Source organism: Salvia hispanica, chromosome 6 (genome assembly GCF_029641045.1).
Source record: "Salvia hispanica isolate PSC_SH4W2 chromosome 6, Shi_PSC_v1, whole genome shotgun sequence".
NCBI lineage: Eukaryota > Viridiplantae > Streptophyta > Magnoliopsida > Lamiales > Lamiaceae > Salvia > Salvia hispanica.
In genome coordinates, this window is record NC_142697.1 from 34,863,642 (window position 1) to 35,007,820 (window position 144,179).

The 144,179-nt window shown below is 37.8% G+C and overlaps 7 protein-coding genes, 2 long non-coding RNA genes and 4 pseudogenes across 9 annotated transcripts; all 13 read left to right on the forward strand.

Annotated features, from left to right (window-relative positions):
• The first annotated feature begins 312 nt into the window (after positions 1-312).
• On the forward strand, positions 313-2,260 carry LOC125208334 (benzyl alcohol O-benzoyltransferase-like). The gene is made up of 2 exons (XM_048107918.1): positions 313-768; positions 1,274-2,260. The coding sequence occupies exons 1-2, from the start codon at positions 313-315 to the stop codon at positions 2,156-2,158; spliced, it is 1,341 nt and encodes a 446-aa protein (XP_047963875.1). The 3' UTR covers positions 2,159-2,260.
• A 3,500-nt stretch (positions 2,261-5,760) lies between these two features.
• On the forward strand, positions 5,761-8,156 carry LOC125203473 (benzyl alcohol O-benzoyltransferase-like). Its single transcript, XM_048101823.2, has 2 exons — positions 5,761-6,207; positions 7,192-8,156. Exons 1-2 carry the CDS (start codon positions 5,761-5,763, stop codon positions 8,062-8,064), a joined length of 1,320 nt encoding a protein of 439 aa, XP_047957780.1. The 3' UTR covers positions 8,065-8,156.
• Positions 8,157-33,904: 25,748 nt separating this feature from the next.
• Positions 33,905-34,252, forward strand: LOC125206703 (13-hydroxylupanine O-tigloyltransferase-like). The gene has a single exon (XM_048105944.1). It carries the CDS (start codon positions 33,905-33,907, stop codon positions 34,250-34,252), a length of 348 nt encoding a protein of 115 aa, XP_047961901.1.
• Positions 34,253-34,949: 697 nt separating this feature from the next.
• On the forward strand, positions 34,950-35,940 carry LOC125203504 (benzyl alcohol O-benzoyltransferase pseudogene; annotated as a pseudogene).
• Positions 35,941-40,288: 4,348 nt separating this feature from the next.
• Positions 40,289-47,112, forward strand: LOC125206704 (benzyl alcohol O-benzoyltransferase-like; annotated as a pseudogene).
• Positions 47,113-53,373: 6,261 nt separating this feature from the next.
• LOC125208288 (benzyl alcohol O-benzoyltransferase-like) lies at positions 53,374-56,478 on the forward strand. The gene is made up of 3 exons (XM_048107868.2): positions 53,374-53,826; positions 54,761-55,227; positions 55,831-56,478. The coding sequence occupies exons 1-3, from the start codon at positions 53,377-53,379 to the stop codon at positions 56,261-56,263; spliced, it is 1,350 nt and encodes a 449-aa protein (XP_047963825.1). The 5' UTR covers positions 53,374-53,376; the 3' UTR covers positions 56,264-56,478.
• Positions 56,479-57,576: 1,098 nt separating this feature from the next.
• Positions 57,577-60,625, forward strand: LOC125204872 (benzyl alcohol O-benzoyltransferase-like). Its single transcript, XM_048103629.2, has 3 exons — positions 57,577-58,054; positions 59,106-59,572; positions 60,069-60,625. The coding sequence occupies exons 1-3, from the start codon at positions 57,605-57,607 to the stop codon at positions 60,499-60,501; spliced, it is 1,350 nt and encodes a 449-aa protein (XP_047959586.1). The 5' UTR covers positions 57,577-57,604; the 3' UTR covers positions 60,502-60,625.
• Positions 60,626-64,356: 3,731 nt separating this feature from the next.
• Positions 64,357-68,393, forward strand: LOC125206705 (benzyl alcohol O-benzoyltransferase pseudogene; annotated as a pseudogene).
• Positions 68,394-76,075: 7,682 nt separating this feature from the next.
• LOC125204947 (benzyl alcohol O-benzoyltransferase-like) lies at positions 76,076-78,920 on the forward strand. Its single transcript, XM_048103719.2, has 3 exons — positions 76,076-76,620; positions 77,237-77,694; positions 78,188-78,920. The coding sequence occupies exons 1-3, from the start codon at positions 76,135-76,137 to the stop codon at positions 78,618-78,620; spliced, it is 1,377 nt and encodes a 458-aa protein (XP_047959676.1). The 5' UTR covers positions 76,076-76,134; the 3' UTR covers positions 78,621-78,920.
• A 2,454-nt stretch (positions 78,921-81,374) lies between these two features.
• Positions 81,375-100,942, forward strand: LOC148923700 (benzyl alcohol O-benzoyltransferase pseudogene; annotated as a pseudogene).
• Positions 97,491-99,994, forward strand: LOC148923701 (uncharacterized). Its single transcript, XR_016132976.1, has 2 exons — positions 97,491-97,954; positions 98,023-99,994. It is a non-coding gene; the product is annotated as an uncharacterized LOC148923701 (long non-coding RNA).
• A 4,054-nt stretch (positions 100,943-104,996) lies between the features above and the next one.
• LOC125203219 (benzyl alcohol O-benzoyltransferase-like) lies at positions 104,997-108,487 on the forward strand. The gene is made up of 2 exons (XM_048101529.2): positions 104,997-105,590; positions 107,387-108,487. The coding sequence occupies exons 1-2, from the start codon at positions 105,141-105,143 to the stop codon at positions 108,287-108,289; spliced, it is 1,353 nt and encodes a 450-aa protein (XP_047957486.1). The 5' UTR covers positions 104,997-105,140; the 3' UTR covers positions 108,290-108,487.
• Positions 108,488-117,669: 9,182 nt separating this feature from the next.
• LOC148923702 (uncharacterized) lies at positions 117,670-118,825 on the forward strand. The gene is made up of 2 exons (XR_016132418.1): positions 117,670-117,825; positions 118,408-118,825. It is a non-coding gene; the product is annotated as an uncharacterized LOC148923702 (long non-coding RNA).
• Positions 118,826-144,179: the final 25,354 nt, after the last annotated feature.

The following is a 144,179-nucleotide window of genomic DNA, read 5'->3' on the forward strand; positions in this document are numbered from 1 at the left end:
ATATTGCTGTCCGAGAAAAATAGCTGTATACAGTGTTGCATATTGCTGGCCGTGTTTTTTACCCTTTTTTTTGCCACATGGCAGCTTATTATTCGTCCACGTGTACAAATGATTGGCTAGGAATGGTGGTATGATATTATTTTAAGAGGTGGTAGCACCTTAACACTCCCCTTTATTTGTATTCATAATTATAATCCAAGAATAAACACAATTTAAAATATGTGTGATACAAAAAGATCGCTTATAATTTAGTCGTCGAGAACAATAATGAAACCTTATAAATATACAGGTTATGAGTTTAGTTTCCCAAGCATGGAGTCAACTAAAAGATTAACATTGAGTGTTACTATAACCAGAAAAACACCTGAGCTTCTTTGTCCAGCAGAGTCCACACCACATGAATTCAAATCTCTCTCTGATATAGATGACCAAATCTTCCTCCGAAGATATGTTAAAACAATAAATTTCTACAAAAATAATCCATACATGAAAGGGAAAGATCCAGTGAAGATTATTCGTGAAGCTATTGCCAAAGCCTTGGTTTTTTACTACCCGTTGGCCGGGCGGTTGAGGGAAGACACTGGTCGGAAGCTCGTGGTGGAATGCACCGGCCAGGGGATAGTATTCGTGGAGGCCGAAGCAGATGCGACGCTGCAGCATTTCGGAGTGGATGCGCTTTATCCACCCTTCCCCAACTCGGATGACCTTGTTCTTGATGTGCCAAACAACCTTGGAATAATAGTTGATATTCCACTTATGTTCATTCAGGTACAATATTTATCATTTTTGGCAAAACCGTGAATTTCAATATTTTCTCAATTTTCTCATGATAAAATATTTCGAGTGTCTGTTTTTAATATATTGTTGATTTGTCATACATATTTATAAAATTTTTACTAAGTGTGTTGAGGAAAATGATAAAATTCCACCGGAATTTCCGTTATCCTTAATCTAGAATAATATGTGTGCACTTTTTGTTTTTAGCCGTCCCATGATAATATTAGAATTTTTATTTATGAAAAGTTATTTCAATTTATATCCTTATAAATTAAATTATTTACAACTTATATATACTTTAACTACCCTTTTCATATTCTTTCTTATTTTACCAATTTTATCTCAATTCTCGTGTTATATATCATATGCCCGTATTTTTATGGGATCAGTAAATTTAGGAATAATAGTCTAAATACTAACAACATTTGGTCAATTAGAGTTGAATAATATAACAATGTTTCTTTTTCTTGTTCCTTTAACACAAACACTTTAACAGGTTACAAGACTAAAATGTGGAGGATTTATCTTTTCAAACAACTTCAGCCACACAATGTGCGATGGCGTCGGCCTTTCCAAATTTCTCTTCGCCGTCGGTGAACTTGCTCGTGGAGCAACGTTCCCATCTATTCGACCAGTGTGGGACCGACATCTTCTCACTTCCGGCATCCCACATCATGAACATTTATATGATGCCGGAACTGGTGAAAACCAAGTGCCGATGGATCATAATCAGATGGTGGAACGCTCCTTCTTTTTCACCTCCGCCGAAATCTCCGCCCTCCGCCGCAGCCTGCAGCCGCACCTACAGCGCTGCTCCAAATTTGAAATCGTGGCTGGCTGCGTGTGGCGCTGCCAGACAATCGCTTTCTCCCTCAAACCCGACGAAGAGATGAAATTCATAGTCATCATGGATAACCGGAAGAATATAAAGCCGCCGCTTCAGGTGGGATACTACGGCAACGTTTTAAAATTATTGGTGGCAGTGACGACTGCTGGTGAGCTGTCAAAGAATCCGCTGCACTACGCGGTGGAGTTGGTGAGGAACATGAAACACGAAGCAGAGACTGCTGGTGAGCTGTCAAACTCAGCGGATCTGATGGTGATACGAGATCCGCTGAGTTTGATAGCTGGGAACACTTATGCTGTGTCGAATTTAACGCACGTGGGTTTTGAGCGAATGGATGTTGGGTGGGGCACGGCGGCCTACGGTGGGGTGCCCAAAGGAAGTTATTGGCCGACTGGTATTAGTCAAGCATCTTGGTACTTAGGGTTTATGGATGGTATCGTGGTTCCGGTTTGCCTACCTCTCAAATCCATGAAAGTCTTCGAGAAACATCTCCAGCTTATGATTACTACCGCTCCAATATCTTCCTCGCTCTAAGCTTATTTTTGAGTTTTCTTTGTCGGTTCTTTCCTGGATCGCAAAATAAATAAGTCTAAATATGTTCTCTTTGTTTATGGATAAATAAACAGATGTTTTAAAGGGGTGTGATCAATTGCTAACTTTCTTAAGTTGCTAACTTGCTAACTCATCAATGCAATGAATTAAAAATGTCAACACGATGATATTAAAATGTCAATACATAATGTTGTTGAACTTCAATATAATGTGTCGATGTTATGTGTTGACATTTTGATGTCACTGTGTTAACATTTTTAATACACTGTATTGATGAGTTAGCAGAGTTAGCAACTTAAATAGTTTTTGTTGAACTTCAATATAATGTGTTGATGTTATGTGTTGTCATTTTGATGTCACCGTGTTGACATTTTTAATACACTGCATTGATGAGTTAACAACTTAAATACTTAGCAATATAACGCACCCCTATTTTAAAACGATAGACTCGAACACAAGACCTTCAGTCTGGAGCAATGACCATTTAACCACTAGCCCGACACATTACTATAAATAGAATCAAAATCATAAATCTATGTCCTTTTTCTCCGACATATAAAGTAGCCACTCAAAGACTTTTTCTTTGGCTGCAAAAATGAATTTGGTGCGAGTTCAACACCTACTTCACGAACTCAAGAAAAACATTTGGACAAATGTTTTAAAAGGAGAATGTTTTGTAGTGTGTGTTGCTCTATGGTTTTGCGTGAAGGGAAATAAAGGAGCATGACCATAATGTCAGTCATAAATCAATCATAAAACCATAGAGTTTACAAAGGTGAAACGACAAAAGTCATGACACCCACAGATTTCACCATAGTAATGGGAATTTTTCTAAAACTGTCATATTGACTAGAAGTTGGAACCATACAACCTAAAGTTGTCAAATGGGTTTGTGTCGTAGTTTAGCTTGTGAATTAATTTAGAAGAAAGGTATTGTAATAAAGGATTAAATCTAACTAAACTCCCTAGCATAATTTCAGTTTTAACTTAAATATAAGGCTAACTAATATTTAAATTTAATAACTTAATTATAAAAAATATTTAATGATAGTGCACTATTTAATTGTGTTTTAAAACTTCTTCAAGAAGCTAGCATTTTAGACCATTATTTATGTAATTGTTTTGTCTTAAAAAAATTGTTTTTGAATAGAAGACACTCCATCTTTCTGTTTTCCCTTAAAAAAAGTATCAAAGTCTTTTCACGTATAGGATACCTAGATATATTTTAAATTTATGTGATTGATATGCTTTGACTTTTCAATAAAGTTAATCAAACCTTTTTCTATTTTTTTTTATTCTTTTCTTTTGGACGGACAATTATCTTTGTGGTTTTTTCTCTTTTTTTTCGACCTAACACTAGAAAATCCCCATTTATGGATTTAAACTTCAAAGTAATATCAAATTCAAATCCCTAAATGATACGCATCTTAACTATGCATTAAATTAACGATAGTGGTGGCTACTGTCTATGTATATAAAGGGAGTTGGTGCAAATAATAAGAACTCCGCATTGTAGACATCGCACAAAATTACTAGCAACACAATTTATCTGTTCGCCCATGGATTTAGTAAATAGATAATATTCCATTAATTTACTACATTGATATTATTTTCATCCATAAAAAATACATAAAATTATATATATGGTATAGGATTTAATACGCATTTAGAATGATGTGTAGGGTATTTATTGAAAATTTTTTATAGTTAGAATCAGTTTAATTTTGGTGGATAATCCAAAATGATAAAATTAGTCTATTTTTTATGGACGGAGATAGTATATTCTACTAACTCACTATTATTTTATATAATTAAATAATTTTTTAAAATTCGTGCCGAGTCCAAACATATATTTAAATGATGGACAAAGTGAATATAATTTTTCCAACTGTACATAATATTTAAAGGGATTATAAATCTGTTTAATTGATATTCATTGACTTTTCCATAAATATAAACAGAGCATTTTCTATTCTTTTATATTTTTTTTTGGACAGACATGTGTTTTACTCTCTCGGTCCATTATTATTTGTCATTAGTTTCTATTTCAAAATGTCCGTCATTATTTGTCACTGGTTTCTTTTTTTAAAATGTCCGCCAATATTTATCACATTTACTTGTTACTATCTTTAATAATGGATCACATACTCCATTAACTGATCATTTAATCACATTTTATTATAATAAAGTAGGATTCACGTTTCACTAACTTTTTTCGCATTCCTTTATATTTTCTTAAGACACGATCCGAATCAACTTGTGACATTTAATGGTGGACGGAAAGAATAATTAATTATCTTTATTATTTTGTCTCTTTTTTTGCTTACTAACACTAGAAAATCCCCTTTTCTGGATTTAAAACAATATCATCGTCAAATTCTTAAACAATGAAACATAACCATTCATTAAATTAACAATTAGTTATCGCTCCTGTCTCTATATTTATAGGAAGTTAGTTTAAATAATTAAACACTTTATATTATAGACATCATTAAGAAATAACACACTTCATCTGTTTGCACATGACATTGCACAAAATGTATCTATATGTTGTTCTAGATTTTATCGAACCGTATTTTGCAGGAATACACGAATTAATGCTATTACAATGCTATATTCAAAATTTCAAACAAAATCCGGAAATTACAACAAAATTATAGTAATAGACAAGAAACTAAAAATTGAGAGTAGGCGTTCGATTTTTTAATTGATTAACTATAAATAATTCTAAATTCAAGTACATCCATTTCATAAAGAAAAGTAAATAAAAAAATATGACTGGACATAAAAATATTATACTACTAAGGAAATGAACTACATCAGTTTTAACACACAACTCAAAATCTCAATTTTCTTCATTCTTTCTTCAACCACAATAGACCTTTTTTTTTATAGAGGTCTATATACAAAAACATTAAAAGAAATCATAAAAGATAATAATGATCCAGCCTCGTCTATTTCTTATATAAGTAATGTCCACCACACTACTCTAACATACTGCCAACTTTATAACTCCATGATGCTCATAAGTATTCCTTCCATCCGAACCTAAGTACTTAGATGTTTTCTTTTTCTAAAAAAAATATATCTTTTACTTTGTTTTCTTGTTCTCATTCTTACTTTATTTTCCTTTTACTTTATTCTCCTTTTCCCTTTCTTATTTTATTATCACTGTAAAAAAAAGAATGATAAAAATATGCTTTTATTTCTTTATTCTTTATAATAATCCAAGAATACATACAGTTTAAAATATGTGTGATACAAAAAGGTCTCCTATAATTTAGAGCAATAAATTAAATCCCAACAAACATATAGTAAAATGTAAACAACTTATAGAAATAAATAATAAAAATAATATAAACTATATTCTAGATTCTTGAAGAAAATTAGATGATGTGCAAAGGATATCCATATGATCAGATGCATATCAGAGTGGATAAATAGTTTTGAGGCATGCCCAGATACCTGACAGATTAAAATTTATAAAAAAAAACAACGGAACAAGATATAAGAATAAACACAGTCTTCTAGAACAATAATGAAACCTTATAAATATGCATAACTATGAGTTTAGTTTCCTAAGCATGGAGTCTACCAAAAGATTAACATTGAGTGTAACCAGAAAAACACCTGAGCTTCTTTGTCCAGCAGAGTCCACACCACATGAATTTAAATTTCTCTCTGATATAGATGACCAAATCTTCCTCCGAAGATATGTTAAAACAATATATTTCTACAAAAATAATCCATCCATGAAAGGGAAAGATCCAGTGAAGATTATTCGTGAGGCTATTGCCAAAGCCTTGGTTTTTTACTACCCGTTGGCCGGGCGGTTAAGGGAACACACTGGTCGAAAGCTTGTGGTAGAATGCACCGGGCAAGGGGTAGTATTCGTGGAGGCCGACGCGGATGCAACACTACATTATTTCGGAGATTCCCTTTATCCACCGTTCCCCAACTCGGATGACCTTGTTCTTGATGTGCCAAATAACCTTGGAATAATTGTTGATATTCCACTTATGTTCATTCAGGTACAATATTTATCATTTTTGGCAAAACCGTAAATTTTAATATTTTCTCAATTTTCTCACGATAAATTATTTCGAGTTTTTTATTTTCAATATATTGTTGATTTGACATACATATTTGGAATTGATGACAGTTAAATTATTTTCAACCTTGAATAATAGTTGATATTCCACTATGTTCATTCAGGTATAATATTTATCATTTTGGCAAAACCATGATTTTCCATAGTTTCTCTATTTTCTCATGATAAAATATTTCGAGTTTCTATTTTCAATATATTGTTGATTTGACATACATATTTCAAATTGATGACATGGCTAAATTATTTTTGGACGAAATTAATAAAATTCACTTGGGATTATATTTTGTCGTTAATCTATTTTGCTGTTATGTTGCTATATTATACCTCATCTGTACCAGAAGAACATGCACAATTTCATTTTTAGTCTATTTTACAAGAATATGCATTTTTTTAATTAGAAAACTCTTTTTATATCTTAATTGAGGTGAGACTTATTCTCTACTAACAATATTTTAATTACTTCTTCTTTTCTTCTCTCTCCTGCTTACCAATTGTACATTAAAATCTGTGTTCAATCAAAATTGCATATTCTTTAGGATTGATAGTCCAAATACTTCCTCCGTCCCGGCCTAAGCGAGACGTTCCTATTTTGGCATAAGAATTTAGGTAGTGGTGTTTAGTGAATTAAATTATTGATAGTAAAGTAAAAGAGAGAGTAAAGTAATAAAGAAAAAGAGAGAGAAAAGTAAGAATTAGGTCAGATAAGAGGATAAAGTAGGTGAGAGGAGTGAGGTGATTGTTGCCAAAAAAGGAAACGTCTCACTTAGGTCGTGACATACCAAAAAAAAATATGTTAACAATATTTAGTCTAGAAAATATAATAATGAATTTAAATTCTTAATTGTTATAATTGTTTATTTAAAATTAATTCTTTTCCTGTTCCTTTAATACGAACACTTAACAGGTTACAAGACTAAAATGTGGGGGATTTATCTTTTCCAACTGTTTCAACCACACAATGTGCGACGGTGTCGGCTTTTCCCAATTTCACTCCGCCGTAGGTGAACTTGCTCGCGGAGCAACGTTCCCTTCTATTCGACCGGTGTGGGACCGACATCTTCTCACTTCCAGCATCCCACATCTTGAATACGGTGCCGGAACTCGTAGAACCCCAGTGCCGACGGATCAGATGGTGGAACGCTCTTTCCTCTTCACCTCCGCCGAAATCTCCGCCCTCCGCCGCAGCCTGCCACCGCACCTCCAGCGCTGCTCCAAATTCGATATCGCGGCAGGCTGCACGTGGCGCTGCCAGACAATCGCTCTATCCCTCAAACCCGACGAAGAGATGAAATTCATAGGCGTTATGGATAACCGGAAGAATGTAAATCCGCCGCTTCCGGTGGGATACTACGGCAACGTTTTAAAATTATTGGTGGCGGTGACGACTGCTGGTGAGCTGTCAAAGAATCCGCTGCACTACGCGGTGGAGTTGGTGAGGAGCACGAAATACGAAGCAGAGACTGCTTGTGAGTTGTCAAACTCAGCGGATCTGATGGTGATACGAGATCCGCTGAGTTTGACATCTGGGAACACTTACACTGTGTCGAATTTAACGCACTTGGGATTAGATCAAATGGATGTTGGGTGGGGCACGGCGGCCTACGGTGGGGTGCCTAGAGGATGTAATTGGACGAGTGGTATTACTCAGGCAGCTTGGTACTTAGGGTTTATGGATGGTATCGTGGTTCTGGTTTGCCTACCTCTGGAATCCATGAAAGTCTTCGAGAAACATCTCCAGCTCATGATCACTACTACTCCAATATCTTCATCGCTCTAAGCTTATTTTCGAGTTTTCTTTGTTGGTTCTTCCCTGGATCGCAGAATAAAGTGGAACCGCGTGGGGTCCTAAATAAGTCTATAAATATGTACTCTTTGTTTATGGATAAATAAACAGAAATTTCAAAACGATAGACTCGAACGCAAGATCTTCGGTCTGGAGCAATGACCATGCAACCACTAGGCCAACACATTTTCAATATCGATAACATACCGTATTTTCTGAATATGGTGCTGAAATTTACTGCTATACGGTTTCATAACATATACCGAATAACATATCAAAGTAGTTATATACTGAAATACTGTTTCATTTGCTGTTATAACGAAAAATGTATTCCATTAATTCATGATATAAATATTGATATCGACATATCTGTACATGGTATATAAAAAATTGTGGTATACACCTCAATTTACGGTGTATACCAATTTTTCAGTATGATAAATACTATATATATTAAAATTCATATCGTTAAAATCTTTCGAAAAGTGTATATTGTAGAAAAGTTCAGAGTATACCAAAAATACAATATTTTTGGTAAGATAAATCTTATATATCGATATTTCGGTATTTTTTCCCACACATTTGAAACAAACAAAAAATGTAGTAGTTTTATAAGTTACTCCATTTGTCTCATTAGTGTTGACTTATATTCCTTTTTTGAGTTGTCTCATTACAATTGAGTTATCTTCCTTCTTGGCAAAGCCCAATATACTTATTCTCTCTCTTAATTTATTCTCCTTCTACTAGCATTTCCCAATTTATGTCCGCCGTGGGTGAACTTGCTCGCGGAGCATCGACCCCTATTATTCGACCAGTTTGGGTCCGCCGTGGGTGAACTTGCTCGCGGAGCATCGGCCCCTTTTATTCGACCAGTTTGGGACCGACATCTTTTCACTGCCAGTCAGCCGCCGCGCATGTCGTTCGTACATCGTGAATATGATGTCGCAACCGATACAAGTGGTGGAATGTATGCCCTGCTTGATCAGATGGGGGAACTTTCCTTCTATTTTAGTTTTGCCCAAATCTCCGCCCTCCACTGCAGCCTGCCACCACATCTCCAGCGCTGCTCCAAATTTGATATCATGGCAGGCTGGATGTGGCGTTGCCAGACAATCATCCTCTCCCTAAATCCTACGAAGAGATTAGATTCTCAGTGGTAATGGATAACCTAAACCAAATAAACCCACCTCTTCCCATGGGGTGATGATACGAATATCTATTTCACTTCATCTATTTTTAGTCATGAGCGCAAAATGTACTGTTGAATATTTGTTGGTGGACCTTATTTGGGCTGTTAGTTAATTCTCGCCCATGCAGAATTATTTGGGCTGAGCCCAAATCTCTTCCTCTCTACCGTCTGATTGTGCCACGTGGATCCTCACGCGGATTGTGGTTTGGGACCGTTGGATTGAGTTGTGTGTTTGTTATGTGTGAGACAACCCTTCCACTTCCATTTACTCTCGATTCTCTCTCTCTCTACTCACTCGATTCAGTGAATTCTCTCTCTTCTCTCTTCTTCTTCGATGACTTCCCCGGCGGTTTCTCTTCGGTTTATCATGGTTTCTTTGAGTGATTGACTGGTGGTCTTGCTAGTGAAGGCAATTACTTCGGTTGCCGGTGGGTTTGTGAGATCTAGGGTTTGTGTGTGAGAGATCTGGTGCGAGGTTGTGTTCTGTGGTTCTAGATCCGGTGTGAAGGATTCGTGTGGTGTTGATATCGACGGTGTGAGGTTAATCACTAGTTGCATTCGATGGTGCTTCCATGGGTCTGGTTTCTGGAGAATAGATATGCTCTATAGACGGGTGGCTGAGCCATGACCTTGATCTATTATGTGTTCTTCTTGACTCTTGTTTTTCTTGTGTAATATATTTAGATCTAGTAGGATCTTGTTTGGTGTTACTAACACGTATATTCAGTGTGCAGGCTGTTACGAATATGAAGGAGCTAGCTAGGGTTCCTATTTCTAGTTGTAATAGCTAGATAGTACTTTCTTGTAAACTAGAGTGTAATCTTGATTAAATAATTGCTAGTACCCACATATTACAATTCCCAACAAAAGACCATTTCCCAAAAAAAATCTCAGTTAAGTAAGACTTTGTCGAACTTCTTCCTTCCATCCGATCCCCACTTATTCAGAAACCCAACCAATAACTCTTCTAGACTTCGTCTAGCTTATACCTCCAAAAATTGTCTCTTTTTTTTTTCTCTCTAGACTTCGTCTAGCTTATACCTCCATTTTTTATTTTTTTTTCTTTTCACAATTTCACCACATCTTAAAGATATTTTTTTTTCACTATATTCATCCAGCTCTTCCCAACCCAATTGATTAGCTTGTCAACAATAAAGGTTTCAGGCTCAAAATTGGCTAACAAAAGGTTATGAGCACGGTTAGTGTTTGGATAAAGATATGGCTAACAAAAATGGCCTAACGTCATCTCCTCCTTCTAAAATCACTTGTAGACTTAAGAAGACCATGAAAAAGTTCTAGAAACATATAGCACGATTGATGATACATCACACATGAAAAGATTAAGGCTGAAATCTCACTCGGGTAGTAGCATGAATCAAGGCAAACAAGCAATTCGTTACTTATGCACCTATTACTCAAACTTTCAAGTCAAAGATCATGATGGCTTAAAAGATGGATGATGTTTTTATCATTAACAACTAGTCTTTACCCCAAGAAACCAAAATTCAACAAAGTTCAAATTCAATTCCACAACAACCCAAAACCAATACAACTCAGAGGTCTAAAGCAAAAAAAATCTATCCTAAAACATAAATAAAAGCAACAAAAGACAACTAATCAATCTAAAATAAAAATAAAGCAGTAAAGTACATCATAAGGCTCACTATCCACCATATCATCCCCCCAAACTTATTCAAGGCTATGCAAAGAATAAGTTTGAAAAGTTGGTGGAGAAGGGAGACTTATATAATAGACAAACTATAACGAAAACAATCTAAAAGTTACCTACTAGGGGTTACCTCCCCTATAGTGCCTTTGGTTATCGTCGTTGGCTCGACGTCTTCAAGCTCTCTCAATTAATTCTGAACCGGATGATGGAATCCGCATCATTACTCTTTTCCACTATCGCATGAATAACCCTATCAATTTGCTTCATCCACCGACTCACCATGGAGCTTTGAAAAAGTAGAACTCCACGCATTTTGGCCACCTTATTCTTCTTTCGTGGCCTTTTCTTTTTCAATCTTGCAGTCACTTCTTCCTCGGTTTCTTTCTTTTCTTCATCAACCACACCTTTGTCATCCTCGCCATGATTTACTTTGGATTGCTTCTCGGGTATAGATAGAATTTCTTTACTGATACCACTATCCAGACCAATGGCATTGCACTCTTTCAGGTGCACAATCATCTCCTCCGAAAATTGAATTAGTGCTGTTGGATGGTAACAGCGTGAGCAATTTGACTGATATGAGTGGTCATATTCTTCATGTGTGAGCTCAACTCCTCCATGGTTTTCTCTAGCCTGTCTAACCTCTGGGATGAGCTCTCTATGTAAGCTTCAGTTTTTTCCATGAAGGCAATCAGCAACTCCTCCGAAGAATTCTTCTTAGGCTCATCAATGAAATCATGGGAGGGTTGCTGAGCATGGTCGGAATATCCAAATGATGAGTTATGAGTGGACTTGGTTAGACTATAATCATCACTACCCGTTTTATTGAGGTAGTATCCGTCAATAACTCTGTCTTGGTCCACTTGCTGAATATAATTAACATACTCAACCTTCCCTTGAGGTTCCATTATTGGTTCACTTCTGAATAGTTGGGGCGATGGATCCTTATATGCTTCAGGTTTTGGTATACATGCTTCAGTTTGCTCCATAAAGGTGAGGGGAGCCTCTTCTAGGGTTGGCTTCATATTTCCATCTAACGGCTCGTCCAAGAAGATGGAAGGGGAGTGGCCTTCTGTATAGAAATTGTAACCCCCTTGACTAGGGTGGTAAACTCCAGCCTTGATCATTTAGATGCACATAATTCACATCTTCATAAACATCTTCAGGTTCAGTAGCTTGCATCCCACTGTGTTGGCCCATGAGTTCGAGAGTTCGAGCCAACTGCTCCTTTAATAGATCCATCTTATCTGGGGGTCGGCCTCTAGGTGTGTACCTCGCAAACATGGACATAACACCAATTAGAACTCAAAGAGAGAACACAAAAAAAAAAAAAAAAAAAAATAAAGAAAATAAAAGTTAGATTAGTAATCTCAATTATTATCACGATATTAAGCTTTATTGACACAAATTGTCCCTGGCAACGGCGCCAAAAACTTGACTCGACTTATTTTAACACAAGTGATACCCGCAAGTGTACGGGGTTAGTGTAGCAATTAGCAAGCAAGAGTATTGTATCCCACAGAGACAAATTCGTACCAACTTAACCACCACGAAAAAACGTTGACTACTATGTAGAGAATCGGAAAAAGGTTTGGTTTTTTTCTAAAACTACGAAAAAACGTATAATGAGCAAATAGATAAATAAAAGCAAATAAAAACGGAGTGAAAAGATAATATGGAGGAAACTGTAGAACTCAAGGATCCGATGCACAATTTCAAGCTCTTATCCAATCAAATTGTCTTACGTTTTGGTGTCTCTAGAATTACTAAATAAACCACAATTATAGATTAAACCCCCTCCCGAGGTGAGAAACCTGCAGATTAGGTGCTAAGATTGAAGTCCCCTTCTAATCCTAAAACCCCTAATTCCCAAAAGCTCGATTAGGTTAAGAACCTCACTCAAAACCTCAACTCTCCCGAGTTTTATTGCATTAAGGTGTGAATTATTCTTATTTCCAGATTAATTATTTCAACTCCCGATTAATCTAATTAATTCTACACAATCAAATGGTGATCAAACAATTGAAAGGAATAAACCCAAGAATAATCAAATAACTACAAGAGCAAGGTAAGAGCAAAATTAATTGGATAAAAACTATGAAATTAGTGCATCTTCACCAAGAATTCTACAAGAAATGTTTAGCTATTCATGTTCTTCACAAAAACCATGTTTGAAACAAAGAATTCAATGATATACATGGAGAAAAGATTAAGATACTCCTGTGAGAATGAATCTATGGAATGGCAACTTCAATCTTCCGATTGGAAGTCTTCAATATTCAATTCTCTCCCTCAAAGTGTTCTTGGGGATGTGTGTGAGTGATGGAGGCGGTAAGTGTAGAATATGTGAACCCTAGGTGTTCTTCCTTTTAACCCCCAGTCCAAAATCGCGTTTTTGGCATAAAAATATGCCAAAATAGTGTACCCGGCCGGGTAGAATTATAAAGATTAAAATTCACCCGGCCGAGTGATGATTTTCGACCATTTTCTGACCTTTTCAGCGCATAAACACAGTACCCGGCCGGGTGGTTAATTCACCCGGCCGCGCGAAATTTTCTAGAACGCGCAATGTTTTTATAACGACCATAACTTCTTCTACCGAACTCCAATTGAGGCATGCGAGATACCAACGCAAAGCTCTTTCAAAGACGAAGAGAATGATATGCATTAGGGCCTGATTAGACTTCAAAATTTCCAGTAAATATTGTCTCAAACTAAGGCTGCTGCACATCCACATATTTTGTACCTTTTTCTACACATTCTTAACAAAATGGTCAACATACCAACATAATAGAGAAGTGGATATAAACATGCCCAATAGTAGACAAAATATGAGCAAATTCATATAAAACCACCCTCTAAAACCATGTCAAATCCATGTATGTCAGAAGGATTCGTGTGGTGTTGATATCGACGGTGTGAGGTTAATCACTAGTTGGATTCGACGGTGCTTCCATGGGTCTGGTTTCTGGAGAATAGATCTGCTCTATAGACGGGTGGCTGATACGCTCGGATTTTGCACTGTTTTAAGGCCATTATTTGGTCCGTTTTTTATGTCAAAGTCACTCTACATGTCCATTATTTGCATATTTTGTCTATTTTGGTATTCTGACGTGTTTTGTGAGAAATGTGCATAATTGAGCCGAAAAAGAGAGCCAAAACGCCAAGTTTGGGAATCTGGAGTCAGACAGCGACCGGCGACCACCGCGGATGTGTGCGGCGACCGCCGGCGCCCAGCGGTCCGCCTCGGAAAAATGTACTTGGAAGAGAAGTCTCGTCCGGCGATCGCCGGGAGATGTGCGGCGGTCTGCCGCCGAGGGAGAGTCTGGACTCCAACGCGGCGACCGCCGGAGAAAGGCGGCGAATCCTAGAAGCCCTAGATTTGCGCCCAGTTTTACCATATTTTGGAGATTTTTTTCCTTCTACAACAAGGGATGGCTTTTCCCTATAAATAAAGCCTCAAGCTTCATAAAAAAAGAGAACTTCTAATTGCAAAATACTTCATAGAGATCAAGGCTTAGAGTACTTCACTGGTGCAAGGAGTTGGAGCAGGATTTCAAGAACATCAAGAACGATAAGGATTCAACCCACGGGTGTTATTTGCTTTAGTTTTATGTTCAAATTGTCTTCCCTTCAATCTATGTTTTTAGCTTATTCAGTTATGTGTAACTGAACTCATAGGATTCTAGGGATGTGTTAGTAACGACTTTGGTTATACAAGTTCCGTTTTCTATTTAATATCCGTTTTGTTTTTATTTTGTTTCTTCCCTAAGTTAATCTTGATGCTTCATGATTGAGTGACACAATCGTGTATGATTTAATATAACTTGCTTCATAACTGTGACAGAGTTCTAGCGAGTTAGGTCCACTTAGTAGACCCTACAGTTAGCTTCCTTTAAAACGGCTCTGTTAATTGAGAGTGAGGACTTTTCAAGGGTCTTAGGAGCTTTTTGGAGTTACGTGTTAGGATTGACAACCCTAATCTTGTAATCAACGTTTGTTTCGTATGAGCATAATCTAGGTGACTCGTTCTATCAAAGTAATAACTATGCTAGGGTATTGTAGTTGGAATTTTGTATAACTATAACTGTGAACACACATCCCTGGGATTCCCTTATCTCTATTGTCTTTCTCTTGATTTATTTGCTTTTAGTTGATCTATGCTCTTATTTGCTTTTAGTTTTTCAAAAATTTTCAAAACCCAAATGTTTTTCCAAATAGTAATTGAGTCTTAATAGAGGATAGACACTTTGTGTTCGTCTTCCCCGTGTCCGATATCCGGTACTGACCTTTAGCTATACTATATATACTCTGTATACTTGCAGGTTTATTTAGTGCTAATAAAAAGTGCATCAGTGGCTGAGCCATGACTTTGATCTATTCTGTGTTCTTCTTGACTCTTGTTTTTCTTGTGTAATATATTTAGATCTAGTAGGATCTTGTTTGGTGTTACTAACACGTGTATTCAGTGTGCAGGCTGTTACGAATCAAGGAGCTAGCTAGGGTTCCTATTTCTAGTTGTAATAGCTAGATAATACTTTCTTGTAAACTAGCGTGTAATCTTGATTCAATCAGCCGCATGGTTGAGAGTTTAGCTGAGCTCTCTTGTACGAAGAACAAATAGGTCTTGGTAAATAGTGAATCCGAACTGGTCTGAACCCTCAGAGCCACAGGGGGACTAGTTTGGCACGCCAAGTCGCTTAAGGTGGTGGGCAAGTGGAACCTTCCTTCAAGTGGGGATTTGCTCTAGTAAATTGGCTGTATCTCCGTTTTCCTTTTCTGTTTTAGAGCCACCTGTAGGCTTGGGTTGTTATCTGCTGGTAGATAGTCTTTGGGAAAGACTTCGGACTTTCTGCTTTCTCTTTTTGTTTTTTCTGTTGTAGCTTCTGCTGCTGTTTGTTTTCTCTGCTGTTTGACTTCTGATTACTTCACCACCAAGCATTGTTACTGCCTAAGTGACCCCCTGCACCCTCTAGAAGAGAGTGAGTGCGAATTGGGATAGTCTTAGCCAGGTTTGCTCGTGACAGTCAGGAATTTGAAGTCTATCTTGTGTTTTTTGCTTGAGAAAGCTGTGTGAAAGTGTGTCTTGTCTTCGGTGTATGTCTCTGTGCTTTGGGTTTTCCTAGGTTCTTTGCTTCTGTCTTACTTCATGTGTCCTTGCTAAGTTCATTGCAAAAATGATCCAACTTGTTGGTTTGATTCCTTTCAATGGAAAAAATGTTTTTTATTTGGAAATAAAAAATGAAGTGTGTTTTAATTCAATAAAAAGTGTTTAAGGTTGTGGATGCTTCTTTACCTGCTGACACTGCTAAAGAAAAAAGTGATGAGATGAAAGAGTTGGATAGAGAAACTATATAAACAACTAATTGCAACTAAGACTAAAGGTAAAATATATGAGATAAGAGAATTCCAGGGATGCGTGTTCACAGTTATGGTTATACAAATTCCAACTACAACATCCTAGCACATTTTATACTTCGATAGAACGAGTCACACTAGTTATGCCAATGCGGTACAAGCGTAGATTACTAACACTAGAGTTGTCAATCTTAGATGCGTAACTCCTAAAAGCTCCTAAGACCCTTGAAAAGTCCTCACTATCAATTAAGAGTGCCGTTTTAAAGGAAGCTAATTGTAGTGTCTATTAAGTGGATCTAACTCGCCAACCTCCTCTCACGATTATGTAGCATGTTATATTAAATCTGCATCGAATGTGTCACTCAAATATGCAGGATTACAGAACAACTTAAGGAAGAAATGAAGTAAAAACAAAACAGATATTAAATAGAAAAAAGAATTGTATAACCAAAGTCGCTACTAACACATCCCTAGAATCCTATGAATTTAGTTACACATGATAGAATAATCTAAAAACATAGTTCGAAGGGAAAACAAAGTAAACATAAGAACTAAACCGATAAAACCCAAAGGTAGAATCCTCGTAGCCTTGATCTTCACTTGAATCCGTCTTTAACCTCTTGCACAGCGAAAAACTCTCTAATATTATGCTCTAGAATTGTGAGGCAAAAAGTGTGTAAAGTAAAGTATGAGTGTCTGAATGAAGAGGCCTGAGGGGGTATATATAGGGGATAATTCGAGTCCTATGGATATAAGGAAAATGTTGACTAATTTTGGTAAAATCTGGAGGAAATCTAGGTCAAATCGTGCGCCCCGGTTTTGCAGCGGACCGCTGCACCTTGACCAGCGGCCGCTGTGCGTTGCCCGTAGCTTCTGCCCATTTGTATAGCGGTCGCTACAAATTAGTCTAGTGGCTCGGGACCTTCTCGGATGGTCACTGCGCACTCCCCAGCGGTCGCTGGGCGTCTTCAGATTTTTAGCACAACTTTCTCCGGAGCGGACCGCTATAGGCGTAGCGGTCGCTATGGTCCAGCGGTAGCTGCGACACACGCAACGGGCCGCTGGACGTCTTGAACGCTCCAGGCTTCTATCTTTGACTTTTTCCTATCTTTTCGGCTCAAATATGCACAATTCTCACAAAACATGTCAAAATACCAAAATAGATAAAACATGTAAAATATGGACATGAATTGCATTTTTAGACATTGAAAACAGACCAATTAAGACTCTTAAAACAGTGCAAAATCCTAGCATATCACCTATATGCGCCTTTACTTCAAATGATTGGCTTTGTGATTCTGGATGTACTTATCGTGTTAGTCCTTTCAAGGAAGTGTTCTCTGAGTTAAAGCCTGTAACTAATAATTTTGTGTCAATGGCTGATAACAAGATTTTGTGTTTAAGGTTTGACAATGGCTATGTGCTCAACCTGAAGGATGTTAGATATGTTTCTGATTTATGCTATAATTTGATGTCTTGTACAACCCTTGAAAATGTTGGGGGGGGGGGGGGGGGATGAGGGGAAGGTTGCATGAAAAATCAGCAGAGGTTCTATGTGCTTGTTTAAGGCCAAAAGGGAATGTGGTTTGTATGTCTGTACTGTTGTGCCTCTTACATGTGAAAAAGCCTTTGCCAATGTTGTTAAAAACTGATAAAATTATGTTGTGGCATAATAGGCTAGGCCACATGAGTGAAAAAAGTCTGAATATACTAAAAAAGCATGCTATTCTATCTGATAATGATGTCTATGGTAATTTTCCTTTCTGTGACACTTGTGTACCGGGTAAATCGCATAGGGTTTCCTTTCTAACTCCAGTGCCTGCAAATGTTAGTAAGTGCATCCTTGAACACTTGCATATGGATGTTTGGGGCCCTGCTTCTGTGTCTTCTCATTCTGGCTCTGTGTATTTTTTGTCTATCATTGATGATTTTTTAAGAAAAGTTTGATGCTTCCTTATGAGACATAAGTGTGAAGTGTTTGATATACTAAAAGCTTGGAAAACTTTGATTGAAACTCAGACAGGTGAGAAAATTAAGGCAATAAGAACTGACAATCGCTTGGAATTTTGTAACAAACAAATTGATGACTTGTGTTCTGGTTTTGGAATTAGTAGACATAAAACTGTCCTTTACACCCCTCAGCAAAATGGGGTGGTTGAAAGAATGAATAGGACTTTACTTGACAAAGTTAGATGCATGCTTGCTAAATCTGGTTTATCTAAGAAATTTTGGAGTGAAGTCTTGTTGACTGCTGCTTACTTGGTTAATAGATCTCCTTCTATGCCTTTATTAGGACAGTGTCCTGAACATGTGTTTATCTTTTTCATCAAAGGATATTTGGCTGTGCTGCTTTTGTGCATACTAAGTCTGATAAACTTGAGCCTAAATCTGGAAAAGGTGTGTTTCTAGTGAAGGGTTTGGCAGCGGAAGCGCTCACATAAATCAATTACATAATAATTCTGATCTATTTAGCAGATTATTTAGACAAATTCTATTCGCTTAATTATCACATGTATCATGCTCATAACTCAAATAAAACATGCTTTAAATTAATTGAAACCTAAAACATGCTTTTCTAGGGTTTAGCCATTATACCTTGATGATTCTCCAAAGAATCGAAAATAGCTAGCGCATTCTCCATGTGAAGATCTTTAGTACAAAACCACGGATCTTTTGTCTGGTTCCCGGACTGTAAACTGATATCAGGGTGGGCTGATCTCACCAGTGTACTAGGACTTAAATAAAGAAGACAGAAATCCTTTCCCACGTAGGAGAAGAAAAATCGTCCCTCTTCTATGTAGAGAGGGGGACGAAAATTTTGGAAGAAAACAAGTGTGTTTTCTATCTCCTTTATTCTCCTATTTATAACAAGTCACATATTGGGCCCAGACAGAGATCTATGGAAGGCTTTGGATATGGGCTACTCCAATTAGCTTTTTACTAATTAAATTAAACCCAATTTAATATAAGCTTATAATTGGAATATTACGAGCAGCCACTACAGAAGTAATATTGCACTCCCTATCCAAATCCGAAATTATAAGTACTTCGGGTTTCCATTACTTGATATTTATTTACCGCGTTTAAGATAGAAACATCCATTAATTATTTATCGTCTGCTATGGACTTAATTAATTAATATCTTATTTATTCCAAGAGAGGACTCAGCAAGAAAAACTTATTTATTATTCATAGAGTAATTAAACTCCAACTAGCTAGGCTCCGAATAATAAAACCTTATTTCAAGCTTCTCTTGAGGATGTTATCAAACGAGACTCACCTCGCGCACGATTCAACATAATAGCAATCCTAGCACCGCTAGCACCGCTAGATATTAATCACCACTACCCAATATACCAGGCTTATTGGGTTGCGAAAAACCCGCACCATTTGGTAAGTCAAAGTAGTGCATGATCAATACCGTATGCTCAATGCTAACATACATTGATTAAGAAATAACAATTTACAAGACCTCGTCTTTTAGTAGATAGCATAAAGACTGTCTCGCTGTTAGATCCATTCAGTGCTATACCACACCAACGTCATCTTATTTCAGTAAGGCTTAGAAATAATCGGACTGACATTGCAACCTTTCACGATAGGTAGTCTAAGCCTATCTAGGTTGTGAAATTATTCTTTTTCTTTGTTTAGAACTGACCATGTTACCTTAAAGTGAACGACGCCCACAACCGGTCTACTAAAACAAAGACTTAGACTTTGTTAAGTTACTTATACATTTAAACGTGTAATAAACATCTATTAAATGTAAAACATAACAACATTATGACAAAAATAATCTGTTTATTCATTTGGAAAATAAAATAAGAGTTTTAACAGTATTCAATCACTCGAAAGATGAATTCTAGTATACAAACTCTAACATCTAGGATATCCTGAGTGTGTTAAAGGTTATAGAGTTTGGTTGAGAGATGAACTAGGTTCAAAGTCTTAATTAGCAGGGATGTGGTCTTCAATGAAGATGAAGTTAGTGATGAAGGCAAAACACGAACCAGCGACTGGTGAGTACCTGAGATCTGTGGCAAATGTGATGGTGATGCGAGATCGTTAAACTTGCACGGTCAAATATAGGACAATTAATAGGGACCGGGGGGAGTAAAAAATAAATCAATGTTTTATTTTGTGTCAAAAAATTAAAATAACTTAATATAGTTGGGACAATCTTAAAGAAAATATGACTCAATTGAGTTGGAACGGTGAGAGTATATAAAAATTCTAAATTCGTGCTGAGTCTACTCCCTCCGTTCTGCGTTAATAGAGTCGTTTTATTTTCTGCACTCATTTTGAAAAAATAATAATAAATAGTTTAATTAGAGAAAAAGTAAAATAAGAGAGAGACTCTTCTCTATATCATTTTCTCTTGTTTTACTTTTTTTCCACTCTAACTATTTATTATTAATTTTCTAAAATGAGTGCAAAAAATAAAATACATCTATTAATATGGAACGGAGGAGGAGTATCTTTGAATAGCTGAACGAGGGATCATATCTTTCCCACCCGTATTGATATACGCTTTGACTTTTCAATAAACTTAGATAAATTTGTTTATTCTTTTCTTATTGAATGACATATTTATTTAAGTTTATCATTATTTTTTTTTTCCTTTCTCCATACTAACTAACACTACGAAAATCCCCTTTTCTGGATTAAAACAATATTGTTAAGAGATGATTTCTCTTAACAAGATTCCGGCGTGGCGGAGGCGATCGTCGGATGGATAAAAGGTAGACGAGGTAGTCGCGGGAGCTTTGCCCGTCGATCAAACCAAGATCAATACCGAATTGAAATAAGCGATAAAAATAAGATAAAGGTAATTGTATTTCTTGATTGGATAATGAGAATAACAATAGTCCTATTTATAATAGGGATACTAACTTAATGAGCAAGACAAAAGATCCTAAGAGATATATGGGAAAATATGGGAAAGATATGCTAAATAAATACTAAACTAAATAATAGAGATATGGGATATTCATAGAGATATTCTCGTATCAACTCCCCCCGGTTAAAATCTACCTTGTCCTCAAGGTGGGAACCACGAAGCAATGGTGAGTGACGATAACAGAAGCCTTTGCGAGACATTCCTTCCTTGAAACGGGGCGAGACAATCCTTGCTCTCTGAAGAGAAGCCATACTCTCGGTCCATGATAATAATTTCATGGTCATTCCATTAACATGAAATATGGTAGCAACCTCAAAAGGTGATACATGTCCCAACTTAAAAGAATAAAGCAACAGATTCCCAAATAAGTCTATTGCAATTGCAACAAGAAAATTGCCACGGAATATCGCCTTGGAGATAGTTATGGAGAGCTGTTCACAACTTCTCCTCAAGTGCTCTGCCACAAGCCAAGACAAAATTCTTAGCCCAGGCATCTTGGTAGCATCACCATTCTCAACATGTGCAGCCGTCTTGGTAGCCTCACCATTCCCATCCTGTGCCATCGAGTTAAAACTCGAGGTACCCATTCTCCATGCACAATTTGTATACGGAGAAGATAAGTACTTGCTCTTCTTTTTCTCCCACGGAGTAGGCAACGTGTGTGAGTCATCTCTGGAATCAGAAGCATCTTCAGCAGAAGAAACCTTAATTCTCTTTCTTCTTCGTGATAATATGCCTCCTTTTATCATAGGGGACACCGAGACATCTGCCATTGTTTTCGTACACCTGGAAAAAGGCTGCTCACTTCCAGCCCCCTTTAGTTCTCCATCGTTATCCTTTTTACCCTTTCGTGTGGCCGTGGACTTCTCGACATTAGAGCCACGTTCATCTGACACTTCCAGCTTCCCACTCTTTGGCCTAAAACATTTGTTTTCTCCCCCGAAGTCAGCCACACTTTTCTGCTTCCGTTCATTTAAAACCTTATTCTCCGACCGAGATTGTGAGTACACCGAATGAGATGTGGGTGAAGAGAGCCGATCATCATCTTGTGGGTCGAGAATAGGGACTTCAATCGGACCACTGAAATCATCCCCAACGTTGCGCGGAGGGATCAACCGAGCATCGGCGTCCAGCGTTGTTGAACAACGAGTAATAATTGCAACATCACCGAGCTGAAGGCCAACCACCTTTAAATTCTGAAAACAACTTCAGAAATCCATTTGACTCCAAGTGCCACAGCAACAATTATATCATATTGCAAAGATTTCATTGATAAGTACGAATTCTTCATCTCCAAAAATGTAGTTGAAATGTAGATTAAATTTTCTGAGGCTTCATCCAGGCTCTCCTCCAAGTTCCTTGACGACTCTCCTGTTCCATAATCCTGCCTAAGTGAACAATCTACCTTAACAGCTTTTCTCCTCTGGATAGCAGATTCTGACTAACCATGGGTCAACAATACCGTCTTCTGCCTTGTAGTCCTCGACCGTGGCTCGATTGCTGACTGATAAATTGCAGAATTATTTGCCTGCAACACCTCGCCAACCTCCTCAACCTGCCCTGCCCGAAGATCGTGCTTGTGACTCAGCTCCAAAACAGGGGGCTCGTTAACACGTCCATGGATTCCCAAATACGGCGTGTCACTGCGAGGTGGTATCAACCGAGCATCGGCGTCGAGCGTTGTTGAACAAAGACTAATAATTGCCTCATCATCGCCATCGAGGATGACCACATCGCTAGGAGCATCCTCACCATTATCTTTCTTGTTCGTGGCAAAGGTCGTCTCGGTTTGTGTAATGCTCTCACCCACCTTGTTCTGCTTGCCAATATTGTCAGTATATTTCCACTTGATATTGAACTCGCTTCTCCCAAATCCACTATCCATCTCTGTCATAATCAACTCCTTAGATGCCTCAACATTATTCAAGTTAAAAGAACCCTCAACACTAGAATGAGTAACATCTATCATCTCTGGATCGAATTGTATTTCACTGGCTATATGCAAAACCTCCTCAATATTTAACAACACATCGTCCTCCACATGTTGATCTCGAATAAGTAATCGATCAAATACAATATCATCATAATTAATTTGACGAGATTGTAATGATTCGGCAATATCTTTGTGAAATAACACTACTGAGCCATACCTCATATCGGTGTTGCATGGCAGGGAGATTGTGGCGGGTGGCGGAGCAGCAGGCAGCGGTGCTGCTGAATGGTGCTGATGGCGTTGTTGCCAATAGGTATGCTGCTGGAGCGGACTCGCTTGTGCACCAAAATTAGGGCTTTGGTATTGGTGTTGGTGAAACATGGTTGTATGGCAGTCGGCGACGTACCTCGATTGGAAGGAGTCGTGGTTCTCTATTGCAAGCAAGTGATATAGTGGAACAGGTTGGTAATATGTAGGCGGCGGCTGGTAGCAGGTGATCTGGAATTGCGGCTGTGCGGCGGCGTATAGAGGTCCGTCAGGTGGGTCAGGTTCTGGGCGCAATGGAGGGAGTGTGGATGCTTCCCTACGCTCATGTTCAATCAATCGGGACTCGATTCTGGCCAACCTAGCGAGAATATTCTCCCACGTTGCTGCTGTTGAATTCAATTGCAAGCCTTCAGATGCCTGCGATATCTCCGACCATGAATGAAAATTAACTTCGGCCATGAGTTCGAGAATGGAAGCACCAATTGTTAAGAGATGATTTCTCTTAACAAGATTCCGGCGTCGCGGAGGCGATCGTCGGATGGATAAAAGGTAGTCGCGGGAGCTTTGCCCGTCGATCAAACCAAGATCAATACCGAATTGAAATAAGCAATAAAAATAAGATAAAGGTAATTGTATTTCTTGATTGGATAACGAGAATAACAATAGCCCTATTTATAATAGGGATACTAACTTAATGAGCAAGACAAAAGATCCTAAGAGATATATGGGAAAATATGGGAAAGATATGCTAAATAAATACTAAACTAAATAATAGAGATATGGGATATTCATAGAGATATTCTCGTATCAAATATCATCGTCAAATTCTTAAACGATAAGAAACATAACCATGCATTAATTAAATTAACGATAATGATGGCTCCTGTCTCTATATTTATAGGAAGTTAATTTATATTATTAAACACTCCACATTGGCTCGACATCATTAAGAATCTAACACACTTCATTTGTTTGCACTTGCACAAAATGTATCTATATGTAGTTCTAGATTTTATCCACCTTTTTCCCAACTTGGATGACATTACTCTTGAAACAACCATGGAATGTTGGGTGGTATTCCACTTATGCTCATTCATGTTCGGTGGTATACCGTATACCTAACATTCACAGATTCTCATATGCCACAACAATTACTACTCATCCCATATTATAATTAACTATTAACAAAAATTATGTAAATACTACTCATTCCATAGCCAAATTTCAACATTAAACATTTTCAATACCTATACGTGTACCGTATTGTAAGTATATTGTATTAAATTCAGTATACTGTACTATACCAAACAACAAATACCGAAATTATATATTGTGAATCTGTTAAGGACGAACTCCTTAACCTCGATACGATTCCTTCGTGAAGTCGCGGAAACGGCTGCCCGACGATCAACACGATAAGAACTAGGGTTTGTTGAAGAAGAAGTAACTTGCGTGAAAATATTTTATTCCGTAAAGAGTGAAATAAAACACACGCCTATTTATATCTAGGACCCTAGGGTTGATTCGACCTACGATCCGGGAAAGAATCAACGAAGAAAACCCGGAAAGGAGCTTATATTCCGCTCGACACTAAAACAATTAAAATAGCAATAATAATTCTCAAAAATACTAATGTCACGAAATAGAAAATAAATAACTAAAATAATATAAAACTCCCCTCTTCAATGTTTGGCAAAATCGCCAAAGTGATCCGGCTGACATCTCCTACGGCGAGACCGGTCCTTGGCGATCGATCTCTCCGGCTCCTTGCTGCCTCTGTCCTCCGTATCGACGGGGCACTCTTCCACCAGCTGCTCATGTCTGGTCTCCTTTAGACGAGCTGAGGGCTGCACCGTAACAACTCCCCCCTCCTTAAGAGCATCCTTGTCCTCAAGGAGCAACTCCGGAAACTGTTTACGCACCATGTCCCGCAGCTCCCAGCTTGGCTGATCTCCCCCGTCATCACCCTATTCCAGCAGCAACTCCTCGATGGCCGCGCCATCCCTCCAGATTGTGCGGCGATCCAGCACCTTAGACGGTCTAACCACTGGTCGCCCATGGGAGAACTTCGGCAGTAAGGATTCCACCGCTGTACTCTCAGTCACGACAAACGGTTTCAACAAACGCACATGAAACACGTCGTGCACCCTACTCCCTTTAGGCAGTTTAAGGCGATACGCCACCTGTCCTATTCGCTCCAGCACCTCGAATGGGCCAAAGAAACGTCTGGCGAGCTTAGTTAACAGCGGTCTGGCCACCGAATGCTGCCTATACAACTGCAGCTTCAACAAAACCATCTCCCCCACCTTGAATTCCACGTCACGGCGATGTTTATTAGCCGCTACTCTCATCCGCTGCTGCGCACGCTCCAAGTTCCGCCTCAGCATCACAATCAACTCCCCTCGCTGTCGTATCATATCCGCCACATCTGGGGGCGTTGCCGCCGATGGGGCCGCCGCAATCAAGGACGGTGGTTCGCGACCATAAAGTGCCGTAAAAGGCGAAGTCCCCAATCCGTCGTGATGGAAGCAATTTAATGCCAACTCAGCCCAAGGAAGGAAATTAGCCCATTTGGACGGTCTATCCGCCACAAACGCCCTCAAATATTGCTCCAGGCCCCGGTTCCGCACCTCCGTCTGCCCATCTGATTGAGGATGATAGGCAGTGGAGAAATAGAGCTTCGTACCACTCAGACGAAGTATATCCTCCCACACTTCATTCAGGAAAACCAGATCTCTATCCGACACCAATGTCTTTGGAAACCCATGATGCTTGACAACCGTATCAATGAACACCGAGGCCACCTTCAACGCATTGTAACTTTTAGGTAGCGGAGCGAAGTGAGCATACTTGGTCAATCGGTCCACCGCCACCAAAATAGTCGTATACCCTCAAGACTGGGGTAGGCTAGTAATGAAGTCCATCGAGACATCCTCCCAAACCTGCGAAGGGATCGGCAGAGGCTGCAACAAGCCAGCTGGTTTCTGGGTGGAGTATTTGGTAGTCTGACACTCAAAACAAGACTCCACGAACTTCTTCACCTCTTTTCGCATCCCTTTCCAATAAAACACTGCCGCCAAGCGCTTAAACGTGCGGTCTATGCCCGGATGACCGGCTGATGGGGCAGCGTGATATTCGCGGAGCAACGCCTCCTTCACCCGCGAATCCTTGCTAACATAGAGGCGGCGATCATAATAAAACAGCCCGTCCACGAACGACACCTCCGGGTCGGCTGTCCCTGATTCTAACGCCGAGCGGAGCTCGATCATGTCAGCAGTGTCATCCGCCTCCTCTCGCAGAATGTCGAGAACCTCTAGCACCGGTCGGGCTACCGCCACGAGCATCCGTGCGTCATTGACGGGGTCACCGGCGGGATCGGGTATGGCAGTCGCACCGTGTGACACCTGAACTACCTCCATGTCCTTCCTTGACAAGGCATCAGTGACCTTGTTAGAGGCACCTGTCTTGTACTCGATCCGGAACTTATACCCCATTAACTTCCTAGCGTAAAATTGTTGATCCGGCGTCTGTATAATTTGTTGCAGAAGATCTTTCAAGCTCTTCTGGTCGCTCCGGATAACAAACTCCCGACCCAACAAATACTGCCGCCATTTCTGCACTGCCTCCACAATGGCATACAGCCATGAAGGAAGATTGACTTTAGCCATGAGCTCTCAATGAAAGCACCACTTGTTAAGGACGAACTCCTTAACCTCGATACGATTCCTTCGTGAAGTCGCGGAAACGGCTGCCCGACGATCAACACGATAAGAACTAGGGTTTGTTGAAGAAGAAGTAACTTGCGTGAAAATATTTTATTCCATAAAGAGTGAAATAAAACACACGCCTATTTATATCTAGGACCCTAGGGTTGATTCGACCTACGATCCGGGAAAGAATCAACGAAGAAAACCCGGAAAGGAGCTTATATTCCGCTCGACGCGAAAATAATTAAAATAGCAATAATAATTCTCAAAAATACTAATGTCAAGAAATAGAAAATAACTAACTAAAATAATATTAAACTCCCCTCTTCAATGTTTGGCAAAATCGCCAAAGTGATCCGGCTGACGTCTCCTACGGCGAGACCGGTCCTTGGCGATCGATCTCTCCGGCTCCTTGCTGCCTCTGTCCTCCGTATTGACGGGGCACTCTTCCACCAGCTGCTCATGTCTGGTCTCCTTTAGACGAGCTGAGGGCTGCACCGTAACAGAATCCAATATACTCCATTAAGTAAGATGATCCACATTCCTTTTTAGTTTGTCACAACCAACATTTGTTGTATGTCATTACCAAAAATGTAAACACATTTCTCTCTACTTTATTCCCTCTCTTAATTTACTTTCTCCACTTCACACACAAAATAAAGTTGCATAAATTCTCATGCCGTCCAAGAAAGGATCATCTTCATTGGGACGGAGGGAGTATATTTCATGATATATATTGATATCAATATACGTTATATTAAATTACGTTATATACCTTAATTTGCGGTGTATACCGAATTTGTTGTATGCGTATACTGAAGTATATGAAAATTTATATCATTATTGTATGGAAATATTATGACAAGGTATATACCATAGTACCGAAGATCACTGTATACCAATAATTTGATATTTTCATTATTTTTTTGGCACGATAAATCCGGTAAATCGATATTTCAGTATATTTTTTCCCACCATGCGGGACAGTCTAGTATCTTATCCTAATAGTAATATTTAAGGTGAATAGTCATTGAAATATAGTGAAGCTCGGTGAAATTATGATCAATTTAATAGATCTGAAAATAATGAAGTTTTTTTTTTTTTTTGTCAGTTGTCTCATTATGTATTAATTTGAGTATTGGCTAACCGAAACCAAATAATGATGGTTTGGTAGTTCCGGCTTGCCTACCTATCAAATCCATTAAAGTCTTCGAGAAACATTGAAGTCATGATGACTACCGCTCCAACAACTTCATCTTCGTGATATGGACATGGCCCGTGTCTTGGCCATGTTGTAATGTCAGGGCCCGTAAATAATATCTGAGCCGGTTAGGTTATATGTTCATTACCGAACTTTCTTTATTACTTTCCCAGCTCGCAGAAGAGTTTTTTTTTTATTTATTATTATTTTTTAAGAGAGTTAAAAGTGAATAGGTTCTAAAATAATTCTATAAAGGGTTTATCAATTTGTGTAGTTGATGTTAATCAAAGCTTTTTCTATTTTTTTTGCAACCAACACTAGAAACATCATCTTTTAAGAATTTAAACTATATATTATCATATTCAAATCCCTAAATGATACGCATCTTAACTATGCATTAAATTAACGATAGTGGTAGCTACGGTCTATGTATACCAAAAGGAAGTTAGTTCAAATAATTAAGAATTTAAAGTATTATCATATTCAAATCCCTAATTGATGCGCATCTTAACTATGCATTAAATTAACGATAGTGGTGTCTACGGTCTATGTATATAAAAGGGAGTTAGTTCAAATAACTAAACACTCCATATTTTAGACATCATAGAGAATTACTTAATCAATTCATTTGTTCGCCCATGACATTGCATATACTGTATCTATTTAGTAAATTGATTTCATATTCCCTAATATACAACAGTCATATTTAATGACGGACCTAAGAAATGAAATACGTGGAGTCGAAAACTTTTCAAAATTTAATACTCCATCCGTCCTACAATAATTGTCACTCTTTTCCATTTCAATTCGTCCCACGATAATTGTCAAACTTCATTTTTACCATAAATGATAACTAGGTCTCATATTCTACTAACTCACTTCACTCATATTTTATTATAAAACCAATATCAAGTGGGTCTCACATTTCACTAACTTTTCCAACCAATTTTTCTTTACATTTTTTAAAACTCGTGCCCGCAATAAGAGTGACAATAATTGTGGGACGGAGGGAGTAATAAATATAATTTAAAAAAATATATTTTACAATTTAAGTGTTATCAACTTATATTGGGAGAGATAATTAATTCAAACAAATATTATATCTTCAAAATGTATAATAAAGATGAAAGCTCTAAGAACACAACGATTATATTGATTTAATCATTTATAATTATAAAATTTAGATTAAATTATGTTTTGTCACAATAACAATCATCTAATGGAATATAAAATCTTCAAAGTAAAAATAACTAGAAATGAAAAGTAGTGTTTAATATTTTTTAAAAATAGAGTTATAGAAACTAGTGTAACATAAATTAAATGAAACAAATAAAATACTCCCTTCGTCCTAAGGAAGATGATCCCTTCCTTGGAGGCTTATTTTATGCGTAAAGTGAAATGAGTAAAATAAAAGAGAGGGAATAAAGTAGAGTGAAAGTTTTTTTCATTTTTAGAAATATGTCATCTTGGTTGGGACAAACAAAAAAAAAGTGGATCATCTTTAAAGGGACGTAGGGAATAGTACTTATAAAATTCTGAAGGGTTTTTGGCCTTAAAAACCATAAATTTTTTTCGAATTCTTGTTTTTCCCACCAACTTTAAAATTTGTTTTTAAAACCACGAACTTTCGATTCGTTTGCTAATTACAAACCCAACCCGAATACCAAATCTCCGGTGCAAAATTGTCCAACGTGGACAACCAGAAATATGACTGTGTAATGGTGTTATTTTCTGAATTAAAACTTAAAATTAAATAAATAATCTTCAACCAATTTCTGCAAATTCTCGAGCAAATCTGCACTCTCGATCTTCTCAATCCACAATTCTCGAGCTCCTTCTTCACTGAGAGCTCCTCAATCTGCAAATTTTGACCAAACGCATTCACGCTTCTACCAGCCAAATCTCTTTCCCATCTCTGCCGCAATTCTCTCTCACAGTCGCGCAGCGCTGCCGCCTCCGCCGAATTCAAGGCAGCTTGAGCGAACAGATGCAGCCGCCTCCATTTTCAACCTTAACCCGCCAGAGATGCTCAAGACTAGCCTCCGTTCTAGCTCCTGTTCAAATGGTTGCTAGTTTCTCTTTGTTCCTGCTCACGACTAACCCGCCGGAGATGCTCCCGCCCCCCTTATGCTCTATCTCTTTGTTCTCTTTCGGTTCCTGAATTCGCGGCGCATCTGGTTGCTAGTTTTGTAGATGGCGCCGCTGACTATGCGGCTGAGGCGTTCCAAGTCGAAGTAGTTGAGGGGAGAGGATTGAGGAAAGAGGGTGTGAAATGGGAATAATGGAAAGATAAAGGGTGGGAAATGGGAATATGGAAAAATCGTTGGCATTGGCAAATAGGACTTCCCTTTATGATTTTACTGCCAAATGGGATTAAAAATGACACATAGAACAGTCGAGTTTCACCTTTGACCCGCCGTGGGAAGAAGCACACGAATCGGAAGTTTGTGGTTTTAAAAACAAATTTTAAAGTTGGTGGGAAAAACCGTAATTCGGAAAAAGTTTATGGTTTTTAAAGCCAAAAACCCAATTCTGAATTGCTACATTCAAACATTAAATTATGTACTCCCTCCGTCCCAAGGAAGATGACCGCTTCCTTGGGCGGCATGAGAATTTATGCAACTTTATTTTGTATGTGAAGTAAGAGAAAGAATAAATCAAAGAAAAAAAGTTTTCATTTTTAGTAATGGATCATCTTGATTGGTACACCAAAAAGAAAAGTGAATAATCTTTAGTGGGACGGAGGGAATATCAATTTTTTTACTACTATTAAATATTGTAAGCATGTGAAAATCAATAAGAACAAAATACATACAAAAATTTGTCCCCTTCTCTCTGGCTCCAACTTCTTCTTCCACATTATCAATGTAACTCTGTAAATGTGTTCTTATATATTTCAACCTCAATATTAGTAGAACTCCTCTTTCTCGTTTCTTACTCTCTTCAACGTTCAGAGCTCCCGTGACTGAGGCGGAACTTCTAAATGGTGGGATCGACGGTAGTTTTTATGTTAAAATACGAAGAATTTTCCGGTGCTTATCATCGGCGGTGGGGTCAGCTGACCCTACCTGGATCCGTCTCTGGTCATATTATATACTTCATCCGTCCCATAGAAATAGGCCCTTTAGGTTGGTACGAGTTTTAATATGTAATTGATAAAGTAAGAGAGAAGGAGAAAAAGTAATTGAAATTGTATAGTTGGTGATGGGACCATAATGATAAAGTAAAAGAGAAGAAGATACATGTTTACATAAATAGATAGGGTAGTGATAAAATGCAAACTTATATATTGTACAAACTCAAAACTCCTCAACACAACTTCAACACTGTTTCAATATAATATCAACATAATGTAAAATTTCAATATTTTAATGTCAACACAGTATCAACACAATATCAACATAACATCAATCATTGATTACCGTTGAAATTCTGTTGACATTTTCCTGTAGATGTTTTTTTGGATCTGTTGATATTTTTCAATGGTCCAAAACATAGTTTTGAGTTTGTACATTATTTAGAGTTTTCATTTAATCATATTCCTATATATGGACTATTTCTATGGGACAGACGAAAAAGGAAATATAACCTATTTCTATGAGGAGGGGGATACTATTTCCGTCCCAAAAAAATAGACAATATAAATGACATGAATTTTAATGTGAAATTGATAAAGTAAGAGAGAAGAAAAAATAGTGAAAATAGTGTTAGTGGATTGTGGTCCATATTTAAAATAATTTATAGGATCAGTATTTATTTAAAACATTTCATATTTAAAATTAATCTAATTTTGGTTGACTTCTGACAAAATTAATCTATTTTTTTTGCCGAAGGTAGTATATTATTCTTTTATACTACTATAGTTAAACAATTTGTAAAAATTCTTGCCTAATCCAATAATATTTTTAAATAAGGGATAAAGTGAGTATATTTTTTCAACCTATACATAATATTTAAAGGGATTATAAATTTGTGTAATTGATATGCTTTGACTTTTTGATGAAATTAAACAAAGTATATTTTATTCTTTTATTCTTCTATTTTGGATTGCATATGTTTTACTTTCTCGGTCTATCATTTTTTTATTATGTCTTTACAATGTCCACTAATTATTATTATAATTGCACTTTAATATTTTTAAGTAACGAATCACATATTTTATTAGCTTATTTATTTATATTTTATTATAAAATTAATATATAAAAATAAAATTCATGTTCTAATAACTTTTTCCACCTGCTTATTTTTATATTTCCATAAACTCGGCCGGATCAATTTAGGCATTTAATGAAAGACAGATAGAATAATTATCTTTATTATTTTTTTTTCTTTTTTCCCAACTATAACACTAGAAAATCCCTTTTTTTGGATTTAAAACAATATCATCGGTAAATTATTAAATGATAAGAAAGTTAAGGATAATGATGGCCCTTGTCTCTACATTTATAGGAAGTTGGTTTAAATAATTAGACACTCCACATTGTCGACATCATTAATAATTAACACACTTCATCTGTTTGCACATGACATTGCTCAAAATGTGTCGACCAAATTTTTGTGCCAAATCAGAAACATCTCACTTAATTACCGGCCAATATAGATATATCTGCCAAATAATGAAAAGAGAGAAAGCGGTGGATTAGGAGGACTTTTTGAAGAGGGAGAAATTGTAAAGAAAAGAATGAAAAAAAAATATTTTTATTTCTTTATTCTTAATTGTAATCCACGAATCCACCCAATTTAAAATATGTGTGATACAAAAAAGTTTCATATAATTTAAGGAGATAAATCAAATCCCAACAAACATATAAAATCTAAACAATTTAGGGCGTTCAGTTTGCAAGATTGTGTTCCATGAATAAATATGTATTGTGTTTTGGTTCACGAGATTCAATCTCATAACTAAATCCTATATGAATAATCATGAGATAATTAATCACAACTAACTTTCACTAATTAAAATAATATCACAACTCAATCCTAGATTATATCATGGTATTTTATCTAGAAAACTGAACAATACCTTATAGAAATAAATAATAAAAATAATACTCCATCCATCTCGTCTCATTAGAAATGAAACATTTGTCTTTCGGCACAAAATTTTACGTAGTGTTGTTTTGTGAGTTAAATGAGTAGAAAGTAAAGTAAGAGATACAAAAAAATAGAGATGGACTTGTTTTTATTTTAAGAAACGTTTCATTTTTAATGAGACAATTCAAAAAGAAAAGGTTTCAATTTTAATAGGACAGAGGAAGTATAAACTACTCCCTCCGTCCCATTAAATATGCAACATTTGGTTTTCGGCACGGGATATTATGTAGTGTTGTTTTGTGAGTTAATGAAGAAGGAGTATAGTAAGAAGGTGGAAAAAGTAGAGAGAGTATTGTTTTTCATTTTTAGAAACTTTTTATTTTTAATGGGATAAATTAAAAAGCAAAACGTTTCATTGCTAATGTAACAGAGTGAGTATATTCTAGATTCTTGGAGAAAATTAGGTGATGTGCAAAAGATATCCGTATGAGTCTTATAGAACAATAATGAAACCTTATAAATATACATGTTATGAGTTTAGTTTCCTAAGCATTGAGTCAACCCAAAAAATTAGCAATGAGTGTAACTGTAACCAGAAAAACACCCGAGCTGCTTTGTCCAGCAGAATCCACACCACATGAATTCAAAATTCTCTCTGACATAGATGTCCAAATCTTCCTCCAAAAATATGTTAAAACAATAAATATCTACCAAAATATTCCATCCATGGAAGGGAAAGATCCAGTGAAGATTATTCGTGAGGCTATTGCCAAAGCCTTGGTCTTTTACTACCCGTTGGCCGGCCGGTTGAGGAAACACTCTGGTGGAAAGCTCGTGGTGGAATGCACCGGCCAAGGGGTAGTGTTCGTGGAGGCCGACGCAGATGCGACGCTGCAGCATTTCGGAGTGGATGGCCTTTTCTAGTTTAATATTTTCTAGTTTAATATCATTTTTGGCAAAACCGTGAATTTTAATATTTTCTTATGATACAATATTTCAAGTTTCTTTTCGGCATGCTATTTAAGAAAAATTGTGTTAAGTTAGTTAAGTATAAGAAGAATAAAGTAGAAAATGTAAAAGGTAGAGAGACAAAGAGAGAATAAAGGAAGAGAAAAAAAAATTGTGGTGACTTTAATAGAAAAGGAAATAACGTACTAAAATGATCAAATGACTCAACTACTGCATAACTAACGAGTAATTTCACAAATAATAGTCTAAATAATAATATTTGGTCAATTAGAGATGAAAATAGAATAATAAATTTATTTTTCTTAATTAGTTTCTATTGTGTATGAAACAATATCTTTTTGATATTACTCAAATGAGTAATGATAAAATGCAAACTCATATATTGTACAAACTCCAAACTATGATCTGGATCGCTAAAAAATATCAACAGATGACAAAATAGTAGCAACAGAAAATGTCAACACAGTGTCAACACAATATCACACAGCATCAACCGTTGACACTACGTAGACATTTTCTGTTGCTACTATTTTGTCATCTGTTGACATTTTCTAGCGTTCCAGAACATAGTTTAGAGTGTGTACAATATTTAGAGTTTACCTTCGTTATTCAAATTTTATTAAAATTATTTTTTTCTTGATCCTTTAATACAAACACTAAACAGGTTATACGGCTAAAATGTGGGGGGTTTATATTTTCACCCAACTTCAACCACACAATGTGCGATGGTGCCGGCCTTTCCCAATTCCTCTTCGCCATCGGTTAACTAATTGCTCGGGGAGCAACGTTCCCTTCTATTCGACCGGTGTGGGACCGACATTTTCTCATTTCCAGCATCCCACCTCATGACTATGATGCCGGAACTGTTGGTACCCAAGTGTCGATAGATCAGAATCAGATGGTGAAATCTCCGCCCTCTGCCGCAGCCTGCCGCCGGACCTCTAGCGCTGCTCCAAATTTGAAATCGTGGCAGGCTGCGTGTGGCGCTGCCAGACAATCGCTCTCTCTCCCAAACCCGATGAAGAGATGAAATTCATCGGCATCATGGATAACCGAAAGAATATAAAGCCGCCGCTTCCGGTGGGATACTTCGGCAACGATTTGAAATTGTTGGTGGCGGTGACGACTGCGGGTGAGCTGTCAAAGAATCCACTGCACTACGCGGTGGAGTTGGTGAGGAACACAAAACACGTAGTAGAGACTGCTGGTGAGCAGTCAAACTCAGCGGATCTGATGGTGATAAGAGATCCGCTGAGTTTGACAGCAGGGAACACTTATATTGTGTCGAATATAACGCACATGGGTGCAGAACTAATGGATGTTGGGTGGGGCCCGGCGGTCTACGGTGGGGTGCGTAAAGGAGTTAAATGGTTGACTGGTAATACTCAAATAGCTTGGTACTCATGGTTTAAGGATGGTATCGCGGTTCCGGCTTGCCTACCTCTCAAATCCATGAAAGTCTTCGAGAAGCATCTCCAGCTCATGATCACTACCGCACCAACGCTTATTTTTGAGTTTTCTTTGTCGGTTATTTCCTGGATCGCAAAATAAAAGTGAAACCGCATAGGTCATAAATAAGTCTATAAATATGTACTCTTTGTTTATGGGTAAATGAATAGAAATTTCGAAATTATAGACTCGAATGCAAGATCTTCGGTCTAGAGCAATGAACATTCAACAACTAGGCCAACACATTACTATAAATAGAATCAAAATCATAAATCTATGTCCCTTCTCTCGCACATATAAAGCAGACTACTCAAAGACCGTCTCTTTGGCTATAAAAATGAATTATTCCCTCCTTTCTCCGGATATTGTTCCACTTTGACTCAACACGAGTTTTAAGAAATATAATAAAACGTAAGTTTTAAAAAGTTAGTGGAATGTGAGTCTTACTTTACATATTAGTTTTATAATAAAATGTGAATAAGAATGAGTTAGTACTGGAATATGAGATCCACTACAGAAAATGATAAAAAGTTAAATGAGACAAATTTTGTGGGACGGATGGAAATGGAAAAATGTGATAAACTTTCAGAGACGGAGGGAGTATGTTTGAGTTGTACACCTCCTTCATTAACTCACAGTGCAAGAAAAACCGTTTGGAAAAATGTTTAATTCAAAAGAAGAATGTTTAATTCGAAGGAGCATGACCAAGTAAAACCATAAGAGTTTTACAAAAGGTGAAATTACAAAAGTGGTGGGAACTTTCCAAAAACTGTGATATTGATTAGAATCTTACAACTTAGAGTTATCAAATGGGTTTGGCCAACTCAATCCAACCTAGGTCCACCACTGAAGTGGGTTGGGTTGGGATTCTTCTATAAATTCAGACCAAGTAATCCATTCAACTTAGCAAGTGGGCCGGGCCAGGCTAGGCTGGGGTGTGTAAAAAAATATTTTTTTCTAGCATTTTTCAATTTTCTCATATATTTTTTATTTGTTTTATTAAATATTAAAAATAGTTACATTTGGTCGATGAAATTATTTATAAAATTTTATATTATAGTTATACATCCCCTTAAAAATGACCTATTATAATGGCCTAGATTTTTTATTTCTGAGTTTAAAATTCAGTATTGATCGCATACCATAGTTGAAATTAAATATAAAATGAATTGCTCCTAAAATGTCGAAACACATCAAACTCGTTAGGCATCAATGAGCTTGATCAAGTTTTAATAATCGAGTAAATAATGCTCCTAAAAATGCTAAATGGCCGACAAAAATATTTCAAAAAAATTTGTTGAAATGTGTGTTTTTTCTACTATACATCTATATCTTATGCGACCTAAAGTAACTCATAAAACCTCGGATGTAAGATAAGTAGTTGACAAACAAAAGATTTCACACGTTACACAATTCTAAGTTAATTTTTTTATCGGAGCATGTGTTGTTAATTATCAATGTTAAATTCTCAAAATCATTGTCCCACATCGGCTTGGTGATGATCCTAGCTTCTCTATATAAGTGTGGATAACCATCCCCTTATGAGACCTTTTAAGGGGTGAGTGACCCATTTCTAATATTGTATATTGTCTCACATCGGCTTGGTGATGATCCTAGCTTCTCTATATAAGTGTGGATAACACTCCCTCTTATGAGGCATTTTAAGGGGTGAGTGACACATTTCTAATAATCAGCATATCTAGGGTTGGCTACGAACGGCTAAGTACTAAGTTAATTTTTATTTGTTAATTATCAGCATATCTAGGGTTGGCTACGAACGGCCATTTAAAATGTAATAAATAAATGCTTTAGAGGATTAAACTATTAATAAAATTTTATATTTTCAATTATTTCAAATATATACATATATAGAATTAACAGAGACAACGATTTTCTCTTACTGTGTAGAAACACATAACCTTGTTAAGCGATGAAATTGATGGAGTTTTAATAATCGAGAAAAAAAAGGAGAAAAAAATTTGAAAATGAAAAATATGTTTAATATGTGTTTTTTTTTTGTTCTAGACATCTACATAGATTTTATATGAAGAAGTAGAATACAACGAATTATGGCCACAAGGCAAAAAGTGTCATAAAACCTCGGAGGTAAAGTTCCCATGTCTAGATACATCCATCTTCCGTTGTAATGTGTATTTTTTTTACGGGAGTATGTGTTAAATGTGTACTCCCTCCATCCCAAGGAAAATGACTCCTTCCTTGGGTGACACGGGATTTTATGCAGTTTTATTTTATGTGTTAAGTACAGAAAGTAAAGTAAGAGAGAAAGAACAAAATAGATATATATGTGTTTATATTTTTAGTAATGGGTCATCTTGATTGGGACAAAGCAAAAAGAAATATGGGTCATCTTCAAGTAGAGGCAATGGGACTTTTTTTTATGGGATCGTGGTAAGAATATGTTAAATGTGTATTTTTTTTTATGGGAGCATGTTTTGTTAATTATCAGCAAATCTAGGGTTAGCTTATTATTCAAGTAGCTTGGTACTTAGGATTTAAGGATGGTTTCGTGGTTCCGGTTAGCCCACCTCTCGAATCCATGAAAGTCTTTGAGAAACTTGTTCAGGTAATGACGACTACTGCTCCAACAACTTCCTCTTTGTTTGTGATACGGACTGCCCATCAAGCTCAAGCTCCAAAAATACTTACATGAATACTGAGTTTGTTAGAAAGGAAATAATTAATAATGTGACTTAATAAGAGGGAATATAAATATAAATATATGTAATTGGTAAGTTTTCATATTACATGTATCTCGTTTTCTAACCCAATATAAAGATGGTGTGTTATGTGATCACAAGTAATCAATGAATATGCAATAGTTCTCCCGTTACATAAATTGTTACCAATGCGAGACATTGGATAATGAGATTTTTTATGCTTATTTTTTTGTTATCTTTTTATATTAAAAGCCAAACGTAACAATTAAGTAATAGTAGTATTAACAATAGTAACAATTACTCTCTTTGTCTGTGAATAGGAGTTCCGTTTTTTCAGTTTAGTCTGTTCGCGAATAAGTGTCTCGTTCATTTTTACTATAATGTAATACGGTCCTTCATTCCATTAACTCATTTGACTCTAATTTCATTTAAAACTAATATATACAAATGAGACCCATATTCCACAAACTTTTTTTCACCCACTTTTTTATTAACATTCTACTAACTCCCACCACCTGTCGGGAGACTTTCAGCCTTAATCTGCAAAACCCGGTCAAACAGAATTAGTCGAATTTCGGCAAAGGCAGCTTCAGTACAGTTGTGATCAAATCAAAGTAAAATAAAATAATTGAGATTCCTAATAGCGGACAGAGGGAGAGTAGTATTTTGGCATTATTAGTACTACTCACTCCGTCTCGGAGTATTAGACTCACTTCTTTTGGGCACGTGATTTAAGGAATTGATATTTAAATAGTTAGAGTGGAGAGAGTAAAGTATGAGAGAGGGAAAAAGTAGGGGAGAGAAGAGATAAAAAAGTAGGTTGAGAATAAAATAAGATAAATGTTTTTTGCTAAAAAAGGAAATGAGTCTAATATGTTGGGATATCCCAAAAAGGAAAGTTGGTCTAATACCTTGGGACGGAGGGAGTATTATAAATTGATAAATAGATTGTCGGGCCCATCCCCATCATTCTCACTAACTTTTAAAATTGAGGCCCATTAGAAATACAACAAACTTTAAAGAATGGGCCGTATATTGGGCATTTTAAAATAGGATCCCCCAAAATTCAGAAAATAAAAGATCTTCTGTCTTTAAAAATATAACAGTAAATCAAATATGCAAAATCACAATCGAGTTATTCAATTACTAGAGTTGTTGTTGAGTTAGGACTTGTTTAGTTTGTTAAAAAAAAAAAGGTCTTGTTTAGTTTGTTTGATTTAATATGATAAAATAAGATATTGTGTAAATTTTTATATTTTGAGTCTTTAAATATTTTTCTCTTGACAAAACTTGGAAATCAAACTAGATATTATAATGATATATGAGGACCACTTATAAGTGCCAACAGAAGGATGAAGTTATTTCCTGTCCATTAAAGATGACTATCTTTGTTTTGTTGAGCCCTGCTTATAGTACTTCATCCGTCCCAAAAAAGCTGAGTCGTATTTTTTTTTAGTCCGTACCAATAAAGTTGAGTCATTTCCTTTTTTAACAAAAGACAAAATATCTAATCACTTTTTTTTATTCCATCAGTTATTTTACTCTCTTATCTTTTCTACTTTTTTCATCTCTCCTATTTATTTAATAGAAATTCTTAACCTCCGTGCCCAAAAGTTTTGTCTCAACTTTTACGGGACAGAGGGAGTAAAAAATAAAAATAGAAATCTTATCCATGAGAATCTAGTGAATAAGAAAAAAACAACAAAAATGAACTAGCAATATATCATAAATAAAGAAAAAACAACTATATCTTAGATATTTTGGCTATGAAACAAGATTAGAAAATTGTGAAATTTATGACATACTGTACAAGTTGCGGAATTGACCAAACTTAATAGTTTTTCTAGCATTCCATACCCACTTATAAATATGCGTATTAATTGAAGTTCTGTTCCAAGGCATGTAATAATGGCATCAACCAATAGAGTAACATTCTGTGTTACCAAAAAATCACCAGAGCTACTTTGTCCAGCAAAGTCCACACAACATGAATTCAAATATCTCTCTGATATAGATGACCAGACTTTCCTACGAACATATGTTACAATAATAAATTTTTACAAAAAGAATCCATCAATGGAAGGGAAAGATCCAGTGAAGATTATTCGTGAGGCTATTGCCAAAGCCTTGGTCTTTTACTACACGTTGGCCGGGCGGTTGAGGGAACGCACTGGTCGGAAGCTCGTGGTCGAATGCAACGGCCAAGGGGTAGTGTTCGTGGAGGCCGACGCGGATGCGACGCTGCAGCATTTAGGAGTGGATGCCCTTTATCCACCCTTCCCCAACTCGGATGATCTTGTTACTGATGTGCCAAACAACCTTGGAATATTGGTTGATATTCCACTCATGTTCATTCAGGTAAGATATTTATCTTTTTGATAGGGGGAATGTTTTCTATACCACACATGTCAGATTTTCATATGCCACCTCAAATAGTACTACTTATTCTCATATTCAGGCAAAATTATCTTAATTTCATTTTAATACTCTCTCAATTCCTTGTTAACAGAGACATTTCTTTTCGGCACGAAGTTTAATAGTGTGTTAAATGGATGGTGAATAAAGTAAGAGAGATAAAGTGAAAATAATGTATAATAGAGATTTGCCAAAATTATAAATAACTCAATTATCTTAGAACTTCAAAAAATAGAAAAATGACTCTGGATCGAAGGGAGTATATTATAACTACTCCCTCCATCCGAAACAGTAATTGTCACTCTTTTCCATTTTGGTCCGTCTCACAATAATTGTCACACTTCATTTTTACTATAAATGGTAAGTAGGTCCTACATTCCACTAATTCACTTTACTCACATTATATTATAAAATCAATATAAAAAAGTGGGTCTCACATTCCACTAACTTTTCCAACCAATTTTTTTTTACATTCCTTAAAACTCGTGTTAACACCAAGAGTGACAATTCTTGTGGGACGGAGGGAGTAATATTCTAAGAGTACCAATACATTTCAATTTTTGTCCTAACAAAAACATAGGTTGTGTCCAAACCACTAGTGGTATTCGTGTTATACCGTATCAAGAAAGATTGATCCCTTTTTTGGATGGCACATGGATTTTTGTAGTGTTATTTTTTTGTGTTAAGTAGAAAAACTAAAATAAGAGACAAAATAAAGTAATGCAGAATAAAGTTGTGACGAAAGTATTTTTGTTTTTAGTCATAAGTCAGACAAACCAAAAATGAAAGTAGATCATATTTGTTGGGAGGGAGGGAGTATCATATGGTCATCGTACTGAATTCCGATTTTCATTACAACATATCGAAGTACCGTTGTACCGAAAAGGTAATATTTTTTATATTTTCAGTACGATAAATCCTCAATATTTTTGGTATTTTATCTCACCACTAATCGTCTTATGCAGTCATTTACAATATAACTAGTGCATTACTTTCAGCTTTAAAATGCTTGATTGTGTATATTATTAGTAGAGTAATTTATTTCATCCTACGTCATCCTAATAACTTTTAGGATAATAGTCCTTCAAAATAATAAGGCTTCAAATTTCGATCAACGTAACAAGATTTGAATATAGGGAATTTTATTTTTTCTTAGATGTCGAGTCTATATATTTCCTTTTTTCCTTACAAATAGAAATTATTTTATTTTAGTATGTACTTTAAAAATATAAATTTTCACTATTTTTTTTCTTCTATTTTATTTTACCAATTTTTCCTGTTCTCATATATCTTAATTTATTAGTTTATCACTTTTATTTTACTCCCTCTATCCCATAGTAGATGTCACACTTGGGAATTGACACGAGAATTTAGGAGGTGTTGTTTTGTGTATTAAGTGGAAAGAGGAAATAATATATTTATATTAATATGAGAGAGAATTTTTTCCAAAAAAGGAAATGTGATATATTTTATGGAACAAACTAAAAAAGAAAGTGTGATATCTATTATGGGACGGAGGGAGTACTATTTTTTGGTTTAAAACGTGCGTTGGCTTCTAATTTTCAAAGAGAGATGTAGTATATAAATAATAAGTTTTGATACGGCTCAAAACAACATTGTACAGGTTACGCGTAGGGGTGGGTCGATACGATATATCGTATCGAAAACGTTGTATCGTGTATCGTATCGAAAATATCGATATGAAAGAATTTCATATCGTTATCGTATCAAAAAAGTTTCGATATATCGAATTTCGATATATCGAACTTTCGATATAAAAAAAATTCATATCGTTATCGTATCGATATTTCGATATATCGTACCGAAATTCGATATATCGTTAAATATCGATATATATCGAATTATCGATATATATCGAAAATAAAATTTCGATATAAAACAATATATCGCGATATAAGGAAATTCATATCGTTATCGTATCGAAAACTTACGATACGATATCGTATCGTATCGAAAATTATGATATATCAAAAATTCGATAATTTTTCGATAATTTTCAATACGATACGAGCGATATATCATTTTTTCGGTATTTTTCCCCAGCCCTAGTTACGCGAATGAAATGTGGAGGATTTATATTATCAAATTGTCTCAATCACACAATGTGCGACGGTACCGGTCTTTCCCAATTTCTCTCCGCCGTGGGTGAACTTGCTCGCGGAGCATCCTCCCCTTCTATTCAACCAGTTTGGGACCGACATCTTCTCACTGCCATGGATCCTCCACGTGTGCTGTAACAGCCCGCTTTCCTAGGGTACAATAAATGCGGCGACTGCTACCAAAACGGTTTTAAAGAATTCAACATAGGCTAGGGTTTCATTAAAAGGGTGTTGGCCAAATTATTAAAGGAAACATCAGAGCATTTAAAACAATAACTTAACCTAGAAGTTTAAAAGAAGAAGGAAGGTATCATAAATAACGATCAAACATCTTAAGAGTACGGCATTGTTTCCAAGGTAAAAACCACAAGATAGTCTAAGCCTCTAAACCGAAAGGAGAGTGCAAAATACTCAAAATAAACATAAGTGTATCAAAAACTCAGCGGAAAGCGACCAAGAGAAAGTGCAGCTATGTATGACGACACAACTACGTTTGAAGTTCAAAAAAAAAACATCCATCTTAATTAATTATCATGCTCAACACCCGCCACCGCTCGTCATCGTTCAACCTGCGCATAAGGAAAACACATGCAAGGCTGAGTATTTTGAAATACTCAGTGAGCTCATTGCCAAAACATTTTATAAGTTATGTCACCCTTACCGAGTGAACTCGAGTTTTAAGCAGTTATAAGAGAAATATCACGAGTATCACAAAATATATTTTCATAGACTGGCCAGTCAAAATAACTCCCCATTTTCCTCAACAAAATCAACAATCACATCATTCCATGGTGCGACGAAAGTGTGGCCACACTTTACGCCCACGAGACCGGCCGACTAGCAAGGACGGCTCCCGATCCCATCGTGTACACAGCCTGGTAGGGCTTGCGGCCCATACTCAGACTCGAATTCGTATAAACATTTCCATAACCATATAGTCCAATGGAGCGAACTCACAAACTAGGCATCAGGCGCACAATATCACAATAAAACATACATAGGCATGGCATAACAGTTAAACCACCCTTATAACACCAAACAATATTTTGATAAAATAAAAGAGAGTTTTTAGAGTAAAGCCCACCTCGACTGCTTAGTTTTCAAGTAGTTTCGCTTTTCCATTATCCGGCTTCGCAACCAAAGTTTCACCTTTTAATCACATAGGCACATATCACAAAATTAGGTTCAATACTACTCTTACCCATGCATGTCTCAATACTTTTTCCCTTTTCCCATCGATTTATCTTATCATTACTAATTAATCAAGATCATGTTTATCACACAAGAATATTTAGCCATCAAAAACACATTACACAACACAACAACACACACACACACACACACACACCACACACACACATGAACATATTCCCACATCCCTTTTATCCCACTTTCACTCAACCAAGATGCATGAGGGTTCAAGAAGACCGATTAATCGGTTAGAAGAAGAAAAAGAAGAAGAAAAAAAAGAAGAAGAAGAATAAGAACTCATAAACAAAATACCTTTTTAGAGAAAAACGATCGGTAGAAACAAAGTAGAGACTTGGTTCTTCAAGTATCTTGGCGTTCAAACTCTAAATTCTTCTCAAAGGATGACAAAATATTGGTGTATGGAAGAAGAAAATTAGAGAGAGAGAGGGGAGGGGGTTTCGAAAATTATGGGGGCTAGGGTTGGGGTTTTGGTTCTTATTTATAGAGTCCAATGAGATCTTTAGGTAATTAGAATAGAATATTTGGTAAGATTTTATTCTCCACAATTAAAAATAAATATTATAGAGTAGGGAAGAAGAATTAACAAAAATAGACTCTAGGGCAAAATCTCATGATTTTCGAAAATTAGGCTACTTCATTAGCCAAGATTTGGTTTTGGTATATTTTACGGAGTAGAATAAAATATCACGGAGCAAAATAAAAATAAGAATTCTCCCAACTTGGGGTGGAAATAGGCGTCCCTATGCCTTTTTAAATAAGGCATGGATTTTTAATATTGCCTAGAATGAGATAAGACAAGATCTCTTGGAGTATGGAAAGATTTGGTAGAATATTTAATTCTAGGTATGGAAGGAAATCAAATAAGGGATTAACTAAAATAAAATAAATTCCTTCCTTCCCACAATAGGTGATTTTCGAAAATCACTTAGGCACAAGGGGCTCGATTTTTTTTTCTTCTTAGAAACAAGGAAATAATTGGGTCTTGGATTTAACTTGGATAAATATCCCAAGAATTAAATTAAATCCGGAAAAAAAATAGAATTCCTCCTCCAAAAGGCCAAGGGGTCGAAAATCTCAAGAATTAGGGTGACAAGTATTTATGGAAATTTTTCTCTAATATTCTCACTCACCCTTAAACAAACAATTCATCTCATAATCTCATAATCTCATAATTCAATAAATCACATGCCACATCACATAGTCAACAAATTTGACTTTTCAAACTTCCCGGTCAAGGAAACTCATGCAATAAATTCACTCATCAAAATAATTCACATCTTCCACGTCATCAATAATTAATTCTAGGTTTCTAAAATTAGGGTTCGGAAATTCGGGGTGTTACATGTGCCGTTCGCACATCGTGAATATGATGTCGCAATTGGTGCAATTGGTGGAATGTATGCCCCGCTTGATCAGATGGTGCAACGCTCCTATTTTAGTCCTGCTCAAATCTCCGCCCTCCGCCGCAGCCTGCCACCACATCTCCAGCACTGCTCCAAATTCGATATGGTGGCAGGCTGCGTGTGGCGCTGCCAAACAATCGCCCTCTCTCCTAAACCCGACGAAGAGATTAGATTCTCGGGGGTTATGGATAACCGAAACCAAATAAACCCACCTCTTCCAATAGGGTAATTCGTCACTTCATCAAATTTTATTCATGAATTTAGAATATACTCCCCCCGTCCCACAAAGTTTATCCCCGTTTGACTCGGCGCAGGTTTTAAGAAATTGTTGACTTTATATTATATGGAGGTATTTAGTGGAATAAGGGTCCCACATTGAGGAGATTGAGGAGTGTATTTAATATCTATTTTTTTGGAAAGAATTCAATTGGGACAAACTTTGTGGGACGAACGAAAATGGACAAAAATGGTAAAATGGGACAAACTTTGTGGGACAGAGTGAATATTGTTTAGTCTTATAATCTCTATTCTTTGCTATGTGTTTGATTTGATAAGAAATACTCCCCCCGTCCCATTAAATATGCAACATTTGTTTTTCGGCACAGGATTTTATGCAGCGTTGTTTTGCGAGTTAATGAAGAGAGAGTAAAGTAAGAGAGAAGAAAAAGTAGAGAGAGTATTGTTTCCATTTTTTAGAAACGTTTCATTTTTAATGGGACAGACCAAAAAGGAAAACGTTTCATTTTTAAGGGGACAAAGGGAGTAGATTTGTTGGGATTGGTGTAGCCCATATATATGTAATCCTGTTTCACTCTTCGATATGGGATATGATTTGCTCCCCCACAAGAATGAATATAAAATATTACATCATTCTTTCTTGTGACTTATTAATACCAAATTTATATGTATTAGGTACTATGGAAACGCTATATAGCGTTTCCGGTAGTAGTAACGACTGCACTGCAGGTGAGTTATCAAAGAATCCGCTGCACTAGGCGGTGGAGTTGGTGACGAAGGCAAAGCGCGAAGCAGCGACCGGTGATTACTTGAGATCAGTGGTGGGTCTAATGGTGAGGCAAGATCGTCCTAATTTGAAAACAGTGAACACTTATATGGTGTCGAATTTAACGCACGTGGGCTTAAAGCAAATGGATGTTAGGTGGGGCACGCCGGCGTACGATGCGGTGTTTAAAGGAATTTATTGGCAGCCCGGTAATATTCAAGTAGCTTAGTACTTAGGATTTAAAGATGGTTTCGTGGTTCCGGTTTGCCTACCTCTCGAATCCATGAAAATCTTCGAGAAATATCTTCAGGTCATGACGACTACAGCTCCAACACCTTCATCTTTGTGATACAAAAAACCCCATCAAACCTAAGCTCTAAATCCACCATCAGGTTAAGGATCGTCGGTATGGCCTATGCCTTGGCCACGTTGCCACGTCAGTGCCCCTAAGCCCTTTTATCGGTTTTCTTTATTGGTTCGAACCGTACATAGCCGAAAATAACTCTTTAAATATGTACTCTTATTTTTAAAGGAGGGCATAATAATAGAATCAAAGTCATAAATCTATTTCCCTTCTCTATCTATTATTCGAATCAAATTCATATATCTATATTTAGGGATGTCAATTCAACCCGAAACCTGTGGGTTGGCCTGAATAGTCCTGTAAAATTAGTGGGTTGGGGCTAGCCTATAATTTTGTACCCGAATACCAAATGGGCTGAATGGGTTAGCCCGAATGGGTTGATGGGTTAAACGGGTTGGCCCGAACGGGTTACAGGTCGGCCCGACGGGTTGCAACTTTTAATTAAAAATATTACTCCTTTCGTCCTGGCTAAGATGACACATTCCTTAGCCGGCACGGGATTTTAAGAGTTATTGATTAAAGTGTTTAATTGGAGAGAGAAAAAGTGGGTGTAAATATTAAAATAGAATGAGAAAGAAAGATGAATAATTTAATAGGAGTGAGAAAAAGTTATTGGGTGTATTAATTGGAGAGAGAATGTTTTCAAGATAGGAAATCTGTCATCTTAGTTGGGACAAACTAAAAAGGAAAACGTAGTCCAGAGCCTTTGTCCTAGCGGCAAGGAGCTTAGACATCAATGTATGAGGTGCCGAGTTCGAGCACTCTTAACCTCAGTTGTAATTTCTTCCTTTCTTAGGAGTTTATATATAATATCCTCCTTCATATAGGAGTTAATTTAAAAAAAAAAATTAAATAGGAAAACGTGTCATCTTAAGCGGGACGGAGTGAGTACATATTTGGGTTTTTTTTACTCCCTACGTCCGCGAATAGGAGTCCCGGTTGGTCATTTTCATCTTCCACCATTAGGAGTCCCGGTTAGACATTTTATCTTGGGAGTATACAAATGACCCCACTATTCCCTTAATTTAGAAGCTGCAATTAATTTTAAATTAAAAAAAAGCTTTGATTGCAATTTCTCACTCTCTCTCTCTTAATGTTAGATTTCATTATTCCAAAAAATAAAGCAAATAATAATATAAATGGGTCTCACATTCCACTATCACATACTTTAATTATTACACTCAAACTTTTCTTAAAACCCACACCCAACTCAACCGGGACTCCTATTCGCGGATGGAGGGAGTACTATTTTTTAATTTCATGTGGTACAATCATTAGTCTTATGAAGGCCTGCTTCGAGTGCCAAACAACATAATATTCGACACAATAGCCTCACGAATAATCTTCACTTGATCATTCCCTTTCATGGATGAATTATTTTTGAAGAAATTTATTGTTTTAACATATCTTCGGAGGAAGATTAGGTCATCTATATCAGAGAAAAATTTATATTCATGTGGTGTGGACTCTGCTGGACAAAGAAGCTCAGGTGTTTTTCTGGCAGTAACACTCAATGTTAATCTTTTGGTTGATCCATGCTTAGGAAACTAAACTCATAGTTATGCATATTTATAAGGTTTCATTATTGTTCTAGAAGACTGTGTTTATTCTTATATCTTGTTCCGTTGTCCTTTTCTTTTATAAATTTTAGTGTATCGGGTTTCTCGGCCTGGATCAAAATTATTTATCCACTCTGATACAGATATCTTTTGCACATCATCTATTATTTATGTCCATTAGTTGTTTGGATTTTATATGTGGGCTGGTATTTGATTAATTTTCTTAAATTATAGGCGATCTTTTTGTATCACACATATTTTAAATTGTGTTTATTCTTGGATTATAATTATGAATAAAAATAGTAACATATTTTTATAATTCTTTTCTTACATCTAAGTACTTAAGTTGGGACGGAAGGAGTACTTGAGAATCATAGATTAATAAAGCTAGCAGAATGTTAGAGTAGTGTAGTGGACATTACATGTTCAAGAAATAGAGGAGGCTTGCTGGATCATTATTATCTTTTATGATTTATTTTTTGTATATAGACCTCTATTAAAAAACAATGGTCTCTTGTGGTTGAAGAAGGAATGAAGGATGTTGAGATTTTGAGTTGTGTATTTAATGACATTTCATTTGAAGGAGATTTCAATAAATAGGCGTGTGATATCAATTTCTCCCAATCTATGAAATATCAATTAACTCCATTTATTTGTTTTCTTGCTTTCGTGCATTCAACCCTAGTTTTTGAGCGGTCGATGGGATTTTGCCTCCCGGGACTTCTTAGTTATCCGTTTCCGGTATCACGGTAAGGGAAAACCCTTATCAGTTCTACACCTACTTCACTAACTCAAGAAAAACATTTGGAAAAATGTTTTAAAAGAATGTTTTGTAGTACGTGTTGTTCTATGGTTTTACGTGAAATCAACCGCAAAACCACAGAGTTTAGAAAAGGTGAAATGACAAAAGTCATGACGTCCATTAGTAGTGGGAACTTTTCCAAAAACTGTGATATTGATTAGAATATTACAACTTAAAGTTTTGAAATGGGTTTGGCCAACCCAACCCAACATATATAGGTCCACCATTGAAGTGGGATGGGTTGGGATTCTTCTATAAATTCAGACAGAGTCCAGTCCATCCAACTTATTAAGTGGGCCGGGCCAGGTCAGCCTGGGTTGTTTAAACAAAATATTTTTTCAAGCACTTTTTAATTTTCTCATATATTTTTAATTTTTTTATTAAATATTATACATAAAAAATAATTATATTTAGTCTATTAAATTATTTATAAAATTTAATATTTTTTATTAAAGCTATACATCCCCTTAAAAATGACCTTAGGTTATCTTATACTCCATCCGTCCCTCAAAGATTGTCTCACTTTGATCGAACACGGGTTTTAAGAAATGTAATGAAAAGTGAGTTGATAAGTTATTGGAACGTGGGTCCTACTTTTGTATATTAGTTTTACAATAAAATGTGTGTAGGAATGAGTTAGTGGAATATGAGGACCACGGCCAAGGGTAAAAAGTGAAATGAGACAAATTTTGTGGGACAGACAGAAATGAAAAAATGGGACAATTTTTATGGGGCGGAGGGAGTAATGACCTATATTTTTTATTTCTGCGTTTAAAATTCTAAATTGATCATAGTTTACAAAGATAATATGAACTGCTCCTAACTTGTTGAAACACAACAAACTCATTAAGCATCAATGATCTTGATCAAGTTTTAATAATCTTGTAAATAATGCTCCTAAAAATGCTAATCGCCAGAGAAAAATATTTCAAAAAAATGTGTTGAAATGTGTGTTTTTTTTACTCTCTCGGTTCCATAATAGATGTCACACTTACCTTTATAATTTGTCCCACAAATAATGTCACATTTAATATTTTTGGTAAATGCTCTCTCTCACACTAATATAAATATACTATTTTTTTTCTGCATCTAACACATAAAATAATATCTCTTAAAATTGCGTGTCATTATTAATTATGTCATCTATTATAAAAGAGGAACGTAAAATAATATCTCTTAAAATTGGGTGTCATTATTAATTATGTCATCTATTATAAAAGAGGAAGTACTATAAATCTATTCTCTTATATAGGCTGCAGAAGTAGGAAAGCAACAAACGATGGCCTAAAGTAACTCATTAAACCTCGGAGGTAAGATAAGTTGAAAACCAAAAAACACGTTACACAATTAATTCTCCGCCGCCAATATCCCATGTCTTGATGTAGTATACCATTCTTCGTTAACTAAGTAGTACTACTAAGTTAATTTTTTATTGGAGCATGTGTTGTTAATTATCAGCATGATCTAGGGTTGGCTACCAAGTACCAACGGCTAAGTACTACTTAAGTTAATTTTTTTTGACCATTCACCGACAATACAGTCGTTATTTTTTAATTGTCAGCAGATCTAGGGTTGGCTAGGATCCTAGCCATTTAAAATATACAGTAATAAATAAAAATAATAATTGTATTTAGAGAATTAAACTATTAATAAAATTTTATAATTTCATTTATATTTCAAATATAATTAACAGAGACTACGATTGTGTGAAACATATAAACCTGATAAGCATCGATGAAATTGATGGAGTTTTAATGATCGAGTAAAGAAAGGGAAAAATATTTGAAAATGAAGATTATGTTGAATGTGTGTTTTTTTTATAATAGACCTCTAAATACTCCCTCCGTCCTAAAAAAATATATGCAATTGATATTATACGAGAATTAAGATGAAATTGATAAAAATAAGAGAGAGGGAAATGGTAGCTATAGTAGTGTTAGTGGAAGTATGACCCATATTATTAATAGAGTTTAATTGTAATATAAGTTATAAATAAGTTGATGTATCTAATAATAAATTGGAATAATTTTTGAAAAATAGAAGGCACATATTTTAATGGGACGGACAAAAATAGAAAGTGCGCATATTTTTAGCCCATAATCCAACCCTATAATGGGAATTTTGAATAAAGGATCCCGCAAAATTCAGAAAATAAAAGATCCTCTGATGCAAAATTACAATCGAGTTATTCAATTGCTAGAATTGTTATTGAGTTAGGTCTTTGTTTAGTTTGCTTGATTTAATATGATAAATTAAGATAATGTGTAAATTTTTATATCTTGAGTTTTTAAATATTTTTATCATGACAAAAATAGGAAATCAAACTAACTATTATAATGATATATGAGGACCACTTCTAAGCGCCAACTGAAGGATGAAATTATTTCCTGTCCATTAAAGATGACTACTTAAGAAAGCAATGTCCACCACAATGATGTGCTATATATCTTTGTTTGTTGAGCCCTGCTTATAGTAGAATATAAAATTGGAAATCCTATCCACGAGAATCTAGTGAACAAGAAAAAAACAACAAATATGAACAAGAAATATTTTATAAATAAAGAAAAACACAATGATATCTTAGGAATTAACCTAATTAAAACAAAGATAGAAATAATAAATAAAATTTAAGAAACCAAAACAAATACAGTAATTCATTAAACCAGTTTTAATCTAACAAATGCAATCAAATATTAACAAAAGTCATTTTCGTCGTACGGATTAAGTATGTTAGTTTTTGGTCTTAAACAATACTTCCTCCGTCTCAAGATAACTGACCTACTTCTTTTGGACACGAGATTTAAGGAATAGTATTTAAATAAGTTAAAGTGGAGAGAGTAAAGTATGAGAGAGGAAAAAGTAGAGGACAGAAGAGAGAATAAAGTAGGTGGAGAATAAAATAATAGAGTTGACTTTTTGCTAAAAATGGAAATATGTCACTTATATTGGGACACCCTAAAAAAGAATACAAGTCACTTATCTTGAGACGGAGGGAGTACGTTTTACTCCACATTTTGATGATGGTATGTCATTAGCAATTTTTCTTTTTTTGGTGATGGCATGCCATTAGCAATTTTTGTTGCCTCGTAAGTCTATTTGGTACTCTTGTGGAATATATGTCCAAAGTCGAACTATACATAAAAAATGAAGACACGTAGGACGTTAGATTTTTTGGCTATGAGACCGTTAAGAAAACTGTGAAAGTTACGATGTACTCGAGTAGGGAAGTATTCAGATTCATAAGCTAAATAGTGTTCAAAATCAAAACACTTGTAGTTCATTAGATCTTGTGATCTAACGATTATATTAATGCCACGTGACATGTAATAATGTAGATTATTAGTCTAATAATGTAACTTAACTAATAACGTACTACTAATCTACTACTCCCTCCGTCCCGCTTAAGATGACACGTTTTCCTTTTTAGTTTGTCCCAACTAAGATGACACATTTCCTTTTTGGTAACTTTCTCTCTCCAATTAATACACTCAACCACTTTTTTCTCACTCCTATTAAAATATCCATCTTTCTTCATCTCTCTACTTTAATATATACACCCACCTTCTCTCTCTCCAATTAAACAATATAACCAATAACTCCTAAAATCTCGTGCCGACTAAGCAATGTGTCATCTTAGCCTGGACGGAGGGAGTATGTTAGTAAAATAATGTATCATTTTAGTCTAATAATGTACTCCCTCTGTCCCATTAAAAATGCAACGTTTTCCTTTTTTGGTTGTCCCATTAAAAATGAAACATTTCCTTAAATAGAAACAACTCTATCTCTACTTTTTCATCTTTCTTACTTTACTCTCTCTTCATTAACTCACAAAACAACACTACATAAAATCTCGTACCGATTCTCAAATGTTGCATTTTAAGTGGGACGGAGGGAGTACATCTTAGACTAATAATGTAGCTTATCACAAGTCACAACCATCCAATCCAAAGATCCAAGGACTGAGATTTGCTTTATTTTTCAAAGTTGCGGAATTGACCAGATAGTTTTTCTGGCATTTTTTCCCCACTTATAAATATGTGTATTAGTTAAAATTTTGTTCCGAGGCATGTAATAATGACGTCAACCAATACATTAACATTTAGTGTTACCAAAAAATCACCTGAGTTGCTTTATCCAGCAGAGTCCACACCACATGAATTCAAATATCTCTCTGATATAGATGACCAGACATTCCTCCGAACATATGTTAGAGGAATAAATTTCTACAAAAAGAATCCATCCATGGAAGGGAAAGATCCAGTTAAGATTATTCGTAAGGCTATTTCCAAAGCCTTGGTCTTTTACTACCCGTTGGCCGGGCGGTTGAGGGAACGCACTTGTCGGAAGCTCGTGGTCGAATGCACCGGCCAAGGGGTAGTGTTCGTTGAGGCTGACGCGGATGCGACGCTTCAGCATTTAGGAGTGGATGCCCTTTATCCACCCTTCCCCAACTCGAATGATCTTGTTCTTGATGTGCCAAACAACCTTGGAATATTGGATGATATTCCACTTATGTTCATTCAGGTATGATATTTATCTTTTTGACAGGGAGAATGGTTTCTATGCCACACATTTCAGATCTCATATGCCACATCAATTTTACATTTCGATTTATTCCACAAAATTATCTCAATACTATATCTGATACTCCCTCCGTCACATTTAAGATGGCCACATTTTTTAGTGGCATGGAATTTTAGGAAGTGTTGTTAGGTGGAATAAAGTAGAGAGAAAAAAATTAGTTGAATATTTTAATGATGAGAGAGGAGAAATGTAGTTATTTTAAAAATTAGAAAGTGGTCATCTTGATTGGGACAAAAAAAAAAAAAAAGGTAATCATCTTGAATGGGACGGAGGGAGTACTAAGTATCTTATGAGATGAGTCTCATTCTCAGCTAATAATACTCTAATTACATTTTCTTTCTATCTAATTCTAATTCATACTTCATCAAATTTTTATTAAAACTCGCGGCGTCTCCAAAATCTCTATTTTTATGGGATGTTCCACTCTCTCGTTCCACAAAGGTGTCATATATGGTGTTGGCAAGAGTTTTAAGAAATGTAAAGAATATTAGGTTGGAAAAGTTAGTAGAATATGAGGTTCACTTTTTTATACCATTGGTTTTATAAAAGAATGTAAGTCAAGTGAGTATGTGGAATGCAGGACCTACTTGCTATTTATTGTAAAAGTTATATGTGACTCTTATCGTGGGACGAGAGGAACATACTTTAGGATTTAGGCAAAATTATTTAAAAAAATACTTTCTCACTTTGAAATATTAGTGCACGTATTTTTATGAGACTATTGGAGTATTAGTTTAATTTATTTCATCTTTTCGTACGTCATCGTAATAATTTTTTAGGATAATTGTTATTTAAAATAATAAAACTTGTTCAAATTTTGATGAATATTAAGATTTTAAAATAAGGAATTTTAATACTGCTCAAAATTGTATAGGTTACGCGAATGAAATGTGGGGGATTTATATTTTCAAATTGTTTCAATCACACAATGGGCGACGGTATCGGCATTTCCCAATTTCTCTCTGCCGTGGGTGAACTAGCTCGCGGTGCATCCGCCCCTTCTATTCGACCAGTTTGGGACCGACATCTTCTCACTGCCATGGAGCCTCCACGCGTGTCATTCGCACATCGTGAATATGATGTCGCAACTGGTACAAGTAGTGGAACCTATGCCCCGCTTGATCAGATGGTGCAACGCTCCTTCTATTTTAGTCCTGCCCAAATCTCAGCCCTCCGCCACAGCCTGCCACCACATCTCCAGCGCTGCTCCAAATTCGATATCGTTGCAGGCTGCGTGTGGCGCTGCCAGACGATTGCCCTCTCTCCTAAACCCGACGAAGAGATTAGATTCTCGTGTGTAACGGATAACCGAAACCAAATAAACCCACCTCTTCCAATAGGGTAATTCTTCACTTCATCAAATTTTATTCATGAATTTAGAATATATTGTTTAGTCTTCTACTCTCTCCGTCCCAACTAAGTTGGTACAAAGTTTTTGGGCACGAGATTAAGAAATTGTGTTGAATTGATTAAATGAATGTAAAATCGAGAAAAAAGTAGTAGAGATAAAGAGAGAGTAAAGTTGACGATGAAAGAAAGTAGTAAAAGTGATTGGATGTTTTATTTTTTTGTCAAAAACGGAAATGACTCAACTTTGTTGAGATATCCCAAAAAGAAACACAACTCAACTTAGTTGGGACGGAGGGAGTTATATTTATTATTTGTTATGAGTTGATTTGATAAGAATTGTAGGAGCATCGGTGGTGCACACCTGAACTCCAAATTAGTATGATATTGTCCATTTTTAGCAAAAGCCTCACCGTGTTGCTCTTGGGGTATTGCCAAAAGAACTTATACTAATGAAGTTGGGGTAGCTCAAATATATTCTTGCAATTCTTGTTCATTCTCCGATGTGAAATATGGTTTGCTCCTCCACAAGAATGAATATAAAATTTTACATCATTCTTTCTCGTGACTTGTTAATTCCAAATTAATATGTATCAGGTACTATGGAAACGTTATAGCGTTTCCGGTAGCAGTAACGACTGCAGGTGAGTTATCAAAGAATCCGCTGCACTACGCGGTGGAGTTGGTGACTAAGGCAAAGCGCGAAGCAGCAAATAGTGATTACCTGAAATCAGTGGCGGGTCTAATGGTAAGGCGAGATCGCCCTAATTTGACAGCTGTGAACACTTATATAGTGTCGAATATAACGCACGTGGGCTCAAACCAAATGGATGTTGGGTGGGGCACGGCGGCGTACGCTGCGGTGTTTAAAGGAGTTTATTGGCAGCCCGGTAATATTCAAGTAGCATGGTACTTAGGATTTAAAGATGGTTTCGTGGTTCCGGTTTGCCTACCTCTCGAATCCATGAAAGTCTTTGAGAAACATGTTCAGGTCATGACGACTACCGCTCCAACAGCTTTCTCTTTGTGATATGGACATCCCATCAAGCTCAAGCTCCAAACACTTATATGAATACTGAGTTTGTTAGAAAGGAAATAATTAATAATGTTACTAATTAGAGGGAATATAAATCTATGTAATTGGTAATTTTCATATTACCTTGTATATCGTTTTCTAACCCTATATAAAGATGGTGGGTCATGTTATCACAATTAATCAATGAATATACAATAGTTCTCCCATTACATATATTGTTACCAATGTGAGACATTAGGATAATGAGATTTTTTCTGCTTATTTTTTGTTATCTTCTTACATAAAAGCCAGACATAATAATTAAGTAAAAATTCGCTTGTCGGGCTCATCCCCATCATTCTCACTAGCATTTTAAATTGAGGCCCATTACAAATATAACAAACTTTAAACAATGGGCCATACTTTTTTAATTAAGCATGTAGCCCATAATCTAACCCTATATTGGGCATTTTAAAAAAGGATCACCCAAAATTCAGAAAATTAAAGATCCTCTATCTTTAAAAATGTAACAGTAACTCAAATATGGAAAATTACAATTGAGTTATTCAATTGCTAGAATTGTTATTGAGTTAGGTCTTGTTTAGTTTGTTGGATTTTAATATGGCAAATTAACATATTGTATAAATTTTTATATTTTGAGTTTTTAAATATTATTCTCTTGACAAAACTTGGAAATCAAACCAGCTATTATAATGATGTATGAGGACCACTTCTAAGTGCCAACTGAAGGATGAAGTTATTTCCTGTCCATTAGAGATGACTGCTCATGGAAGGCATATCCATCACAATGATATGCTATCTTTGTTTTGTTGAGCCCTACTTATAGTATATAAAATAAAAATTGAAATCTTATCCATGAGAATCTAGTGAATAAGAAAAAACAACAAATATGAACTAGCAATATTTCATAAATAAAGAAAAAACAATTATATATTAGATATTTTTGGCAAATTGTGAAATTTATGACATACTCCCTCCGTCCACGAATAGGAGTCCCGTTTTTCCATTTTGGTCCGTCCACGAATAGGAGTCCCGGTTCGTAATTACTATAAATGGTAAAGAGACCCCACATTCTACTAACTCATTCCACCCACATATCATTTAAAACTAATATATACAAGTGAGACCCCTATTCCACTAACTTTCTTCCACTCACTTTTCTTAACATTTCTTAAAACCCGTGCCGAATAGAAATGAGACTCATATTCATAGACGGAGGGAGTACTAGACAATTTTTTAAAGTTGTGGAATTGACCAAACTTGATAGTTTTTCCGGCATTCCATACCCACTTATAAATATCCGTATAAATTGAAGTTCTGTTAAAGCATGTAATAATGGCATCAACCAAAATCTTAACATTCAGTGTTACCAAAAAATCACCAGAGCTACTTTGTCCTGCAAAGTCCACACCACATGAATTCAAATATCTCTCTGATATAGATGACCAAGCATTCCTCCGAACATATGTTACAATAATAAATTTCTACAAAAAGAATCCATCAATGGAAGGGAAAGATCCAGTGAAAATTATTCGTGAGGCTGTTGCCAAAGCCTTGGTCTTTTACTACCCGTTGGCCGGGCGGTTGAGGGAGCACACTGGTCGGAAGCTCTTGGTCGAATGCACCGGCCAAGGGGTAGTGTTCGTGGAGGCCGACGCGGATGCAATGCTGCAGCATTTAGGAGTGGATGCCCTTTATCCACCCTTCCCTAACTCGGATGATCTTGTTACTGATGTGCCAAGCAGCCTTGGAATATTGGATGATATTCCACTTATGTTCATTCAGGTATGATGTTTATCTTTTTTGATAGGGAGAATGTTTCTGTACCACATATTTCAGATTCTCATATGCCACATCAAATAGAGTACTCTCTCCGTTCCATAGTAATAGAGACATTTCATTTTGCACTCTCATTTTGAAAAAATAATTATAAATAGTTAAAGTGGAGAAAAAGTAAATTAAGAGAGAGAATATTGTAGATAAGTCTCTTCTCGATATTATTCTCCGTCTTACTTTACTCTCTCTCCACTTTAACTATTTAATATCATTTTTCCAAAACGAGTGCAGAAAATGGAATGCCGTAATGGAACGGAGGGAGTACTACTTAAACCATACTTCCTTTAGATAAAATTAATCTCAATTTTTTCATTTTGAATTGTTACACAGAATTATATTAATTCTATATTTGGTAAGTTTTATTTCTATTATGAGATGGGTCTCATTCTCAACTAATAATACTATAATTACATTTCCTTTCAATTTAATTCATACTTTATCAAATTTGCATTAAAATTTGTGGCGTCTCCAAAATATCCATTTTTATGGTTTGTTCTACTCTCTCTCCGTCCCACAATAGGTGTCACATTTAGTGTGGGCACGAGTTTCAAGAAATGTAAAGAATAGTGTGTTGGGAAAGTTAGTGGTATATGAGTTTCACTTTTTAATATTGGTTTATAATTTGAGTGAAGTGATTACGTGGAATGTGAGACCTACTTTAGGAATGAGGTAAAAATATTTAAAAAATGCGTTTCCACTTTAAATTATTAGTTACTAATATTGCAAAAGGGCATCCACTCCGAAAATGTCCATATTTTATGGGACGGATGAAAATGAAAACTGCACATATTTTATGGGATGGATGGAGTATTAATATAATTTATTTCATCCTTACGTACGTCATCGTAATAAATTTTTAGGATAATTGTCATTTAAAATAATAAAACTTGTTCAAATTTGGATAGATCTTAAGAGTTTAAAAAAGGAAGTTTATTTTTTCCTAATCTAGATCTAATATAAGACGATGTGTTTTGATACCGCTCAAAATCACATTGTACAGGTTACGCGAATGAAATGTGGGGGATTTATATTTTCAAACTGTATGAATCACACAATGTGCGACGGTATCGGCATTTCCCAATTTCTCTCCGCCGTGGGTGAACTTGCTCGTGGAGCATCGGCCCCTTCTATTCGACCAGTTTGGGACCGACATCTCCTCACCGCCATGGAGCCTCCACGCGTGTCGTTTGCACATCGTGAATATGATGCCTCAACTGGTGCAAGTAGTGGAACCCATGCCCCGCTTGATCAGATGGTGCAACGCTCCTTTTATTTTAGTTCTTCCCAAATCTCAGCCCTCCGCCGCAGCCTGCCACCACATCTCCAGCGCTGCTCCAAATTCGATATCGTGGCAGGCTGCGTGTGGCGCTGCCAGACAATCGCCCTCTCTCCTAAACCCGATGAAGAGATTAGATTCTCCGTGGTAATGGATAACCGGAACCAAATAAACCCACCTCTTCCAATAGGGTAATTCTTCACTTCATCAAATTATTATGTGTTGATTTTTTATAAGAAATAGAATTGTAGGGATCGGCGGTGCAAATCCGAACTCCACACTAGTATAAAATTGTCCTTTTTGGACAAAACATTCACGGTTTTGCTTTTGGGTACTTCCCAAATGGCCTCATACTAACGGAGTTTGTGTAGCTACATATATAGAGGCTTTGCTTCTTCTTTTTTTATTAAAAAAATCTACATTTGATTCATATTTTATACATATTATTATATAAAAGCCCCTAGTAATAATCTAAATTACCTACAAATTTATTTTTAAGATAAATTTTGAAAATTTAGCCCCTACTTACATTCATTTTTGCGTCCGCCACTGGTAGCCCATATATATGTTTGCAACTCTTTTCCACACTTTGATGTGGGATATAGTTTGCTCCTCCACAAGAATGAATATAAAATATTTATATCATTCTTTCTTGTGACTTATTAATTCCTAATTAATATGTATCAGGTACTATGGAAACGTTATAGCGTTTCCGGTAGCAGTAACGACTGCAGGTGAGTTATTAAAGAAACCTTTGTGCTACGCGGTGGAGTTGGTGAAGAAGGCAAAGCGCGAAGCAGGGACTGGTGATTACTTGAGATCAGTGGCAGGTCTAATGGTGAGGCGAGATCGCCCTAATTTGACAGCAGTGAACACTTATATGGTGTCGAATTTAACGCACGTGGGCTTAAAGCAAATGGATGTTGGGTGGGGCACGGCGGTGTACTCTGGGGTGTTTAAAGGAATTTATTGGCAGCCCGGTAATATTCAAGTAGCTTGGTACGTAGGATTTAAAGATGGTTTCGTGGTTCCGGTTTGCCTACCTCTCGAATCCATGAAAATCTTCGAGAAACATATTCACGTTATGACGACTACCGCTCCAACAACCTCATCTTTGTGATACGTTAGTGCCCCTAAGCACTTTTATCGGTTTTCTTTATTGGTTCAAACCGGACAGTCATAAATAGCTCTACAAGTACACTTTTTTTTTGAGTGATCATAATAGAATCAAATTCATAAATCTATTTCCTTCTCTCAATCTTCTTCGAATCAAATGTATATATATATCTATCCCTTGTCTATCTCATCTTCTACCCTTTGTATTAAAAAAAAATTAACCCTAGCCAAGGAACTAAGGTTCCGGCACCACCTTCAATAAGGACAGCCTCTCGCTGCCCCATTCGATCGTTCTATGTCATTACTATTATGACTTTGGGGTCCTATTAGACTTTTAACTAGTTTTGCTAACTTAGCTAACTTGTCAACTTTGCATATAAAAAATGTCAACAGAAATTTAGTTGACATACCTAGCTAATTTTGAGTTATTTATCCAATTTGTTCTACCTTATTTGCTCTTGTAGTTGTTCGAATTATCTAATGTGTTATATTTTCATTTACTTGATTCGCTACCTATTAAATGTTGCTAGGATCAATTAAATTAATCGGAATATGAAATAATTAACTTGGAATAAGAAAAATTCATTCTTTAATCCATAAAACTTGGGAGAGTTGAGATTCGGTATGGGGTCTTTGGGTTGCTAAAATCTTTTGGGAGTTAATTGGATAATAGCTTGTTGTCGTGCATTGGATCCTATAATTCTGCATTCATTTTCCTTTCCTTTCGTATCATATTTAATTGTTCAAGTTTTACGTCATTTTAATTTGCTCTGTCGAAGTAGTATAATTAGATAAAAAAAAAAAAACTTATTTTGAATCATCTAGATAGTAGTTGATATGGGTTCAATGTGGTTAAGTTGACACATTAGTCATCGTGGAATAGGATACTCTTACTTGATATTGTTGCATTAGCCTTGTACAATTGTGGATAGCTTCAATAGTAAATTAAAAACGAATCACTATAATTGGCACTTCTACAAATATCTAGAGGTGCCCACGGTTCAGGAACCGACGGTTATGGTTCGGAACAGTTTCGATTTTGGAAATTGTTGAACCGAAACCGAACCGCGAGGGTGTTTCGCGGTTACAGCTCCGGTTCCAAAACCGCCGGTTTCGGTTTCGGTTTCGGTTTCCAACCGGCGGTTTTCCGGTGGTTATTTTTTACAGTTTTTCACGGTTCCAAACCGTCGATTTTTTGCGGTTCCGGCTTGATTTCACTGTTTTCCGATGATTTTTCGCGGTTCCAGTTCGAAACCGCGCGGAACCGGCGGTTCTGATACGGTTTTGGTTCGAATAATTTTGAACCTGAACCGAATCATGGTTCAAAAGTCGACGGTTTCAGTTCGGGTAAATTCTCACGGTTGCGGTTCGGAGTAAGAACACGATTAATGGAGTTAACTTGGAAAGAAAGAAAAAATACGTTTATATAATTATATTCATTAATATGGGCTAATCAAAACGAGCCCACTATTTAAACTAGGCTAATAATTCATTAACCTATTATTAATGTGATTAATTAGTTTATTGTACTTCCGGGGAGTGTTATATTACTAACTCAATGCTTAATTGCTAACTACAATTCAATAACAGCCATTAGATATTCAAATTAGAGGCCTAGTCATCAACCACAAAATGTCAATACGATCAACAAAAAACGTCAATAAGGCTACATGATTAATTCCAATAAAAATCAATAGGGGTATTAATGTCAAGTTAGTTATAACTAACTTTTAAAAGAAATCCCAAAACTTTAAATTCATATAACATATATCAAATTAAAGATAATTTTATAAGGATTCCAACGATATACTACATGCATATATTCCGACGTCAAAATTCGAAAAAAAATTGAATTTTTTTTTGAATTTTCGTATTTTTGACGAACAGATTTATGTCAATACACCTTACATAATATGTCAATATTATGCTTGTAAAATGTAAATATGAAATTGTGTTGACATTATTATGTCTTCGTGTTGATGTATTTCATACACTGTATTGACATTGTATTTCTAAACCCTAAATTTGATAGTTGCTATTATCCTTTTAGTATTAAAAAATAAAAAACGAAATTACTCATGGCAAATTGTAGACCACAAGATTTCTAAAATCTTATGGTCTTAAATTAGTTGTAGTTAGCAACTAAGGGATGAGTTAGCAATTGATCACTTCCCTTGTACTCCCTCCATTAATAAAAAAAATAGTCTAATTTTATCATTTTTGAATGTCCACAAAAAAATAATCTTACTTTTAAAAATGAAAAATTTCTCTCTAATACTATTCCCACTTTTCTCATCTCTCTCGTACTTTTTTGACACTTTTTTTTCTCATTATCTCTTTTACTTTACCTAATTTTTCTCCTCATTTCTTTGATATTAACAACTTTTCATTAAAATATTGCCGTCCACAAATGAGACTATTGTGGACGGAAGGAGATCTATCTTCTTCTCCCCCTCTATTGCCATTTATGTTTTCTTTTCTGTAAATTTTTTTCCCATACTTTTTTTTTTCTTGTAGTATATTTTGTTTCTCTTCCTCCATCTTTCAATTTTTAATAAATATTAATTTGAACTTGAATACAATAAATGAAAATCTTTGAGTTGAGATTGTTTAAGCCAAAAATGAGTATATTTTCTCGAAATATGTAAAATAATATAGGTAAATTTTTATTGGATCGTGTGTTATCAGAAAATATAGAATTGGCTATAAACGGCTATATAAAATTTGCTTCAGATTTCAAATGCAAATTAACTACCGGTTAATAATTTCTAATTTGTAGCATTGTTGTCAAACCTATAACTCTCATATAAGAGTATTAATTAGTTAGGTAAGAGAAGCCAATTTAATAATTTTAGTGTTAAATATCACTCTCTAACAAGGTGGATTAACACATGACTTCATCTGTTTGCACATGACCATGAACAAAAAAAATTTCTATATGTTGCTCTAAATTTTATCGAACCGTATATATTTTTCAGGAATAGAAGAATTAGTGCACTAAGTTAGAAATTTGGGAAAAACCTAAGCAATACAATGACATTACAGTTGAACGATTCAAACATGAATGAACATAAAATTATTGTAAAAAGGAGAGGAATGAAGTGAAAAAAATTACGGATATTCTTCTAACACTTTGTGAAAAGCAAAAGAAAATATAATTGGATAAATAAAAATAGAAATCTCCTACAAATGAAATGTCATTCAACACACAACTCAAAATCACAATATCCTTCTTCAACCACAAGGGTCTTTTTTATTTTATTTTATTGAGGTCTATATAGAAAAGTATTAAAAGAAATCATAAAAGATACTACCTCCGTCCCCCAAAATTTGCTACATTTTGACTCGACACGGGTTTTAAGAAATGTAATGGAAAGTGAGTTAAAAAAGTTGGTGGGATGTGGGTCCTACTTTTAAAGTATTAGTTTTATAATAAAATGTGAGTAGGAATGAGTTAGTGGAATATGGGGTCCACTACCAAAAATGGTAAAAATGAAGTGTATCAAATTTTCAGGGACGGACCGAAATGGTAATATGTATCAAATTTTCAGGAACAGAGGTAGTAATAATGATCCACCCTCCCTATTTCTTGTACAAGTAATGTCCACCACACTAATCTAACATTCTGCCTAACTTTTTTACTCTAGGATGCTCATAAGTAATCCCTCCGTCCCAATTTAAGTACTTAGACGAAAGAAAAAAATGATAAAAATATGTTTTTATTTTTATTCATAATTATAATCTAAGAATAAACACAATTTAAAATATGTGTGATAAAAAAAGATCGCTTATAATTTAGTCTTCTAGAACAATAATGAAACCTTATAAATATACATGTTATGAGTTTAGTTTCCTAAGCATGGAGTCAACTAAAAGATTAACATTGAGTGTTACTGTAACCAGAAAAACAACTGAGCTTCTTTGTCCAGCATCTTTGTCCAGCAGAGTCCACACCACATGAATTCAAATCTCTCTCTGATATAGATGACCAAATCTTCCTCCGAAGATATGTTAAAACAATATATTTCTACAAAAATAATCCATCCATGAAAGGGAAAGATCCAGTGAAGATTATTCGTGAAGCTATTGCCAAAGCCTTGGTTTTTTACTACCCGTTGGCCGGGCGGTTGAGGGAAGACACTGGTCGGAAGCTCGTGGTGGAATGCACCGGCCAGGGGATAGTATTCGTGGAGGCCGAAGCAGATGCGACGCTGCAGCATTTCGGAGTGGATGCGCTTTATCCACCCTTCCCCAACTCGGATGACCTTGTTCTTGATGTGCCAAACAACCTTGGAATAATAGTTGATATTCCAATTGTGTTCATTCAGGTACAATATTTATCATTTTTGGCAAAACCGTGAATTTCAATATTTTCTCAATTTTCTCATGATAAAATATTTCGAGTTTCTGTTTTTAATATATTGTTGATTTGACATATATATTTCAAATTGATGACATATTAAATTTTTACTAAGTGTGTCGAGGAAAATGATAAAATTCTTGAACGAAAATGATAAAATTCCCTCGGGATTATATTTTATCGTTAGTCTTTCCCATTTGTCACATAAAAATGACATACATATTTCAAATTGATGACATATTAAATTTTTACTAAGTGTGTTGAGGAAAATGATAAAATTGTTGGACGAAAATGATAAAATTCCCTTGGGATTATATTTTATCGTTAATCTTTCCCATTTGTCACATAAAAATGTGCACATTTCGTTTTCTTCTGTCCTATAAAATTATGGGCATTTCCATGTATGTAAAGTTGTCCCAATTTATTACCTTATACATCAAGTTATTTACGACTTATACCACAATTATTAATATAGGTCTCACTATTTATTAGCACTACTTTATCTACCCTTCTCATATATTCTCTCTTAATTTACCAATTTTGTGTTAATTCTAGTACTATATTATATCCAATTGAGGAATAATAGTCCAAATAACAATATTTTGGTCAATTATAGTTGAAAGATAACAATGTCTCCCTTCCTTGTTCCTATAACACAAACACTTAACAGTTTACAAGACTAAAATGTGGGGGATTTATCTTTTCAAACAACTTCAACCACACAATGTGCGATGGCGTCGGCCTTTCCAAATTTCTCTTCGCCGTCGGCGAACTTGCTCGCGGAGCAACGTTCCCTTCTATTCGACCGGTGTGGGACCGACATCTTCTCACTTCCAGCATCCCACATCGTGAATACGGTGCCGGAACTGGTAGAACTCCCGCGCCGACGGATCAGATGGTGGAACGCTCCTTCTTTTTCACCTCTGCCGAAATCTCCGCCCTCCGGCGCAGCCTGCCGCCACACCTCCAGCGCTGCTCCAAATTCGAAATCGTGGCAGGCTGCGTGTGGCGCTGCCAGACAATCGCTCTCTCCCTAAAACCCGACGCAGAGATGAAATTCATAGCCACCATGGATAACCGGAAGAATATAAGGCCGCCGCTTCCGGTGGGATACTACGGCAACGTTTTAAAATTTTTGGCGGCAGTGACGACTGCCGGTGAGCTGTCAAAGAATCCGCTGCACTACACGGTGGAATTGGTGAGGAACATGAAACACGAAGTAGAGACTGCTGGTGAGCTGTCAAACTCAGCGGATCTGATGGTGATACCAGATCCGCAGAGTTTGAGAATTGGGAACATTTACTCTGTGTCGAATATAACGCACTTGGGATTAGATCGAATGGATGTTGGGTGGGGCACGGCGGCCTACGGTGGGGTGCATAAAGGAATTAAATGGACGAGCGGTACTACTCAAGCAGCTTGGTACTTAGAGCATCCGCAACGCGGGCTCGATTTTGGCTCGGTCTCGTCTCGACGAGACGAGCCAGCATCGAGTCAGCGTTGCCAGGCTCGTCTCGTCTCGACGAGACGAGACATCTCGTCGCGCGACGCAACACGGCGAGGCCGGCCTCGAGCTGGCGAAACGACGCGCGCGCCCATGTGGCGCGCGCTGGAGCGTTGCGTGACGCCCACTTGCCGGCCCGCGAGTGGGCGTCGTAATTATGACGTAATAATTTTTTTTTTTATAAATTCGAAAAATTCGAATTTAATTAAAAAAAAAAATTCAAACGGTCAAATGACTGTTGGGGACCAAACGGTCGAATTTTCAATTTTTTTTTTTATTCTTCTATAAATATACTTCATACTCCATTCACCATTTTACACACAAACACAACTCTCATTCCTCATTCCTCTTCCATTTTACACACAAACACTACTCTCAAATTGTTGAAAAAATGTCCGGCGATGGAAACTCCAGCGGCGGCGGCTCCGGCAGGCGGCCCTCCGGCGGGTTCGACTTGAACTCGTTCGACGATTGGGCGAGCATGTACAACTGTTTGGGTACTCCCGGTTCGTCGCCGAGCACCCAAGGTTCGACCACCCCGCCGGCGTACCAAACACCACATTTTGATGAGGATGCATACTATCGTCCCTCCCCCCGCCCAGAGGTACGGGCAATCGCCGGAATTATCCCAAATTCCGGAGAATTTTTTGGCGCCGCAACGCAGTTTGCCCGACTGGCCAATCGGTGGAGGCTCCGGCTCCTGCAGGATCAACCTCAGTCTCGGCGTCAATGCCGAGGAGGAAGAGGAGGAAGAGGAGGCAGCGGCTGCAGAGGTTGGTGGAGACGGCAGCCGACATGCATACAGCAAAGCCGAGACGTTGGCTCTGTACGACGCTTGGATCAGCGTCTCGTACGATCCTGTCGTCGGGAATCAACAAACCCACAAGTGTTTTTGGCTAAAAGTCACCGAAGTTTACAACGCCCGAAGGCCGACGAATACCGTTCCCCGCAACGTGAAGATGCTCTGCAGTCATTGGGAGCGAAGCGACAAAGATGTCAAAAAATTTTGCGCGATATACAGGGGAGAAGAGGCGAATTATCAGAGCGGAGCCAGTGGAGCCGACATTCTGAAAGCGGCGTTGCGGGTCTTCAAAGACGACGTCGCAAAGATTTCAAGCTTGTCGATGTTTGGTCGCAAGTCCACCACCTTGACAGGTGGGCTGGCGGTGTCGAGTCAGGCGCGGGCTCGAAACGCACGAAGCGCACGGCGCGTGGCCACTACTCGTCTAGTGATGGCGGCGAAGGCAACACCTCATGTGAGGGCACGCCAACCGATGATGTAGGGGGGTCTTCTTCCGGTGCACGACGTCGGCCGCAAGGGACCAAGGCGGCGAAGACGGCTAGAGCCAGGGGGAGAGCGAGAGCGAGAGGGATGGGCCGCGGCGGACCAAGCTAGGCGGGCTCGGGCTCGGGCTCCGGCATGGGCACGGGCTCGTACACCCTAATGTCCATATACCTAGTCGCCACGATGGCGGACCTCTCAAAAATGAATCCTGGCCAAGTTGCAGCCCATATGGCCGGAATTGAGTATATGAGAGCTCTACTTGGTATAGTTGTACCGCCGACTTCGGGGGATGATGATTCGCCGGCGGAGTAGTTTTTATTTTTTAGGATTTTAAATTATGTACTTTTTTTATTTTTTTGGATTTTAAATTATGTATTTTTTTTCTATTTTTTAGGTTTTTAAGTTGTAATATTTATTTTATTTTAATGAAGTGTGTTTTTATTAATTGAATTTGTTGGAATTAAAAATAAAAAATGAAATTGAATGAATAGTTAAGAGATGGTTAAGAGATGGAGGGTTGCAGGTGCTGTCTCTTAGTTAAGAGATGAGCTGAAAAGTACAGTGGGGCCCATGAATAGTTAAGAGATGAGACGGTTAAGAGACGGATAAGAGATAGCGTCGCGGATGGCCTTAGGGTTTAAGGATGGTATCGTGGTTCCGGTTTGCCTTCCTCTCGAATCCATGAAACTCTTCGAGAAACATCTTCACGCCATGATCAATACCTCTCCAATATCTTCATCGCTCTAAACTTATATCTGAGTTTACTTGTCGATTCTTTTCTGGATCGTAGAATAAAATGGAACCTCATACCGTGGCAGATCGAACCCGACTTGTTGTTGTGGAGAAATGATGGTTTTACCACTAGGCTACTTCCATATTTTGGGGGTATTGGATCCGCCAGTGACCGCATAGGGTCATAAATAAGTCCATAAATATGGTATCCTTGTTTATGGATAAATAAACAGATGTTTTAAAATGACAGACTCGAACGCAAGACCTTCGATCTGGAGCAATGACCATTCAACCACTAGGCCAAAACATTACTATAAACAGAATCAAAATGACCATTTGGCTGCAAAAATGATATTGTGCGAGTTCTTGATACGAATACAACACGAACCTGAGTTACAGCTGCCACACAAGAGATAGAGGAAGTACCAATGATCTCCGATTATCCGCCGGACTGTGATACAATTGATCCCATCCACTATTAAGCAATTGCGAGGTTTCTAGTGGTCACCAGTAGCTGCAGATAGCTTAGCGGCGCTGAAGGAGGCTATGACGTCATCTCCGGTACTCCGACTTCTGGACTTTAGTAAGCCATTTTATCTGGAGACAGACGCCTCCGATTTTGGCTTAGGGGCGGTATTATTGTAGGACGATCAGCCGTTAGCCTTTTTCAGCAAGAATTTAGGTCCTTGTCGAGGAGTGACGTCGACATATCACATAGAGCTTTACACTATGGTAGAGGCGGTACAAAAGTGGATCCGACGACCAAAAGAGCTTAAAGGAACTACTCCAACAGGTTATTCAGACACCTGATCAGCAGTTGTAAGGCCCGGAAATTAATGGAATACACGTTTCGTATCGAATATAAGACGGGAGTGTCAAATCAGGTGGTCAATGCTCTGTCGCGGAGGGACATGGATCCGACGCCGGAGGCCGTAGAACAGGCGGCAATGGATACATCCCAATTGACAGCAGTCTCACATCTGTTCTGAAAATCTTGGACTTGCGGATGGCGATTGAGGAGGGCAAGGCGGACAGCAAACTGTCGGTTGTCGACCGCTTGATTTAATACAATCGACGCATATATGTAGGCAACACATCAGTGGCGAAACAAGCCCTCCTTTTCAAACACCACAGAACACCACAAGCGGGACATCCTGGTGTCGAGCGTACCTTTTGTCGGATGGAGCGTTTTACTGGAAGAATGATAAGGCTCATTTCATGCATTGGTTATTGGGTGGATTTCTGTACTTTCAGGGATCTAATGTGCAATTTTGAGTTCAGGTGCGTAGAAATCTGCTGGTTCAGGAAAATTGAGCAGATTGACTGGGCAGACGCAAAATTAAGCAGAATTTGAAGTGAAGTACCAAAAGCCGCCAAACCGACCAAGGAGGATTACGAAGACGGCGACAGGAGCAGAAGTGGGAGAAAATGAGTAGATTTCAAATATCCCTCTTTAAGGGAACAAGCGTCAAATCAGAGAGAAGGTGCCCTGGGGATTAGAGCCTCAAGCCTCCCTATACAAAAGGATGAGATTGAAGGATGAGGCAACTCCTTCTTAGCTCAAGTCTCCCGAGCTCATTTTCACTTCAGTTCTTAGTTTCTAGTTCTGCGCACTTGGAAGGGAGTTCATTTCAGGCTGGTGGCGTGTTTTTAGTTCGTGATACTTGTGTCCCACCGCTCTACGGAGCGAAGAAACAATCTCTACCTTCCGTATTAGTTTTAACTTTAATGCTTTGAGATATTGTTGGTGTCTTTGAACTTGTTTAGTTGAAGTCCGTAGTTGTTTGTTGTTGAATCTGAAGCTTGACTTCGGATCTTGTTTTGAATATGTTTTGGAATCAGAATCATGGATATTTCGGTTGGTTTTCTATTTGGATCTTGCTGTGTTGAGTTTAAGTTTGTTTGGTTGGATGCGTTTAGCAATTGTTAGTTGTTAGGTTTTGGAATCGGTTGGATTCGAGTTTGATTTCATGGATCTGGGTTTGATGATGTTGGATTTCGATGAATTCATGTTAGATCGGAGTTTATGTTGGTAGATCTAATTTGTGCTGTTTTGAGTCTGCATGAGTATGGCTTGTTTCTACTCGTACGTGATTTCCGCTTGGTCAGTTAGAGTAGATCTGGTAGTTTTAGCTTAAATTTCGCAGTGACGTTTCAATTGCAAGCATGATATGTTCTTTTCGTTGATGATTGTTCATTGCTCTATTCTTACTCTATTTTTAGTTGAATACATGAATTGTTGGGGCTATCGCAGTGGAAGACACGGAAAACAAACAAGTCCTTACGGATCTATTTAGGTGATTATGCATTCTATTTCAATTTCATGCAATTAAACTAAATCTATTGATGAACAAATCAAATAAACACGTTATCTTCGATTGTTACCTCTTGATCCATCACAGGATTGACGTTGACAACCCGGAGATCCTTGATTTATTGACCACGAATCTTCCATACTATTCCCACATCTTGATTATTCATCTGTGTGGGCGGATCTCGAAGAATCAAATAAAAGTGATATGAGATCTAGGGAACACCAACACAAACACGAGATTGTCTTGATCTAATCCTATGAATTAGGATAGAATACGAACAAAAATCAAAACCCTAATCTCCCACGTGCTAGGGCATGAAAATCGAGACCAAGAGGGAGGGAGAGACGCCGATTTTAGGCAGCTAGGGTTAGGGTTAGGAGAGAGTTGTGTGCTGTAGTCTGTGCTAGGGTTTCCCATCTCTACATTATTTATAAGCTTAGACTTGTTGTGTAACGACCCGCCATTCTAGGGTACAAAAATAATGGCGATCGCTATCTAGGAAGACTTAAATGCAACAAAGTTCATAGGCTAGGGCTTCATTTAAAGGAAATTTACCAAAGCATTTAATGAACAATTAAATGGGAGAAGAATAATGCCTCAGCAATGAAATCCAATATAAGGCTATCACAATAAATGCTTATCAAAGTTTCCAAAATAATTTCAACTGTTCCATATCCAAAATATTCCCACGAAATAAAAGAATTCAACCCAACCAAAAGATCACAAGTTTTCATAATATAGCGGAAGCGACCAAGAGAGAAGTGAAGCTATGTATGGAGACACAACGACACTTAAAGTTCCAACAGATCATATTATTATTTCCTATTATTATCATATTATTATTTCCTACTCAACACCGCCGCCCGCTCGTCACCACTCAACCTGCACATAGGGAAAACACGTGCAGAGCTGAGTACTACAATCATACTCAGGGGGCTCATAGCCGAAAATAGTTTTATCAACAGTAGTAATTATCATGCCATTTTCAAGTGTCCGTCGGGGTTTTATCTTTAGAAAGACCCGAGGCACCAAAATATATTCTTTATCAAATATCACGGTCGCGCAACCATTTTTCACATCGTCGTTTACCATATCCTCATTCTACATGACAAGGAATGCGGCTGCAATCCAGGTCACTAGACCGGCCAACCCGTACGCTGACACTCGGTCTAACATTGGTGTACACTAACCCAAGTAGAGTTTGCGGCTCTACAAGGATCCAAATTCGATTAAATGAATAGTGACATAGCCACGAGGGATAGGCACGACAAAACAAATCAAGACATGATAACACATATCTCATTCTCATCAATATCAGTTTAGGACAATGTCCTTATTTTAAAAGAAAGCCCACCTCGTCGGCTTAGCTCGAAAATATTCTCTTCTCCTCGTTTATCACGCTGAGAGCGCGAAGTATCACCTTTAAATTTGGCGTATCACAAATCAGTTTCTAACATTGATTCAAAATCATGCATGTTCCCACGTTTCCCTTTTTCCCATCGATAAATCTTTAATATCATTATTCAAAAATCGAAGTACGATTAGCATATCATTTTTATTCGAATAAAAACTCCAAATTTATCATTAAATCGTGTCACGCATGAGTGTTCTACACACACACAACACACGCACACGAACACCACACATGTGCATGCCTTCCGAGGCGTGCACGCACACACACACACTCGGTCACACACACACACTTATCACATGCATCCCAAGTTCATCAATTTATTTCCCCTTCACTCAATCTAAATGCATATGGACTCAAGAACACCGATTAATCGGTAGAAGAAGAGAAGATCAAAAATTAAAGTATCTTTTCCAAAAGAACGATCGGTAGAAACAAGTTATAGCCTTGATTCTTCAATAAACTCTTGAATATCAGCTTCAATTCTTTTCCAAAAGATGAAGAATTAATGGAGAAAGTAGAAGAAATTTTGGAGATAGTGGGGAGAGAGATTTCGAAAATTTGGGGGAGTGGGGGGCGTGATTTATGTTGCTAGGGTTTAGGATCTCCCATGTATTTATAGAGTCCCAAAATAATATCTTTAATTAAATAAATTAAAGATTTGAGAAGATATGGAGAGATTTGAATATAGTAGTTGGCGTTAATTTGGTTGAGGAAAACAAGGAATTCGAAATTTAGGCTATTTAATTAGCCTATGATTTAAATTCAAATATTTCACGGAGTAGAATAAAATAATTAAATCCTCCCCAAATAATAGTAGTAGGCGATTTTTATGCCTCTCTCATAAGGGATTTAATTTCCAAATCCTAATTTAATTAGGATATGACAAGATTTTCTTAGATTTGGCAAGATATGGTAAGATATTCTAGCATATTTATATTTATTCATGGAAGAGAATAAATAAGGGATCAAATAAATAAACAATCCCTTCTCCCATAATATAGGAGATTTTCGAAAATCTCATAGAAAATCAAAGGTGGAGTTTTGAAAATTCCAAGGTGGAATTAAAGTTTAATTGGACTTTGGATTTAATTCGGATAATTATCCCAAACAAATAATTAAATCCAAGAAAAATATAATTCCTTCTCCAATAATAGTGATGGTCGAACATTTCAACTAATTGGGTAGGATATTTATGAAAATCCTATTTAATCTCACTCAACCCTTGGGAAAATAATTCACCACAAATATATTACTCCGCATCAAATATTCACATATTTGAATTTCACTTCCACTTTACATTTTCCACGACTTTGACCATTCCGCGGCCATGTCATATTTTCCATATCTTTGACTTTTCAACGCCATGTCATATTATCAACATAAGTTGACTATTCAACTCAATCTCAACTCCCATACGCAATTAGGTCACAAAGACATCATGTAATTAATCACTCATCAATTTATTCACATATCATAGCATTTAAGGCATTTAATGCAAAAATTTTATAACCCAAAAATTAGGGTTCGAAAAAGTGGGGCGTTACATGTTGGGCTAGGATGTTGGACTCACCCATTAGATAAATATCTAATTAAATCAATTGACCCATGATTTAATATATTATCAATGGAATATTATTTTGTTCCACTAAAGAATAACATTGCACTCCCATCTAAATCACCAAATTACAAGTAACTTTGTTCCACTAAAGAATAATATTGCACTCTCATCTAAATCACCAAATTACAAGTAACTTGGGTCCATTTTATTTTATAATATTTTCTGCATTTAAGATTATCTTAATCCATTAATTTAATTCTCTAAAGAGTTTTCTAGTTTGAAACCTTATTTATTATTCGTTGAATAAATTCCAACTGCGCAATTTCTTAATAATAAATTCAATTTTCAAACACCTCTTGGGGATTTAATCATACCACACTGTGCACGCGAATTCTATGAAATAATATTTCAATACATTCATGCTATTCAATTACTAACACCCAAGATATCATGTTTGAGTTACGTACAAACTCTCCCATATTGAAGTGACGTCTGATTAAATAAAAAATATTGATATTAATTTCATAAACTAGAAAATACTAAAATTTCTGAAATATATTCTTTCAATAGATAGCAATAAAGAATACATTTCATATCCTTTCAATAATTTACCACACCAATGTTATTAATCTCTTCTTAGATAAGACAGAATTATCATAATAACTGCAACCGTACCAATAGGTAGCCAAGACCTATCTAGGTTGTGAAGGAAAATTGGTCTCCATTTACTTTTGCGTTTTGCTTGGCTATTTCAGGAAAGTTTCAGCTATGATCTTTTTTTTACACGGTGTTCTTAGTTGTTTTAGAGTAGATTCAGATGTTTGGTACTCATTCTAGACGAACCCACTTACTAAGTGGCTGGGTTGGCCGGCGTCGGACCATACTGTGTAGAAAATTTTGTTTTTCATGATTTTTTTATTTCTCGTATATTTTCAAATTTTTTATTAAATATTATAAATAAAAAATAGTTATATTTAATGAATTAAACTACTTATAAAATGTTATATTTTTCGATGATATTTCAAATATATATATAGAGTGTTGACATAGATAAAACAATTTTCTCGTAGAAACACATAAAACTTGTTTAGCATCAATGAAATTAATGGAGTTTAAATAATCCAGTAAACAAAAAGAAAATTATTTGAAAATTAAAATTACTATTGAAATTTGTGTTTCTTCTAACGCCAATATTGCTTCTCCAAACAACCATATAGTCTATTTCTATTTTTTTTTTTCTCTACTCTATTCTCTCATGGAACCCCATCGTCGCTGTTATAGTTGCTTTCGGCGACGCCAACACCAAAAATATCTACAACTCTAAACTATAGAATCAAAATTCTAGCCCCACCACTTATGATGGCAACCCAATTAATGGTGTTCTTACTCCGCCACCAATATCCTATCCTAATATGGGCTAATCTATAAGAGTCAACTAAGCAAAACTAATTACAACTAAACTAGTTAACTAGGAAAGAAAGAAAAAAATACGTTTATATAATTATATTCATTAATATGGGCTAATCTAAAAGAGCCCACTATTTAAACTAGGCTAAGAATTCATTAACCTATCATTAATGGGATTAATTAGTTTATTGTACTTCCTCGGTAAATTAAAAATAGTCTAATTTTGTCATTTTAGAATGTCCAAAAAAAAGTAGTCTCATTTTTAAAAATGAAAAGTTTTTCTCTAATACTATTCCAACTTTTTCTCCTCTCATACTTTTCACACTTTTTTCTCATTATCTCTCTTACTTTACCTACATTTTCTCATCCTCTCTCTTATATTATTAACAATTTTTCATTAAAACATATGTTTTCCACAAATGAGATTGTTGTGGACGGAAGGAGATCTATCTTCTTAATGGGTCAACCCGATAAGGACACGCACCCAATAAGACTTGACCCCAACCCAATAATTTCATGCGGATTCGTATCAGATTATCGTGTCGTGTCGAAAATTGTCAGCTCTACCTAAAATCTTATATCATAACCTAAGATGTTCACATTTCATTTTTAGTTTGTTCCATTTAAGATGTATTCTTTCATTTTTTTTTTTTCAAGTAAAATGCATCTTTTATCTCTCCTCAAATAAGTATTCAGCTAGTTTATTGCTTTAGTTAATATAATCAACAACTCCAAAAAAAATTATATATCATTCACAAATGTGATCATCTTAAATGTAATAGAGTGACTAATTATTTAAAATTTTGAAAAGCGCTTAGTGGGTTACCCCTGTCACTAGTAAGATACAACGTTATAAACATACTACCTCCGTCCAATTCCATTTTGGTCAGTTGTTCAAAATCAATCTATATTTATTTGTGGTATGTTTTTATATTTAATAAGCTAAGTTTATTTTCCACTAACATTATTTCAATTTTTTTTCTCTAATTCTCTCTCACTTTATTATTATTGCATTAGTACTTTTACTACAAAAAGTATTTTTTTTGCGACGGAACTATAAATATGCATATTAAGGGTTTTGTTCCAAGGCATGTAATAATGGCATCAACCAAAAGATTAACTTTGAGAGTTGCAAGGAAAACACCCGAGTTGCTTTGTCCAGCAGTGTCCACACCCAATGAATTCAAATCTCTCTCTGATATAGATGACCAGAGGTTCCTCCGAAGGTATGTTGGAGCAATAAATTTCTACAAAAAGAATCCATCCATGGAAGGGAAAGATCCGGTGAAGATTATTCGTGAGGCTATTGCCAAAGCCTTGGTCTTTTACTACCCGTTGGCTGGGCGGTTGAGGGAACACACTGGTCGGAAGCTCGTCGTTGAATGCACCGGCCAAGGGGTAGTGTTCGCCGAGGCTGACGCGGATGCAACGCTGCAGCATTTCGGAGAGAATGCCCTTTATCCACCCTTCCCCAACTTGGATGGCATTTCTCTTCATATGCCAAATGACCTTGGAATATTTCTTGATATTCCACTTATGTTCATTCAGGTAATTAACGACTTACTGAATCTGTTTAGACAATCTTCCTTATGCATCATTCTCAATTCTTAACATGATTTATTATTCTAATTGGATCTTTCCACTGATACATTAATTGGATCCTTTTGTCTCCTAAAAATAGAGATTTTGGGGACGACATGAGTTTCGGCGTTAAATTGGTGCAGTGTGAGAGAAAGTAAAAGTGGTTGAAATATTGTTAGTGGACAGCGATATCCAAGTCATTAGAGCAACCGCAACGCAACTCGTTGCTGGCTCTGACTCATCTCACTAAGACGAGGCAGCATCGAGCCAGCGTTGCGGACGCTTCGTCTCGTAAAGGGGCTCGCTATTGGTAAGTTGGCGAGACAACGAGGTTGTGGGTTCAAACCCCAATGCACAATCAAAGCTTAGCCTATGAATTTTAAAGACACATATACCAGTAGACTAAACTTTGATCTTCAAAAAATTGGGATAATAGTCATTTATGTAATACCCTATACTTTTAAAATTATTTTTTATTATCAGTTTATTTAGGGATAATAGTCATTCAAATTATGAAAATTGATCAAATTCCAATCAATACAATTACTTTTGGTAGTATAATTAAATACAAAGACTTGCACAGGTCACACGGCTAAAATGTGGGGGATTTATCTTTTCAAACTACTTCAATCACACAGTGTGTGACGGTGTCGGCCTTTCCCAATTTCTCTCCGCCGTGGGTGAACTTGCTGGCGGAGCCGCGTTCCCTTCTATCCAACCAGTTTGGGACCGACATCTTCTCAGCGCCAGCCAGCCGCCGCGCGTGTCGTTCGCACATCATGAATATGATGTCAGTACAAGTGGTGGAACCCTTGTCTCGCTTGATACGATGGAGGAACGCTCCTTTTTCAGCTCTGCCAAAATCTCTGCCCTCCGTTGCAGCCTGCCACCGCATCTCCAACGCTGCTCCAAATTCGACATCGTGGCAGGCTGCGTATGGCGCTGCCAGACAATTGCTCTCTCTCCCGAACCCGACGAAGAGATAAGATTCTCAGTGTTTATTGATAACCGAAAGCTAATGAAACCACAACTTCCAATGGGGTAATGATAGTATGATACATAAATCTATTATAACCACATTCTAATCGTATAACTAGAGATCAAATCTAAACCACTAGATTCAAAGACTGAGATTGGTTGGATTTTAAAAACATTGAGTTTAGTAGAAGTGTGTTTTGGTAAAATTGTCGGTTTTACACATCGTATGAACTAAAACGCCATTAAGATAAATCATTTCCAATACAAAATGTCCTAAATCGTAATATAAAATGATCCCCGGGTTTTGAAAACACAATGTTCATTTTAAGAACGTTTTGGTTCACTCTATGGGTAAAATTGTTTGTTTTACCCCTCATATGAACTAAAACGCTCTTTAAATGAATTTTGTGTTTTTAAATTCATAAATTTTTAAACTCAATTTCATCCTTCATTTTTTTTATCCAGTGGATGAGATTTGATCTTTAGATATGCGCTAAAAGGGGGAATCTTTTTCATTGTTTTGCAACAGTGTTAATTCCTAATTAATATGCATCAGGTACTATGGCAACGCTATAGCATTTCCGGTGGTAGTGACTACAGCCGGTGAGTTGTCCAAGAATCCGCTGCACTACGCGGTGGAGTTGGTGAGAAAGGCAAAACGCGAAGTAGTGACTGATGAGTACCTGAGATCAGTGGCGGGTCTAATGGTGATGCGAGATCGCCCTAGTATGACGGAAGCAAACACTTATGTGGTGTCTAATATGACGCATGTGGGTTTCGAGCAAATGGATGTCGGGTGGGGCACTGCAGAATACGGTGGGATGTCTCAAGGAATTTATAGGCCGACCGATAATATTCAAATAGCTTGGTACTCTGCCTTTAAGGATGGTTTCATGGTTCCGGTTAGCCTACCTCTCGAATCCATGAAAGTCTTCGAGAAACATCTTCAGGTCATGATGACTACCGCTCCAACATCTTCATCCCTGTGATACGGAGCCAGTTAAGTTATTTTATCTAATATTTTGTGATTTAATTATGCTTATTTTAAGGTTTTCTTTGTTGGTTATTTTCTAGATCGCAAAGTTGAACTGGGTAAAAATAAACTCTATATATATGTTAATGTACTCTTTATTTATTATTTTGGAGTTAGCGAGATAATAGAATAAAGTCATAAATCTCTATGACTCTATCCCTTTTCTCACTTCTTCTCCACTTTTCTGGTTAGGAATTGGTATTTCAAAACCGTATGGAACAAACTACATGTATATATTGAGGCTGATTTCTTTTTATTCTACATTTTCGATTTGGCAATAATTTCAACACACATTTATTCTCAATTTTCCCATAATAGCGCGTACAACTTAAATTTATTACGCTAACCCGATATGAAAGAGCAAATTAGTTAAAGGGTATTGAAATTTAAGGTGAATAGATACGATGATAAAATGACCACTACTACTCACAATGCTCCGACAAATTCCGGTAAGTTTCCGCCGCAGAAGAGCGCATCCAGGGACCCTCATGACGAATAAAAACCTCTGCATGCATGAAAATAGAAACTTTTTTCTAAAAATAAAAACTTTTTTCTAAACTTTCCATTTTAGGTATGGGACTCATCTCTCTCTATGATATAGGACTCATCTCTCTTACTTTACCAATTTGGTATTAAAACTTGCTCCATCTTACTTTACCAATTTTGTATTAAAACTTGTGCCGTTTTAAAAATTCTTATTTTTAAGATACAAATCTGGAAAATGAATGTAAATTAGATATGAATGCAATATGTAGTTTTAAATTAAAATAATGGGATAACTAGCAAAAGTATATATTGCTCATCAAAAATTAATCAAGTCATATTCTTTTACACTCCCTCCATTCCGTCCCTGATAAATATTACTACCTCCGTCCCCCAAATTTTGACACACTTTGACCCGGCACGGGTTTTAAGAAATGTAATGGAAAGTGAGTTGAAAAAATTGATGGGATGTGGGTCCTACTTTTAAAGTATTAGTTTTATAATAAAATGTGAGTAGGAACGAGTATGTGGAATATGGGGTCCACTACCGAAAATGGTAAAAGTGAAGTGTGTCAAATTTTCAGGGTGAGACCGAAATGGTAAACTGTGTCAAAATTTGGGGGACGGAAGTATTAATTATTTACTTTCCAGTTCATCTCAAAAAAATAAGAGAATTTTCTGTTTAGGAAATATTTGAATAACACATTATTTATATACGTCATTTTATTTATAACTTACTATCATTACAATCCAATTAAACACTACTAGTGCTAATATTTTGGACCCATTATCCACTAATACTGCTTTCACTATATTTCCTATTCATCTTTCTTAGTAAATCAATTTTACATCAAAACAGTGTCTCACAAAAAGCTCATATTTATCACGACATGGGAGTTGTATTTTTTATTTTATAGTACTTGATTTTATATTTTTATTGTTAAATATATACATATATTGGGAATGCTTAAAATCCATGTTCTCGAGAATCTCAAAACATGATTTTTGAAAATTCATAGAGTTAATTATACGAAATTAAATAATATAAACTCTAGAACGCAATTTGACAGGTAGCAGATCAGATAAATTATATATATTACAAGTGAAATAAACAATTAAACTACTAAACTATCGGGAAAAAAAATATCGTAGAATAGTAGATGAAATATTATTTTCTTAATTCATTTGCCGAAAAAAAATTGATCATTTGTGGCCGGACGGAGGGATCGAGTATATCATACAGTGATTTAAGTTCAAAACTCTTGCTTTTTATTCTGAAAAATGCTATGTTTTGGCTCTTTCTTTTATCATCTGAATTAAATTTCATCGTGGGGTTTTGTAATGAAGATATCGAAATAATATAATATGATTTCGAATCAATAATAACAGTTATAGGTGAAAACAAAGATATTATGTACTACTTTCATAGATAAATCACCTTCCCTTTTTCTTTGTTCCAAATAAAATGATAGTAACAGTACTAAAAATAAAAATTCTTTAATTTTTATTTTATACCTTTTTTTTTATATTAACACTCTAAATAAAGCTTTTTTATATTAACACTCTAAATAAAGCTACATAAAATCTCGTGATTACCGGGTTTCCACGTTATCAACACTCTGCCGTCAATATCCTATCCTGATGGCCTGTCCAGATTTTGGTCCATGGTCCTTATCTACTAAGCTCATTTTTAATTGGATCATGAATTTTCAGCAAATATAGGGAGAGCTAAAAACGGCCATTTAAAATTTACTTTATTTTCAAAGTACAAATTAACCACCAATTACTAGTAATTTCCATTTTAAAAGCGTGAAAAACATATGTGCATCCCATATTAATTACTCCTACTTACTAGGTAAAGTGACATAGTCAGGAATTTGACTTAATAGTACCACGATATATCATTATGTGTCTCAATTTTTTTATTTTTAGATATGCCTTTAATAATTAAGTTATTTATTTTTACTATTTATAGTAATAAATTTTAATTCTACTAATTCAATTCATTCACATGTTATTACAATACTAATATTAATAGATAAATATATGACTCACGTTCCAATAACTTCTTCTATTTATTTTGCTCTATATATATATTTAAAAAACGAGTCAGATCAAGGTGGGACACATTATAGCGAACGGGGAATATAAAACACAAAAACAAAAATATGACATGAACATACACAAAATTAATAGAATCAGACTTTATCATATTTGTATTCTTATCATGTCGACCCGTTTGGGGCATAATAATTACGGGTTGAGCTCGAGTTTAGATGACCAGACCTTCCTACGAATGTATGTTACAACAATAAATTTCTACAAAAAGAATCCATCCATGGAAGGGAAAGATCCAGTGAAAATTATTCGTGAGGCTATTTTCAAAGCCTTGGTCTTTTACTACCCGTTGGCCGGGCAGTTGAGGGAACACACTGGTCGGAAGCTTGTGGTCGAATGCACCGGCCAAGGGGTAGTGTTTGTCGAGGCCGGCGCGGATGTGACGCTTCAACATTTCGGAGAGAATGGCCTTTATCCACCCTTCCCCAACTCGGATGACATTACTCTTGATGTGCCAAACAACTAAGGAATATTGTTTGATATTCCACTTATGTTCACTCAGGTACAATATTTATCATCTCTATTATATAAGTTGTTATGACAAATAGGGCAATTGTGAATCGAGAAACAAAAGAACGTAAATAGACACAGAATTTACGTGGTTCACCAACGTTGTGTTGGCTACGTTCACAGGCAAAAACGGAGAACAAATTGTATTATGACTGCGATTTTCAGATTATGGCTACAGATTGGATCTGTCATATCACATAATTATGTGCTCTACTCCCATATATATAGGCACACATGAGACAGACTGGGCCTAGGAAACATAATCTTATCCCAATTAGGAAACCTAATCCTATACAGATTCAAGGCATACTAACAAATCTCCACCTTGACTTGAATTCTCGCTTCTTCCAAATGCATCATCATAATATCAGACGAACAAACTTCTCCATTCTTGCCTCAGATTTTCCATCAACCGAATTCACCTTTCAAACGCATCATTACAATGCTAGACGAAGAAACTTCTCCCAAATTTGTCGACCTTCACGTTCAGAGCAGACATCTTCGATTTACCAGAAAACCCTAAACATCTTCGATTTACCAGAAAACCCTAGCAGCGAAATTCAAAACCCTAGTCTGAAAACCAGGCTTTGATAATTTGTTAGGATCGTCGACTGCAACAAACTTTTGATATTATACGCTTTGGGTCAAGCCTGCACGGATTTGTTTTTAGGTCACTCCCAAAAGGCCTCAAACTAATTGGGGTTAGACATGAATTATATACACCTTCCAACTTCCCCCAGACTCCCGATGTGGGATGGAGTTTGTACATAACAAATCTCCCCCTCAAACTAGATCACATCGGGACAGACGCAGTCGACACAAACATGGGTCGCGGCCCGACCCATAGCCACCTAACCTGGCTCCGATACCTGTTTGTTATGACAAATAGGGAAATTGTGAATCGAGAAACAAAAGAACGTAAATAGACACAGAATTTACGTGGTTCACCAACGTTGTGTTGGCTACGTCCACGGGCAAAAACGGAGAACAAATTGTATTATGACTGCGATTTTCAGATTATGGCTACAGATTGGATCTGTCAGATCACAGAATTATGTGCTCTACTCCCATATATATAGGCACACGTGAGACAGACTGGGCCTAGGAAACATAATCTTATCCCAATTAGGAAACATAATCCTATACAGATTCAAGGCATACTAACATAAGTCTTTTAGTTACTCCTTCTATAACCGATTATGGTCAAATTCTGGTCAATTCAATATAAGATTTGAGAATATGCTACTTTTTCTGGTCCCATTAAATATTTTATATTTTATATTTTTTTTATTTGGACTCCTCAATAAATATCTCATTTCATTTTTACTAGTTTTAGTAAGTGGTTCCAACATTCCACTAACTCATTCTACTCATAACCTGTAACACCCCACTTTTTCAAACCCTAATTTTCGGGTTATAAAATTTTTGCATTAAATGCCTTAAATGCTATGATATGTGAATTAATTGGTGAGTGAGTAATTGCATAGTGTCTATGTGACCTAATTGCGTATGGGAATTTTGATTGAGTTGAATAGTCAACTTGTTGAAATGTTGACGTGGCTATTGAATAGTCAAAGATGTGGAAAAATGATGTGACCGTTGAAAGGTCAATACGATGAGAAAATGGAGTGGAAATGAAGAGATGATTGATCTAAATATGTGAATTTTTAATGCGGAGTAATATAATTGTGGGGAATTATTTTCTAAGGAATGAGTGAGAATTTAATAGGAGCATTAATTAAAGCATGTGGAATTTTCGGCCATCATGATTATTGGGGAAGAAATAATATTATTCTTGGATTTAATTATTTTGTTTGGGATAATTATCCAAATTAAATCCAAAGTCCAAATACCCTATAAATCCTACATGGAATTTTCGAATTTTCCATCTTTGATATTCATGAGATTTTCGAAAATCTCATCTAGAAGGGAGAGAGAAATTATTTGTTATTTTATTGATTCCTTATTTATTCTATTCCATGAATAAATATAAATATGCTAAAATATCCTAGCATATCTTGCCATATCTAAGAAGATCTTACCATATCCTAATTAAATTAGGATTTGAATTTAATTCTTTGTGGAGAGAAGTAAATCACGCCACTTTTGGCTATACTTGGGGAGATTTAATTATTTTATTCTTACTCCGTGATATATTATTCTACTCCATGAAATATTTGAATTTAAATCATAGGCTAAATTAATAGCCTAGATTTCGAAAATTCTCTCCTAACCACCTCCAAATTTTCGGCCCCTATAACCAACAAATCTTCCCCAAATCTCTAATTATTTAATTATTGGATATTATTATTTGTGACTCTATAAATAGGAGAGAAACCCTAACCCTAGAGATCAAAAACCGGCGCCCCACTCTCTCATCAATTTCGAAAATCTCTCTCCCACTTTCTCCATATTTTCTTCAAGTTTTCTTCAAGATTTCTTCATCAATTGAGAAGAATTCAAGTGAAATTCAAGAGATTATTGAAGAATCAAAACTAATTCCTTGTTTCTACCGTTCGTTCTTTTGGATAAGGTACTTTAAATTTTGATTTTCTCTTCTTCTACCGATCAATCGGTATTCTTGAATCCGCATGCATCTAGAACGAGTGAAAGGGGTTTTAATTGGTGAATTTTGCGATGCATGGATGTGTGTGTGTGTGTGTGGCCGAGAGTGTGTGTGTGCACGCCTCGATCGGCGTGCACAATTGTTGTGTTCGTGTGCGTGTGCGTGTGTTATGTGTGTGAAACACTCATGCGTGTTACGAATTATTGGTGATTTTGGAATGATTATTTAAATAAAAAGTGGTATGTTAATCATACTTTGATTTTGATAGTAATGATTTTGAAAATAATCGAGGGGAAAAAGGGAAATATGGGAAACATGCATATTTTGAAATCAATGATTGAAACTGATTTGTGATACGCCTAATTTAAAGGTGATACTTCGCGCTCTCAGCGTGATAAACGAGGAGAAGAGAATACTCTCGAGATAAGCCGAAGAGGTGGGCTTTCTTTTAAAATAAGGACATTGTCCTAAACTGATATTGATGAGAATGAAATATGTGTTATCATGCCGTGATTTGTTTTGTCGTGCCTATCCCTCGTGGCTATGCCACTATTGATTTAATCGAATTCGGATCCTTGTAGAGCTGCAAACTCTACTTGGGTTAGTGTACACCAATGTTAGACCGAGAGTCAGCGTACGGGTTGGCCGGTCTAGTGACCTGGATTGCGGCCGCATTCCTTGTCATGTAGAATGAGGATATGGTAAACATCTATGAGAAAAATGGTTGCGCGACCGTGATATTTGAGAAAGAAGATATTTTGGTGCCTCGGGTCTTTCTAAAGTAAAAACCCCGACGGACACTTGAAAATGGCATGATAATAACTATTTTGTGATAAAACTGTTTTCGGCAATGAGCCCATTGAGTATGATTATCGTACTCAGCCCTGCATGTGTTTTCCTTATGTGCAGGTTGAGTGGTGACGAGCGGGCGGCGGTGTTGAGTAGAGAATAATAAAATGATCTGTTGGTACTTAAGGTGTCGTTGTGTCCTCATACATAGCCTCACTTCTTTCTTGGTCGCTTCCGCTATTGATTATGAAAACTGTGATCTTTTGTTGGGATAAATACTTCTATTCTTTCTTTTCGTGGGTATATTTTGGGGTATGAACAGTTAGAGATATTATTTTGAAAACTTTGTTAAGCTTTTATTTTAAATAAGTCTTTTGTTGGATTCCTTTGCTAAGGCATGATTCTTACTCTACTTAATTGTTCATTTAATGTTTTGGTCAAATCCCTTTCTATTGAAACCCTAGTTTATGATTTTTAATGCTTTTAAGTCTACCTAGTTAGCGAACGCCGCATTTATTATACCCTAAATGGGCGGGTCGTTACAGTTGGTATCAGAGCCTCAGTTCTTTTCGCTCTGGACCCAAGAGTCTTGTTGTAATAAAATTTGAAAGTTGTATAAAATAATTAATGGATAATCGTCGAAGACTCAACACCGCAACTCGTCTCCGCTCAACCACGATGAATGAGGTAACAAGTATCTCTTGAATATTGATTTGAATTATGAAATATTGGAAGTTGAAGCGAATGGGAGATTGTTGTGATATTTGGAAAATTGTGATGATTATGCTTGCATGTGAACTTGCAAAATGTGATAATGCGAAATAAATGTTGTTATGCAAGTGATTATATGTTGAGACTGTTATGAGTTGAACAATAAAACTCTATGAAATTCTATGTGATTGTGATTTGCGTGAAATGTGATGAACGACCTTTATGAGAAGGAACTTGAGCACGCTGCTATACCTAGTTGTAAGTCGTGCCGTGAATGAGAATTTTGTGATAATATCGAACTTGGAGGCATCCAACGCCGAATACGAGGCGAGCGGCTTATGAGAACGAATTGCGAAGCGTTGAAACACGAAAACATATATATACATATGCACACCTTTTGGCACGGAAAGAAAATTCCGTTATTTCTTGATATGATATTACCTCCACACCTTCGTCGTTCGACGCATACATATATAAATATATATATCCATCGTACTCTCAGCATCAGTTGAAATCTTATACACTATTAATATTTTTCTTCGATCCTTGTTCTGATGCTGAGATTTCTTTTGTAGATGCTTAATCATTATTACGCACCGATGCGCGATCGTTACGCAAAGAACAAGGTTTTCCCTGTCGAAACCTACCAAGAGTTTGAGTGGGATGGAAAGTCCTTTCTCCTAACCTACGTCACCGAATTCTACGATCGTTGGATGGATGCATACGCGTATGGAGGAGTTACCCATCACGCGGGGATCTCGAGATTGATCCACACTCTGCCGAGTCCTTGGAGCGAATGGACTGCCCAAGCTGCATTGCCATATACGTGGTTCAGTCCGCCGGAGTACAAGCCTCGAGGCGATATAATCGGATTGATTGGAGTGCTACTCCCAGCCATGGCAGCTGCGAGGGATGGACCGCCGCTTAGTCCCCCAGCGCACAAGTATCCGCCAGGCCAAGCTCGCCGATGGAGGTATCGTCGCGATAAGGAGCCGCATGTTGATCGTGTCCCTAATAGGCCAAGGCTTAAGGCTAATGTGGCTCACCCTTTGGTTATCCATGGAAATGTGGAGGACATGCGTGCGATAACACCGCCGCCGCCAGATGTTGGTGAATATGGCGAGAATGAGGGACCGGACGAGGAAGGACCTGCTTTGGAGATGGATGAGGACGATGACCCCGAGGAGGATATGAACGACATCGACTAGGAGTGATAGTCGTGGAATATTTGTTTTGGCTTCCCCCATGTTTTTGGATTGATTTGCTACCTTATGATTTTTGCTACTCTTTCGTTTTTCTGCTGCTTTTGATACTAAGACCTCTTTGAGGCGACATTTTTTATTAATATGCCATGGGGAGATATTATTTTTGATTCAATAGATTGCCTTTCGTACATGGTACAAATTATCTATCACTATGTCATCACATCATGCCTCTTACCGTAATACCATTTTTTTTTTGAATACCTTATGATGCCCTGTACCCGCCACTTGAAATTGTACAACTGCTTCTTAAGTGCAATTACCTTGATAATATGAGACATTGATCTTTTGATTGACCTTGATGCAACTAAATTTTATAATCATAATTGACACTACTCTTTGCAATCCGTCTATGTGACGAACTTTTGATATCTTGCGCTTGGCCATATATTCCAAAACAATTGAACCATGAACCTTGTTATTTCAACTATACCACGTGACTATTGTTAGAATCATGGGAATAATTCTTGTGTTGATAAATCAGAATGCCGCCAAGACGCCATAACCGTCAACCGACACCTCCCCCTTCAAGTGAGGAGAGTGTGACGCAGTCGATTCCGACACCACCGCCTCCCCCACCCCCGGTTAATAGGGAAGTAGTGAAGCTGTTCTTGGAACAGAAACCGCCCGTCTTCGATGGACTTGGAGAACCGGCCAAAGCCGAATCTTGGATCCGTGCGATAGAACGTATCTTCGCAATCTTGGGATGCAATGATAGGGAACGGATGATTTGCGTGACTCATCAACTAACCGAGGCAGCCGACTTTTGGTGGGATACAAGAATAAAGACCTTGACACAAGGCCAAGTGGAAGCAATGATGTGGGACGATTTCAAGACCGAACTATACAACAAGTATGTGCCGAAAAGCTACCGGAAAGCGAAGGCATCCGAATTCAACAATCTGACTCAAGGACGCATGACGGTGACAGAGTATGATCGAGCGCTCAACAGCATGACCCGATACGCCCCTGATCAAGTCGACACAGACGAGAAGCTGTCTAACAAGTTCCGGGAGGGGCTAAGGTCCGAGATAAAGATGTCATTGGCCAGTCGAGGGAGACTCACATACGCTAAAGCTTTGGCACTCGCGTTGGATATTGAGGCAGCAATGCCTAAGGAGAAAGCTAAGGAGATTGCAACTTCATCGTTACCCCCACCGCACTACTCCAGGGAGAAACGGAAGTGGGATGAGCATAGAAATTCGCACGATGGAAAGTGACACCAGTCGAGTCAGCATCGATCCCAGCACAGAGGAGGGCAGCATACGTCTAGCCAGAGAGGAGACTACCGACCTACGGCACCACAATGCAATGTGTGCTCTAAGTATCATTTCGGAGAATGCCGATACCAGAACGTGATCAAGTGCTACACTTGTGGAGGAAACGGTCATTTTTCCAGGGAGTGTCCGAATAACAAGAGAGGATCGGGATCAAGGCAGAATGATCAGGGATCCCGTCAGCCAGCTAGGGCACCGCAGAATGAATCTGGAGGAAATCGCGACTCATCATCGCGACAACCACAACCTCAGCGCCCCAGACTTCCTCCCCAAGCTAGAGCGTTCGCGTTGGAGCAGAAGAAGCCGAAAAAAGAGCAAGATGAACGCGAGAAAGGGAATTTGACAGGTATGGGCGAAATTCTCAACACCCCTGTTGTTGTGTTGTTTGATACGGGCGCGTCGTACTCGTTTATATCTGAACTATGTGTGCATACTTTGAGCTTGCCTGCTAGCGAATCTGAACGTAGAATGATGGTGTCCTCACCAGTAGGAGGAATGATAGAAATATCTAGAACGTGCTCTAATGTAGAAATTTTTATGGGAGAACTTAAGATAGTTGCTCATGACTTACGAGTCATAAAAATGGAGGATATCGATATAATCTTGGGAATGGACTGGCTGACAACGAACTTTGCGATGATTCATTGTAAGGAGAGGCAGATATCTCTACAAGCTCCGGGAAGAGAACCCACCATATACCACGGAATCGCGATGAACAGGCGGACCGCCATCATATCCGCGCTGCAGGCGACTGCAATGATGAAAAAAGGGCGAACTGCCTATCTTGTCTACCTCCATGGAGAGGAGAAGAACGAGGAGAGGATGGAAGATGTTGCTGTTGTGAAAGAATTTCCCGACGTTTTTCCCGAAGTGTTACCTGGACCACCGCCAGATAGGCAATTGGAGTTCACGATTGACCTTGAACCGGGAGCTGCACCCGTATCCAAGGCACCATATAGAATGGCGCCAAAGGAGTTGGAGGAGTTAAAGATACAACTCCAGGAGCTTATGGACTTAGGTTTCATTAAACCTAGTGTCTCGCCATGGGGCGCACCAGTACTATTCGTGAAGAAGAAGGACGGATCGATGAGAATGTGCATCGACTATAGGGAGTTAAACAAGTTGACTCTAAAGAACAAGTATCCACTGCCGAGGATAGATGACTTGTTTGATCAACTGCGAGGAGCAGGAGTCTTTTCAAAGATGGACTTGAGGTCCGGATATCACCAACTACGAGTTCGAAGGGAGGATATACCCAAGACTGCGTTTTGCACAAGATATGGCCACTATGAGTTTGTGGTGATGCCGTTTGGATTGACGAATGCCCCAGCAGTGTTCATGGATTTGATGAATCGAATATTCCATCCGTACTTGGATAAATTCGTTTTAGTCTTTATAGATGACGTGCTAGTCTACTCAAAGAACGAGAAAGAGCATGAGGAGCACCTACGAATCACGTTGGAGACGTTGAGGACCGAGAAGTTGTACGCCAAATTCAGCAAGTGTGAATTTTGGCTAAAGGAAGTGAATTTTCTAGGACACATTGTGTCGGCAGAAGGAATCCGAGTGGATCCCGCCAAGGTTGAGGCGGTACAGCGATGGAAGTCGCCTTCAACACCAAACGAAATTCGGAGTTTCCTAGGATTGGCAGGATACTACTGAAGATTCATTGAAGGATTCTCCAAGATAGCGAGACCAATGACGCAACAACTCAAGAAAGGAGTCAAAGTGAATTGGACCCCAGAGTGTGAAGCAAGCTTTCAACTCTTGAAGGAAAAGTTGACAACCGCGCCAGTGTTAGCTGTGCCCGAATCTGGAGTGAATTACGTAGTCTACACCGACGCTTCGAAGGTTGGATTAGGATGCGTATTGATGCAAAATAACAAAGTGATCGCTTACGCGTCGCGACAATTAAGACCACACGAGTTGAACTACCCAACACACGATTTGGAGTTAGCAGCAGTGGTACATGCCCTAAAGATTTGGAGGCATCATCTCTACGGAGTGAGATGTGAAATCTTTACGGACCACAAGAGCTTAAAGTATTTCTTCGAGCAGAGAGACTTGAATATGCGACAGCGAAGATGGCTCGAACTAGTGAAAGATTATGATTGTGGTATCAACTACCACCCCGGCAAAGCAAATGTAGTGGCAGATGCTTTGAGCCGCAGAGATCATTCGCAAATAGCTACTTTCCTAACGGAAGAGGAAAGCTTGATACGAGAGTTTAGCAAAATGCGATTAGAAGTGATAAGAGCACCCGAGACAGTGGAAGGGAGAATTGCCACTTTGGTGGTTAAACCAGATCTGAAGACGAAAATCGTTGCAGCGCAACGAATGGATAAGGAACTAGAGGAAATCCGAATTGAAGTGAGAACCGGTGAATCCGGAAAATTTGGTGAGGAGTCCGACAATGCCCTCACCTTTGAAGGAAGGTTGTGCGTACCGAACAACGAGGAACTTAAGAACGAGATTTTGTGTGAAGCTCACGAAACTCCATACACTGCTCACCCTGGAAGTACGAAGATGTACCAAGACTTGAAAAAGTCCTTTTGGTGGAATGGCATGAAGAGAGATATTGCGGCATTTGTAGAACGTTGCTTAGCCTGCCAACAGGTGAAGGCATTACATCAACGACCGCATGGAAAATTACAACTGTTGGAAATACCCGAGTGGAAATGGGAGCATATCGCTATGGATTTTGTGACGGCCTTGCCAAAGACCCTAAATGGGAACACCGCAATTTGGGTGATTATAGACCGACTCACCAAGAGTGCGCATTTCATACCGATTCTGGTGACTCATGGATCGAGCAAGCTGGCTCGTATCTACATAAAGGAGATTGTGCGATTGCACGGAGTTCCAGTGACGATTACGTCCGATCGTGACCCGAAGTTCACATCGAAATTTTGGATTAGTCTACAGCGCGAGTTGGGAACGCAACTGAATTTCAGCACGGCATTTCACCCGCAATCTGATGGGCAATCCGAGAGGACGATCCAAACTCTCGAGGATATGTTGAGAGCCGTGATACTCGACCGCGGTGGAAGTTGGGAGACCGTACTACCGTTGATTGAATTTGCATACAATAACAGCTTCCAAGCAACAATCAACATGGCGCCTTATGAAGCCTTATATGGAAGAAAATGTAGATCGCCGCTCTACTGGGATGAAGTTGGCGAGCGACGGGTGCTAGGACCCGATGCAGTCGAGGAAATGATAGAAGTCGTTCGACAAATTCGTGCTAGAATAAAGGAAGCTCAGGACAGACAAAAGTCATACGCTGACGTCCGACGAATCGACCTACAATTCCAAGCCGGTGATAAAGTCTTTCTCAAAGTGTCCCCGTCGAAAGGGATAACACGTTTTGGTGTGAAAGGAAAATTGAAACCACGTTTTATCGGGCCTTACGAGATTCTAGAAGGAATAGGACCCGTAGCCTATCGATTGGCTTTATCGCCAAGTCTTGGAAACGTGCACAACGTCTTTCACGTATCGCAGTTGCGAAAATATGTGTTCTATCCGAAGCACGTGATTCACTACGAAGAAGTCGCGTTGAATTCCGACTTGAGCTATGAAGAGAGACCCCAAATGATCTTGGACCGGAAGGTTCAGAATTTGAGAAATAAATCCATTGCTAGCGTGAGAGTGCTATGGAGGAACCACGATTATGAAGAAGCCACATGGGAGCTTGAGGACAAGATGAAGGAACTGTACCCGGAACTTTTTCCATGAGGTACCAAATTTCGGGACGAAATTTCTTTTAAGGGTGGTGGAATGTAACGCCCCACTTTTTCAAACCCTAATTTTCGGGTTATAAAATTTTTGCATTAAATGCCTTAAATGCTATGATATGTGAATTAATTGATGAGTGATTAATTGCATAGTGTCTATGTGACCTAATTGCGTATGGGAATTTTGATTGAGTTGAATAGTCAACTTGTTGAAATGTTGACGTGGCTATTGAATAGTCAAAGATGTGGAAAAATGATGTGACCGTTGAAAGGTCAATACGATGAGAAAATGGAGTGGAAATGAAGAGATGATTGATCTGAATATGTGAATTTTTTATGCGGAGTAATATAATTGTGGGGAATTATTTTCTAAGGAATGAGTGAGAATTTAATAGGAGCATTAATTAAAGCATGTGGAATTTTCGGCCATCATGATTATTGGAGAAGAAATAATATTATTCTTGGATTTAATTATTTTGTTTGGGATAATTATCCAAATTAAATCCAAAGTCCAAATACCCTATAAATCCTACATGGAATTTTCGAATTTTCCATCTTTGATATTCATGAGATTTTCGAAAATCTCATCTAGAAGGGAGAGAGAAATTATTTGTTATTTTATTGATTCCTTATTTATTCTATTCCATGAATAAATATAAATATGCTAAAATATCCTAGCATATCTTGCCATATCTAAGAAGATCTTATCATATCCTAATTAAATTAGGATTTGAATTTAATTCTTTGTGGAGAGAAGTAAATCACGCCACTTTTGGCTATACTTGGGGAGATTTAATTATTTTATTCTTACTCCGTGATATATTATTCTACTCCATGAAATATTTGAATTTAAATCATAGGCTAAATTAATAGCCTAGATTTCGAAAATTCTCTCCTAACCACCTCCAAATTTTCGGCCCCTATAACCAACAAATCTTCCCCAAATCTCTAATTATTTAATTATTGGATATTATTATTTGTGACTCTATAAATAGGAGAGAAACCCTAACCCTAGAGATCAAAAACCGGCGCCCCACTCTCTCATCAATTTCGAAAATCTCTCTCCCACTTTCTCCATATTTTCTTCAAGTTTTCTTCAAGATTTCTTCATCAATTGAGAAGAATTCAAGTGAAATTCAAGAGATTATTGAAGAATCAAGACTAATTCCTTGTTTCTACCGTTCGTTCTTTTGGATAAGGTACTTTAAATTTTGATTTTCTCTTCTTCTACCGATCAATCGGTATTCTTGAATCCGCATGCATCTAGAACGAGTGAAAGGGGTTTTAATTGGTGAATTTTGCGATGCATGGATGTGTGTGTGTGTGTGTGGCCGAGAGTGTGTGTGTGCACGCCTCGATCGGCGTGCACAATTGTTGTGTTCGTGTGCGTGTGTTATGTGTGTGAAACACTCATGCGTGTTACGAATTATTGGTGATTTTGGAATGATTATTTAAATAAAAAGTGGTATGTTAATCATACTTTGATTTTGATAGTAATGATTTTGAAAATAATCGAGGGGAAAAAGGGAAATATGGGAAACATGCATATTTTGAAATCAATGATTGAAACTGATTTGTGATACGCCTAATTTAAAGGTGATACTTCGCGCTCTCAGCGTGATAAACGAGGAGAAGAGAATACTCTCGAGATAAGCGGAAGAGGTGGGCTTTCTTTTAAAATAAGGACATTGTCCTAAACTGATATTGATGAGAATGAAATATGTGTTATCATGCCTTGATTTGTTTTGTCGTGCCTATCCCTCGTGGCTATGCCACTATTGATTTAATCGAATTCGGATCCTTGTAGAGCTGCAAACTCTACTTGGGTTAGTGTACACCAATGTTAGACCGAGAGTCAGCGTACGGGTTGGCCGGTCTAGTGACCTGGATTGCGGCCGCATTCCTTGTCATGTAGAATGAGGATATGGAAAACGTCTATGAGAAAAATGGTTGCGCGACCGTGATATTTGAGAAAGAAGATATTTTGGTGCCTCGGGTCTTTCTAAAGTTAAAACCCCGACGGACACTTGAAAATGGCATAATAATAACTATATTTGTGATAAAACTGTTTTCGGCAATGAGCCCATTGAGTATGATTATCGTACTCAGCCCTGCATGTGTTTTCCTTATGTGCAGGTTGAGTGGTGACGAGCGGGCGGCGGTGTTGAGTAGAGAATAATAAAATGATCTGTTGGTACTTAAGGTGTCGTTGTGTCCTCATACATAGCCTCACTTCTTTCTTGGTCGCTTCCGCTATTGATTATGAAAACTGTGATCTTTTGTTGGGATAAATACTTCTATTCTTTCTTTTCGTGGGTATATTTTGGGGTATGAACAGTTAGAGATATTATTTTGAAAACTTTGTTAAGCTTTTATTTTAAATAAGTCTTTTGTTGGATTCCTTTGCTAAGGCATGATTCTTACTCTACTTAATTGTTCATTTAATGTTTTGGTCAAACCCCTTTCTATTGAAACCCTAGTTTATGATCTTTAATGCTTTTAAGTCTACCTAGTTAGCGAACGCCGCATTTATTATACCCTAAATGGGCGGGTCGTTACATAACCATTATAAAATTATTATATAAATATGGGATCCACATTCCACAAACTTTTTCCACCCATTTTAATTTACAAAGTGAAACAATTTCTTAAAACCGCATCTGTCAAATATGAGACATTTAATGGGGACCGGAGAGTATTAGTTATTCCATCCGCCCACGATTTAAAGTCTCTCTTTGATTCCGTATGAGTTTTAAGAAATGTGAAGCAAAGTGAGTTAAAAAAGTTTGTGAAATGTGTCCCACGTTATATATTGGTTTTATAATAGAATGTAAACATAATGAGTTAGTGAAAAGTGTGGTCTATTTACCAAAAATGAAAAAATAAATGTGGACTTTATTGTGGACCGGCCAAAAGGCAAATATGGACATTATTTTATGGACGAAGGGAGTATGTGTATAAAACGTCTTTTGGTACTGCTCAAAATAATAGCATTTCATTGAAATAAATATGTTTTCTTTTTCTTTCTTTGATTTTGTTGTAAAAACAAGTAATTAATGGCCGCCCACTATTTGTTGTTTTTGGAGTTCCTAGAACTTATTGATAGAATCCCTAGTATTGTTAAGTTCCAAAAATGTATTTATTGGTGTGGTTGTATTGTCTCATATTTCCCTATAAATACAAGGGGAATAAGACATCTCAAACGCACAAGAAAATATTCAAGAAATATTTTTCTCTTGCTACTTCTACTTTCAATATGCCTAACCAATCTTCCTATACCTCTCTCGATTACCATCTTTAAGATGGTATCAGAGCAGAAAATCTAAAAAAAACCTCAAATGGAGGTCAGCCAAATACACACTCTCGAACTTTTGATCGAGACAATCTCACATCTAATTGATTTGTACAAAACCAACACAAATCAAACCCAACAATCCTACCAACCGAAGAACTTCGGTGTGGAATCCAATCTTACTGCAGCAATAGCCACGAGCCCCTGCATTCCTAAGAAATCCCCAAATCTAAATCTAGTCTCTTCTCCTGTCGGCGAATCTGCCACAGCTCCGAAGAAGTCCGACGGCGAATCTGCCACAGCTCCGAAGAAGTCTGACGGCGAATCTGCCACACACAACCATAATCGAAGTGTAGAATGTCATGGACTTTTGGCCGCTGCACAACCTATTTCCACAGCTTCCCGTGGCCCAACCGTAGACAGATGGAGCACGATCACTAGTCCACCGGAGAGTGTTGAAATTCGCGATGTCAAAGAACAACCAAAAGGTGCAGACGTGTTCAACGCCACCGACTGACAGCAGCACCAATTGTCGATATGGGCAGTCACATGCTGAAGAAACGTCGGCGTCGGAGGGTGAAGGAGCGTCGGCGGCGGAGATTGTACGGTTGGGAAGGAGCAAGAAGCGGAGGAGGCGCCGGGCCAGCGCCCCGACAGAACTCACAGATGAATCGACGGATTCCAAAAGTCACAAATTTGAAGGAATGACCTAAATTGGGGCTTTCTAAAATCAACCCCTCCATTTTGCAAATCAGCCCTCCATGTTTGAGAAAATCTCAAAATAAACCCCACCCCAATAGTCCCTATCAGAATCCCCCCAGTCAACTCAGATATTACCAAGCCCACCCCAGTTAACCAAAAAATTGCACAAAAAACCCCATTTTGTCCAAATTTCCGAGAACATCCCCCCAAATTTCGAAAGTTCCGAGAACACACCCCGATCTTTTGAATTTCAGCCTTCCATTACATGTACAAACACATTCCAAGCTTTAGCGTACTCATCTTCCTCAAACTTAGGTCCTAAAGACCATCATTGGATTTTTGACTGTGGGGCAACCGATACCATGTCCTTTGATACATAGGACTTCCTCCATATTTCTCAGTCCACAAAAAGCTTTGTCCAAACCGCCAGTGGGGAATTAGCACATGTAGAGGGGGCGGGCACTATCACTATCTCACCAACCCTTCGCCTCTCGAATTGTCTTTATGTTCCTTCTTTGTCCCACAAACTTTTGTCAGTCAGTCATGTAACAAGAGATCTCAACTGCAAATTGCTAATGCAACCTCATTTTTGTATGTTACAGGATATCAAGAATGGGACGATAGTTGGGCGTGGCACTGAGCGACATGCACTGTACTACGTGGATGAGATAGTCCAACAGAGTACTGCGATGCTAACTCACGGACTAACTAACGACAGACAGATTTGGCTCTTGCATCGCCGGTTAGGGCACCCATCCATAAGATATCTTCGCCTACTCTTTCCTGATTTAATTTCTTCTACGCATGATTTGAATTGTGAAACTTGTGTTTTGGCAAAAAGTCACATACATTCCTTCAAATTGATCAATACTAGAGAAAAATCACCTTTTGCTTTGGTTCACTCTGGCATGTGGGGCCCTGCCCCGGTTACTGGAGGACAAGGTTTTCGATATTTTTTTTATTTATTGATGATTTTTCGCGTATGACTTGGCTTTATTTTTTGAAAACAAAATTAGAAGTTTTTGAAAATTTTACTCAGTTCTACCGTCTTGTCCAAACCCAGTATAACTCCAAAATTCAAATCCTTAGATTTGATAACGGAAGGGGATATGTGAACTCTAGGATGACATCTTTCTTCACTAAAAATGGCCTAGTCCACCAAACTTCGTGTGCATATACACCAGAACAAAATGGGGTAGCCGAGCGGAAAAATCGATATATCCTAGAAATCACCCGTGCCCTCCTCATTGAATCAAACATCCCAAAATCCTTCTGGCCAGAAGCCATCGCCACTGCAGTCTATCTTCTAAATCGTCTCCCCACCGGGATCCTTAACTTCAAAACTCCTCTAGATATCTTCTCTTCTCAAAACTCGGTACCATCCTCCCTCCATCTTGACACCAAAAGTTTTGGTTGTACCGTGTTTGTTCACATCCCCAAACATGACTGTAACAAATTCTCACCTTGTGCTGTCAAATGTGTCTTCTTGGGTTATGGGAAAAATTAGAAAGGTTATCGGTGCTATGATCCTTCGACAGATCGTATGTACACCACTATGAACTGCGACTTTGTTGAAAATGAATACTTCTATAGCCAATGTAGCAGTTAGGGGGAGAGTGAGTCAGAAAAATCGAGTAGTGCCGCTATAAATTGACTACCTCTTTGGGAAGAAACCATGCAGGGGGACGGAGAAAATAACCAAACCAGTCATCCAGACGAAAACCCTGTCACAGAAGTCGGTCCAATAGAGGAAGTTAGCAGTACTACCGGACAGTCAAATCCCCAAGCGCAGAACATGCCGCCTCAGGACACTACTGAGCTATCTAACCAATCTTTAAATCATGAGGTAAAAACTTCTGATCCGGATATTGATAATATACCTGAAACCACCACTGACAGTGACAGGAAAAATAGAAGTGATACAGATAAGCCACCGACGGAACAACAGACCGGGCATGGTAAATTGCCCCAAAGAAGTACAAGGGGCATTCCTCCTCGAATATATTCGCCAGACTGGAAAGGGCGGAAATCTAGATACTCTGTTGCAAATCTTACCCAAGGACACCTTACCGAAATGGCTAGGGAATTTGAAGCTGCACTTTACGAAGAAGAAGAAATTCCGCAGTCGTTCGAGGAGGCAATAAACACAAGCACTGGAGGGAGGCCATGAAGAAGGAGATTGATGCCCTGATAAAAAATGAAACGTGGGAAAAGTGTACTCTATCTCCGGAAAAGAAACCAGTAGGATGTCGTTGGATCTTCACCATAAAAAGACGTGCAGATGGTTCAATCGAGAGATACAAGGCAAGATTGGTTGCTAAGGGATATACTCAGGTGTTTGGAGTAGACTATGAAGAAACTTTCTCCCCTGTGGCCAAACTGGATACGGTAAGAACTCTTCTTTCTGTAGCTGCAGGTAAGGAATGGCCACTATACCAGTTTGATGTTACAAATACCTTTCTCCATGGAGAACTTGAGAAAAATAAGGAAGTCTACATGAAGGTCCCGCCAGGTTTTTATGAAGAGTTTGTGGAAAGGACAAGTGTGCAGATTGAGAAAGACCTTGTATGGGTTAAAGCAATCGCCCAAAGTGTGGTTTGGAAGATTTTGCCAGGCCATGTTCAAATATGGCTTCAAACAAAGTCATTCAGATCACACACTATTCCTAAAAGAGAGGAACGACAAAAGAACATGTTTGATCATTTATGTTGACGACATGATCATAACAGAAGACGATGTCGAAGAAATCCAGAATCTAAAGGAGAATCTTTTCAAGGAATTTGAAATGAAGGACTTGGGAGCTTTGAAGTACTTCCTAGGAATTGAAGTGTTGAGATCCCAACACGGAATATTTCTAAGGCAAAAGAAGTACGTACTCGACATGCTAGCCGAAACGGGCCTGCTAGATTGCAAGCCTGCTGAAACCCCAATGGTACCCAACCATGGGTTGAAGATTGTGGATGGAGCTGAGCCTACAGATCGTGAAAGGTATCAACGGTTAGTAGGAAAACTTATCTATCTTGCTCATACTCGGCCCGATATCTCATATGCAGTTGGAGTTGTGAGTCAATTCATGCATCAACCTCAGGAAGATCGTATGAATGTTGTCATGAGAATCGTGAGGTATTTAAAAGGAACAACTGGTTATGGGGTATTCTTAGAGAAGAAAGAAGATTTGGAAATTGATGGGTACACTGATGCCGATTCGGCAAGCAACCCCGTGGATAGAAAATCCACTGGAGGGTATTCACCTTTGTTGGAGGTAACTTAGTCACTTGGAGGAGCAAGAAGCAGAAAGTGGTAGCCCTATCAAGTGCGGAAGCCGAATTTCGAGGGATCAGAAATGGCCTAATGGAGATACTTTGGCTTAGAAGATTGTTAACAAAAGTTGGCTTTCCACCTACATGAAAAAGTCAACTTTTTTGTGACAATAAGGCGGCAATCAGTATTTCAGAAAATCTAGTACAACATGACAGAACTAAACATGTAGAAGTCGATCGTCATTTCATAAAAGAGAAGCTTGAGAGTGACATTGTCGAATTCCCATTTGTCCGATCTGAGGAGCAACTTGCAGACATATTGACGAAGGCACTGAGTCCTAAAATCTTCAAAGAATTTCTTGGCAAGTTAAGCATCGGAGATACCGTTGCTCAACTTGAGGGGGAGTGTTGGAAAATCAAGTAATTAATGGCCGCCCACTATTTGTTGTTTTTGGAGTTCCTAGAACTTATTGATAGAGTCCCTAGTATTGTTAAGTTCCAAAAATGTATTTATTGGTGTGGTTGTATTGTCTCATATTTCCCTATAAATACAAGGAGAATAAGACATCTCAAACGCACAAGAAAATATTCAAGAAATATTTTTCTCTTGCGACTTCTACTTTCAATATGCCTAACCAATCTTGCTACACCTCTCTCGATTACCATCTTTAAGAGATTTTATCTGTTTTTAGTTAAACAACCTCTTTTTGAGTAATTTTATGGCTATTCGGTTTGTTAGACAAAATAATCATGAGATTTATTTTTGGATTAAGGTGTGAGATTATTTTAGTTGGAGTGATGATTATGACTAATTATCACATGATTATCCATATATGATTAATGTGAGATTCAATCTCATGAATGAACACATGTACATGATACGAGACTAAAATGCGGAGGATTTGTCTTTTCCAACTGTTTCAATCACACAATGTGCGACGGTATCGGCCTTTCCCAATTCGCACATCGTGAATATGACGTCGCAACTGGCACATGTAGCGGAGCCCACGTCCCGTTCGATCAGATGGCAGAGCGCTCCTTTTTTACCTCAGCCGAAATCTCCGCCCTGCCGCAGCCTGCTGCCGCACCTTCAGCGCTGCTCCAAATTCGAGATCGTGGCTGGCTGCACGTGGCACTGCCAGACTCCCTCGATCCCGACGAAGAGATTAGATTCATAGGCGTCATGGATAGCCGGAGGAAAATAAAGCCGCAGCTTCCGGTGGCGTACTACGGCAATGTTGCAGCGGCACCGGTGGCAATAACGACGCAGGCGAGCTATCAAAGAATCCTCTGCACTAAGCGGTGGAGTTGATGGTGATGCGAGATCGGCCTAATTTGACGGCGGCGAACACTTACATGGTGACGAATTTGACGCACGTGGGGTTCAAGAAAATGGATGTTGGGTGGGGCCGGCAGCGTATGGTTGGGCGACCGATAATCTTCGAGCAGCTATGTACGTGGGCTTTAAGGACGGTTTCGTGGTTCCGGTTAGCCTACCTCTCAAATCCATGGAAGTATTCGAGAAACATCTTCGGGTGATGATGACTGCCGCTCCAACACCTTCATCTATGTGACCAACACCATATGCTATGTACCTTAAAATTTAAATAGATTACGAAACAAATAATCACTGAGATTTCGAACCTTGTTTAATCCAGCAAGAAGTAATTGTTTTACTGTAATTCATTCAATGTTATATCACACTACAATGTCATCTAGTATCAAATACTCCCTCCGTCCTATTGAAGATTATCAATTTTCCTTTTTTGTTTGTGTCATCTAGTATGATCCAATACTAAAAATAGAAACACTTTTATATGTCTAGAAGAGTATCACAGATGGTTCTGGAGGGGCAGAGTTGCAAGAAACACTTTTATCTCTACTTTATTCTCTCCACTTAATACCAAAATTTTGACTCACAGAACTTAAGTATATCTTATTTTTCTCTATGTGAGAGAAAAATGTTTTAAGAGAAGAATGTTTTGGAGTGTGAGTTATTTTTTTATACTATAGCTCCATGCCATGTAGGTACCTGAAGGGAAATGAAGGAGCATGACCACACTGGCATTCATACAATCAACCATACAGCCATAGAGGTTAACAAAAGGTGAAATAACAAAAGTCATGGCACCCACAGGTTTCCTCATGGTAATGGGATCTCTTCCAATAATCTCTTATATTTATAAGAACCATACAAGTCATGCCACCCACAGGTTGTCAAATGGGCTAGGCCAACTCAACCCAACCTAGGTCTTCCATCGAAGTGGGTTGAGCTGGGATTCGTATGAATTCAGACCAAGTCCAGCTCAGCCGACTTAGTAAGTGGACCAGGCCAGGCTAGGCTGCGTCAAGTTGGTAATGTAGAAAAATATTTTCCTCATGTATTTTTAATGTTTTTATTGAATATTATAAATAAAAAATTATTATATTTAGTAATTAAAATATTTTTAAAATTTTATAATTTTAGTTATTGTTCATATATTTAGAGTAGGTTGTGCTAAATTTAGTCAATACACTTCCTTAAATGTATAACCTAAAACCAAAAATAGATCATTTTAAAAGAGCACCTAAGGTCACTTTTACTTCGTTTTCAATTCATAATAGGAAATTCAAATCTTAAGATGAACTAAACGATCTAAAAACGACCAAGGTCATTTTAAAATCTGAATATCCTATAACTGACTAAAAACGAATTAAAAATATCCTTAGTTGTTCTTTTAGAATGACCTAATTCTTTTGGTTATGCGTTTAAAATTCTGTATTGATCGGGTAACATAGTTGACCAAGATAAAATGATTTTTTTCCTAACGTGTAGAAACACATCAAGCTCGTTAAGCACCAATGAGATTGATGCATTTTTAATAATGGAGTAAATAATGCTTCTGAAAATGCTAAATGCGAACGAAAAAATATTTCAAAAATCAGTTGAAATGTGTTAAGATCAGTTAAATTTTATATGGGAGCATTTGTTGTATTAGAAATGAGTCACTCACCCCTTAAACGGCTTAATAAGGCCTAAGGGGGAGGGTTATCCACACTTATATAGATTAGATTGGATCATCACCAAGTCGACGTGGGATAATGTTTTAGAGAATTTAACATGTTGTTAATTAATTATCAACAAATCTAGGGTTGGCAATGGCCAGGAATGGCTGAGTACTAAATTAACTTTTTTTGGTAGTATGTGTTGTTAATTATCCGCAAAACTAGGGTTAATTAAGTGCTAAGATAATTATTTATAAGATAATTTTCATTAATAGGAGAATGTGTTGTTAATTATCTGCATATCCAGGGTTGGCTAGGTACGGGGCCATTTAAATTTGCTTCCTATTCAAAATATAAATTCACAATCAGTTAATAATTTCCAATTTCCAGCAAAGTGGTCAAAATTATATGGCTTCACGTTAATTAGTTAGGTAGTGTAACAGTCAGTTTGCTTCAAGACTAGCCAATGTAATAGATTTACAACAATATATAGTTGTTCGAGCTCAGAACATGATACGAGTGCTGCCCCAATAACTCCAATAACGGTGACTGACACTTCCGTGATACAAACTACCAATGAGAATGGCGTAGCAAGGACGCGACTGGAGTGCGGAGAAGGAAGGGACGGAGGTAGAGCTGAGAGGAGATGGAAGACCGAAGAGGCAATCCAAGAAGCCTGTGATGTTTGGAGACTTTGTGTGTCGAGAGATTTAGCATTTTTATTATTTTGACGAATATTTATATTTCGGACTTATTTAATTCATATTTTGAGTCGAGCGTAATTATAAGCTCTATGCCGGGTTTTCTTTTTGGTTCTTTGCCGGTATGATCGAGTCGAACCAAACCTAGGACCCTTAGATATATAAATAGGGATTCTGTGTGTTGATACAATCAATCAATATATCAGAAATTTCCTAAATATCTTGCACTTTATTTTTCGTCAAGTTTCTTCTCCACGGCCAAACCCTAGTTGGCGTGGGAATCTCGGTTGCTCAACGGAGATTTATCTCTGCGAACGGACCCTTATCCGGCGAATCTCTCGCCCTCGTTGTCGTTGCGGAATTATTCGTAACGGAACAGCTATGAACTAGATTGTCTAGACATATTTGCTCAAATTATAGTACTTGTAGCAATTATTTTTACTTTGATTTGTCTCTTATAAACTTTCAATTTTAAGGAAAAAATTCTTTCGAATAAGGTGAGATTCATTCTACATTCCATTTCAAAGAAATTTTCTTTTATCTCTCTTTTATTTTACTAATCGGTGCAATAAAACTCATGCAGTTTCAAAAGTTTTCATTTTTAAAAGATGGAATTAAAGAAATAACAAAACGATCTTTGATACAATTATACTATAGTTCTAAATTCACCCATTTGATAAAGAAAACTGAACAAGAAAATGAAATAACGGTAAAATCTTTGTCATTAAAAAGGGAATTTAATTGAACCAGTTTTAATTTAAAAGTATTAAATATACTACATATATTATTCATTTTAAAATATTCAATAGGTTTAGTGGGCTACCTCCGTCTTTGGTTAGGTACAACATTATAACATATAGTACTACTAAAAAGTGTTTAGTGGGCTACCTCCATCTTTGGTTAGGTACAACATTATTACGTACTACTCCTCCTCTCATAATAAATGTCACACTTTCCTTTTTAATTTGTCTCATAAAAGATGTCACTTATCTATTTTTAAAAAAAGTTCTCTCTTACATTAATATAAATATATTATTTTCTCTTTGCTCTTAACACATGAAACAACACCTGCTAAAATCTCGTGTCAATCCCCAAATATGACATCTATTATAGGACGAAACTTAAAGGTGTTTAGTGGGCTACCTCCGTCTTTGGTTAGGTACAGCATTATTACATAGTACTAAAAAGTGTTTAGTGGGCTACCTCCGTCGTTTTTATAACATATAGTAACAAAAAGAAATATCGTGAAATTTAGTTAAATTTTGGTTTGTCTCGTAATTTTGAAAATAAAATGATAGAGTTTTCGATTGTCCCATAATATATACTCTGGTTGATGTAATATAATACTTCATCTGTCCCATTAAAAATGAAACGTTTTCTTCTTTTTGGATTGTCCCATTAAAAATGAAACATTTTTTAAAATAGGAATAACTTTATCTCTACTTTTCTTCCTCTCTTACTTTACTCTCTCTTCTTTAACTCACAAAACAACACTATATAAAATCTTGTGCCGAAAAACAAACATTTCATATTTATTGGAATAGAGGGAGTAGTTCATATTTTTTAATAAATTATTTTCTTTATGAATAGACTACATTGTTCAATATGTCCACATATAAATTTTCGGCTGTCATATCACTTACTATGATTTTACCAAAACAACTTTTATGTAAGATAATTGTAAACAAATCCTAACTTCATGATTTTTATAGTGGTTTTCAAAGTTTCAAAACATATCAAAAGTTGACCACATTTGATTGTTTTTTGACTGTTTGTCTAATGTAAAAAAGAAAAAAAAAAGAATATTTTTAAAAATAATTAAGAATACTAATTTGTTTGTCTAAATATACTTCCAACGCTTTAAATAGCGTCCTCATTCTTGGTCGTGTTCCAATAAAAACTAAGGAGCGCAAATGCATGAGACTGAGAGCGTCCTAGTAAAAAAAAGATAAAAATAAATATCCTCAGTTTAGGAAGACTCTCTGTCTCCTAAATTGTGGTTATCTTAAAATTTTTAAACGCAAGTAATACCATCTCTTTCTACTATATATATGCAATTAGGGGTTTTGTTCCAAAGCATGTTATAATGGCGCCAACCGAAAGATCATCATTGAGTGTTACCAGAAAAACACCCGAGCTACTTTGTCCAGCAGAGTCCACACCACATGAATTCAAACATCTCTCTGATATAGATGATCAAACTTTCCTCCGAATGTATGTCACAACAATGAATTTCTACAAAAAGAATCCGTCCATGGAAGGGAAAGATCCAGTGAAGATTATTCGTGAGGCTATTGCCAAAGCCTTGGTCTTTTACTACCCGTTGGCCGGGCGGTTGAGGGAACACACTGGTCGGAAGCTCGTGGTCGAATGCACTGGCCAAGGGGTAGTGTTCGTCGAGGCCGATGCGGATGTGACGCTACAACATTTCGGAGAGGATGCCCTTTATCCACCCTTCCCCAACTGTGATGACATTACTCTTGATGTGCCAAACAACCAAGGAGTATTGTTTGATATTCCACTTATGTTCATTCAGGTACATTAATATTTATCATTTTAGTAAGACAGGAGAATGTTATGTAAATCATTAGTACTGTGATTAATTTTAAAAATGGAGCTTTCTAAAATAGTAATATGATTCTATTAACATGGAACGGAGGGAGTACAAATTAATGAAATTAGGACCGATAATATGTATCTCAGGGTTGGTTACTCCTACCACAAATCAATTTTAGAATAGGACTACATATATTTTTGGCACTCCATACCTTACATTTTAGGATAGGGGAAATGATATGCTACATAACTTATCTGAACACCACTCTCGTTTCATGCAGTTTTAATGTTGTCTATTTTGTTTTATATAATTTAGTTTGATTCTGAAACATTAAAAAATGTTATTGACATTTTATATTTTATACTCCCTCGTATTAAGAAAATAGAACGGCACGAGTTTTAATGCACAATTGGTAAAGTAAGTGAGAAGAATTGGTAAAGTAAGAGAGAGGATAAGAAAAATGAGTAAAGTAAGAGAGAGGAAGAAGAAAAGTGGTGAAAGTGGAGTTAGTGGACTGTGGGGTCCATGTCTTAAATAGAAAGATTCTAAAGTTTCTATTTTTAAGGAACGGCCCAAAATGAAAATAGTTGCCATTTTTAAAAAGCGGAGGGAGTAAAATTCATAAAAATCAAAGCTTGATACAATATTTTATTCATTCACATGTAGTTATAGAGAAAAGGAACAAATCTCATTTTGATTTTTTATTAAATTTTTAAAATAAAAAATGCCAATAATATTTTCGAAGGTATAGAATCAAACTAAATACTCCCTCCGTCCCATAAAAATATGAGCGGATGAGATGACACGAGAATTAAGATAAAATTGGTAAAGTAAGAGAGAGGAGTAGAATGGAAGTTAAAGTAGTGTTAGTGGATAGTGAGACCTACAATATTAAATTGATATAACTTTTCAAAAATGGAATGCACATATTTTGGGGAACGGACGACAATGGAAAGTGCACATATTTTTGTGGGACGGGGGGAATATATAAAACAAAATTGATAACGTTAAAGTGCATGAAACGAGGGTAGTGCTCACATAAGGTATACTCATTTCCCCTCAAATTATGAACTTTCTATTTCAATATATCCCTTTAAATAATGAATTTTCTATTTTCGGAAATTGTTTCCTCACTTATGAGGTGTGACTTATTCTCCATTGACAATACTTCGACACTTTTTCTTTCTATATCTCTCTACTCTATCGATTATGTTAATAATTTGTTCCCTTCGAAAGTTCATATTTTATGAAACGGAGTGAGTATAAAACTAATATTCCATTCATCTACAATTAAATAACCTGTTTTGTCATTTTCAAGAATCCACAATTAAAATTCATTATTTTTCCTATTTACAATAAGTGGACCCCACATTTCTTTACTCTTACTTATCCATTTTCTATGCAAAGTCAAATTATTTAATAAAATCAGTGTCTAATCAAAATGAGTCATTTGATAGTATAGCATTATAATTAGTTGATAACCATTTTAAATTGATAACTGACAACTATGTCAACAACCTATGTTATGGATGTCAACACAAAAACATCTGTATGTCAACTATATATACTTGAGATATATACATACAAATGTCTTCGAGTTAACATTCATAACATAGGTTATTAATAAACATAGTTGTTAGTTATCAATTTAAAATAGTTGTCAAAGAACCGTGTATATACAAAAGTAAGATCTATATTCAACCAATTTTTCGCTGACTTTCCTTTACATTTCCCAAAATCCAAACCGAATTGTTCAATTAAAAAGACTTGTACAGGTTACACGACTAAAATGTGGGGGATTTATATTTTCAAACTGTTTCAATCACGCAATGTGCGATGGTACCGACCTTTCCCAATTTATGTCCGCCGTGGGTGAACTTGCCCGCGGAGCATCGTCCCCTTCTATTCGACCAGTTTGGGAACGGCATCTTCTCACAGCCCCCCAGCTGCCGCGCTTGTCGTTCGCGCACCGTGAATATGACGTCACAACTGGCACAAGTGGTGGACCCCACATCCCGCTAGATAATCAGATATTGGAACGCTCCTTCCTTTTCAGCTCCGCGGAAATCTCCGCCCTGCGCCGCAGCCTACCGCCACACCTCCAGCGCTGCTCCAAATTCGAAATCGTGGCAGGCTGCATGTGGCGCTGCCTGACAATCGCTCGCTCCCTCAAACCCGACAAAGAGGTTAGATTCATAGGAGTTGTGGATAACAGAAGGCAAATAAAGCCGCCGCTTCCGGTGGGGTACTACGGCAACGCTATAGCATTGCCGGTGGCAGTGACAACCGCCGGTGAATTGTCAAAGAATCCGCTGGAATACGCGGTGGAGTTGGTTACAAAGGCAAAGCGCGAAGCAGCGAGTGGTGAGTACCTGAGGTCGGTGGCGGGTCTGATGGTGATGCGAGGTCGCCCTAATTTGACGGAGACGAACACTTATCTCGTGTCGAATTTGACGCACGTGGGTTACAAGCAGATGGATGTTGGGTGGGGCACGGCGGCGTACGGTGGGGCGTCTAAAGTCAATTATTTGTCCAACTTTAATATGCAAGTGACTTGGTACTTAGGGTTAAAGGATGGTTTTGTGGTTCCGGTTAGCCTACCTCTCGAATCCATGAATGTCTTCGAGAAACATCTTCGGGTCATGATGGCTACTGCTCCAACGTCTTCATCCTTGTGATACATCTCAAGCTCAAAATGTCTTGGCCACGTTGCAATTATATCTAATCATGAAAGAGAATCGAACCGCATGTAATCAGAAATAACTATATTAATATGCACTTGTATTTTTTTAGTTCACAGCATAGTAGAATTAAACTCATAAATATTGTATCATGTTTTTAGTGGAGTATAAATTGTTGTGTTCTGCATTGTAATTTGATACACCTAATTATAAATATGATAAAATTGTTACCAACACGTGTTAAACTTATGCTTAGACCATCCGCAGCAGTGCTCTTATGCAAGAGCACCCGCCGTGCCGTCGGCGCGGCGAGTACCGTGCCAGCCGCTGTGCTTTTGCTGACGGCACGACCCTGCTCGTTAGCAAGAGCACGCCTACGTGGCGCCTCTGCGCTCATTTTTATTTCATTATATTTAATTTTTCTTAAATTCATAAAAAATTGAAAATAATCCTGAAAAATGAAAAAAATATTTCATATTCCCAAAAATATAGCCGTTTTCTTACCCGTTTTTCGAAAAAAAAAATCAAATTTAAGGGACATATTTAAAAAACACCATGCCTATATTCTCGTGCGATGGAAGAAGTGATGCGGTATTACCTTGTACAAATGAATCCATTCAAATTAATTTGGTTCAGAAATTGAAAAGATCAAATCAATTAAAGAGGATTAGTTAAAATTTGAAGGTGAATATTGTTAATGAGATCAACTCAAACTCAAAGAATGAAGTGATGAAGAATAAAGAACTTGCAACTAATCATGTGTTGGAGCTGAAGAAGAATCATGCAGAAGCATGCAAGGTCACATGTCCTGAATTAGTCAATCCGATCTGGAAAGGAAGCTTGACTGGAGTATCTTGATTTACAGCTGGAGAGAGCTCTTGGCACCTAGTATACTTGGAACTGATTTGCTTTAAGTTTTCAGTTAAAGTAATTTGTCTTGTAGCTAGTTTGTCTCATAGTCATGCTAGGGTTTGAATTGATTCTAGACTCTTCTCTAGCATAGTATATATAGTGACACTACAATGGAATCAGCCGTCAGGTTGAATGAATTAATACATGAAACACTTTTACTTCATCTTTCTTCCCAATGTTTACTGTTCTATTGATTTAAATGGCAATTTCCACTTTGACCATGTTCTCCAACATGGTATCAGAGCCTAGGATGAGCCTAGGCTCTGATCCCAGGCTCTTCTTACTATCCTTACTCTTTCAATTCTTAACCTTTTCTACTCCCATCATTATTACTCCCCTCTGGCAAAGTTATAGTCACAAGAGATGTAATCTTTGATGAAAATGTTTTTCCATTCAAGGTTCCTGCCTTAAATCCAATTTCTACTCCCTCATCTGCATCACCACCCCCACCCCCACCAGCAGCCTCTCCTCGACTTACTCATGTCCCTTCAGAGACTTCTCTACAAACTGTTTCTTCTCACTCAAGCACATCTCCGACCCCTACACCACTACCTCTTGATATATCTCCAAATATATATGCTAATCACTCACCTACCTTCCTTATCACTCCTAATTCCTCACCAGCAAATGATTTACCCTCTGAGCATCCATCTTCATGTTCCACCTGGCAAGAATCTCATAGGGAATACTTGGGTATTCAAGATCAAAAAGCATGCTGATGGTTGCATAGCTAGGCACAAGGCAAGACTTGTTGCTCAAGGATTTTCACAAGAGCCTGTCTTTGATTTTACTGAAACATTCAGTCCAGTTGTTAAACCTACAACCATTCGTTTGATCTTATCTATAGCTATTTCAGTTGGTTGGAAGATAACTCACTTAGATGTTAACAACGCATTTTTGCACAATGACTTGGAGGAAGAAATTTACATGAGGCAACCGGTTGGATTTGAGCAAGGTGATCCAACTCTTGTTTGTAAACTTAACAAGTCTCTATATGGCTTGAAGCAAGCTTCAAGGTCCTGGTTTCTTACTATACAGTCAACTCTCTTGGCTCTTGGTTTTTCTCAGTCAAAAGCAGATACATCTCTCTTTTACAGAATCTATGGCAAAGAGATCACATATCTACTTATTTATGTTGATGATATCCTCATCACTGGATCCTCTCCATCTGCTATCAGGACTATTATCTCTCAGCTTAGTGATAAGTTTTCCTTAAAAGATCTAGGGGAAGTGAAGCACTTTCTTGGAGTTGAGGTTGCTTATACAGCTCAAGGCCTTCACTTGAGCCAAGGGTCCTACATCAGAGAGCTATTGGAAAGGGTCAAAATGCTTGACTCTAAACCATTTCCCACTCCAATGCTATCTAACCTCAAGCTCTCTAAAAGTAAAGGAGATCCCTCCTTGGATGGAAAACTTTACAGGAGCACGGTTGGAGCTTTGCAGTATGCTACTATAACTCGGCCAAAAATTAGTTTTTGTGTGAATAAGGTAAGTCAATTTTTGGCTTCACCACTTGATACACATTGGAAAGCCGTAAAAAGAATATTGAGGTATTTAGCTGGTACAGTGGACTATGGCCTTCATGTGCAGAAATTTGAATTCAAGTTAATTGCCTTCTCTGACTCGGATTGGGCTGCTGACATGGATGATAGAAGATCAGTGAGTGGTTAGTGTGTTTATTTTGGTAAGAATCTGATATCTTGGTGTTCAAAAAAACAATCCGTTGTGTCAAGATCCAGTACGGAAGCCGAATATAGAAGCTTGGCACAAGCTGTGTGTGAAGTAACCTGGATAACTTCCCTTCTTGATGAATTGGGAGTTGAACTCTTAGGAATTCCCATAGTGTGGGTTGATAATATGAGTACCATAGCCTTGGCAAGTAATCCAGTTCTCCATGCGAGAACTAAACACATTGAGCTTGATCTTCACTTTGTGAGAGACAAAGTTAAAGAAAAGAGATTGGAACTAAGATATGTTCCTACAACAGATCAAATTGTTGATGTTCTAACCAAACCGTTGGGATACCAATTCTTCTCGCGTATTCGAAACAAAATGAGCATTTGTCCCTCATCCACGCTTGAACTGAGGGGAAGTGTTAACGAGATCAAATCAAGCTCAAAGAATGAAGTGATGAAGAATAAAGAACTTGCAACTAATCATGTGTTGGAGCTGAAGAAGAATCATGCAGAAGCATGCAAGGTCACAAGTCCTGAATTAGTCAATCCGATCTGGAAAGAAAGCTTGACTGGAGTACCTTGATTTACAGCTGGAGAGAGCTCGTGGCACCTAGTATACTTGGAACTGATTTGCTTTAAATTTTCAGTTAAAATAATTTGTCTTGTAGCTTGTTTGTCTCATAGTCATGCTAGGGTTTGAATTGATTCTAGTCTCTTCTCTAGCATAGTATATATAGTGACACTACAATGGAATCAGCCGTCAAGTTGAATGAATTAATACATGAAACACTTTTACTTCATCTTTCTTCCCAATATTTACTGTTCTATTGATTCAAATGGAAATTTCCAGTTTGACCATGTTCTCCAACAAATATAGCCCTCCGCCCCACTCAATTTAAAGTTTGGAAGAATCAATCCAAAAGTTAATTAACATTGAAGCGGCTAAACTTCATGCTTATATAGGTAGCTCCTTTATTCTTGCACCTACATTTGCAATTTTTCAAAAGAACTATTAAGAATCTATATATTCAACCTCCTTAACTTGTAGGTCCGAACACATACCTTGGGACGATTTTCAAATGTGTTCCAATCTCCAACATTAAGTTTTCCACATTGAATTCTGCATCTAGTGTCATACTAAATGGGAATTGGGTATCTTAATATCAGAGATTTGTAGTGGACTTTAATCCCATCCCTATAGCCGATTTGTACACAAGATCTCTACTTAACCCTTTGGTTAAATGATCGGCTAAGTTGTCATGAGTTCTTACAAACTCCACAGATATCACACCATCCAAAATAAGTTCACGAATCATGCTATGTCTAACACCTAAGTGTCTTGACTTTCCATTATACACTTGACTATATGCCTTAGCCAAGGTAGCAGCACTATCACATCTGATAGATATAGGTGATATCGGTTTAGGCCACAATGGAATCTCATATATCAAATTTCTTAGCCATTCAGCCTCTTTACCAGCTGCTGCTAATGCCACAAACTCCGATTCCATTGTTGAATTTGTTATACAAGTTTGTTACTTTGATGCCCAACATATAGCACCACCTCCAAGACGGAATACCCAACCACTTGTGGAAGAATGATCTTCCATATTGGTGATCCAACTTGCATCCGAATAACCTTCAAGAACAGAAGGAAATCCAGAATAAGACAACCTATAATCCATTGTTCCTTTTAAGTACTTAAATACTCGATTCATGGCTTGCCAATGGATTAAACTTGGATTATGAGTATATCGACTCAACTTTCCAACTGCAAAGGCTATACCGGGTCTGGTACTAATCATAGCATACATTAGTGATCCAATAGCCTTTGAATATTCAAGCTGATTCACAGCAACTCCTTTATTAGGTACGAGCTTTGCACTAGGATCAAAAGGAGTCTTAACTGGAGAACAATCTTTGAAGTTAAATTTTTCCAAAATCTTCTCAATATAATGTGATTGAGAAATGGAAATTCCTTGTTCTCCATGTGTGATCTTAATTCCAAGAATCACATCAGCCTTCCCCATGTCTTTCATCTCAAACTTAGATGAAAAAAATGCCTTTGTTTTATCAACTTGATCTTGGTCAATACCGAAAATCAACATGTCATCCACATATAGGCAAATGATAACCCCTTTACCGGTAGCATCAAATTTGCTATATACACACTTGTCTGCTTGGTTTAATACAAAACCGTTAGACAATACTACGTCATCAAACTTCTGATGCCATTGTTTGGGGGCTTGCTTTAGTCCATAAAGAGATTTTACCAATTTACAAACCTTATGTTCATTACCAGGCATGACAAAGCCTTCTGGTTGTTTGATATAAATCTCTTCATTTAATTCACCATTCAAGAAGGCAGTTTTGACATCCATTTGGTGAATTACAAGAGTATGTATAGCAGCAAGTGCTAACAATAATCTAATTGTGGAAATCCTAGCAACAGGAGCATAGGTGTCAAAATAATCAATTCCTTCCCTTTGCCTAAAGCCTTGGATAACCAATCTGGCTTTATATTTGTCTATGCTTCCATCCACCTTCATCTTCGTTTTGAAGATCCATTTGCTATTTAAAGCTTCACAACCAGGTGGTAAATCAGTCAGTATCCAAGTACCATTTTGGATTATAGAATCCATCTCCTCTTGGATTGCCTCTTTCCAAAAAGCGGAATCTCTTGAAGCCATAGCTTCTTTGTAAGTCCTTGGATCATCACCAATAGTAAAACAATATTGATATTGAAAATTAATTTCATTTCTTGATCCTTCAAGTAAGTACAATTGGAAATCATTTCCAAAGGACTTAGCTTTTCTTGCTCTACTACTTCTCCTAGCCTCAGGAAGTGTATCTATCACCTTTCCAGTAACATCATCAGAGTTACTAGACCTTGCAATCATGCCTACAGGTTTAGGTATAGACGTGAATCTATCCTCATTGCCAAAATCAGCATCCATTGACTCAATAATAGAGTGCACAGATACATAGTCATTAGGTTCTAAGACATAGAACCTATAACAAACAGAACTGAATACCCCAGAAACACACAATCTATGCCTCTTTGACCTATGGTTTTCATTTTAGGGTCAGTTAGTCTTACCACTGCTCGACAACCCCAAACTCTAAGATAACTCAATTTTGGAGGTTTCTTATGCCAAAGTTCATAAGGGGTAATCTTGTTCCTTTTGTTAGGAACTCTATTCAACAAATAACAGGCTGTTAACATAGCCTCACCCCAAAATCCTTCACTTAGGCCAGAATAACACAACATTGAATTAATCATTTCTTTCAACGTTCTATTCTTTCTTTCAGCTACACCATTTTGTTGTGGTGTATATGGAGCAGTCGTTTGATGTACTATACCAGTCGATTCAAAATACGCTGGATCATAATACTCACCTCCCCTATCAGTGCGAAGAGTTTTAATCTTCACACTATGATAAAGCTCTACACTTTCCTTAAAGATTTTAAATTTATCAAGAGCTTCATCTTTTGAATGACATAGATAGACATGGAAAAATCTAGTAGCATCATCAATAAAAGTAATTACATACTTTTTATTACCAAGTGATGGAGTCGAATGAAAATCACACAAGTCACTATGTATAAGTTCTAATACCTTAGTTTCTTTATTTACATTCTTATTGAAAGGTTGTCTAATTATTTTAGTTAACATGCAAGTTTTACACCTTTCATTATTCAATTCGAAAGCAGGTATCAAACTCATTTTCGACATATCTTTTAATCTCTTATAATGAACATGTCCAAGCCTAGCATGCCACAATTCTGATTTACTAACATGATTACCAATACTTGAAGAGGTCATACAAACAGAATTATTCACAAAAGAGACATCTAGATTCAACCTAAACATGCCACAAAGATAACCAAAGCCAATAAAATTACCATGCCTTGACAGAATGTATTTATCACTTTCTAATACTTGTTTATAGCCACAACTATTCAATACAATACCAGAAACTAAGTTTTTACGAATTCCAGGTACATACATAACATTTTCTAACAATTAACGAATTTCCAGAGGTAAATACTAGGCTAACAGATCCTATTCCTTTGATTGGTTCAGTTGCAACATTGCCCATCTTCAAGGAAGATCCATCTTCAATTGGTTTAAAGTCCTTGAACCATTGACGATCCTTGCATACATGACATGTTGCACCCGAATCAATCCACCATGAGATATCATCATCCTGCACATAAAATGCTTCAGAGATTATTGATGCATAATAATTCTCAACCGAATGATCATTAGGTACAAAAGACGAACCTGATTGCTTTTCCGGATCCTTGGATCCATTTTGACCAGCCTCGTTTTTCCCTTTTCCTCCAACCTTTCCAGACTTACAATCCTTCTTGAAGTGCCCGGATTTGCCACACTTCCAGCAAGTCAGTTTGGGCTTCTTATTCCCATCCTTACTGTTATAACCTTGAAACTTCCGTTTCCCTTGAAACTTACGTTTCTCTTTACCAGCCTTTGAGGATTCACCCTCTTCCACCATGTTCACAGAAGAACCGACCACATTTTTAGTATTACCACCAGAACTCTTTTCCATATCACGTATGGACTGTTCAATTTGGAAATCACTTCCAAGTTCGACCAAGTTCAGTTCCTCCTTCTTGTGTTTCAGATTATTTTTAAATTCCTTCCAAGAAGGTGGCAATTTATCGATAATACTAGAAACGGAAATAGATTCATCCATTTTCATATCATATTGGGAAAACTGTCCCAATATCCTCAACAATTCATTGTATTGTTCCATGACAGGTCTCGAATCAACCATTTTATAGTTGATAAAGTTACCAACAAGAAATTTCTTGCTAGAGGCATCTTCTGCCATATACTTGGCTTCGAGAGAATCCCACAATTCCTTAGCAGACTCTACATTTTGATACACATCAAAGAGGGAATCAGACATACCGTTTAAGATGTGACCACGGCATATGTAGTCATCGTTCTCCCACTTCATCCGCCTCCTCGTTTGTTCCAGAGTTTCATTATCAACAGCCTCGGGCATGGGAGTACTCAGAACGTACACCACCTTGAGATTTGTCAGCATGAAATGCATCTTCTTTTGCCAGCGTCTAAAGTCCTGGCCAGCAAACTTATCTAACTTTGCGAAACCTTTCGCTCCTTCCTTCATCGTTTCTTTGTTCGACATTTTGATTTGATCTTTGTTAGGGAGATATAAAACAGAGAAACAAAATCCGGATATCTGAAAGTCGTGTTTATCACTTTCAGATCAAATCAATTTCGGGGTTCAACCAAAATGTTTGATCGGATAAAATTCAGATTATTAGAAGATCATATGTTTGTATTTTCGATATATTGAACCAGAAAATGATCAGTAGAAGAAGAAGATGAAACAGTGCAATGAAACATTGCAACTGTTGGGAGATGAAACAGCTCGACCCCAGCCAGGGGCTCTGCCCCTTGGACCCCGCTACCCGGGGACGCTGCCCCCGGACCCCCGTTCATCTATCTAGGAGCTTCGCTCCTAATATTATAACGAATTCAAATAAGCGTGCACTCCGCACCTCCATACTTAAATGATGTATCATTATAACAATAACCGATCATTCAAGTTAATCCAATTACACTAAAATATCTAACAGAAAGTTATATATACCATGTTTGATTCTTTCCCCGTTTCTTTATTTGGACATATATCCATTATATTGTTTTCTTTTTGTGAGTAATTTAATTTCAAAACTCTTGCTTTTTATTCTAAAATATATGTTTTGGCTCATTTCTTTATTATCTAAATTAAATTTCATAATCGTGGGGATTTTCTGATTGATGATATCGAAATGATATTGTAAGATTTCGAATCATTAATAGCAGTTATAGGTGAAAAAAATTGTAAATAAATAGTAATATTAAATAATTTCTCGATATTGCCTATTCTTTCAAGCTTGACTAGACCACTTTTGGCAACCAAAATGTTTCCACGTTATAAACACTCTTCCTCAATATCCTATACTGAAGGCCTGTCCTGATGTATATCAATGGGCAATGGTCTACTAAGCTAATTTTTAATTGAATCATGAATTCTCAGCAACTATAGGGATGGCTAAAAACGGCCATTTAAAATTTACCCTATTTTCAAAATTGAAATTAACTAATACTAACAACTAGTAGTTTAAATGTACATAAATTGCATGTACATAATATCCTTAAATTTTTAAATTTAATTGAATTTACTTAAAAATTAATTATGTTATTTATTGTATTATATGTAGTAGTAAGAAAGAAGTGATATAGAAATTTTATGTGAAATTGTAACATGATTTCGAGCTTGATTTGAATTAATTATACAATATTTAGTAAAAAAAAATAAGTTTTTTCTTAAATATACAAATATTTAAGTTAAAATTTCAAAAACAATTCCAAGTGTTGCAAAATGATTAGTATGAAATTTATTTTAAATCAATTAATGTTTATAAATCGATTTTCAATGTAAAATGTTAAAAAAAGTTCGATTATATATATACAATTATAGGGATGTATTCATATCCTTTTTCTAATTATTTTTCTTTTTCCTTCTAAATTATAGCCCCACGATTTTGATGATCTAATTGACAAAAATTAAGGAGATTATGTTTATTTAAATTACTAAAATAATAGGAAAAGGGCTTATTTGGTATAAACTTTCACGTCAGTTATGGAAAGTGCTTGATTCTCTCATTTCAGAATCAACGGTTTTATTCAATAATTTCACAAAGATTTCTTCTTTTTCACCGGTTATTCTCCTTCTCATATCTTTCTGCATTGAACACAATTGTTTTTCTTGATTTTATGGCGAAATCGTATACTTTTAACTTCTCGGGTAAATTCCATATTATCATTTTATTGTTGTTCTTCATCAATGGAAGAAGGTTGTTCTTCAACAATGGAAGAAAGTTGTTCTTCATCAATGGGAGAAGGTAATTTTATTAGAAAAGTTTTTGTTTTGATTAAACTGATTTCTGCACATGAAAACCGTTTGAGAGGTGTTTTCGTTTTTTTCAAAGTAGATTTTACAAAGTTTTGTAGTCTATGATTCTTGTTCTCACGTTTCATTTATTTCCAGGTAGTGAAACAACCGTTCCTAATTGTACCACTGTTGATTGATCTCACATAGGGTGTAGATATTGTTTCTGCTAGAGTTTAGATGTGGTCTCTGATAGGTAGTAATTGTAATGGCAATTTTTGAAATGGTAATGCACGATTTATGTTGTGTAATGAATCTATTTTTCCTGTACTATATTAGGGTTTTGTTTAGGATTTGTCATGTTTTCTTATTTGGGTCACGGTTCAGTTATTCTCCAAAGGTTTAGTCATCGTTTGAGCTAGGGTGTATTATGTCCTCTAGGGTTTACAATTCGTCTGGGTTAGAGAGTAATTTTAACCTATAAACATAATGTACATGTAGCATTGTATAATGGTTATAATAGACTCTGTAATGGACAATTTCCGACATGTAATGCATATGTTTGCTGAGCCGTTTTTTATGTCGTTGTATACAGTGGTGGTTGTACCTGAATGTTCTCCAGATTTGAAGCCCGTGGTTGGTCAGAAGTTCCAATCACTTGATTTTGGTTGCGCATTCTACGATGTATATGCCCGCGCTGTTAGTTTTGATACACGCAAACAAGGCATGAGGAAGACAGACGGTGTTACTACTTGGTATTCTGTCGTATGCAGTGTAAGGTGTGCCATGAGATGGGCCATCACGACTCTAGAAGCTGTCCAATGCTTAAAGAGATGGCAAAAGAGAAAGAGCTTTGTAAGGGCAAGAGGAAATATTGATGTTTTTTGTACCTACTAACATTATTAGTTTTCATTTTCTGTGTAGTCTTATTAATCATTTCGTTGTGTTAGTGTTAGTAATCCTACCACTGTAAACATTTTATGCACAATAAATTTGCATTTTTAGGCCGTTAATGTGCATTATAAGTAAAGAAATTATTCATCATTTTGTTCTAGCTGTTAACTTTATATTACAAACATTTTCTACATATCCAATAACAGCCTTGCATTATTAACCTTTAACCGTACATTATCATTCACGAATATGTACATTATTGCACGCAACGACTTAACTTGGTGTAGATTTCATTTCTGGATCAGGTCATATATAAGCACATTCTTTTAATTATTCGATTTATTTCTTCCATTATTCCATAACAGGCCTATCAAGAGTTCATCAAATTACCCTCTTTCACATTATTAATCAGTACATTGGCATTACTAGACTCCTTACATACATTATATATGTTGTGTTTACGACATCACACACTAGTACCACAATATGCTTCAGTTAGCAAGAGCTATGTATTGTTCAAAACAGGCCAAGAAATAAGTCGTCTTTTCTCAATTCCAAAATGCGTTATCCAAAAAATAAACATAGTTAAAAGTAATGTAAATAGCGTTTCAATGATTACTCCTGCGATCAATCCAGCCCGTAATCTGGCACCGAGCCAGATTAAACGACTTTAGGACCCAGTACGATAGGTATCCTGGGATCTCCTTGATGTTGAAATCAAGGACAGGGCCGAACCCAAGTGCATTCACGGCTTCCTTCTACCGTGGTCAGGGTTTGTATACAAGTAATGAACTCGGTGGGGGTCTGTCGACAGTACAGATGGTCGACTTTCTTCCCCATCGGCTTCTTCTTCTGTCCTTCTTCCCGCGCTGTACTAGTCTCAGGTTTGTCCTCGGCTAATCTTTGCCGAAGCTTTTGGGCTAATGCGATTGGAATCAAATCATCAACCGCTTCGTCAAAATCAGTCTGACGCTGCTTAGATGCTGTTCAGAATAGGAAACAGAGATGTATCAGTTGTGTATTGTGTAATGCAGAAACCAAAGGTCAGTAACAACATAATGCACAAAACTTCATACAACAATATTTACATTCCATCAAATAATGCACTACATTGTATACCATTCACTACACCAAAAAACAGTAATGCATACCAATCCATAGAATGTACAGAACAAATGATGCACAAACGATGTTAATATAGCAATAAATTAGATCAATAATGTAACATACAGTCAGTCATGTATCATTCTCATTATGTAATGCTATAAATCAGACCAATAATTCATTAATGTCTGATGTGTAATTCATAATATAAGCCTATTAATGCATAATATGAACTTAATAATGGTGCTACTCTATACAATAAACTAATCATAATGGACAGATTAGCATAAATAATGCATCAATTCTAATGAAACAACTGCTCTAGATTTCAAGAACAAGGCTAATACATCAAAACACAGCCAATAGTCAACAACGTAACAAAACCAACAAATAATGCTTCATCTATGTGTGTTCCAATCGTTTTATATTCAAACAACATCATGACATACACAACATTGACAATAATGCATAATTTAACTATGAATACACAGTACAACTGCAAGAGAATGCTCAATAATGCAGTACAACGAACGAATAATGCATCAAAACAGGGGGACTAATTATGTAACCTTCGGTCTCTGTTGGTTGGCTTTTCTATAGTCTGCCCCTCTTCGTCATTTGTGCTCTGTAAGACATCAAAACTACATCAGTTACGTTCCCTAATCCAAATCGACCACAAACCAATAAATAACTCAATAATCAACCAAAACATCAATAATGGACAGAATCGACAACAAACTAAACACAAAATGGTCAATATCCAGTACCATCTACAAAATCGCTTTGGTTCCACGCGCAAAAATCGAAAATATACCAAATAAACTAAAAAACTTCAATAATGGACAAAACCCTAGTTCAATTGATTACAATTTCATTTTTTTGCTGAAAAATAGACCCAAAAACTGGTGAATTTTTGCTGAAACATTGACCCCAACGATGAATCAAACGGTGTGTCGTCGTTGATACTCGCCGCTTAACAGTGGTTTCTTAGATGATAATCGGCTATTAATAAAAAATTGAAGCATAAAAACCCTACCTTGATGTCTACTTGAACCGGAAGTCACGCGCCAAGGGAGTGTGTTTTCGACAGTGAAACGGCAATAAACGACGAAAATCGACTTTTGGATTGATTTCGGTGGCTGGTAGTGGCGGCTAGGGTTTGGAAATGGGTGGGAATTGGGGGAGACGAGGTTGAATCGTGGGTTTGAGGATTGAGACGGTTGGAATGAGAGAGAGAGAGTGAGTAGATGGAAGGTCTCTGCAAAATCTCGCTCCTTCCGTTTTAATTCTGGTTGTTTTACAATTTTACCCATATAATGCATAGAATGAACCTAATAATGCAACACGGGATGATTTTGTGAGGCTTCATCTAATCCGTCCATCATACTAATCTAATGGTTGATATTAACAAGGAAATAGACACTAAGGTAAAGTGACATAGTCATGAATTTGACTTGTGAGACGCCCTTCTATTTGTGAATGTCCTTTAATAATTAAGTAATTTTGTTTTAACTATTTTTAGTACTATAAATTCTAATTTTACTAATTCAATTTACTTACATATTATTATTAATACTAATTAATACTCCCTCCGTCCCCGATTAGGAGTCACCCTTTGACCGGGCACGAGTTTTAAGAAATGTAAAGAAAAGTTGGTTGAAAAAGTTAGTGAAATGTGGGACCCATTTTTTATATTGGTTTTATAATAAAATGTGAGTGAATTGAGTTAGTGGAATGTGGGACCTACTTACTATTTATGGTAAAAATGAAGTGTGACTCTTAATTGGGGACGGACCAAAATAGAAAAGTGTGACTCTTAATCGGGGACGGAGGGAGTACTAATTAATAAATATATAACTCACTTTCCAATAACTTCTTCTATCTATATTTTTAGAACTTGTGTCAGATCAAGATGGACACATAACAACAAACAAACAGGGGAATATAAAACACAAAAACCGAAAATACGACATGAACATACACAAAATTAATAGAATCAAACTGTCTTATTCGTATTCTTATCACGTCGACCCGTTTGGGGCACGATAATTATAGGTTGAGCCCAAGTTTGGTTCGGGTTGGGTTCGGTTATCCGTCAATAATAATACTATTATTATTTTATTTTTTTTCCACTTCATAGAGTTAAAATTAGGTTATCATTTTCTCACTTTTCATATGTAGGATTCATTCCAATCCTTGTTTTCACTACTACGTCATCGTTGGGTCATATCTCATCTGCAATATACATGAATAATTTTATGTCATTATCGTATCGTTGTAGTATCGGGCTCGTACGTTATCAAGTCATATCAGATTCACACCTTTAACATGTTATTGTGATTGTAACACCCCACTTTTTTGAACGCTAATTTTAGAGCCCTAGAATTTTATTGATGACGTGGGAGACGAGAATTAATTGATAAATGAATTTATTTCATGAGTTTCTTTGACCGAGTCGAATCTAGGGTTTGCGTTGGAAGTTTGAAAAGACAAACTTGTTGATTATATGACGTGGCATGTGAATATTTGAATTAAAGGTGAAACTATGTGATGATTTAATTGTTTAAGGGTAAGTGAGAATATTATGAAATTTCCATAAATACTAAACCACCTTTATTCTTTTGAAATTTTCGAAACCCCCCCCCCCCCTTCACTCCATGGTGATTTTCGAAAATCACCAATGTTGGGAAGGAAGTATTATTTTACTTGTTTAATTGATACCTTATTTGATTTCCTTCCATACCTAAAATTTAAATATTCTACCAAATCTTTCCATACCTCGAAAGATCTTGCCATATCTTATTTTAGTTAATATTCAAAATCCATTCCTTATTTGTTACCCATACTACACGCCTATTTTCCTATTTATTGGGAGGATTCTTATTTTTATTTTGCTCCGTGATATTTTATTCTACTCCGGAAAATACACCAAACGAAATCTTGGCTAAAGAAGAGCCATAATTTTCGAAATCTCCATGCCTTGAAACCCTACCTCACTTTTTATTTCTTTTTCCCTACTCCACAATATTTATTCTTATTTAATTGTGTAGAATCAAATCTTCCCAAAATGTTATAAAGATCTTATTGAACTCTATAAATAAGAAGCCAAAAACCTAACCCTAGCCATCACAAATTTTCGCCCCCCACCCCCAAACTCTCGGCCTCTCCATCTCTTCACACTCCCTCAATTTTCTTCTACTTTTCTCCAATAATCCTCCATCCTTTGAGAATAAATAGAGTTTGAGCCTCAAGATTTTTGAAGAACCAAGTCTTTACTTCGTTTCTACCGTTCGTTTTTCTCAAAAAGGTATTCTTATATTAATTCTTCTTCATCTAACCGATTAATCGGTATTCTTGAACCCTCATGCATATGGAACGAGTGAAAGGGGGAAAATAAATTGATGATTTGGGTGTATGTGTGTGTGCGTCGTGTGTGTGCGTGTGTGCGTCGTGTGCGTGTGTTTGTGTGTGATATATGTTGATGTTAGATCTAGATTTAAGATGCGAATGAGATTTATATGATGAATATGATTTTGATTGGTGATATTAAGATAAGTCGATGGAAAAAGGGAAAGCGTTGAGACATGCATGAGTTAGGAGTTGTGTTGAATCTGATTTGTGATATATGCCTATGTGATTAAAAGGTGAAACCTCGGTTGCGAAGCAGGATAACAAAGGGAAAGAACATACTTGAAATCTAAGCAATCGAGGTGGACTTTATTCTCAAACTCTCTATTATGTTGTAAATTTATGAAAGTGGAGAGATAAGGGTGGTTTAACTGTTATGCCATGCCTATGTTTGCTTTGTTATGATATTGTGCGCCCGATGCCTAGTTTGTGAGTTCGCTCCATTGTGCTATAGGGCTATGGATATGTATAAACGAATTCGGGTCTGAGTAGGGCCGCAAACCCTACCAGGTTGTGTACACGGTGGGATCGGGAGCCGTCCTTGCTAGTCGGCCGGTCTCGTGGACGAAAAGTGTGGCCACACTTTCGTCGCACCATGGAAATGTTGTGATTGTGGAAATTGATGAGAAAAGTGGGGAGTTGTTTGACTGGCCAGTCTATGGAAATATTTTTGTGATACTCATTGAATATTTATTTTGATAATTGTTAAACCTCGAGTTCACTATGGTAAGGGTGGCATAACTTATAAAATGTTTTGGCAACGAGTTCACTGAGTATTTCAAAATTCTCAGCCCTGCATGTGTTTTCCTTATGTGCAGGTTGAACGACGAGCGGTGGCGCGTGTTGAGCATATTAATTAATTAAGATGGGTGTTTTGAACTTCAAGCGTAGTTGTGTCTTCATACATAGCTGCACTTTCTCTTGGTCGTTTCCGCTGAATTTTTGATACACTTTATTATTATCTGGATATTTTGCACTTGTTCCTTTCGGTTTAGAAGCTTTAGACTTCTTGTGGTTTTTCTTGGAAATTATGTCAAACTCTTGAGATATTTGGTCGTACTTTATGGTACCTTTCTTTAACTTATTAAAGCTTCTAGGTTAAACCGTTGACTTATTGCTCTGATAGTTCCTTTAAATACTTTTAAGTCCGTTTTGATAGCAGTCGCCGCATTTATTGTACCTTAGGGAGGCGGGCAGTTACCGTTGGTATCAGAGCCTCAGTTCTTTCCGCTCTGGACCCAAGAGTCTTTTCAAAATTTATCCTTGTAACCATTTACTAACGTACTAAATATGGAAGGCTCAACACCGCAACTCGTCCCGTTCAACCACGAAGAAGAAGGTACAAAATATTACTATGACTTTCGGATTGAAATAATATACTCTTGAAAATTTCGGTGGAAATTGTTATTTTTATGGAAACCATGCCATAGGAGTTAGAAATATTGTGTGAATGTGAAGCGATGCTTCTCGAATGGTGATTCGTCAAATATTGTATGCGAGCTTGTGAAATTGTGAAATTCGATTCCATGGAATATTGATTGACTGAGTGTTACTATCAACATATATTAATGTCCGATGCTTGTTATGCAATGGGAACCAAATGAATTATATGAATAAACATGTGGGTTGTGCAATATATGGATGGCGAAAATTCATGGCCGAGGAAGTGCGAGGTATCGTGAAGAACCACTATGAAAGTGAAATGGGGAACTTGAAACTTTGTTGCTAACGTAGGAGCCATATGAAGCTTGAGTTAGGTAATGATCGAATATATGTTGAAGTATGAGACATCAAGCTATGCTTGAAATTATAGAGTGCCTCGGGAGTAGGCTTAGACTGAACGTGCTAAAACTTAGTTGTAGGTTGACAACTGTAGTATCACTTTCCTGAGTGATAGAACCAACGAAAATAGGTATATTTCGAGCCTTGGTGTATCCTTACAATGGCGAGATCATACCTAAGATCTAATAAAACTATACAGTCTTGCATACCATGCCAAAGTGGCGACGCGACACAAATACGACGACGTTTATGACACCTTAAGACCACGTGTATGATGGCAATCGAAAATGACTATGTGACATGGCAAGAAGAAGACTTTGAAGATGCGACCATCAAAAATAGTTATTAATTTCGACGATACGATGAATCTCAACTTGGAATCCACGGTTTCATAGAACGATGTTACTATGCTCAGGCTCGTAAAAAATGTGCGAGGGAGTGCGACCTTCGTAGCTAGAATGACCAATTTTTAAATCAAAAGTACTTACTTGGATCATAAGTTCTTTTCGCGACGTTTTGAATAAGCGCGAGCCCTTGTCTATTTAAACATCTTGGTTGACTCACAATTTGCAAGTGATGTCCATTATTTCTTTTCCTATATCGGGTCATGACTCACTTGGCTTGAAAATTTGTGTTTGCCCTTGTAACTTTGGACATCTTGATTGACTAGACTTCTTTAATTCGTCATTCATAAGGACGATATTTGATTTTATGAGCTTCCGTCATTGAACTTCATTCCTAAAGTTGTTTGTAGTTAAGACCTTCAGTATGTCACATCTCCAGACCTGTTTTTCTTCAAAGGATGGAATATTCTTCTTGGAACTTTGGTTCACCCCTTTATGTTGTAACCATGTTTGTGGCAAGCTCTTCCTGGCAGAAGTGAAATTCTTTTAGCTCGGTTTCACTACATATATTGTTTCACACCCAATGATTTTTCTTTCTTCAGCACCAAGTTAAGGCTATCATGTTCTCTTCTTCCTTAAAGGTTCTAAAAAGTTCCAATCACTTTGAGTTGCCCTCAACAAACCCGTTGAACCATTATTAGTGCAACTTCATGACATTTGTCTATATTCCTAAATTCTGACGCGACTGATTGTTTTAGGCCTTGACATGTTTGATCAATAACTGCTGTCCGAAATTTTTGCAAATTTTGATTGGGCAGTCTGGTATAGAATTTGAGATTTCTAAAGATTTTATCTACCTTACCATTTTACTTTCGCATTTGCGTTACTCCTTTTCGTTCGTTGTACTAAGACCTCTTTGAGACCACAATTTTGAGATCTTATGGGGAATTCACACCTTTTATCCTATCTTGCAATGAGCTATTTCTACTCTTTTCTATCTTATTGCGTGGATCTACTTGTTCGTTCTATTTTCTTCCAAGTACCTTTCATCTCGTTGTGCAACTGTCCTATGTCTTTTCTTGCGCAACTGCCTTCTTACAATGCTAGAGTGTGATCATTCCTTGGACCCTACTTGTAGAAAGAATCATAATTTTACAAGTACATCACATCACTATTATTGGGTTTGAATAAGTACGCTAACGACTCGAGTGAAAATGAATCAGAATGCCGCCTAGACACAACGTAGGACGCGGGAATCAGGAATCCACTTCCCAGGCTTTGGAAGAAGAAAGTGTGACGCAACCAATGCCGCCGCCACCACCTCCACGGGTAGATAGGGAAGTCGTGAAGTTGTTCTTAGACCAAAAGTCTCTTCTCTTCGACGGAACGGGAGAACCGGCGAAGGCTGAAACCTGGGTACGCGCTCTAGAGCGCATCTTCAAAACCTTGGTGTGCAACGATGCGGAGAAGATGATTTGCGTGACGCATCAACTGACCGGCTCCGCCAACTTTTGGTGGGATACCAAGCTGAAAACCATGCCACGGGATCGAGTGGATGGGATGACGTGGGAGGACTTCAAGGCCAAGATATACGACAAGTATATACCTAAGAGCTACCGCAAAGCAAAGGCAGTCGAATTTTACAACCTAATCCAAGGGCGCCTGTGACCGAATACGACCGCGCGCTTTGTGAAATGACCCGCAATGCGCCGGAACAGACGGATACTGACTAGAAGCTGGCCGATAAGTTCCATGAGGGCCTGAGACACGAGATTAAGATGGCATTGGCTGTCCGGGGGAGACTTACGTACTCAGAGGCGCTAGCCCTCGCGCTGGATGTTGAAGCGGCTATGCCCAAGGAGAGGAGCGCGGGGAACACCACACTGGCGCTACCCCCGCCACATCATCCCCAAGATAAAAGGAGGTAGGACGAAAGTAGGACCCACTACGACAACAAGCGATACCGCTCCACCCAGAGCCGATCGTCGTATGGAGGAGGGAAGACTTCGTCCAACCAGAGGGGTGACCCCCGGGCCGGGCCACCCCAATGCGATGTATGCGCCAAGTACCATTTTGGGGAGTGTAGATTGCCGAACCCGACTAGGTGTTTCAACTGTGGGGGAAACGGTCACTTCTCTATGGAGTGTCCGAGTAAGAACGTAGGAACTGGGGCGAGACAAAACAATCAAGAATTCCGTCAGCAGCCGAGGGCGCCACCAACGGGACCGAGAGTGAACTGGGATCAACCTCAGCGGCAGTGAACGAGGATAAAGATGATGGAACTGAACCCAGAACTCTTCCCATGAAGGTACCAAATTTTGGGACGAAATATCTTTTAAGAGTGGTAGAATGTAACACCCCACTTTTTCGAACCCTGATTTTAGAGCCCTAGAATTTTATTAATGACGTGGGAGACGAGAATTAATTGATGAATGAATTTATTTCATGAGTTTCTTTGACCGAGTCGAGTCTAGGGTTTGAGTTGGAAGTTTGAAAAGTCAAACTTGTTGATTATATGACGTGGCATGTGAATATTTGAATTAAAGGTGAAACTATGTGATGATTTAATTGTTTAAGGGTGAATGAGAATATTAGGAAATTTCCATAAATACTAAACCACCTTTATTCTTTTGAAATTTTCGAACCCCCTCCCCCCCTTACTCCATGGTGATTTTCGAAAATCATCAATGTTGGGAAGGAAGTATTATTTTACTTGTTTAATTGATACCTTATTTGATTTCCTTTCATACCTAGAATTTAAATATTCTACCAAATCTTTTCATACCTCAAAAGATCTTGCCATATCTTATTTTAGTTAATATTCAAAATCCATTCCTTATTTGTTACCCATACTACATGCCTATTTTCCTATTTATTGGGAGGATTCTTATTTATATTTTGCTCCGTGATATTTTATTCTACTCCGGAAAATATACCAAACGAAATCTTGGCTAAAGAAGAGCCATAATTTTTGAAATCTCCATGCCTTGAAACCCTAGGTCACTTTTTATTTCTTCTTCCCTACTCCATAATATTTATTTCTTATTTAATTGTGTAGAATCAAATATTTCCAAAATGTTCTAAAGAACTTATTGAACTCTATAAATAAGAAGCCAAAAACCTAACCCTAGCCATCACAAATTTTCGCCCCGCCACCCCCAAACTCTCGGCCTCTCCCTCTCTTCACACTCCCTCAATTTTCTTCTACCTTTCTCCAATAATCCTCCATCCTTTGAGAAGAAATAGAGTTTAAGCCTCAAGATTTTTGAAGAACCAAGTCTTTACTTCGTGTCTACCGTTCGTTTTTCTCAAAAAGGTATTCTTATATTAATTCTTCTTCATCTAACCAATTAACCGGTATTCTTGAACCCTCATGCATATGGAACGAGTGAAAGGGGGAAATAAATTGATGATTTGGGTGCATGTGGAAATCGTGTGTGCGTGTGCGTCGTGTGTGTGCGTGTGTTTGTGTGTGTGTGTTGGCAAAACCCTCATGTGTGATATATGTTGATGTTAGATCTAGAGTTAAGATGTGAATGAGATTTATATGATGAACATGATTTTGATTGGTGATATTAAGATAAGTCAATGGGAAAAGGGAAAGCGTTGAGACATGCATGAGTTAGGAGTTGTGTTGAATCTGATTTGTGATATATTCCTATGTGATTAAAAGGTGAAACCTCGGTTGCGAAGCAGGATAACAAAGGGAAAGAACATACTTGAAATCTAAGCAATCGAGGTGGGCTTTATTCTCAAACTCTCTTTTATGTTGCAAATTTATGAAAGTGTAGAGATAAGGGTGGTTTAACTGTTATGCCATGCCTATGTTTGCTTTGTTATGATATTGTGCGCCCGACGCCTAGTTTGTGAGTTCGCTCCATTGGGCTATAGGGCTATGGATATGTATAAATGAATTCGGGTTTGAGTAGGGCCGCAAACCCTACCATGTTGTGTGCACGGTGGGATCGGGAGCCGTCCTTGCTAGTCGGCCGGTCTCGTGGGAGAAAAGTGTGGCCACACTTTCGTCGCACGATGGAAATGTTGTGATTATGTAAATTGATGAGAAAAGTGGGGAGTTGTTTGACTGGTCAGTCTATGAAAATATTTTTGTGATACTCATTGAATATTTATTTTGATAATTGTTAAACCTCGAGTTCACTATGGTAAGGGTGGCATAACTTATAAAATGTTTTGGCAACGAGTTCACTGAGTATTTCAAAATACTTAGCCCTGCATGTGTTTTCCTTATGTGCAGGTTGAACGACGAGCGGTGGCGGGTGTTGAGCATATTAATTAATTAAGATGGGCGTTTTGAACTTCAAGCGTAGTTGTGTCTTCATACATAGCTGCACTTTCTCTTAGTCGTTTCCGCTGAATTTTTGATACACTTTAGTATTATCTGGATATTTTGCACTTTTTCCTTTCGGTTTAGAAGCTTTAGACTTCTTGTGGTTTTTCTTGGAAATTATGTCAAACTCTTGAGATATTTGGTCATAATTTATGGTACCTTTCTTTTACTTATTAAAGCTTCTAGGTTAAACCGTTGACTTATTACTCTGATAGTTCCTTTAAATATTTTGGTCAAAACTCCTTAAATGAAACTCTAGCCTATGTTTACTTCTTTTAAGTTCGTTTTGGTAGCAGTCACCGCATTTATTGTACCCTAGGGAGGCGGGCTGTTACAGTGATAGTCAACATGAATAAGATTGTGCTGCAGATGGAATCGTGTAAGGTGCGGATAGTGTTCACATTTTAATATAGCAGGTCACATTCGTACCCGGATAGAAAGTTTCAAAGGTTTCCTATGTCCTTAGGTCCAATTTAAATATAAATGTGCATATTAAGTCTGACGGAGCTAGCTTATAGCTAACTAGGGAAAATGCCCCACCTCAAACTTCTCACATATACAAAAATTATGACATTATAATATTTATTTGATTTAACTTTTTCCTATATTTTTGCCCCCCGTATAAATTCATGGCTCCGTACTTCTTCCATTGCATAAGCATGTAATAATGGTTGTTACCAGAAAAACACGGGGCCGGATCCCCTACTATGGTAGGAGACACACTGTACATGAAACGCAGTTCAATGCAAATGAAACGCAAGAGCAATGCTTCTATTAATTTATTCATTTTCCCCTTTATTAATTTTTATATGTTATATAATAATATAACACACACACACACATATATATATAGGGTCTTGTTAGGATGAGATTTTTGGACATAATTGAGAAATGAGATGCAATCTCAGCCACTAATTCACAAAATTAACTTAATGTCAACATCTATCACATTATGTCAACACGGGGGTATAATTGTCTTTTCATTAAATTGTATTTGAAATCATTTTCTAAAACCCTCTCTAAAACTCTAGCTGCAAAGTCTTCAAATCTTCAACATTCAAATCTTCAAATCTTTATATCTTCAACATTCAAATCTTCAAATCTTCATCATTCAATAAAATAACACTTATTAAAATGTCAACAACTAACAAATAACACTTACAATTCACATATCAATACCGAGAATATCGAATGTCAACAACTCGTATTAAAATGTCAACAACTAACAAATAACACTTACTATTCACATATCAATATCGAGAATATTGAATATCAACAACTCGTATTAAAATGTCAACAACTAACAAATAATACTTACTATTCACATATCAATACCGAGAATATCGAATGTCAACAACTCGTATTAAAATGTCAACAACTAACAAATAACACTTACTATTCATATATCAATATCGAGAATATCGAATGTCAACAACTCGTATTAAAATGTCAACAACTAACAAATAATACATACTATTCACATATCAATATCGAGAATATCGAATGTCAACAACTCGTATTAAAATGTCAACAATTAACAAATAATACTTATAATTCTCATATCAATACCGAGAATATCGAATGTCAACAACTCGTATTAAAATGTCAACAACTAACAAATAATACTTATAATTCACATATCAATACCGAGAATATCGAATGTCAACAACTCGTATTAAAATGTCAACAACTAAAAAATAACACTTATAATTCACATATCAATATCGATAATATTGAATGTCAACAACTCGTATTAAAATGTCAACAACTATCAAATAACACTTATAATTTACATATCAATACTGAGAATATCGAATGTCAACAACTCGTATTAAAATGTCAACTAACAAATAACACTTACGATTCACATATCAATACTGAGAATATCGAATGTCAACAACTCGTATTAAAATATCAACAAATAACACTTACTATTCACATATCAATATCGAGAATATCGAATGTCAACAGCTCGTATTAAAATGTCAACAACTAAAAAATAACACTTACAATTCACATATCAATACCGAGAATATCAAATGTCAACAACTCGTACTAAAATGTCAACAACTAACAAATAACACTTACAATTCACATATCAATACCGAGAATATCGAATGTCAACAACTAATAAATAACTCTTATAATTCACATATCAATATCGAGAATATCGAATGTCAACAACTAACAAAAATAACACTTATAATTTACATATCAATACCGAGAATATCGAATGTCAACAACTCGTATTAAAATGTCAACAACTAACAAATAACACTTGCTATTCTGATAAGTCGTATTCTGAGCCTTGGTTACTGGTCAGTATGTCGTGAAATGCATGTATTATCTGCAAAACAGTTGCTCAGGTGTGCGGGATTAAGGGATCCAAGTCAATAGGAGACGATTCAGGTGACGCAAGTGAAAAGAGCGCTAGAAGGGTGCAATATTGACCAGGATGCATGCCAGAGAAAAGGCTCGAGATGGAGAAGAAGGATAGCTGGAATGATCATTAACAAGATCAGAAAAGTCAAATCGTGAAGGAAGTCTACCCTAAAAGCAAGGGCAAGCCTCCCTATAAAAGAAGCCACTTGGATAGAGAAAGGAGAGTTCGGTTGGGAGTTCCAAAGTTCGGTTCTCATACACACTTAGTAGAATTCTCTCTAGAAGATCAATCCTTCAGCATTGTCCAATCTCTTGTTCCTCGCCACAGCTATGGTCACTTGACGTCCAAGAGTCTGCCGGAGAAATCATCGTTCTACCGTTCCAGCCAGTTTGCCGTAGTAGTATAACAGTATCACCGCCCGGAGTGGCATAACAATCGTTATTTACTTTTTAGTTTAATCTTTACCTGCTTTCTTCGTTGGATCTGTTGCAAACATTTTATCTTGGTTGCCTTTTGAAGTACTTAGTGAAGATCCAAACGTTTAAGTTATGAAATTTCTATTTTGAATGTCTCTTTGGTTTGAGTTTGCTTCATTCTGCCTATGAAAGTTAGATTTAGTTATCACTTTTAACTTTTAAGTGCGTGCATGTATTTTCTTTCAAGTAAGCTAGATCTGTGGTTGTTGATTGAATTTTGTAGTTATGTTTCAGTCTGAGTTTTCGTGCATGAGTATTTCGTTCTGCGTTGTAATTACCACCTTACATGTCAGTCAGTAGAGGTAAAACTGCAGTTCCGCCGTCCATCTTAAGTTTGAGAATTTTAAATCAATGGATCTTGAGTTTGAAGTCATGATTTCTGTTAATGCTTGGTGAAGAAAAAAACGTCAAAATCAACTTTAGTTTTGGACCACTTTACTTTTAAGTTACTTTTGCTTTTGTTCCCTACTTTTCAGTTGTACCTTCCATACCTGTCAGAAAGCCAACCAGCCACCAGATATACCTTGTTGTCTAAATTTCCTCTTTTAGTAACTGTCTACTTCTTTTAATATACCTCTGAGACACCTTGTCCCCTATTTTCACGAACACAACCACATGTCTGTAATTTTCACGCCTACTAGTCAGTAGAGTACCACCTTTATTTCTTGCCTAGGTAAAATCTCAACCCAAAGCGTGGTAGCTAACCAAAAACACCCAGGAATGTCACCGCAGTATCCGAACGTGTCCATCCTTGTGGGATTCGACCCTTACCTCCATTATACTAATCAGTAGAAGTGGGTTGAGAAATAATTGTTTGATACCAGGTTCCGGTTATCATGCCAACGACTCAGCTGGGTCGGGAATCTCATCCTGATCAGTTGGATACACTCTTGCAGTTACATACATTGACCGAGAGAAAACCTGCACTTTCAATATGGTGTCGTTGCCGAGGATGGATGGCGTTCATACCTGTTATTGTGTGTGATCTTTTTGGTGTATATACTGTTTATAATTTTCCTTTTCTTTTTATTTTCAGTTTATGAGAAGTAGCTCGACTCCTGGCCAGTGGAGACCAAGGATACTTCCCCGAGGAACAATACTCGTTACCACTCGTTCTGGCCTGTCGACAGCACTGTCCGACCTAGGCACGAGCAGCGACGAGGAGAAAGAAGATCTAGAGTACCAACTCCCGGAGCTTCCACTCCAACCATTAAGAGCACTAGTGAGAATGGCTGACCAAGGTGAGGACGATCCCGAGCTCGCAACACTTACTGCACATGTTGACGGAGATCCCCCACAAGCCATAGTGGTCACCCAGGCCAGACCGCCTGTGATGTGAAACCCCACGTTATTGCAATCCTACCAACATACTGTGGGAAGAGTTACAAGGGACCCTACGAATTTTTAAATGAGTTGTGCAAAAACTGTAAGGCGCAGAGGCGGCCAGCAGGAGCAAGCGAGGATGATTACATACTGAAAGCCCTACCTTTTGTCCTAAAGGGAGAGGCCAACACCTGGTTCATGCGCCTGCCAGCCGACTCCATCAATACATGGGCCGATTTCAAGTCAGTTTTCCTAGCTGAGTTCTTCCCGTCTTCAAAGACACGTGCATTGAAGAGGAAAATATCGTGTATAAGGCAAGAATACGATGAGACCCTGAGTGAGTACTGGGAGAAGTACATGAGTCTTCTGGAGTCATGCCCCAACCATTGCATGAAGGAGATAGAGGTGCACCACACCTTCTATGAGGGGATGAACAAAGAAACAAAGGATCTGGCGAATTCATCATCCAGAGGCGATTTCACACAGTTGAGAGTCAGTGAAGCCAAGAAGGTGTTACGCAAACTGTTGAATGCGAAGAAGACATACGACAACACAAGGGATGGGTACAGCAGCGAAAGGGTAGCAAGTGCTTCTGCTACTGACCAGGAGGAAATGATGGATTTGAAGATGGAGGAACTAAAGAAGGAATTACTGACTGCAATCAAGTAAAACACTCCACCACCTTCTCCGACTGGAGGAAAAGAGGCCCCAGAACTACCATATGATCAGCCGGACGACTCGCCAGATGTGGAGCAAGCAAATGCCGCAGGATACTACAATTCTAATGGCAATTGGATTCCGGGAAGGCAGAGGGATGTACCGTGGAGGGACCACCAAAACTTCCGATGGGGAGATGGAAATCAGAATCAGAACCAAAACAGGCTCAGAATCAACCCAACCCCCACCCGAACCAAAATTTCATTCGTGGCCCAACGAACCCTGACTACCAGTCTAACTGGGCAGAAAGGAACTAGCAAACTCAAAACCAAAACCCTCAAAACCAGAACCCGAACCCTGCCTATGTGCCACCCCATCAGCGAAACAACTGGAACCAAAACCAGAACCAATATAACCAGGGGCCTCAACATAACAGCCACAACCAAAACCAAAATCAGTACCAGCACAACCACGACAAGTACAACCCTCCTGCCCAGTATAACCAGTACCCACAAAACCAAAACCAGCAAAATTTCTCGGGCTATCAGTCAAACCCACCACCCCAGCATTACCAGCACCAAGGCTCGAACCAATTGCATCACCCAAACAGGTCGAGGAGGTCCATGGAGGACATGATGGGAGAGATGCAAAACGCCTAGAAGGAGCATAGGGCAAATATGGATATGATGAACAGGCAGTTGGCTCAGCTCGCTAACTCGGTGGGCGAAATGAAGGGGAACTCAGGGAAACTCCCATCTATAGTCCATGTACCTGAAAAGGCAAATGTGAGTAAGATTACACTGCGGTCCGGAACAGCCTATAATGGACCTCAACTCAAGAACCCTATTGGGGAATCTAGTAGAGCGAGGGTGCTAAGCGACACCGTCTCAGCGGAAGAGCTCAAGAGGCCTCTGCCTCAGATGGAGGATCCGTTTTTCCTGAACGAGAAGCCTACTGAGGAAGGAAGGGAGGGAGAAACACAACCTAGAAACGAGCAACCTGAAGGAACAATACCCACATCTGGACCTCAAACCCAGGAGGCAGCAAAGGAAAGTCCATAAGGGCTAACTGAAGAGGCTAAAGGAGAAAAACCGTTTCCATATCGGTTTGTTACGAAGAGGAAGAAAGAAAACCCTGTGGATTTCATGTCGATCTTCGGAAAGCTGGATGTCACCATACCATTCCTCCAAGCCGTGAGACTACCCCCTCTGGGGAAGTTTATAAAGGAGTTCATAGCCGGAAAGGCCTAGGAGGATGGAAAAATCATGGTGGAAGGGATAGCGTCAGCTATTGTGTAGGAGAAACTACCACCCAAGAGAGCCGACCCGGGTATGTTTACTTTACCCATAAGAATTGGAGATGTAAAAAAATCGAGCATGCAATGTCTGATTTAGGAGCATCTATCAATGTTATGCCGTTATCCATTTATAATCGGTTGAAGGGGGTAAAGTTGTCAAATACTAGGGTGTTGATCCAACTGGCTGATAGGTCATGTATAAATCCTGAGGGTGTTTTAGAAAATGTGTTGGTCAGGATACAAAACTTTACTTATCCTAGGGAGTCTAGCGGGATATTGTTAGGAAGACCATTTTTAAGAACGGCTAAGACAATTGTGGATATGGCTGAGGGGACAATCTGCATTGACTTTAATGGTGAAAATTTTGTTTTTGACATCAATGAAGCCATGAAAAAGCCAATAGATTCTAAAAATCTATGCTATGTTGATGTCATTGACCCCTTAGTCCAAGAATTTCTTGAGACCGAATTATTGCAGGAAAAACTCCAAGCCTTGGATGTGTATGCCCAGGCTGATGTGGAAGCAGCTGCATGGTGTGATCTGATCAGTAGCCGAGGGTTAACTGACGAGGAGATCGAAGGAGCAATTACGGAATTCTGTCAGAAGTCGGAACTAGTGGGATCCGCAGGGGCTTTACTACCTGCCAGTATGGAGGAGAAATCAGATGGAGAATATGAGCAAGAGGAGGATTCTTAAAAGAACCCTCTACCTACAGACACACTACCCCCACAGGTGGAGTTGAAGAAGTAGCCAGCGAATCTTAAGTATGCCTACCTCGGGGAGGAAGACTCGTTCCCTGTAATCATCACTAGTGGGCTGACAGAAGAGCAAGAGGCAAGGCTACTAACTGTGCTGAGCAAAAACAAGAAGGCTATTGGATGGAGCCTTACGGACTTGGTGGGGATAAGCCCAGATGTCTGCATGCACCACATTAGGCTGGAGGAGGGAGCCAAGGCACATAGAGATCCGCAAAGGAAGGTGAACCCAAACATGCGGGAAGAGATACTGAAGGAAATCTTGAAATTGCTCTCGCTGGGCATTATATACTCGGTACCCGATAGTGAATGGGTCAGTCCAATCCATATGGTCCCCAAGAAATCAGGGATCCAGGTGGTTAAGAATGAGAGGAATGAGCTAGTGCCCACCAGACTAGTAACTGGATGGCGAATGTGTATAGATTACCGAAAGCGGAACACTGCAACCAGGAAGGGCCATTTCCCCCTACCATTCATCGATCAAATGCTGGAGCGACTGGTTGGGAGGAAGTACTTCTGTTTTTTGGATGGGTACAGTGCCTACTTTCAAATCTATGTGAACCCGGAGGACCAGGATAAGACCACGTTTACCTGTCCGTTTGGAACCTATGCGTATAAGCGTATGTCATTCGGCCTATGCAACGCCCCCGGTACTTTCCAACGATGTATGATGAGCATATTCTCGGATTTGATTGAAGACTGCATAGAGATCTTCATGGATGATTTCACTATCTCCGGAGACTCTTTCGACTCGTGCTTGCAACATTCGGATGTGGTGCTGGAAAGGTGCCAAGTAAGGAGTCTGTTTTAAATTTTGAGAAATGCCACTTTATGGTTACAGAAGGAATCGTCTTAGGACACGTGGTGTCAGAAAAGGGAATCCTGGTGGATCAAGCCAAGGTGGATGTCATATCCAAACTGCCCTTCCCTACTAATCAGAAGGGAATAAGAGGTTTTCTGGGCCATGCCGGATTTTATCAAAGATTTATCAAGGATTTCGCCAAGATCGCCCAACCCTTTACCAGACTTCTCCAGAACGAGGTGGAGTTCGTTTTCGACGAGTATTGCAAGGCTGCTTTCAACCTTCTTAAGGAAAAATTGATCTCTGCACCGATCATTCAAGCTCCTAACTGGGATCACCCCTTCTAGGTGATGTGCGATGCTAGTGACTATGTCGTGGGGGCCGTACTGAGTCAGAAGATTGATGGGAAGAGGCACGTGATATTCTATGCATCTAAGACCTTGAATTAAGCCCAACGGAACTATGACACCACCGAGAAGGAGATGTTGGTTGTTGTCTATTCTTTCGAAAAGTTCAGGCAGTACCTACTAGGATCCAAAGTCATTGTCTATACTGATCATGCGCCAATTAAGTATCTCATTACAAAGAAGGAGTCAAAACCCCGACTGATCAGATGGGTGCTGCTTTTACAAGAATTTGATTGGGAAGTAGAAGACAAAAAGGGGGTTGAAAACAAAGTAGCGGACCACTTGAGCAGAATAGTACAAGAAGGGAACAGTGAGGATGTGAGAGATTGAATCCCGGAAGAGCATTTGTGTGAAGTGATTTTCTCCGCAAGGAAGATCGACTGGGAAGAAGTAATGAGGCTCACAGGGCAGGACGCGACAACCAAGGGCAAGGAGAAAGTAGGACAGGAACCCTGGTATGCGGACTTGGCCAACTACCTAGTGACGGGAGAGCTACCAATAGTGCCAAACGTGACAAAGGCTCAGAGGATGAAGATCAAGAGAAAAGCAAAGTATTATTTCTGGGACGACCCATACTTGTGGAAGGTAGGAACCGATCAAGTTATAAGGAGATGTGTTCCTGACTAGGAGCAACGGGATGTGCTAATGCATTGTCACTCTTTGGCTTGTGGAGGACATTTCGGGCCAAGGAAGACTGCCAGAAAGGTGCTGGATAGCGGATTCTACTGGCCGACCCTGAATAGAGATGCATACGAGTTCTGCAAAGGCTATGACCGTTGCCAACTGACCGGTGGGATCTCCGCAAGGGTTGAAATGCCACAAGTTCCAGTGATAGTTTGTGAAGTGTTCGACATCTGGGGCATGGACTTCATGGGTCCTTTTCCCTCATCTTATGGGAATTCCTACATCCTGGTGGCAGTTGACTATGTATCAAAATGGATAGAAGCCAAAGCCACGAGCACTTGTGAATCTAAAGAAGTCACCAAGTTCCTCAAGAGTCATATATTCAGCCGATTTGGAATACCGAGGACAATCATCTCCGATCAAGGGACTCAATTCTGCAACCGAACGGTCGAAGCATTGATAAAGAAGTACGGGGTTCATCACCGCCTATCTAGTCCTTACCACCTCAAGCCAACGGGCAAGCGGAGATCTCAAACAGGGAAATAAAGAGCATCTTAGAGAAGACAGTCAACTCCTCTAGAAAAGATTGGAGCACAAGGTTGGAGGATGCTCTGTGGGCATATCGGACAACCTACAAAACGCCTATCGGGATGTCCCCATATCGCATCGTCTTTGGGAAGATGTGCCACTTGCCAGTGGGAATTGAGCACCGAGGAAAGGAAGCTGCAGCTACAAGAGCTGGAAGAACTCAGATTGGAGTCGTTTGACTCAGCCATGTGGTACAGGAAGAAAACAAAGATGTGGCACGACAAAAATCTGAGAACCAAGAATCTCCAAGTTGGTCAGAAAGTACTACTCTTCCAGTCGAGATTGAAGCTAATGCCTGGGAAACTCAAGTCAAAATGGGCAGGACCTTACATTATCACTGCACTACGTGCTAATGGAGCGGTCGAGATTTCAGGGAGTGTCCCTAACTCTAAACCTTTTGTCGTCAATGGGCATAGGTTAAAAATATATAGGGAAAATGAAGAGATGTATGTAGTGGAAGAAATTCCACTACACTTTAATAGCATCTAAATGGCCAGTAGAAAAGGGGTTTGGAGTTCCACCTGGTCAACGTAATATGATTTGTGATTATTGACCGGGTAAAACTTTAAATACCCTTAGTAATGATGTAAATATTGTGAATATTTAGTAATTTAACTTAAGTTAAGTAGGAAATTTACCAAAAAGATTTTTGGATCTTAAATATTAATTTGGAGTCCGTACTGACCACGAGGATACCACTTGGGTGAAACTCTGAATTATATTTAAGAGCCATTTATTTGCTCTATTTCTATTTTTAGCTAGTTGAGAGGGAGGTATAGAGTGAAATTTGAAATTTGGTGCGTGGTGCAGCTTTGCAGGCGAGTGCAGTGACTGGGAAGGTGCGTGGAGCAGAGACGTGACAGGAGACGTCCAATCAGCTGCGAGAACGCTCAACCGCCTCCCACCCGAAGCGTCGCGACCTGGTAACCGCCTGCAACCGGTCAAAACCCTCAACTGCCCACCACACTATAAAATCTTCCACCGCCTACCCCCCTTCACTTACAAACCCTTACCTGCATTCTCTCACCCACAACCACCATCCCACTCTGAAAAAAAAAACCCACCGTGAATCACTACCGGAAAAAGAGAACCACCACCGATACAGGCTATGGCAAAGAGAAAAGCAACCGATAACCCAGCATCTACCACCAGCGAAGACCCCCCAGAAGTCCGAGCGACAATCGAATCGCGGGCGCCGAGTCCGCAACGATCACAGCCAATGCTGACGACACAAATTCCGGCAATGGTTCCTTTAGACGCACTGGCGGCGTATCTGAGGCAACAGGACCCGAACAAAGATTGGACAGCGACCCTGGCCGGATTTAGCCTGACCGGAGGGATGCCGGTGACACCAAACCCTACCCCAAATGCAACCACAGTAAACCCATCCATCACCACCCCAAAAAACTCAAACCCGACATCCGAAAAGACCTCCCCAACAGTAACTGCGCGGTCAGAACCCTCTAACCTTTCTCCCAAACACCAACAAACAGAGCCACTCGACGTTAGCCCACTTTCCGCCTATCAAGATCCCAACTGGGGAGAAATAGAGGAAAAGGAGAGCGGAGGGAGAGTAAGCGAGGGCGAGAAGGATGAAGCAGAGGAGATAATGGCCACTAAAAACAGAGCCGAAGAAGCAGAGAGGGAGGAGATAGATCTGAACGGAATGGCCAAGAGGCAAGGGTTAATGACGGATGATGAGTTCCAATCGGTTTTGAGCAAGGGAGATAGGATCGTGGTAAACCCTGAAGGGGTGGCTGAGGCACTGGACCTCGCATCCCGGGAAGTAGGGAGAGGGGAAACAACCATGGAAGCAGATGAGTCAGAGAGGGTAGTCCACCAATCCGTTGAGGAGATGACAGAATAACAACCCGAGAAAGTTGAAAAACTTGAAGAGGAGAGGCAGGAACTAGAAACACAACCAGAGGAAGCCTCAATAGTGTCTAAACCAAAACCAGTAAAGAGGAAGCTAGTGTTGAAGATGACCCCAAGGCAGAAAGACAGAAACCCCAAAGAGTTTCACAGAGATGCTTAGGAAAGTGGAAGTCCAACAAGGCAGAAGCAAACACAGCAGTAGATGCAGTGGAGGTCTCTAGCGAAGACGAGAAGACTACTCCTACAAAACCTGGGGAGTAGCCCTCGAAAGCTAGCCAGAAGGACACCCAAATGGCAACAGGGACAGTATCATCAACGCCGACTGATCAGAAGGAGAATGCTGACAAGGTGGTTGAGGGTCTGGACCTCGCATCAGAGTCAGTAGGTCAGGAGGAGGCGACAGGAAGTGATACCGCATGGTGACCGAGCCCACTACCCAGGAGGGCGCTTCAACACAAGCCGACGAAGAAGCAAGGGCAATGGAAATCGAAGAAAAGTACATCCAGGAAAGAAAGAGAAAGGAGAAAGCCCATGTCAAGACAAAGCAAGTCGTAAAGAAACAGCGCACAGCCAATGCCAGCATAGTGATCAGAGAGACAGAAGAAAGAAGGAGGTTAAGTGACAGCGACTACACTTCCAGCGAGGAGTCAGACTCAGAGAGCGATATCTCTCTAGAAAGGGAAGAGTACCATGAGCAGCAGTTCCCCGACAACCACCAAGAACTAGACCACCCTCCGGTAGAGAGGATTGTGTACCGATGGTGGAGGGTAGAGCTCACTGATGAGCTTATGGAGGACATGAAGCACTACAACACCAAAAAGCTTCAAGACGCATTTGACGACAAGGAAGATAGCAGCAAGCAAGTCAAATGCGGAAAGGTACTCCACATACCCTCTTTGGATGAGTTATCTGTTCGTGATTCCTTCCTAGCCAGTATGGAAGGATTGGGTTTTGAGTGGCTGTTAGAGAATAGGGACCCTGAGATATCTGTGAGATTAGCGAAGGAGTTCTTCACCATGTTTAGGTTCCAAGTCACAACGGACCTAGACGAGGTGTCAATTTCCTTCAGGATATTCGGTGGAGAGTTGTCCATGAGTCTGATCGAGTGGACCGTGCGACTGGGAATGTGTAGCCTGGAGGAGGCTATAGGACCAGAATGGAGAAGCCGAGAGAGGGGCGTACTGAGGAGGCACATAGACTTTGAGCCCCAGGAAGCCTGGGAGGAGCTAACCCACCCCGATGCTGGTCAGTTCGCCTCCACTACATCCAGATCCACCCACTTCAACAATTCCATGCTCAGATTGGTGCAACTCTATTTAGGCTACAACTTACTAGGACAGAGTAATTCGGCTGCCAGAACATCTATGACTGAATTGTACATGGTGTGGTGCGCTAATCGCGGTAGGAGCCTACATTTGGGATTCTGGACAGCCTACCAATGCCACTTGATAGCAACCCACCCAGCTAGAAACTTGTCCCTCTGCCACATACTAGGAGCCTTCGTGCGCAACAACATCATCATAACAGAGGCAGAAGACCTATCTCCGATGTACATGGTCGACGCTCCTGGCCTGTTCGATATACCCTTCTTCGTCCGCACAAACGTGGTATACTACCGAGAAGGAGTACCCCAGTTCTACCCGATGGGAGAAGCCCCTGGTGGAAGGGCACAACAGGGCCAAGAGGGGCAAGCTGGGCAAATTGAACAAGCGCAAAGGCTGGGGCAAGAAAATCTAGAGAGAGCAGTCACCGAGCTAGCGGAGGAGAATAGACAATCGCGGGCAGAAATGGCAAAGTTGACAACCCTGATGGAGAGCATACTGAAGGAATTAGCGAGAGGTAGAATTATGTGTATTTAAGGTGAGCAAACCCCATTCATAACACTTAGCCTATCTAATAGTCTAAGTGTGAGAAGTAAAGGGTTTGCTACTTCGGTGCATGTGTTTTGTTATGTTTTCTTGTGTGTTCTGTCATAAACATGTTAACTCACACTTAGCCTACTGCGTAGTCTAAGTGTGAGGAGTTTCTATGTGTACATAGCATGTTTTGTAATATTCTGTTCTGTTTTGTTAATTCTATGTATATATCTGAAACACTCCCACTTAGCCTATTACATAGTCTAAGTGTGAGAAGTTTTTAGATATAGTATGTGTTGTTATAAATGTATGTCCGTCATACTAGTCATTCCAATTTTTCATTTCACAACCCGTATCTAGGGCATACACTTGTGAAGAGAGAGGGAGGAGGAAATGGCCAGTATGACATGTATATATGTGTTACTTGAGTCAGTGCATGTTAGTGTTTTTAGGGTTTGTTTAGGTCTAGGAATTATGTGTTTTTTATTTTATGAATGGGCTTAAAACTCAACTGCCTCGAACTAACGGTGAGGGGAATTGAGGGAGATAAGGCATGCTGGAAGACAGAAACCACCCCCTCCAGTAACCCCTAGTCAGTATAGATGATGCAAGTATGAAGGAAAAACACATCCCTTAGGTCAGACACGAAAGCCCTCTTAAAAGGTGAGTTAGAAGCCCATAGTGAAACTGCTTTCCACTAAACACAGAAAGAAAAGAAAAGTGGCTACCACATGATGTCTAGGGCAAGGTGACCGCGTGTAGAAAACCCTGAAGGCAGTAGGAAACCCCCACAAAAAAAAAACCCTACCCTTAGAACCCCATTTTCTAACCTGATCTATTCCCCGAAATAACCCATCAGCCCCTGGAACTGTGTGTGTGCAAGGCATAAGGCAAGGAGACAACTGCCCAGGAGGACATACAAAAGAAACCAGCTGAAGAAAAGAAAAACAAAGAAAGAAGGAGAAAATCGATCTGAAAAAAATCTAGATCCAAAAATATAAGAAGGTATAAGGGTGGCAAAGCCACAGAAAAGAAAATCGAAGAAAATGGTCGCAGATACTTAACCGCAAAAAGAGAAAGGGGGAAGAAGGAATAAGGGTGGCGAAGCCACAAGGAAACTACTGACCAGTTGGAAGCCAATGTCAGAAATTGTCCAGCCGAAGAAGAAGCCCTAGCCAGAAGCCCAAATGCACACAGTTCTCCCACACCGAAATAAGTAGTTAGTTTTTGAACCTTAGAGCCTTAGGAACCACCACCCCAAACATTACAAACCAATAGCCCCGTTACAAGCCTTAAAGACCTTCAGGAGCTGCACGTGGGATCTGAGTCCGAAGCATCTGTGGTTCAGCATTGAGGGAAAACAGTCCTAACATCCCCTGTGAGGAATGAGTGACTGACTGAACCAGTGTTTGGCTTAGGATTGGGTGATCCTGACAAGCGGATA

Bases quoted from the DNA above. Each gene is read 5' to 3' on its own strand.
- LOC125204947 (XM_048103719.2), top strand. From the start codon at position 76,135: ATGCATATTAAGGGTTTTGTTCCAAGGCATGTAATAATGGCATCAACC. The intron at 76,621-77,236 runs GTAATTAACGAC...AGACTTGCACAG, and splicing joins TTCCACTTATGTTCATTCAG to GTCACACGGCTAAAATGTGG. The intron at 77,695-78,187 runs GTAATGATAGTA...AATATGCATCAG, and splicing joins AAACCACAACTTCCAATGGG to GTACTATGGCAACGCTATAG.
- LOC125208288 (XM_048107868.2), top strand. From the start codon at position 53,377: ATGACGTCAACCAATACATTAACATTTAGTGTTACCAAAAAATCACCT. The intron at 53,827-54,760 runs GTATGATATTTA...AAAATTGTATAG, and splicing joins TTCCACTTATGTTCATTCAG to GTTACGCGAATGAAATGTGG. The intron at 55,228-55,830 runs GTAATTCTTCAC...AATATGTATCAG, and splicing joins AACCCACCTCTTCCAATAGG to GTACTATGGAAACGTTATAG.
- LOC125203219 (XM_048101529.2), top strand. From the start codon at position 105,141: ATGGCGCCAACCGAAAGATCATCATTGAGTGTTACCAGAAAAACACCC. The intron at 105,591-107,386 runs GTACATTAATAT...AGACTTGTACAG, and splicing joins TTCCACTTATGTTCATTCAG to GTTACACGACTAAAATGTGG.
- LOC125204872 (XM_048103629.2), top strand. From the start codon at position 57,605: ATGGCATCAACCAAAATCTTAACATTCAGTGTTACCAAAAAATCACCA. The intron at 58,055-59,105 runs GTATGATGTTTA...CACATTGTACAG, and splicing joins TTCCACTTATGTTCATTCAG to GTTACGCGAATGAAATGTGG. The intron at 59,573-60,068 runs GTAATTCTTCAC...AATATGTATCAG, and splicing joins AACCCACCTCTTCCAATAGG to GTACTATGGAAACGTTATAG.
- LOC125203473 (XM_048101823.2), top strand. From the start codon at position 5,761: ATGGAGTCTACCAAAAGATTAACATTGAGTGTAACCAGAAAAACACCT. The intron at 6,208-7,191 runs GTACAATATTTA...AACACTTAACAG, and splicing joins TTCCACTTATGTTCATTCAG to GTTACAAGACTAAAATGTGG.
- LOC125208334 (XM_048107918.1), top strand. From the start codon at position 313: ATGGAGTCAACTAAAAGATTAACATTGAGTGTTACTATAACCAGAAAA. The intron at 769-1,273 runs GTACAATATTTA...ACACTTTAACAG, and splicing joins TTCCACTTATGTTCATTCAG to GTTACAAGACTAAAATGTGG.
- LOC125206703 (XM_048105944.1), top strand. From the start codon at position 33,905: ATGAGTGTAACTGTAACCAGAAAAACACCCGAGCTGCTTTGTCCAGCA.